At 37.7% G+C, this 144,179-nt stretch overlaps 1 protein-coding gene across 1 annotated transcript; it reads right to left on the minus strand.

Moving 5' to 3' along the window:
- Positions 1-36,749: 36,749 nt before the first annotated feature.
- On the minus strand, positions 36,750-79,553 carry LOC147913454 (uncharacterized). Its single transcript, XM_087417848.1, has 3 exons — positions 79,442-79,553; positions 44,132-44,209; positions 36,750-36,997 (listed from the first exon to the last, which is right to left on the minus strand). The coding sequence occupies exons 1-3, from the start codon at positions 79,549-79,551 to the stop codon at positions 36,883-36,885; spliced, it is 303 nt and encodes a 100-aa protein (XP_087273974.1). The 5' UTR covers positions 79,552-79,553; the 3' UTR covers positions 36,750-36,882.
- Between the last annotated feature and the right edge of the window lie 64,626 nt (positions 79,554-144,179).

Genomic DNA, 144,179 nt, shown 5'->3' on the forward strand with positions numbered 1-144,179 from the left:
TCTGAGAAACGCATCGTTAGGCAATTTCGTTGTGCAAACATAATAGAGTGTACTTACACAAACCTGGATGGTACAGCCCACTACACACCTAGACTATATGGTATAGCCTATTGCTCCTGAGCTACAAACCTGTACGGCATGTTAACTATACTGAATACTGTAGGCAACTGTAACACAATGGTAAGTATTTGTGTAGCTAAACATATCTAAACATAGAAAAGGTACAGGGGCCAGCCTAGTGGTGTAGTGGTTAAGTTCACATGCTCTGCTTCAGCGGCCCAGGATTCTCGAGTTTGGATCCCGGGTGAGGACCTACACACTGCTCATCAAGCTATGTTCTGGCAGGCATCCCACATACAGAGTAGAGGAAGATGGGTATGGATATTAGCCCAGGGCCAATCTTCCTCAACAAAAAGAGAAGGATTGGCAACAGGTGTTAGCTCAGGGCTAATCTTCCTCACAACAAAAAAAAAAGGTACAGTAAAAATAAGATTTAAAAGATAAAAAATGCTACACTTGTATAGGTCACTTAACCATGTTCAGAGCTTGCAGGGCTGGAAGTTGCTCTGGGTGAGTCAGTGAGGGAATATGCAGGCCCAGGACATTACTGCACACTAATAGACACTTTACAAACACTGTACACTTAGGCTACACAAAATTTATTTAAAAATTTTTCTTTCTTCAATAATAACCTTAGCTTACTGTAACTTTTTTCTTTATAAACTTTTTAATTGTTTTTAACTTTTTGACTCTTTTGTAATAACACTTAGCTTAAAACACAAACACATTGTACAACGGTACCAAAATATTTTGTTTCTTTATGTCCTGGGGCCGGCCTGATGGCGTAGTAGTTAAGTTCGCGTGTTCCCCTTCAGCGGCCTGGGATTCGCTGGTTCGGATCCTGGGCGCAGACCTACTCACCATTCATCAAGCCATGCTGAGGCGGCGTCCCACGTAGAAGAGCTACAGCTGTACAACTACGATACACAGCTATGTACTGGGCCTTTGGGGAGAAGCAAAAGAAAAAGAGAAAGATTGGCAACAGGTGTTAGCCCTGGGCCACTCTTCCTAAAAAAAAAAAATCCTTGAAACCTGGCATTAACTTGACCTCCTTACAGATGAAAGTACTTTCAGGCATCTGTTTCCAGAATAGGGAGCTTTCATCCATATTGAATATTTGCTCTGGCAACTAATTTTCCTCTACAATCAGCTTATCTAGAGTTTCCAAAAATTCTTCAGCTGCCGTCACATCAGCACTTGTACACTAACCACTCATACAATGTAATGAATAATGATTCTTGAATTGTTTAAACCACCCAGAGCTAGCAATAAATTCAACATCATAGTCAGGTTGAACCTTTTCTTTCAACATCACAAATGAGCTTTTTGCTTTGGCCATGATTGTCATGGTGCTGAGAGGGCTATGCTTCTGTGTCTGGTCTTCAATCCAGATCGTCAGAAGTTTCTCCATGCCCGATATAGGCCCTTCTCAAATTTTATTAATCTGGCTGACTTCAATGAAACAGATCCTTCAACAGCTTCCATCACTTTGTTCTTGTTCTTCAAGACCATAGCTATGATGGAATGGGACATGTCTGACTTGTGAGCAAAAAACCATCACTGACTTTCCACCTTCATAGTCCTTAATCATTTTTAATTTTGTTTCTGGGGTCAATCACTTTATGTGGCCTCTTACTGGCTACATTAGCAGTGGATTTCATATGCTTAGGGGCCATGATGAACAAAAGAACACGAGATTAAATCAAGCAGAAGAGAAAATGATGCAATCAAGAGATGCAATAAACATGAAATGTATGAGGCTAACCGACATAACATAGCATACTGCATTACAGTAAACTGTTTTTCATAAGTAGAAAGAGTACACTTTAAAATAGTGATGAAAAGTGTAGTACAGTAAATACAAACCACTAACATAGTTGTTTATTACCATTATCAAATATTATGTACTGTACATAATTGCAGGTGCTATACTTTTATATGACTGGTAGTGCAATAGGTTTGTTTACACCAGCATCACCACAAACACATGAGGAATGCATTGCATTATGACATCACTAAGTGATAGAAAATTTTCAGCTCTGTTATAATATTAGCGGACCACTGTCGTATATGTGGTCCATTGTTGACTGAAACATTGTTATGCAGTGTATGACCCTACTTGTAAAAAATGTGATTCCAACTGATTTCGATCTCTTATTGGGTGACTTTTGGAAATAATTAGGATTATCTCTTTATTCTTCTTTTTTGAAATTTCACAAGGACAGTCCAGAGTTAGTTCTTTTTATTTTTTCCATCATGTTTGGCATTAACAGGCCTTTAAAAGATGGAAAATTATGTCTCCTATATTGTAATATAATATATATTGTTTTAATATATTATAACCTGCCTTGGTTTTCTTTGGTTTTTGAAATTCTAAAATTGATACTCTCATCTTTCATCTTCCCTCTCATGTTTTCAATCCCCCTTTATTATTGTCCCTGTGGTAGACTTCCTCCACTTTATTTTAAAGCCTGTTATGAGTCTATTTGCACACTGTTCTTACGTTAGGGATGTAACATCCTTTCAGTTGTTTTGAAGTTATAAACTAGAATCTTTTTTTTAAGCTATCTTCTAATACCTGCAATATCTCTATTTCCTCTATGGATGAGTCTTAGTTTTGATAATTGACACACAACCAATGTCTCCTAGGGAAACAAAAGTCATATTACTTGCCCTAGTTATTACCACTTAGCTTATTCCATTTCTGTAGACAAGAAGTATCTGTTGGTTTTGGTTTTGTTTTGCCTTTGTTTTATATTTTTGTCCTTTTTTTCTTTCTTTGCCAGGGTAAAACACCAAGCTTCTAGCCATTCCGTGCTCAAGTGTAGGTGAAGTAAACTGTTCCATTTATAGACATATAGAATTTATAATTAGTCAGTATGCATACAGTGATAGGTCATCATTTAATGTTTATATTGAGCGTCCATTCTGATTGGTCAACATCTTTTTTGTATCAGTAGTTAAGTATTTCCATTATGACTCCAGAAGAGAGCCCACTGATGCCATTGACTTAGATCTCAATTTCACTCTTCCCATTCATTTATCTTGCAACCTCTTAGTCTGCAACCCTCTTCCACTACAGGACTTTTCATAAATATTTACATTAGAAACTTCCCTTACTCTGGCTCATCAAGATAAACTCATCCATCTGATTTCTATTTGCAATAAATGTGTTGGATTATCCTGATAGCCTTTCTCCTATTCTCTTCACTGTTATAAGTTTAAAAGCTTCTTATATCTTTATTATCATTTTAATGGAGTCTCAGAAGGAAAAGATATGCACCATATGAGCTTAATCTAGTCTTGAAGCAGAAATTAAAAATTATTTAGTATCCTAGAATAAATTATCACTTGATAGAGATAATGTAAGGCAAATTATAAAATAAAATATATTCATGTGTTCATTTATAAAATAAAATACATTATGAAATTCTAATGGTGCTTCCATATTTCAGATGCTGTGACAAACACACTTGGTTAGAGAGACATTTACAATATAAATTATTCCATGACTAGCATAATTTAAGGCAATACCAAATGTGATAAAAATATTCTCCACTCACTGTCAAAAATATGAACAGAAGAGAAACTGAACTTCTAACAAAGTTTTAAAGTTTATAAACAGAACAAAGATATTATGAAGCTGTTGAAACTAATGGTGTCTACATATTAAAAAGTGATAGAAGGAAATAGAAGAGAAAACTAAGATGAGAGTATGACTAGGGAGAAGAAATTGCTAACAGCCAGAATAGAATAAACAAAATAATTGAAAAGCGAACATCAAATCCTCTACCAGCTGGAGTATGGAATATAGAAGGCCATGGTGAGAGACAAGGCTGGTAAAATAAGTTAGGACCATGTTACGGAAGGCTGTGATACTCAAGCTGGATTTTGTGAGAAACCACAGAGATAGGCAGCGATTTGTCAGGTGTTTACTTACTCCCTGGAACATATTCCTGGAGCATCAAAGTAAAGAATTTAATGGTAAGAATTTAAAACATTATTGAAATATAATGAAGTTTTTAATAAATTTTAATGTAAACTATAAATATCAAAAACATTTTAGCTGTGAAGCCGGCCACTGCATTCTCCTGGGAATTTTTCTTCACTGTCTTTAGCAGTTGGGGGTATAATGGTAGACAGGTTTAAGAATCATCACTATAGTTTTCTTTTAATAAGTAGACCATATGGATCCAGGGAAGGAATGATCAAAACAGTGCTTTAGTATGTCTAATCTGGAAGTAGGATAAACGACGGAGTGAAATGGGATAGGTTTGAGGTTCTGGGACCCTTTGGGAGTCTAAAATTAGACCAAGCTAGAAATAATAAAAGTTCAAGTAGAATAGTGCTTTATGGGTGGGAACAAAGATGTAAAAAGAAGTTCATTACAGGTGATGACTCCATCAAACTTGGCATATGACTACATTTGGGGACTGAGGAAAAATTCCGGATAATCCATAAGATATTGTGGTGCCACTGATGGGATGACAGGAAGGGATTTGTAAAGCAACATTTGGTTGGGGGCTCATATTGCATAGAGATTTAATATTATAGTTTCTTATGTTTGTGAGATGTATAATATTCAGAGAATATTGAAGAAAGGAAAGTATGCTTAGGAAGATACTTTGTGTTAGGAGAAAGGAGTGGGTATTATGTATGAGTAAGACAATTCCATCTGTAATTTGTCAATTAACCTCAGAACCAGTAACTTTGAACGTTATAGAGGTTGTTGGGTACGTATAGAAATGAAATCACAGTTCATCAGCAGACACTCAGAGTAAAGTTTAAGGAAAGAAGGAGGGTGTAGTGAGGATAATTAGCCCCTCGAGGGCCCTATAGTAAAGAGCAGAGTAAATAAATCAGAGTTCTAAGGAAAACCGAGCAAATCTGTAAGGTAAAATAACATCAGAAATTAGAGTATTTACATATAAAGAGAGATCCATAACATTTCATTGCAGTAATTAAGATATTTAAATCACCTCCAAGAGTTAATTTTTTCCTATATCTTAGGTGTCACTTGTTTTAAGGGAGAAATTTATAATTATTCAATACCTGGGGTGTCATTTGAATAAAACTCTCATAGAATAAGCGCAGGAATGTAGATTTGCTTGAGAAATAATATGTCAATGGGAAGGGTGCGGATCCCGGGCACGCACCGATACATCGCTTGTCAGGCCATGCTGTGGCGGCGTCCCATATAAAGTGGAGGAAGATGGGCACAGATGTTAGCCCAGGGCCAGTCTTCCTCAGCAAAAAGAGGAGGATTGGCATGGATGTTAGCTCAGGGCTGATCTTCCTCACAAAAAAAAAAAAAAAGAAAGAAATTTCAATAAGAACCAGCAGATCTGTCTTTACTCCTAACCTTCTACTACCTCGCTGTGATTTTTGACAAAGTGGATGTCTGCATTCATTCATTCATTTAATCGTTATTAACTGAGTACCTACTTTGTTCCAAGCTCTGTTCTAAGACTTTGTGATACATCAGTGAAAGCAAATATTCCTGCTCTGTGGAGATTATATTCTTGCAGGAGGATTTCTTTTGGGGAACATAATAAAAAAATTTGACAGAGAGCATGCAGAGCCTTAAAAATGATGTTAAATTAAATTACAGAAATTAAAAGTGAACCTGTTACATCAGTAAATTTAGTGCTTTAGAACATGATATGTGCTGTGGAAAGAATTAAAAGTAGAGCAGAGTAAAGGAAGCAGTGAGTGCTGGAGTTGGGGGAAGAAGCATCAATGTTTAACAGAGTTGTTAGGATAGGTCTCCTTTCACAGAAGCCATGAGGATAATTGGGTGGTGTGAGGGTGTGGGGTGTGGGAGAGGGATGCTATTTTCGTATTACCCATAGGACCTAGCTTGGCATCACTGATATAATCAAATTCTAACACATATTTGTTTAGTATATATAAATATAGAATTATTTAATTAATCTCTCTATGCCTCAATTTCCTTGTCTACAAAATGAAAAAAGTGAAGCAGATCCAGAGTTATCTAAGCAACAATAGCAAAGGTTAAGAGCTGATGGTATTAAAGAGAACATGTATAAAGTCCCTGACATGGGAAGTACTTTGGCTCATTCATAAAACAGAGACAAGGCCAGTTTTGCTGTTACAGGGAGAGCATGAAGGACTATTGCATAAGATAAGATTGGAATAGAAATGAGGTCCTAGATCAGTGTTTTGCAACATTAGTTGGTTGTGAATTCAAATTACCAAGTCAACATCAACATTTTTTTAAAGAAATTGAATACATTGGATAAAAAGATAAAATAATACACATAGTAAAGGTAAATTTTTTGCTTTCTGAAGTATCTGTTTTATGTATGTGTGTTAGTGTTTGTATGCATAATTGGTCACCATATAAAGATTTCTTTTGGGGAACATAATAAAAAAATTTGACAGAGATCATGCAGGGCCTTAAAAATGACATTAAATTTTAGAGAGCATAACACGAAGGAGACTTCTAGGCCCATTCAGGGTAGCTAGAGAAAGCAGATCTTGAAGTAGCAGGTAGCCGTATTTATGTACACCATAAGAAACAACTTCCTAACAGCTCCGTCAATTCAACCATGTGATTGGCTTTCCATCACTGGAAGTTGGATGATCATCTGTCAGAGATGCTATAGAAAGGATTCCTGCATATCTTTGGGATGTGCACCTTAAGGAGGAAGGCACCAGGGCAAGGAGGATACGAGGATGCATGATAATGTCCTTCCCCATCAGAAAGCTTGCAATTAAATTTAGTTTTAAGTCATGTACATAAAAAGTAACAATAAACAACCAACAGAAATTGTGAAAAAGAGTGATATTGATGGTAAAAGCCCAAAGGTAGATGAGACCACTCTGAGTCAGGGTGAACCAAAGAAAGTTTCATAAGGAAAAGGGGGCTTTAGCTGAATCCTGAGGCAAAGCTGTACACAGATAGTTGGAAAAAAAAAAGTACCCATGAGGAGGAGACAAATGTGCATAAGACAGGATGAGCAGGTGCAACCTGTTTGGTGACTGTAGATAAAACATTTGGCAGACTTTACTGAAGAGAGGGACCTTGCTGAGGCCCAGCAGGTTACAAATTGGGAAGTTAAAATTGGGTCAGATTTTGTTGGACTTTATGCTGAAATATTGACCTGACGAAAGAATTGGTTCAGGAAAATTATTTGGACAGATGTGTCTATTTACATTAGAAAGACTGTAAAAGAAAATTGAATGTATACGTAAAGTGTGTCAAGCTAGGTGTAGTCAGGAAAACAAAAAACATTCCAGGTATTTCAATCAAGACGGAAACGAATACAATGGATTAGTTATTTATAAAACTCCTGAAAGGGATGCAGGAGTGAAGCTGAGAAAAGAGGCAGCAGGAGCTCTCCAGTTGACTCCTGGCTTTCAGAGTGTCAAACACTTTAAGAACTAGCCATAACCTAAACCTATGATCAGAGCCGCTTATAGCACCAGGAGAGTGATCCACAAGGGGATAAACAGAGGCCACTGAACGCTTCCTGGCTGCCAAAGCCCACACATCAGCCAACTGCAGGCAAAGGAGCAATGATATGGCTTCCACTTCATTTCTGCCTTCCAAGTCTCACACGAGTGCCCTGTAAGGGTGAAACCGACAGCTGAACCTTGCTGACAAAGGATACTGGGAAGTGTAATCCCTAGACTTCTGGGCTCCTTACCCAAAAGAGCGTAGAAGGGAGTAGAAATGAATGCTTGTTAAAAACACATATATTCATATATGTATACACATATAAATACACATTAAGTATATATATATTTAATGTATATAGTTGTAGTTATATAAGGAGGTAAGAAGAAAATAAATTTCTCACTGTCCAGTGAAAAGCAATTGGCCAGATATTAAAGTGAAAGTGATGTAGGAAGGTAAGGTGACGAATGCTGATACTTGGTAGTGGAGCTGCTCATTGGCCATGAACAGTCATTTGACCAATTGCACCTCTGCTCATGCTCAGTAGCAAATAGAAGCCATGTAAGCAGAGGGGTTATGAACATGCCCTCTGACTCAGACTGGGTGCAAATCTGGGTCTGATCCATAGTAGCTACGTGGCAAGTTATCTAACATTTCTGAGTTGCCATTTCTTGAGTTGTGGAAAATATTACCTGTCTCACAAAGTTCTTTGAGAATAAAATGAGACAACATCCATAAGGTTCCTGACACATAGAAAGGGTATAATAAATGTAGCAAAACAGTCCTGAGCAAGTAATATGTGGTGAAGAAGCATGGACAAGCATGATGATTTTTGTTATATGAATAAGATGTTCTCATCTTGAAGAAACTCATAGTCAGATAAAGAATATTAACTGATAAAAACATAAGGAGAAATAAAATAAAATCTAGCTATGAGAATAGAAAGGTTATTAATAATTCAAATGTCTTTGAAGTATTTCAATAATAACAATGATATTATCTATTGAGTACTTATTAACACACTAGAAGCTATACATGTATTAATTCACTTAATATTCACAACCATTCTATAAGGTAAATATTATTTACCTTATACAAATGAGGAAGCTTAGGCACAGAACAACTAAGCCATTTACCCACAGAGAGACAGCAGGCAAATGGCAGAGGCAGGATTAGAAACCCAACCAGTCAGACTGCAGAGGCCATGCTCCTAATTACACACTGTACTGCAATTGCTCTTAAATCTCTCCTCCTTTTTCCAGGGCCTCTTACATAACATTTGCCAAAGTGCATCACTAGTGGGGGTGGGGAGAGAAGAGGGAAGATGACCATAGATCATGGTAATGAAGGAAGACATAAGGATCTTGTACAGCTGGACACAAAATGGAAGAGGGCCTGTCAGCAAGCAGAGGATGAGAGTGACCAATGTGGGAAGGTTTGCTCAGTAGCAATCATCATCATCATCATCATCATTGTAATAATAGCTGCCATTGATTAAATACCGTGTACCATTTTCCCATTTATTCTTACATACAAATAATAATCCTCATCTTAAAAATAATGAAACTGAGGCCCAAGGAAGTTAAGTATCTTGCCCAATTTCCCACAGGTAATAAATGGTGGGGATGAGAGACCAAGCCAAGTGTGTCCAACTTTATAGTTTACATTATAGTCCTGGGAGATTGCATGGTAAACATGAGGAAAGGGATTTCTTGGAATTTGTTTTGACATTTGTGGAGCAATCCTTCTAATTTATTCTCTTCCTAGCATTACAGTACTGGAATATTTTTGGCGTAAAACCGCAGACATGAATATTGTGGGTTTTCAGACCTTAGCAAGGCATGACTCACTATAACTTGTAGCCCATCTTCTTGGAAGTGGTATCAACCCAGAAAAGGCGAGTATGGGGAGGAGAGCATTCTTCCAGTCCTGTGGCTGGGAAATGTGTGGTTACAACAAACACTGAATTTCCTGCCTTCTCTGTATAGATGGTAGATGTCTTAGTCTGTTCAAACTGCACACCACACACTGCGTGGCTTATAAACAACAGAAACATATTTCTCACAGTTCTGGAGGCTGGGAAGTCCAAGACCAAGCCACTGTCAGATTTGTGCCTTCTGAGCACCAGCTTCCTAGTTCATAGAAAGCTGTCTCTTTGTTGTGTCCTCACATGGTGAGAGGGATGAGAGCTCTTTGGGGGTCTTCATTCTAAAGGCAGGAATCCCATGCATGAGGGCTCTGCCTTCCTGACCTAATTACCTCCCAAAGGCTCCACCTCCAAATACCTTCACATTGGGGATTAGGTTTCAAAATACGAATTTGGGGAGGACACAATGTTCAGTCTATGGCAGTAGAAGTTGTCATTTTGAATTGGAAGTGACTCTGAATATCAGTTCACAAACTCAAATATGCAAGACTTCTTAATTTTTCAAATTCAATCAATTTACTGCCCACTTTTCTTTGGGGTTACATCTAAGTTCGAGGAGCTGGTTTTGGAACATTCTATTAGTAGTCATCTCTCTGTCAATCACTGTGGACCCTGTGCAGACATCCTCCCACACATCTGGTCCTCAGTTCTGCTCCCTGCAGATGCATCAACTTTCCGTTCTTTCTGTAATGCTCCTCAAGTCTCTCTTCTCCTCTTTTCCCTCCCCACAATCAACAGTAGTTTTAATCTAGCCTTTGAATAGAAATTCTTTCTCTGACTCATCATGAAGACTTTCATATTCTTGCCTTGTCCAGGAGTAGATGAATTTTTCTCTGCAGTCTTTTCTTTCCTTAAGCAATAAACATAGAAAACGCGGATAACAGAATGTGAAAGAAAAGGGGGAAGAAGGAAATTTCAGGGGAAATTTTGAATAATATTTCAAAAAGTGCATCCCACCACAAGTTAGGCATCTTCTCCTTTTCCTCCCCAAGTGCTTGAATCAATTAGTCAAGTGAAAATTTTAAAAAAATTTTAAAAGCCCAGGGGACAACACAATACATTCAATTTCCGTCTCATCTACTACAGGGTAGATACAGCAATGTCTCAATATGTACATTATTATCTCATACACATTCCTACTGTATCAAAAAAAGAAACTTACATAAAGTCTGCATAATGTTCCTCAGAACAGTAAACACCAGCAACTCATAACAGTCTAACTTAGAAATTCTTAAAGAGCGCTTTAATATTGAAATGATCACTGCTTCAATTCTGTGTTATTAAGATTTGCTCATGTGACAAGTGACTTGCATCTAAGTCAGAAGTTATTTAGAAATTATTTCTCATTGTTCTAATAGGCATGCACACAGCCAGTCAAGATTTCTTTCCAGGGATAATTCCATAAAGGCTGATTCGCAAATGAGAGCTTTCTCATCACTCAATCATTCGGCAAATAGTGGCTATGTTCTCTATAATCAATTCCATCAGCCACTATGATGATCAATAGCTCAGCAATTCATTCAGCAGTAATCAGTTAGATTCATTTGTCTTAGGCCCTGAAATAATCAAAGTATTTATTTCAACATTTCAGCTCATACATCAGTTTAATTCCATGTCTAAGTAATGCAAAATCAAAATTTTGTCATAAGAAAACTAAGTGAGCTTCTATTCCAAGCTAAATACTATGAAATTTATTTTTAACTCTTTATTCTTTGAAAATAAAAGTTATCACTTTAATAAATTACATGAAGATAAACATAATCTACATATCTGTGAATAATATAGTATATGATGTGTTGAGTGAATTGAATAATCAAACAAAAATGTTTATATTAATAAACTCATATATTTGGGGGTGTCTGAGTCTGGGAGGTAAACCAAGTAAAATATATCCTCAGGAAAAGCCATTTTGTTTTCATCTTTAGCCATTTTTTTCCTCACTAAAAAATAGACATAGAAAGGAATGAGTTGAAATCTCAGTATGAATATTATACTTTTTAATTCAGGTAAATAGTGCTGGTTAAATAATCAGAACTCATGCAGTAAAAAGATAAAGCAATGGATTTTTTTTTTTTGGTTTAAGGTGAATAAGTTAAAGGAGAAAAAAACTGCAGAATCTTACTGAAAGCTTAAATCAATTTAATATAATCATTTGAAGTAGAAAAATGCTTCTTGCCATACCATATATTACCAATGCAAAAGATGGATGGTGATTAAAGATAATCATTCCTACAGACTGCAATTGATGCATTTATTAAGGTAAAACTATGATCTGAAACAAATTCAAAATGCAACCAATTTCACCTGCTCCTGAATTTTTTATTCAGCTTATGGATGTCATTTTTTAAACTGGTTGCTTTGCATTACTTTCAGATTTTCACCTTAATTTTACTTTACAAAACCTTATGCTAGTATTAACCTTGTATTCCAAATCAAAGTCATTAATGTTTTGTCTATTGCAAAAAGTTTTCCAATGAGGTGGTATTAATAATAGATACTTCATTATCAACAGAGACTAAAGTCACAGTAAGTGAGATAAGCGTCACAAGGCTGCATTGACATGGTGTGTAATAGTTCCTGTCCCCAAAGTAACTCCTTATCTAATGTTATTGTTACTGAAGAGGTTATACACTGATAAGAAGTCTTCCAAAGGCTTTGCCTTTATATGTCAACGTATAGATTTTAATAATAAATGAAACATCAAAATACACAGAGGTATTAACATTTTTGAATGAACTCTAATATAACATAGTTTGAAACTAAAAGACCATGGAATGTAAAAAATAAAACGTTTATACGTATATTTGGTGTAAGAGGTTCTCCTCCCTTGGGGGAGGTGGCAGGCTGTGACTCTTTTGACATGCAGCAGTTGGAATTCTATTTGCAAGGTTACATTCATGTAATTGTCTGGATAGTCAGTAAAGATTTTTTTACCCTACACATGGATTTTTATTCTTTCCTGACTTTTTACCTTAAGTAAAAATTTCTTTCACTCTTAAGAAAATACCTGTAGGATAGTTACTAGGCATACACAAAATTGGAACCATACTTTCTATTTTAATTTTACTCTCATTGAAATAACTTTCAACTATCAAAATTCCACATTATTGAAATTCCTACATTCTGCATAACTTCTAACACTCTTTTAATCGTTATTGCTGGAGCCTTTCTCCTCTATCCCCACCTGAAGCCTGAAACCCTTGAGCTTGAAAATGTCAGCTCTTTTAAAATAAGAGAGGTGAGGGGTTAGAGAGGCTTCATCCGTGTAAGTGTCAGTCTTGTCTTGAAAAATGTTTCTTACCATAATTTCAAATGACAAACTATAAGTGTATCATTTAATGCTCGTCACTAAGCACATTGTTACAGAAATTACATTGAAGCCATAAGCAGAGCTTCTAACTAATTAGAGGTCTTTAAAATTCCTTTCCTGGGTCAGCCTGGTGGCATAGTGGTTAAGTTCACATGCTCCACTTCGGCGGCCCAGGGTTCGCAGGTTCAGATCCTGGGCGCAGACCTACACACTGCTTATCAAGCCATGCTGTGGTGGCATCCCACATACAAACTAGAGGAAGATTGACACAGATGTTAGGTCAGAGATAATCTTCCTCAAGCAAAAGGAGGAAGGTTAGCAACAGATGTGAGCTCAGGGCCAATCTTCCTCACCAAAAAAAAAAAAAATTCCTTTTCTATCAACATTACATCTTTCTTGGTTTTTGTGCTAATTTGCTATTAACATTTTGAGAACAGAAACTTTGTTGGCTAACAGCTGAATACTCGGCCATATAGTTCTGTAATTCAGTTAAACTATTTTAAAAATAGATTTGTATAAACAGATTACTATATCCTATGAAAGAACTAAAAGAATTTTATTTATAAAACCCATAACAAAGTTTTTACCATGTGTTGAACAGCAGAGTAGAAACATTACTTGAAACAAAAGTAAGCCTTATATTTGAAGACGGTTGAGACATACATAATACATATTGGTAAAAATAAAACTTAATTTAGATGTTAAATATTATATAAAATATAGGCATGTATGATTTATTACTAAATGAAATAGAAATGTATATTCCAAAGATAAGGTCTTTGTCCACTTTCTACTTGGCTAGGAATCCATCCACACCTCAGAGCTTAGGGGACAGAAAAAAGGTACTAAGTACCATTGAGATGGGAAATTGCTAAAGAGTTTTGAGCCAGAAATGAAACAGATACATTTTTAGACAGGTCACTCAGGCAACCATGTAGAAGGCAGAACTGAAGGAGTGATTACAGAAGCAGAGAGACCAATTAAGGAGCTGTCGTCACAGTCCAAAGTAGAATTTTGAGGGCCTGAACTAAAACAGATATGGGCGAGAGGAGTTACAATTGGAAAAAAAATAATTACTCAAGAGAAACCCACAAGGCTTTAATGACTTATTACAGAGTAGAAGAGGGAGGTTCAAATAATGGCTGCAATTTTACTAGTTTGGATTAATAAATAATGACGGCATTTATTGAACTGAGAAATGCAGGAAGAGAACGTAATTGGGGTTAAGAAAAAAGGTTCTATTTTGTACATATCATCCAACTTGCCACAATTAGAGTTTAAGGAGAGGGAAAGTTTTAAAGGTCACTGGGGTGCAAATGGTGGTTGAAGTTACGGGAGAGTTGAGATCATCCAAGAGGAGTATATAGACCTATGTGGAAGGCTGAAGATACATTTCTGGGGTTGGGAGACAGTTCTCCATGAGTCTCTCAGGTTTCTGCATATCTTGGAAGGGAAGGCGTGATGGCTTTTGTTTTGGACTAACTTTCCAAAGGTGTTTGTGTAGTTACAACCTAGGAAGACAGAGTTAGTGTCTCCCTCCAGAGCATAGAGAGGTTTGGTTACTACTTAGTGTAATAAAGGTAATGTCTTCCTGCAGGGTGAAGTTCAGGCAGGCTTATAGCCCACTACAGAATATTTGGATTCGCTAAGCTCAGGGTTCCTCTTTTATAAAACAACTCACTGAGCGTTTTGGCATCGCCTGGCCCTCTTTGTGTCACAGAGAATGGTGCAAACGCTGATTCTCTGGCCACTGTTAGTGTCGTGAGTAAAAAGATTCCTTGTCTCTGACCCAAGAATCATATGAAACTGTGGCGGGTTAACTTACAAATAAGGTAAAATCTCAGACTCTTCATGGCTCTTGACACCTGGAAAACCTCAACATTAAGGGTTAAAATGAAAGAAATTGCCTCACGATATTGAAACGGGCTAGCCAACTAGGCAGAAAGAAATGGTGCTTCATAAGCCAGAAAGAAGAAAGAAGAAGGGAATTTTCAACAATGCAGAGATGTCAAGTGAGATGAGGACTTCAAAGGTCAATTCCATTTGATAACATCAAAAAGAACACTTTCAGAGTGAGACAGGGTGCAAGAGCAGGGTCCAGTTGGACTGAGGGATGACCTTTAGGAAGGGTGGTGGTGAGAGCAGTTTATAACATCTATTTAAAGAAGTTCGGTCTGCAATAGAAGTTTGTTCTTCAAAGAAAAGTAGACATTTGTGGCTGTAGTTTGAAGGGAGGGCAAGATTAATAAAAAGAATTTTTGTTGTGTATTATTTTGTTTTAAAAAAGAGAGAAAAAATAAAAATAAATCAGAGAAAACCTAATATTTAGATGAAAAGAGAAAGATTGAAGATTAAAAAGAAAGAGAAATGAAACAGAGCAAGAATTAAAATTAAGTGAATGCTGAAATGAATCTACATTTTTAGAATTTGTCCAGCAGCTCTTTGGGTATGGGGAAACAAAAATTGGAGAATCCACCACAAATGACCTCTCTGGCTAGACTGTTGGCTGAAAATACGGCTGGTAGAACAAAAGAGAAGAGGAAAATTATTTGAAGAGCAATGCTTAGAGAAACTAATTGGAGACAATAAGTGAAGTTTTATGATTCAGACATCTACACTTCTCAAGTATGAAAGAAAAAGAAGTCAAATCAAGTGTGTGTTAGTCTCCTGGGGCTGCTGAGTGGCTTAAATAACAGAAATGTATTGTGTCACAGTTCTGGAGGCTAGAAGTCCAAGATCAAGGAGTCAGCAGTATTGGTTCTTCCTGAGGGCTGTGAGGGAGAATCTGTTTCATGTCTCTTCCCTAGCTTCTAGTCATTTGCTGGCAATCTTTGGTGTTCTTTGGCTTGTAGAAGTATCACCCTGATCTCTGTCTTCATCTTTACATGGTGTTTTCCCTATCCATGTCTGTGTCCAAATTTCCCGTTTTTATAAGAACACCCATCATATTGGATTAAGGTCCATTCCAATGAGCTCATCTTAACTTGACTACATCTGCAAAGACCGTATTTCCAAATAAAGTCACATTGTGAGGTACTAGGGGTTAGGATTTCAACATATCTTTTGGGGGCACACAATTCAACCTATAACAAAGTTTAAACTCATCTTTCAAAGAAAAGTCCTCTCCCACTCACTCAGCTATCTCTCTACACTTCTTGAAAGTGATACCAACGTGTGTTGAGGTGAGTACCTACAAGGAGCCCTTTGTACCGTCTGGCATGAAACATGGCTCTCTAAGTATCTTCCATGTCCTTGTTTTTGTTTACCAGGGCCGCCATAACAAATAACCACAGAATGGGTGACTTAAACAACAGAAGTTTATTTTCTCACAGTTCTGGAGGCCAGAAAGAAGTCCAAGACCAAGGTGTCAGCAAATTTGGTTTCTCCTGAGGCCTCTCCTTGCAGATGGCCACCTCTTGCTGCCTCTTCACATGATCACCCTTCTGTGCATGCATGCCTCTGGTATCTGTATGCCCAAATTCCCTCTTCTTTTAAGGACACCAGTCAGATTGGATTAGGGTGCACCCTAACAACCTCATTTTATTACCTCTTTAAAGACCCTATCTCTAAATAAGTTCATATTCTGAGGTACTGGAGATTGGGGCTTCAATATATGAATTTGGAAGGGACATAATTCAGCCCATAACAGCCTCCTAAGTTATTCTTCCCAGAAAATGTGGTAGCAAGAATCCAAATATACTTCTGTTTGGGTAATGGCTGGGACTTTGTCTTCTTCTCCCAACGTGATTTTCTCTATCCCCATTCCAAGGTCCATTCCACAAAGCTGTTATGAGATCTCTTATTCATGGAGAGAGTGAAGTGGGCTCTCTCACCAGTTACCATTCCCTAGAGAGCATCATAGGAGAAGGAACAATACAGAAATAAAATATTCAAATGTGAATTAAACAATAGTGAGACATTCTCTCATTGTGACCTAAAAATCAGATACAGAACTATGTAATTAAGAGAAAGAAAATTGCTAAAGTCCCTCTTAGAATTGAGCAATTTCTGGCCTGAAAATCTTAGTTTACTGGAAAAGAAATGTTGCATATTTATGAAATAAGATTGGAAACCAAGTACATAATTTCCTAGATTTTTAATAACCCAAAATAAAATACATAACCGTATTTCACAGAAAACGTAATTTAGTAGCATAAATCATGAGTTGGGGGCTTGAAAAAAGAAATTCAAAGTTTCCAAGTAAATTTAATTCTAATCCAGTTGTAGAGTCAGCAGTCAGTACCAAAATCCTCCATAACCTCTCTAACAAAATTTGCTATAGATTTATATGTTTGATGGTCATTGAAATGTAACAAATATTTGCCTTTCAAATTTTCTGATGAAGCAGCTAAATTGGATTAGGTTGCTTATGCTAAAAAGCAATGTATCATTATCAACTGTGGGCTTCCTCCTTCTCAAATGTGCCATCACAGCATTCACGTTAAAAGTTTTTTTTAAAAAATGCATTTCTTAATGCCATCCAACAATTAACCAAAACTTCAATTGAGCTTTTCTTGCCAAGGAAAACAAAAGTGACATAGTCTGTCATATTCCATAGAATTTGTCTCTAGTACTGCATTTAATGAGGGCCTCTGAAAGATAAATGATCACTTGCTTTGCTAAAACACTGATGTCCTCTTAAGAATTTTAATGTACTGACTGCCTGGTTCTTTACTTAGGCCTCATCAACAACTTAATTGCAATTTCCAAGAGTGCAAGGTTTTGGTTAAAATTCTTCACTTATTAAATAACACTCTTCTCGTCGTCTTATCAGGAAAGAAATAACACTACTGACACAAAATTTCAAGTCTCCAAATATATATGGCATTCTCAATTCTCAAAAATCCTTGAGTGAATTATGTGCATTATATATTAATCATAGAGGTCCGTCCGTGTCTTTTGCGCATTCACTTATTCACTAAATTCACTCATTTATAATACAATATTTCTTTAGTATATGTTATAAGCCAAATGTTCTATTAGGGCTTGGAGATACAAAGATGGAAGAGACAGCCTATGCCTGCAGGAGGTTTACAGCGCTTTGTAATGCTTATTCCAATGCAAGACTCCTAATTGTGAGTTGAATCAGAAACTAGGCATGCTTGACTACAAAGAGAATCTGTGTGTATGAGTACGTGTGCATATCCTCTGCCCTTGTATTCAAAGAGGAAGATATGGTGAGATAACATTGATATTATTAGTATGTACAGGCATCAATCCTTTCCAAGAGGCCTACCCATAAAAGCTATCCATCAGTTGGAAGAGGCAACCACCATTTTCCAGAGCATGAGCTGTATTTGATTCACAAATGACCTTCATTCCTACAAAACACAATGATGGGATAACTGCTAGTACCATATATATGAATCATTGAAGCCGTGATTCCATTTATGTCAATAGCAATATGCTTGATAATTCTGCTTTCACTTAATGTAGTTAACTATAAGCAACTACTGAAATATTAATGAGGCAGACATTGATTATATATGTTTACTTTAGATTCATTTTTATTAATTTTATCAAAACTATTAAATACCTAGTTTGTGTCAGGCACTGTATTAGGCACTGAGAAGAAATTACTAAGTAAAAACTGACTACATCCCAGCTTTCTTGGAGCTCTCATGGGAGAGATGAGGATTGTTTAAGTGTAACACAATTTAAAATAATTTATAATTATGATAAGTGCAAACAAAGAAAGACTCTTAGAGGAACCTCTGATCTAGGATTCTTAGAAAAAGTGAAGACTGATCTACAATCTCAAGGAAGAGTAGAAATATGGATGAAGGAGACCCTGAGTATGAGAGGGAGATCATCTAGATAGAGGGAATGACTTTTAGTGAGAAGCAGCTAATCACACTGAGGAAAAGAGTGGATAAGGACAGAAAGTAGGTGTGAGAAATGTGGGGGACAGAAACTGAGGATGCAAAGGACAATGGATACCAGGCTATGCTTGGACCCGGAGGCCATGTTCAAAACTTTGGTCTTTATCCTAAAAGCAATGAGAATCCATTAAGGTATTTCTTAAACTAGATATTTTATTGAGGTAATGATTGACATGCAAAAATTGTACATATTTAATGTATACAACTTGATGAGTTTAGAGATAAGTATACACCCATGAAACCATCACCACATTCAATGCCATAAACATATCCATCGCCTCCAAAAGTTTCCTCCTGCCCTCTTTATTTCTTTATGGTTTTTTTTACAATAAGAACAATGCAAAATCTACCTCTTAGTAAATATTTAAGCATAAGATATCGTATTGCTAACTATAGGCACTACACTGCACAAGAGATCTCTAGAATTCATTCATGTTGCATAACTGAAACTTGGTACCCTTTGACCAACACCTCCTCGTTTTCCCCTTCCCCCCAGGTCCCTGGCAACTACCATTCTACTCTCTGCTTCCATGAGTTGTACTATTTTAGATTCCTCACATAAGTGGGATTATGTACCATTTGTCCTTCTGTGGCTGGCTTATTTCACTTAGCATAATGTCCTCCAGGTTCATCTATATTGTCTCAAATGGCAGAAATTCCAGACATGACTGCTTCTTCAGAGTGTTTTTTCCTTTTTTTTTTAGGAAGATTTGTGCTAACCTGTTGCCAATCTTCCTCTTTTTATATTTTTTTCTCTCCAAAGCCCCAGTACATAGTTGTGTATCATAGTTGTACAGTGTAGCTCTCCTATGTGGGATGCTGCCTCAGCATGGCTTGATGAGTGGTGAGTAGGTCTGCGCCCAGGATCCGAACCAGCGAACCCCAGGCCGCCAAAGCCAAATGCTCGAACTTAAGCGCTACCCTACCGGGCCTGCCCCCAAAGTGTTTTTTCTAATGATATTCTTTATATAATTTTTTGATCCTATAAAAAAGAATTCTTTGAATTTTTACAAATATGAATCTTCTGAACGTACTTTAATTTGCTATTATTTAACCAACCAAAAACTAAAGTCTTCAGGGGCCAGCCTGTGGTGCAAGCGGTTAAGTGTGCGCACTCCACTGCGGCGGCCCGGGGTTCACCAGTTCAGATCCCGGGGCGCACCGACGCACCGCCTGGCAGGCCATGCTGTGGCGGCGTCCCATGTAGAGTGGAGGAAGATGGGCATGGATGTTAGCCCAGGCCCAGTCTTCCTCAGCAAAAAGAGGAGGACTGGCAGATGTTAGCTCAGGACCGATCCTCCTCACCAAAACAAAAAAAAAAAAATTAAAGCCTTCATAAAGATTTAATTTATTTGAAAATAGTTGTGGTTATTTTTCTTTTTTTTCAAAAAGTATGAGCCTGGGTGGGTTTCTTGCAAACACGCTTATTTTCACCCCAAGGGCACATGATTGATTCTCTCTTAAATCAATTATTTTTCCCAGAGAAAAGTCTGTATACAAGTAAAGACAGTCCACTTTAAATTAATTAACATCACGCTGTTCGTCTTCAATATATCATCAGTAAATAAATGAAAGGAAGGCGGTCAAGTGTGGCAGTTTGTTTACTGAATCTTAACGACAACGTTCATTCTCCCTCTGACACGTCCTTGCAGCACTTTCAGCCATTTTCCCTTCATTCTCTCCCCTGAGCTCTGAGTCCACCAGCAGTTCTTCTACAGTGGTTCTGTTCCTTTGCTCCTAGGGGATTCATGAATGATAAACACAGCTGGATTGTCAGCACAGGTCTAATCTGGAAACCATCTCTATCACCCATCTTGCAAACTTTTTTGGATCCATGCTAATTCCATCTTCAGTTCTTTGAAGTAATGATGTAGTTCAGCCATCATTTTTGGAACTTTCATCAAACCAGCTGTATCCTGCTGTTTTTGTCACTCTTTTTTGAGTTTTTCTGAAACTGTAATTGTAATTCCCTATATCATAAGGTAGTATTGTTTGTTTCAAAATCAGAATGGATGGTTTTCTGTAAGTGGTTCTTTTTTCTTTTCTTTTCTTTTTTTTTTTTTTTTTGCTTGTTCTGGATAAGGATTTTCCTTTTGGAGTATAGTTTTTCTGCATCAAAATTAATACGCCAATCCTCACCTCAGATCAGGGTCTGGGCTACTGCTTGTCATTCTCAAAAGTTTAAACTTTGCGTTATTTGGTAAGTCTTTATCACTAAACTCACACTCTTTATCATTTCTAAGGTCCGGTGATTCTTCGTTTTTTCTACTCTTCCTCCCTCCTCTTCTCCATCCTCCTATTGCTCCAATGCCAAATTCATTTGCCTTGTCTTCTATCAAGACTCAATCAGGGATTATGTCAATTACAAACACATTGTCACCGCGCATGTTGTCCCAAGAGCCTATATTCAATGACTTCTTTTGATCATTATTTTCTGCTAAACACAGTATCTTCATCATTTTCATGGTTTCAGATGTCTAGCTTGCATAAATGGTGAGAAGCAATAAAACAGAATCACCTTTATCCTGGGTTGTGTCAAGTTTAGAATTGAATGGTTCAACATCACATTCAAAATCTTACCTTTTAGGTGTTTATATCTTCACTGATGCCTACTTTTGCATTCATTTCCACCGTCATCATCATTGCTACCACCGATACTAAATTGTGGAAAGTCTTTTGTTGATTCTCCCTCTGTTTTCATCCCATTCACCTTCACAACTGCAATTGTTTGAACTAAAGATCTCGTTATAATCTCAAGATCCATATTTGATGGCTTTAACATAATTTTGCTATTTTTAGAGTTTGATTGTCTTTGAGAAACTAATTATAAAATCTAATTATAACATCTACTGATGTTGACAATGACTATCCCATTGAGAAATATTTTCGTCCATTTCTTTTCTGTTATCTATTATTCATTCAGCCTCTTCATCTAAACCCAACAATGCTGCCTTGTTACTTCCCTATGAAGCATAACACTGAGATGCAACTTTCTTACATTAAGATTTATATGTGTTTATACTGCTAGTATTTCTTATGAATCTCCACTAAAGGAATGATCATCAAATCACTCTGAATTTTTTTATTACAGTAAGTCAGCTTAATTCTCTGATAAAGTTTGTTCAGTATCTGAACCCTGGGTATTCACAAATTTTCATTTTAAGGTGGTTGCTGCTGAAAAGAAATTTTCTTTCCACTTTCTGCTATAGTCTTAGTGTTTACCTTATGAGTCCACTCCTGTATCTTCCTCTGCAAACACTGGTTGTTTTCATAGCTACAATTTCCAAAATTGAAGAAATGGCTTAGTGTGGTGACTTAGCAATAGAAATGTTCTCCTCTCCATCTTAGCTTGTATCTGAGGGATTCAGCCTCACTTCTTCTGGTTGTTATAGTTTTTACTGCAGGAAATATGATGCTGGAACACCTGACGTTTGAGATGCAGCTTCATAGATTCAGCTTCGGAGACTTTTCTTTAGTATGAAACTCACTAACGGAAGTTCTTTAGTACCTTTTCTTGTTACTTGATGCTGGAGTAAATAAACTATGATCTACCTTCACCTACTTACCCTTCAGGTGAGCCCTTGGAGCTCCAACACAGACAAACAATTTGTCTCTTGTTTCAGAGGTTTCTGCAACAACAAATAGTTTAGTCAACTAAAGTAATGAACCCATTGTTCTGCCTTCTTTTTTTTTTTTTGGTTTAAAGGGTAAAGTTTGCTATTATGTGTTCTGTGATTCAGTTGTACTCAGGTCTTCAGACTGGCACTCCTTCCTGCTTTGGCTTAATCTATGTTCATACTCATGGTGATTTGGATAGCAGTAGAATCCTTCTGCAAGGTAAATTCAGCTGCCACACCTTGGTCTGTGGACTACCATGGTAATGTGATGGCAGGGAATCTGATCTCCAGGCTCCTGGCTTCCTGGAGTGTCACTGACTCTTTATTAAAGTATTTGATTAGTTTTAAATTACAAAACTGTCACCTTGGCTACAGAAGAAAGAACTGGTTGAAAGGAGACAAGAATGGATACAGAGAGATCAGTTAGGAGACTGCCATATCAAGGGAATAATGGGGCCTTGGAAAGATCATGGTTGAAACAGGGAAGGAGAAATGCGGACAGGTTTCAGAAACAGTGAGAAGGTAAAAGATAATGGAATGATGAATGGAATACGAGGCAAGGAGTAGAGGGAGGTGTCAAGAATGACTCCTGGGGTTCTGACTCAGGTTACAGGGTGAAGAGTGTCATTCACTAAGAAAAAGAATATTGGGAAAAGACTAGGTTTTGGAAGTTGGGAGTGAACAGCAAAGTGTGAGGTCATGAATTTGAGTTTTTGAGTAATTGGAGGGACTGTTAGCGGATACAAATGAAAAAGTTGACATCTGAATAATGGTTTTGGGGATGATTTGAGGTGACCAGATATGCTTCCGTAACAAAATACCACCGATTGGGTGCTTAAATCACAAACGTTTATTTTCTCACAGTTATGGCAGCTGGAAGCCCATGATCATGGTGCCAGCAAATTTGGTTTCTGGTGAGAGCCTTCTTCCTGGCTTGTGGACAGTGACTTTCTCACTGTGTGCTCACATAGCCTTTTCTCTGCACAGAAAGAGAGAGAGAACTCTTTGGTATCTCTTCTTATAAAGACACCAATCTTATCTGGATCAGGGCCCCAGCCTTATGACCTCATTTAACTTTAATTACTCCTTTAGAAGCCTCAACTCCAAATACAGCCACACTGGGGGTTAGGACTTCAACATATGAATTTCACGAGGACACAAACATTCAATCTATAACACCAGGTCAGAGATGTAATTTTGTGAATTGTCCTCATATAGGTGGTGACTGAAGCAAGGAGAACTGATAAGACTGTCTTGGGAGAGTAGAAAACAAGGAAAAAATAAAATCGGCACTGAACCTTGAGACATTATAAACTAATGTATGGTAATGGGACGATTATCTTGCAAAGGAGGCAAGGAAGAAGCTGTAACGGCAGGTGTAATGAAAACCGTTAAGCCTGGAATCAAGGGAAGAGAACGTTAGATGCTCGTGAAAGACCAAGACTATAACCAAAAAATACCAATTTTGTATTTAGTGACACAGAAGTGGCCTTAATTAGGGATATTTTAGAAAAGAGGTAGGGCTGGAAGATGGCCCAGAGTGGGTTGAGAACAGAGTGGAAAGGAAGGGTAACTTTGCCTGTGAAAGAGAGGAGACGTACAGGGTAAGGCTTTGAGGGTCAGGTAGGATTCTTTTTTTAATGGAGGAAACTTAAATATGCTTTAAAGATGGACAGAGGCAGAGCACAGAGGATTTTTAGGACAGTAAAACTATTCTATATGACACTATAATGTTGAATACATGTCATTATACATTTGTCCAAATCCATAGACTCTATAACACCAAGAGTGAACCCTAATATAAACTATTAACTTTGGTAATAATGATGTGTCAGTGTAGGTTCATCAGCTGTAACAAATGTACTACTCTGGTACAGGACGTAGATAGTGGGGGAGGCTATGCATGTGTAGATTCAGGGCACATATGGGAACTCTCTGTACTTTCCACTCAATTTTGTGGTGAACCTAAAACTGTTCTAAAAAATAAAATTTGTGTAAAAAAGAAAAAAAAGAAAGATAGAGACTATCCACTTGAAAAAGAGAGAATGGAAGAGAGAGAGATTAAATATACATGAGAAAGAGGGTATGGTATTTTACAGAGAACGGGAGAATTAAATAACCATATGAATACTGAATGCTGAAGGCAGAAAATTCCAGCCATCTTTCCCCACTCTACTCCCAGAATGCTGGGAGCCAGATCTTATCCTCAAGGATGAAATTAGAAGATGATTTCCTGGAGATTGTAATTAACTCAAGAGGTGGTACCTAAAGATACAGACATGGAAGTTCCTCAACACATGACTCTTTCATATCATCCTACAGTAAAGCTCTACGTTGAGGGCCCAACACTTAGAACCTCCAACCTGCCTCTCCTTCTAAATCATGAGCAGAAATACTAGACATTTGGGGAAACTTCTAAAACGAAAGTTAGAAAACAAAGCCAACAAACAGGAAAGAAATGTGGACTTTAAAATGAAATAAGAAGATCTTTAGCTAGCCAAAATGAATTTTTTCAGGAATAGCAGGCGAATTGCAATTCAGGACAAGCAAACGGTGAAACCATAGCCAAGTCTGAGGAGATAAAGGGATAATCAGCTTTTATTAGGTTTTAGGAGGAAATTGAGGAGGGCTGTGGTGGTTTTTCACTGACTGCAAGTGGTGGGCAGCTTGTTGTTGCTGGGTCGGAAGGAAATCTTCTTTCTTCCTGCTGGAGTCTGTAAGTGTGGCAAGTGATACATGCATGAGAGCCCTCCCTTCATGGCTTCCCGACTCCATTTTGATTTACGTTTCCTTTGTTCGTTTTCACAAAATTATGAAAAGAAATATCGAAAATAATGACTATTAATATGTCAGAAAAAATCAGAGATGATATTGCATTCATGGAACATGATTAAAAACATGATAACAGAAAGGAAACATACAATATCGGGGATGGGAGATAAAGTTAAGGAAACCTCCCAGAAGTTGAATAAGAAGATAAGCAGATGAAAAACAGGACAAAAAGGAGAGGACAGTGCAGGCTCTCTAACATTTGGGAAAAACCCATAAAGAAATAACAGTAATTCATTAATAATACAGCTAAAGAAAAATTTCCAGATTTGAAGGACATGAGCTTTTGGATTATAAAGCCTCATGCAGTAACCTCCCCAACAGAAAAAGTGCCAAGGCACATCATTGTAAAATTTCAGAATACGAAGAACAAACAAAAGATTCTCCAAACTTCAAAGAGATAAATAAATAAATAAAGTGACCTATGTGAACAAGATTTGAAATGGCTTCATAACAGTGACGGTAGAACAACAGACACTGGAGAAATGCCTTCAATATTCTGAAGGTTAGTGATCTGCCAGCTAGATTTATATATCCCCCCAAACTATCAGTAAAGCATGAGGACTGAATAAAAATAATTTCAGATATGAGACATCTCAAAAAATTTACTTCCCATGCACCCTTCAAGAAAAAACTACAAGAAAAAAAAAATCTAAGAAACAGGAAAGCATGGAAACAAGAGCTTCAAAAAGGGAAAAACAGTAAAAGAAATTCCCTGAAAAATGGGAAAGGAGATCCTGAGATGTCAGTGATGCATCTGCAGAAAGAGCAGTCATTCCAGTTGGGACAATATGACACAAAGATAGAAAGAGGGCTGTCATTACGTCACCATCATACTTTCTTTTCACCCTACAGACAGAATTATTAGGTAATTCTAATCCAGAATCTTTTCCGTATTTGGATTGTCATGATCACGTGCTATAAAATTTCTACTCTCCCACTATATTCTGCTACTGTGGACCAGCTAAAGACTTTGGGGAAGGACCAAGTATTGTTTTAATATTAGTGGCTGGTTTTCTAAACCAGCTTACTATATTATCCAGCTTTACACATGGATAATGTCCTGAGGCCAAACTAATAATGACACAGTCACAAACCATAAAAATATGGGAAAAAAATTCTGTAGAATTTGCATTTGACCTTGAATTTGATATTCTATTAAAATAACTTCTCTAATTAAGAATACAATCCCATTTACAATTGCAACAAAAAGAATAAAATATCTAGGAATAAACTTAACCAGAGAAGTGAAAGACTTATACACTGAAAGCTATAAAACACTGTCAAAAGAAATTGAAGAAGATACAAAGAAATGGAAAGATATTTCATGCTCTTTAACTATTAAAATAGTTAAAATGTCCATTCTTCCTAAAGAAATCTACAGATTCAATGCAATCCCTACCAAAGTTCCAACATTTTGACAGAAATAGAACAAAGAATCCTAAAATTTGTATGGAATAACAAAAGACCCCGAATAGCCAAAGTCATCCTGAGAAAAAAGAACAAAGCTGGGGGTATCACACTCCCTGATTTCAAAATATACTACAAAGCCATAGTAACCAAAACAGCATGGTACTGGCACAAAAACAGACACACAGATCAATGGAATAAAATCGAGAGCCCAGAAATAAACCCATACTTCTATGGACAGCTAATTGTTGACAAGGGAGCCAAGAATATACAATGGAGAAAGGAAAGTCTCTTCAATAAATGGTGTTAGGAAAACTGGACAGCCATGTGCAAAAGAATGAAAGTACACCATTATCTTACATCATACATAAAAATTAACTCAAAATGGATTAAAGACTTGAATGTAAGACCTGAAACCATGAAACTTCTAGAAGAAAACACAGGAAGTATGCTCTTCAACATCAGTCTTAGCAACATATTTTCAAGCACCATGTCTGACCGGGCAAGAGAAACAATAGGAAAAATAAATAAATGGCACTATATCAAACTAAAACTTCTGCACAGCAAAGGAAACCATCAACAAAACAAAAAGACAACCTACCAATTGGGAGAAGATATTTGCAAACCATATATCTGATAGGGGGTTAATATCCAAAATATGTAAAGAACTCATACATCTCAACAAAATAACCTAACAACCCAATTAAAAAATGGGCAAAGGATTGAACAGACATTTTTCCAAAGAAGATATACAGATGGCCAACAGACACATGAAAAGATGTTCAACATCACTAATTATTAGGGAAATGCAAATCAAAACTACAATGAGATATCACCTCACACCAGTCAGAATGGCTATAATTAACAAGACAAGAAATAACAGGTGTTGGAGAGGATGTGGAGAAACGGGAACTCTCATACACTGCTGGTGGGAGTGCAAACTGGTGCAGCCTTTATGGAAGACAGTATGGAGATTCCTCAAAAAATTAAGAATAGAACTACCATATGATCCAGCTATTCCACTGCTGGGTATTTATCCAAAGAACATGAAAACATGATTCCATAAAGATATATGCACCCCTGTGTTCATTACAGCATTATTCACAATAGCCAAGACTTGGAAGCAACCTTGATGCCCATGAAAGGAGGAACGGATAAAGAAGATGCGGTATATATACACAATGGAATACTACTCTGCCATAAAAAAGGAAGAATTCTTGCCATTTGTGACATTGGATTGAGGGTATTATGCTAAGCGAAAGAAATCAGAGGGAGAAAGGCAAATACTGTTTGATCTCACTCATAAATAGAAGATAAAACAACAACAAACACATAGAGACAGATTGAATTGGTGGTTACCAGAGGGGAAGAGGGGAGTGAAGAGGGCGAAAGGGATGATTAACCATGTGCATGGTGATGGATTGTAATTAGTCTTTGGGTGGTGAACATGATGTAATCTACACAGAAATCGAAATATAATGATGTACTCCTGAAATTTATATAATGTTATAAACCAATGTTACCACAATAAAAAAAATATAAAAATACATTTTAAAAAGTAAATAACTTCTCTGTCGTATCACCAGTTGGTTGGGTTTTCCACCTCTTTGATCTCTCGATCGATACATAGATAGATAGATAGATAGATAGACAGACAGACAGACAGACAGATAGACAGATAGATAGATAGATCTATCTCTATACCTAAAGCTCTTTCTCTATATTTCTGTGTGTATATATACACACACACACACACACACATCTTCTCACAGGTGTGTATATATATATATATATACACACACACATATATATATCACATATGATATCAAAATATATCATATATAGGGGGCCGGCCTGGTGGCATAGTGGTTACGTTCAGACACTCCGCTTTGGCGGCCTGGGTTTCACAGGTTCGGATCCCAGGCACGGACTGGTGCACTGCTCATCACGCCATGCTGTGGAGGCATCCCATATGCAAAATGGAGGAAGATGGAGACAGATGTTACCTAAGAGCCACTCTTCCTCAGCAAAAACAGGAAGATTGGCAACAGATGTTAGCTCATGGCCAAGCTTCCTCACACACAAAAAAACACATATATATCACATGGATATGTGATAAGATACATGTATGTATCTTACATACATGTATGTATGATTTGATATGTGATATGTATTATAAATTATATATCATATATAATATACGATCATAAATGCTATGTATTTGTTATAAATATCATATATGCGATATGACATCACATGTACATATATGTGTGATGTGATGTGTCATATATAGCTATAGAGAGAGAGAGGTAGAGCTGGAGACAGAGATCGAGATAGAAATAGAGACAGAGATGATAGAGCTGTATCTGTGATGAAAATGTGTGGCTATGAGTACGGTTATCTTGGTACAGGCTGGTAGGAGGCTGCTTTCTTTGTGCTTCTCAGTCCTCAGAACTGAAATAACTCTACAAAGCAATCTATTACCTCCTGCACAATTCCTTACCTACTCTATGTATGTGTCACTGACTCCACTTCTTTCAAATGAGAAAAGAAGAAAATGTGTCCAAAATAAATATTAGGAAATAGATATATAGATAGGAAATAGATAGATAAAGATATAGACAAATTGATTTCCAATTTTTCTCTGAAAATATGCTGTGGTTGATTTGCCTTTGTAAGACTACTTGAGAGTTTGACATAGCCAATGACCAAATGGAAGTTCAGTTCTAAAATAGTAATCTCACTTGCAGTGAAGTCACTATAAAAGTTTGGTTCTTCCAGTCACCACAAATTAATCAGTGTCAGGCCAGGTCAGTATTTTATTGGAAACCAAACAAAACTATTTTGGCTACCTCTGGTGTTGGCAATTCTATAGGCAACAAAATGTCTTCTGAGGTCAACGCAGAATTGCAACATCAGCATTTCAATAATAGTACTTTAGATTAGCAGTGCCAATATCAATGATGTAAAGATCCTATGGTTCTTTGGCAAGAGAAAAAATATTTCCCCTGTCTTATTTGCCAAATTTTATTTTATATTATTACATCTTTGCTCTTCCACTATATTTAGCTGTTTATAAGTCTTCATTGCCTTTCCTAAACTTTTGGGAAGAATTGCTCTGATGCAGCTAGTACATTTAACTCCTTCAGAGTGGGTCTCCTCTTGCATTCATCACTGATAAACTGTGTAGTTTCCATATCATATACACAATTCATAAAGAGCTTGGGCTTCAAAACCGCTATATCTACCACAAACATGAATATTAAACTTATTGAGATGCATGAAATGTACCTAATGAGAAATTTAATGTACTCTGCAGTATTTTTCTATTTCCTCAATGTTTGAATATCTATTTAGATATGGATTCAAGAAAAGTTAAATACACATGTAGGGGTCTAAAACTTTTATTCTCTTAGTTTAAACTTGTTGGCCAGAGCAATCAGTTTGAAAATCATATTAACAAAATCAAAAGTGACAAATTTAATTTATGTGTTTCAGGGAGCATCTCTCAAAATAGTGGCCAGAGATAATTCCCTCATTCCGAACAGGGGTGGCAAAATGGTGTGATATGACAGTCAGCTAGATCTTGGCTAAATAGGAAAGATGAATCAATGCTGGTCATAAGATGCCAACATGTTTGAGTAGAAGCACATGGAGACACAATCTGCTTAAATCTAGTCCATCCTCCTTAGCAAATCTTTTTAAATTTATGGCAAAAATCTCTAACAAAAACTATGTGATTTCTTATCCAGTTAGTACTTCTAACAAAGTACAAACTTAGTTATTTTAAAAAAAGGAACTGTTGATGTATTTTGTCATTTATCAAAAGAAGAGACCAGGTTCTAAAATGCAATATTGTGAAGTTGGAAGGCACTAGCCTTAGAAATCAAAATCCCTGGATTCTAGCCCCAGTCCTTCCATTAACTGGCTCTGGGCTAAGCACATTTCATCAATTTGGAGCTTAGTTTTCTTATCTGTAAAATGAAGAAATTGGAAAAAAATGATACTTAAGGTTTATGTATAACACCCCATAAAATTAACCACTACTATTAGAAAAACTACTCAAATGCTTGCCCTTCTGATCATCACTCTCCTAATATGAGAAAATGAAGATTAGCCTTCAGTATGCACAACCACCGAGATTCCTGCTGATCTATTTAGTGATGAACTTCTGGTAAACCTCACTGTATTCCTGGGAGCAATTTAAACACTGAAAATAGAAGCCTTCCTGCCAAACAGACTTCTAGAGAAGCTGAAAATGACAAAATAGCTCAACTGTTTTTTCCTACCTTTAAAATCATATTCAACTCTTTATCACATCTATCTATAAAAGATGCTCTATAATGTATGTTTTGACTCTCAAATCCACAGTTTTATGCGTATTAGATTCTAATCTAATTATTTATTTTCCTGACCACTGTTTTTCATTAAAAATTCTTTTCAAAATTAAAAAACATTTAAAAAGAAGAAAAAAGGCTTTTTTAACTTATCAAAACATGAAATGCTTTTTAAGACTCCAATACCTTGGGATAAGCCAAATGATTAAAGCATTAAATATTTAAGAAACTGTTAACAGGAAGTATTTACTAAATCACTAAACTCACTAAATCACTAAAGCCAGAGGAGCCAAACATTTCTTAAAATCTCTGCCAGATTTACAGTCTGCAAATTCGTGTTAAAAGCATTTTGCTTGGCACTTTCATTTACGTTCTAAAATACTCTTCTATTACGCATCTAAAATCTAACATGACAGTCTTTGGTTTCAAATAATTTGACATTGCCCCTCCAAGACATCTTCAATAACAGCACCATCACATTAGATAGGAACACAAAGATGAAATCCTTTGAGTGATTCTGGAATCTATGTCATGTATAATGTCCAATACCTATTCTACTGGAAAGGAAAAAAAAGATAAAACCATATATAACCCTTCAGTCAAAACTTAATTTGAAAGCAAGTTAGTTAAGCTCACAGACAACATTTCAGTTATGAGCCTCTAGTGATCATTAATAAATGGATATAATTTTACTCTGCCTTCAATTACTTTTTTTTTTTTTTTTTTTTTTTGCTTTCATAGCAACATTCCTATTTGAACAGCTCTACGACTCTCCTAGGATAACCTAATAGGCACCGCAAACTCAACATGAGCAAACCTAAACTCTTGGGTCTTGACAGCTCTTCTCTACCCTGCTTGCCGTGTGAGTCTTCCCCTGCAGTCTCCTCCTTCACAGGAAATGGCATGAACATCTACCCAGCTGTTCCAACACGGGAGTCATTCTTGTTTCTACTCTCTCCTTACTCTGCACATCCAACTTATATGCAAGTCTTGTCATTTCTACCCTTAACATATATCTTGAATCTGTCTAATTCTCTCATCTGCACTGCTACAACCTTCACCCAATCCACCATCAGTGCCCCGAACTACTGCCTTTAAATGGATTCCCTGTGTCCACTCTATCCCTTCCAATCCACACCACAGCTGCCAGGGTAAGATTTTTAAAACAGAAATTCTCTTCTTGCTTCAACTTGTTCAAGGGATTCATATAAATACTGCAATTCATATAAAACCCAAACTCCTTCCCCAGGCTCACGAGGTTGTACAAATCCAAACACCCCACAGCCCTTCAACAAACCTCATTCCAAAACCCTTTATTCACTATGCTTTGGCCACCCTGCCCGCCTTTCAATTTTTCAAACACAGCCACCTCTCACACCTCAAGGAAAATGCCCCTCCGTGGAGGTGCTTTTCCTAAGAATTCCATTTAAGCAGGTTACCCACCACTTCCTCCCCCACCTCCACTCCGCTGATCTTTATCACGTGCTCTTTTTACTGACTTCATAACACTATCATCATCTATAGATATGCAGCTGTTTGTTGGCTTCACTCTTAATTGACTTTCTCCTTCATTAAACTATTAGCTCATGAAGGCAGAGACCCCATCTCTATTGTATCACCTGTGCCTAGCTTAGTGCTGATGCCTAGCGGGGAATCAACAAATATGGTAGATGTGTGAACTACATTGGCATCATGGGCTAAATTTAGTCTCCTCAAAATTTATATGTTGAAGTCCTAACTCCTAGTACCTCAGAATGTAACCATGTTACGAGATAGGGTCTTTAAGGAGGTGATTAAGTTAAAATGAGGCTCTTGGGGTGGGTCTTAATCCAATCTGACTGGTGTCCTCATAAGAAGAGGAAATTTGGACACAAAAAGAGATACCAGGGAGGCATACACACAGTGAAAAGACTATGTGAGGGCACATCAAGAAGGTGGCCATCTGCAAGCCATACAGAGAGGCCTCAGAAGAAACCAAACCTTCCAACACCTTGATATTGGATTTCTAGCCTCCAGGACTGTAGGAAATTAAATTTCTGTTGTTTAAGCTATCCAATCTGTGATATTTTATATGGCAGCTCTAGCAAACTAATACAATTGGAATTAAAAATATAAATAGAAAAACAAATCATATTATATTCCTAAGTAATATTGTTATGTATTTGAGTGATGTTTGATCTTGAATTCAGTTATAACACAGCGTAACGTGAATTCCAGATCTGTTCATTATCTAGTCAATCTGGTTAATAAAGAGAGATAAATTCTAAAATTTTCCACTTGGATTTGGCAAACTTCTAAAATTTTCCAAAATGATTTGTCAAACATTAATTTTTTTTCTGAGTAAATGACAACTTTGACTAATATCATGCTTATATAACATATTCAGGTCAGCCTCATCCTTTCAGTTTTGATAAGATCATTCAAATATATCACCATCAGCCATTACTGAAGGGGAAGCTTACAGACTGTGTTCTGTTTATACTGCATAGACTGACTACACAAGAACAATGTAAGTCATAAAAATTCTTTCCAAACAGAAAATAGTAATTTTATATAGTTCTGTAATTGTGTTCATCTCAATTTTCAAATTTAAAATGACTAAATAATAATTGAGTGTTCTTTAATCTCATCTGAGAATCATTATAAACCAAATTTTTTTTTCAAATGTTTGAAGTTCTGAACATTAAAACAAATCTGTAGTCAGTATGCTTCTATAGGTCTAAAACTGGCTGCAAAGAGTGGATTGTATTTGTGCCCCCAACCTCACCACTTTAAAGATGGATGTCAAACAGAGGTATTATATGTGGTAACTACTGTATCTACTGTAAATACAAAATGGGTCCAGAAAAGGATTTTCAGTCTACAGCATGATCAATATGTTTGGCCAGTCCTGATGCTTAGAACTACTCCTCATTTGAAAGCATTATTCCATCTTTTGGCATGCCATTCATTTTGAAGTTCAAAGATTATAAACAGATTTTGTCATGGATTTAACATGCATATATAGAAATCTTGCCAATTTTTTTGGCTATAGGGCTTAATGGGTTTCAGAATTTTTGTTTTTTTCCTTTAGTGAAACATTTTTTTCAGCTCTTATTATCTCCCACTCTCAAGTACAGGGATTTTCTAAATTCATGGATGGAAACAGTACACCAAACAAGATTCTAGATCCTCATACCTAATTGCTGCAATCATTTCTTTTCCTGTCCTTTTTTATTTTATTCTACTCAAATTGCCTCCTCAGGAATTATCTCATTTTACAAAGGAAAAAGATATTTTAAAAATTACAGAATCCCATATTATTTTCACAAAAATTTCAGAGTTGAATAGATGCCAAGAAACATTTTCAAGTTCCTTCAAAACTTCCTCTTCTTCCATCTGGGATCTCAGGGAAAAAAGTTTAAGTTTATTATTATTGAGAAAAGCAAGTCAATTCCTCCTCTTTTTCTCACGAAGACAGAGATTTTAAGTTTGGCCTCTTTCATCCGACTGGACAGTCACCAGCGTCAACCGCTTCCTCCATAAACAGCCTCCACTCAGTCAAACACAACCAACCCACAGACCCTTCACAAGCACAGAACATAGGAGGTGTTCCTCAAGTCCTAAACGGATGAGAGGAAAAGCTGTAACGTTTTCCTGAAGACTGTGGAGATACGGCACAAGCAATACAATGAAGGAGTTGGTGACCATCTTCCTAAGATCAGTGGTTAGAGTTACGGAACCCACGTTGCATCTTTTTTAAAAATGATCTCCTGTCTTCATTACTCAAATTATGTAGCCTTATGAATTTTTTTCATATTCACCTTCCATCAAAGTGCTTTAGGGCACACCGGGTGGCATGATGCCTAAATTAGTAACTTTTCTCCAAGTCTCTCTCTATAGCATGCATATTTCCCCTTCAAGAAGATCAGCTAGCCATACTCGTAGGACACATAATGGTTTAGCCTGATTCCAGCTGAAATGAGAACAGAAGGATCACTGTATGTGGCACTCTGGCCTTTCCCAGCATTATTGGGGTTTTTCGTTTTTTTGTTTTTTTTTTACTGAGTAGCCAGGTTCCTTGGACATAATTTTTATTTTGTTTTGTTTTTTTGGTGAGGAAGATCAGCCCTGAGCTAACATCCATGCCAATCCTCCTCTTTTTGCTGAGGAAGACTGGCCCTGGGCTAACATCTGTGCCCATCTTCCTCCCATTATTGGTTTTATATTTAGTTCAATGCTGAATGTGGGAAGGGCCAGTGGTGTGTTCCTCCCTGCTCTGATCAGAAAGGAGATACACTGTTATCTCCTGCCTAGCCAAAAATAATTCAAGCAATCTAGAATAAGTATATTAGTATATAAAGTTAGAAGCCGTAGAAAGGAGCTGAATACATTTTAATAGTTGAAAATATTCCATTTTTAATATAAAAATATATATTCAAACTTTGAGAGGGGAATGAGACACCATATTCAAAGCTGTAGCCTCTAGACCCTGCATCCTTCATTTTACATTAAATAATCTCTCTCACAATTATCACTGCCAGGCCTCCTATATATCACCTATCACTATGGCATCAAAGTAGTGCAGTTAATCTAATTAGACAATATTCAATTACCTCTGTTAGGGAGAAAAAGATATACTTTCTCTTCCTGCCAGAGTTATTATTGATTAAATGGAGAAGGGTTAGAAGGAGCATCTATAAGCCCAGATTTTCAGGCTTCTTGAGCCAAGATTAAAGTAGAGTTTGGGCAAAAAGTTGATTCTTGCATTTCTTCTAGTTGGTGGATTGAGCACTCAAGCAAATTACCAAGTTCAGAGAATTGCTTACTTGAGAGGAATCGCTTGCTATGTTGTGGTGCAAGTTAGCTCTAAACTTATATTTACACTCTGACCTGTGAATTTGTGTAGAAATACCAAACATGGAGACATGAAAATTAGCTCAGCTCTTGGAACCTTGCCCTTAAAGATCATTAGTTTCCTCTAATAATAAATGAAGGCAAGAACTAATTACTGCAGTGGTAGCAGTTGTGGAGTGATGTCCCCAAGAGATAAAATGGTTATCTTGGGAGAACTAAACTAAGAACGTCAACTCATCATTAAATGTTAAAGGCCATAGTCATTTTTTGAGCAATACATAGGAGCAATGAATAAGGCTTTTAGCATACATTACCTCAAACAATGCTACCTAAATAACATTTCCTTTTGGATTTTTAAACCTTAATTACGTTCTAAAGGAACTCTTGATTTCCACCCTCCACAGTGGGTACATTTTCCTCTACTAGTGATTGCCATTTCGATAAACAACTTTACTGTTACCCATTGGTTTTTCAGTAAAATCTCAGAAGTCATCTTTGATCCCTTTCATCCAATCCATTACCAATCCCTATCATTGCTATCTCAAAATATATCTCAATCTGGTCCCCTCACTCCATCTCTAGGACAACCAGACTAGTCTGGGCCATCATCCTCTCTTAGTTGGTCAAGTACTGTAGTCTTCTTGTTTTACTCTCTCTACCTGACAGCCCATTCTCCACACTGTAGTTTAAATGTAGACCAAGTGATACTCTAGCTTCACATCCATTTGTCAATGGATTCCCATGACTCTTACAATAAAATCCCAGCTCCTGCTCATGGTCTCCTCGACCCTTCAGAATATGGCTTCTGCCTATTCTCTATTCTTCTCTCAGTGCCCCCCATCTTGCTCATTTTGTGACCTCCTTTTTGTTCTTCAAAAAATGCCCAGTGTATTAGTTTCCTGAGGCTGCCATAAATTACCACAAACTGGGTGGCTTCAAACAATAGAAACTTATTCTCCCACAGTTTTGGAGGCCAGAAGCTCAAAATCAAAGTATCAATGGGGCCATGCTTCCTCCAAAGCCTCCAAGGGAGAATCTTTTCTTGCCCCTGTTACTGAGGAAGGAGCTCTCTCTGCTCACCATGACTTGAGCCAATTAATCACAATGAGTTAGGGATAGAGAAAGGAAGGTTTAATTCGATTAGCCAGCATAATCGGAAGATGGGTGACTAATGTCTCAAAAAACACATCTTCCAGAATTACAGAATCTTGAGGTAGTTATATAGGGAAAATGGGCAGCTTACTGGGCAGCTTACTGAATGTTGACCTTCAGGCATGACAGACTCCAGGGTCTTTCATTGTTCTTTTCTTCTGTCAGTGATGATAATATCTTGTAGGTGTATTTCCTGCCTGTGATCAGCCTGTTGCTAGAGAGAGATTCATAGAACAAAGTTTTAATTTATCAAGCTATAGGAGAGTACCTACATAAGCAGAAGCCATAAATCTGGAGAGCATGTGAACTATTTCAGAGTACGTGCAGAGCAGTGAGTAGTCAGACAGAGGAGGGGCTGGGGTCATTTAGCGTAACAAGGTGCCCTCACTTATGTTCACCTACACTCCTTCCTAGTTTCTGGAGGTTCCAGGTATTCCTTGGCTTATGGCAGCTTAACTCCAATCTCTGCCTCAGCCTTCTCATGGCCTTCTCCTCTGTGTCTATGTCTTCTCTTCTGTCTGTTATAAAGACATTTTTCACTAGATTTAGGGCCTAGGTGGTTAATCCAGGATGATCTCATCTTGAGATCTGTAACTTAATTACATCTGCAAAGACTCTTTTTCCAAATAAACTCACATTCACAGGTTATGGGGCTTGGGCATATCTCTTTGGAGGCCACCATTCAACCCACTACACCAAGGGTTTTTCCTCTTCAGGCCTTTGTAATTCTTTTCTCCTCTGCTTAGAGCAGGCTCCTCTCAGAATTTGACTCATCTCTCAGGTCTCACCTCAGATGTTGTACATTGTCCTTACTCAGTCCTTCTCAGCCATCCTATCCAAAATGGCCTCTCCTCATTATTTTTTTTTCCTCATTGCTCTGTTTATTCTCATCATAGCATTCACCTAAATCTGGGAAATTTGTCCTTTTTATTCACTTGTTATTGTCTGTCTCCCACACTTAAATGAAATCTCCAGGATGGAGTAAAGCCTGTCTGTCTTACTCACTGCTGAGACTCTGGCACCTCTCGCAGTGCCCAGCATGTAATAGCTGCTCAGTAAATATTTATTGAATAATAAACTTAGTGCTCACAACAACTACATGAAGTAGGAGGAAATTAGCCACCTGAGGAGTAAACTTGGAGATAGCCTGGCTCAGAAATCAAATCAAATCAAAATCTAATTAAGAGGACCAGAACACAATCTCAAAAACACATGACTGAATTATTATTGATATAATAAAAGGTTATCTAATCAATTATATTGCAATCTATTTAAAGGGGGAAAGTCTTTTTTTTTTTCCTTCCATCAATAGAAAGAAGATAATCTACTTGAAATCCAGAAAATGAGGAACCTAAAAGAAGAAAATAATAGTGTCTTTCCAGAATGAGCTCTCTATTAAGGATCAAAACAAGTCAGGATTGGGTACATAACTTGTGAGGCCCAGTGAAAAATGAAAATGCAGGGCCACTTGTTAAATGAGCAGGAAGATGTGTCACTCAAGGCACTATAAAAACAAAGCTTTCCTTTCTTCTCCAGTCTCTCTCAATTGTCATGGTGTTTTTTATTTGCTATTAATATTTTAAATTATTAGCTTGAATTTTACTATTTATCTTGATATTGTGCAATGTTAGGTTTAAACACAACCATAAGAGCATTTAACTTGTATATCAAATCATCAATATTATACAATTCATATTCCATAGCTCATACATGCATGTGTATTCCGTTCTGACCAGAAAAGTGGAAACACAGCATAAAACTAGCTCAACTGTTTTTATTTCACTTCTTAATGCATGCACACTTGACCAACACTTTCTACCTTTGGTTTACTGATAAGTAAGAAAGGACTGAAAGGAAAAGAAATTATAGGTTGATTTACCTTTTTCCTTCTATGTAATAATTTTCAGCATTACTGGTTGGCTAATATAGGGAAGTAACATGAGTAAGAAAGAATATAATAGGGTTCCTTGGTCATATGTGTTTCTCATAACACCACTGCCTTCTCTCTGCATTCTAAGCAAGTTCTGGTTAGAATGGAAAGCATGGCTTCATGGGCTGTCAGCACCCTGCGTACTCAGTACAGGTAATAAGCTTTGTGTCTCTCCAAACTCCCACACATTGTGGGTCCACTGGAATTCTGTGCTCATGGAGCATCTTGAACATAATAAGAGAATTGAGTGGCAAGAAACAGTGGATACACACATTGCACATATCTCCTCTGCTCACAGACATGCCCCATTGTCCCATCAGATTTCACTTACAAAACACAAGTTCAGAGATAACACTATTAAGAATTTCAAGATTGCAATAGCAGAGCATTAAACCAACAGTGGGTCCCTTTTGAGTGTGGGCTCCATGTGACTGGACAAATTGCATACCCTTGATGTCAGCCCTGCAATGAGTATTCTGGTATTTTAGGCCAACATACTCCTACAGTGGAGATAGATCCATCTGGAAATTATCCAAGTAATCTGAATCATTAAGAGGATACAACCAATTTCCCTTGCTCTGCACCTATGACGCAATCTTACAATTATAATTTGTCAGCCCATATACACTCTTCTCCAAGTAGCAAAGAGTAATTCATTCACTCAGAAGTTAAATTTCTCACTATCACTTAATATTGTCATTTTGGTGTATGCATAAGGCTATTGTGAATTCGCTAACAAAGAAACTGGCCAGAACTAGATCATACCTAAATACACTACCAAAATCAAGTTTTCTGGACCAGTAAAGATGAAAACTACATAATGACCGAAGTTGATATACTGAAAATTTAACAGTACTGGATATTCATATCCAAGCAACCATCTAAAATCCATGTCTCCATTATTTCACCTGTACTCAAGAGAATTTTTCTCTTAAAATATTTTACATGGGAGCTTACTAGTATCAAGTGGTATTAGTAATGTGAGATAAAGCACATTTTTAACCAAATGTTGAATTTATTGGTAGACTGTTGAATATTTGGAATAAAGGAAACATCACTCAACTATGATTTAGATCACCTGAACTGTGGTTCCCAGATCTGCTTCATACTGTCTGGGTAACATGGCAAGTTTTATAACTTTTCCATGCTTCGAATTCCTCATCTGCAAAATATGGGTTTTAAAATAAATAATCACTAATATCCCTTTCTGATTTAGAATTCTATGACTCTATAATACCTGAGAAACAAAAAAAACAACAAAAAAGCATGTGCTGTCATCCCCACAGCTCTGAGGCACGTGGATGCCTGCTACACATCTTGTGGGTCCCAAAGATGAGGCCATATCAACCAAACGGGGTGAAGAGTGTTTTTGGAGGAAGGTGAGTAGATGAGGGCCATTAGTAAATGTGTATTTAAATCTGTGCCAGGCTCTGAAAACTCTCTTTGAAAAACAGAGTAAATTATCCTCTGTTAAAAAATAAAAACTAAAATCTTTAACATAGAAAATATTCCCAGAGGCTTTTCAGCAGAGATGTTGTGGATTTTTTGAATTTTAGATGGGATTTTGAGTGTGTACTTTCCCTCAAACCTGTAGGACACTGTACATTGGCCCCTGTGATAGTCTGTCTAGTGTTTCAGGCAAGAACGAGAAGAAGCAATATTTTTCTACCTCTCCAAATTCTGCTTAAGAGTTTAAAAAAAAACAGGTGTTCAGATTTCCATGTTACATCACTCCAAATCTGGACCACAAAAGGTAGCTTTCTCTTATATAGTTATTGCTAATCTATGGTAGATAGATTTGATGTTGCCTCCCTTTGACACACAAAAACACACGTGTAAGAGTCATAAAATTTGCCACTAGTGTAGACTCAACTAAGCCCTTTCTCTGATAGTTGTGAATCATTAATCAAGTCATTTAACTTCTGTGAGCCTTAGCTTACTCATCTGAAAAAAAAAAAGGACTTGAGGCTGGCCCCATGGCACAGTGATTAAGTTTGGTGCGCTCCACTTCAGCAGCCTGGGTTCACAGGTTCGGATCCCGGACGAAGACCTACACCACCTGTCAGCCATGCTGTGGTGGCAACCCACACACAAAATAGAGGAAGACTGGCAGATGTGGGCTCAGGACTCATCTTCCTCAAGCAAAAAAAGCGGAAGACTGGCAACAGATGTTAGCTCAGGGAGAATCTTCCTCAGCGAAAAAAAAAAAAAGTATTGGACTAGGTGATTCAGCTATTTGAGTCTATCCTACTGAGTCTATTCTAAAATTCTGAGAATCTATAGTTTCTAGTTTATATTTTCTATCATTTTGGATTTTTGATTAATGATTTTATCTTAAATTATACTTAGATTTTTATGATTACAAAAATATGTTTGCATGATTCGTACTTGAATCCTAAGTAAAATATTATAAACCGTTTGTAGGTATTTCAGTAAGTGATAAAGTGATGCTTTAACAGATAGGATTTCATTTCCAAAATAACAATTGATATCATTTATTGAATGTTTTACATTAAGGTATTTATCAATTTTTAATACTCAAAATATATTTTAACATGGATATAGTTATTTTCATTGGATAGTTGAGAAAACAGGCTTAGAGAAGTTAAGTAACTTACCCAAGGCCCCAGAGCTGATTGCCAGGGGAGTCAGGATTCCAACACCATCCCTCTGTCTCCACAGGCCACCCTTGTCCTTGAGTCTACAGTAGCCCTCCTATATCTCTCTATGACAACCAACACCACCACCGCCAGATGAATAAAATGACTTTCTAATCACAGGTCAACCAAAATCAATGCAAAGATATAGATTTTCAGTGTGTAGAAGCAAGTTATATCATTTGTAAAGCCTTCAGTAACTATTTCTCTTTATTAAAAAAAAAGGAGGAAATAATCACAATTAAAGCAAGCTGAAGAGCATTAGAAATTCAAATCATATGAAAAGAGTGGATTGAAAAGCTTAGTTCTTTTTTATTTCCTGCTTTCAAATGAATCTAAAAACATGTAACTAGGTTCAGTAGCCGATTTAATACCACCATAATCAAGAGAGGAGGAAAAGCGAAGAAATAAAGAGAAATCATTCATTAAATGTTCTCTAATTAAAGTATATCATGTCCTCTTTTTACTACTTATAACTAGACAAAAGAAAGTTGTATTTGAAATAAAGGGATTTTTGGCTAACATTCAAGATACATTAAAATAAAATGTCCCCAATCTAAAAATTGGTATGAAATTTGATTGCCTATAACAGCCTTTTTATGGTAAAAATAATAACACTCTGTGGCTTAGGAGCAGTAGAGTGAAATATACCTGTAAACCATTAAGAAGCCTTTTGTTACGAAACTCTGAAATGCTGATACAGCCCTGGAATCAGCAAATATATCATTTTATTGCAAAGATTCAAGGCCCATAGCAATTCAACAGAAAATTAATTAGTATCACTTCCCTGTAAATCTCAACAGTATTAGCTAAAATGCCAATTTTGTAATCACTTTTCATTAAAGCCAAAAATACTAATTAAAATTGATTTTTGTTTGTGCTTTGATAAACGGCTGCCAGTTAATGGCTTTCAGTTGTAATGCAGACCTTTACTTAAATTAATTTTGTATGTTGTCTCCTTTCTTTTTATAAAGATAATAAAGTGTGAAAGGATAAGCGATGTGGGTACAGAAAAGGGCAGTTCACATGCAGGAAGAACAGTGAAATGTAAAGGAGTCCGGAGCCCTTGTTGATGCTAACGTGACCATGCTCCTTTATAAGCTGTTTGAATATGTCATGGGCCAGATTAATTAAGACTCCTTAAATAAGTGATAAGAATTCATTCTTATAGATGGCTTGAATGATTAAATAACACATTTCTTTTTAAAGAATTTTCTGAGTAAAGTCATGTCCTTATTTGTGTGATGTGACCCATTTGTGAAAAACAAGCCCATGAACTTGGTCCATGTTTGGGGGATCACTTGGAAGCAATTAAGAATAATTTAAGTCTCTCCATACGTTAAATGGAAGGTGATACCTATACAAATGTCAAATTCCTTTCATTAGAGCTAAACAGAAAAATAACAAACCATAAATCTCTTAAAGGTTAATCTACAAAGGCTTTAATTGTTCTTTTAACTCTTTAATTAATAAAAATGATACGATGTCAAAGTTGAGTTTTTGGGGGCCTCATGATGGGATAGACGAGGATGAGGGGGTGGGTTTTTCCAATAAGTAAGAAGGGCTAGTGAGTCACTTATAGTCAGGTTCTCTAAGTAGCCAAAAATTAGAACCAGAAGCCACATGGGCAAAATCAAGTTCAGAGTTCTAGAATTCCATGGATGCAGAGTGAAAAGTTGGCTAATATTTCTGGATTTAGACCAAGCATATGGGAGAAGGTATGAAGGAGATCCCAAACAAAACGGCCAGGTTCAAGATTCTAAGCCTATATTCCAAGAGGCAATAAGCACGGGCAGAAATCCATGTTAGTTAGTATTTTTGGCTTTAATGAAAAGTGATTATAAAATGAAGGTTAAATCTTAAAATCTCAGATTAAATTCTTAGATTCCTAAGAGGTAGAATTAGGCAGGAAGCACAATCCACACCTGGTGTCCTGATTCAGAGACCTGCATGGAACTTCCATCATTTTCTATAGGACTCCATGACCTTGAGACCTTTACTCCTTACCCCCACCCTCACCTCTAACCATTACAATTATAAATTTACACTTTCTATTCCTTTCTCACACAAAATCAAAATACGTTTCTTCCTAAGACATTAGAAGGATAACAATCTTAATAAACAAATATACTCTAAGAGTTAATAAATAATAGTTGTAAATCTCTCATGATTATTTGCATAGTGTTAACACAAAGGAATTGTTTAGTACGCGTTGGACATTAGGGCAGCATAAATTCTGACCATTAGTAATTCTCCAAATCAGAATTATCACTATACCAAATAGCTTCCATCCCAAAATGGGATAAAATATGACTGAAAATTTCAATTTGGACCATGAGTTCATACCAAGAAAGTCATTTTGGGCTCCCCATAGACTTATCTAGGTATTTCCTTGTGATCTCTTTATCCAAGCATATTTTGCTTGCATAGCTAGCATCATATTTTAGATTCTGATTTCTAAGCATCACTAACAGAATATTGAAAAGTTCTACGTGTAAGGTGACACAAAGAGAGGACTTACGATTGATGTTTGCCACCAGACTATTTGTTAGACATCCCCCAAATCTAAAATTCCCCCAAACTTACATCAAGTCATTTTACATTCATTTTAATGATATAGAAACTAGCCAGAAAATATCCAGTGGCCATTAAATTGTTCTATGCCGCTCTTCTCTGAAGTGTGTGTGTTCGGTAATTTTACAAGCAGTGTCCCAATAGTGTTAGTAATTTAGCGATTGTTGGGAGGTATTTTGCCACTTACCTGAAATGGTCATCAAACACAGAGATTCTACTAAACTGGGTTTGAGTAATGTAGCATAAGAAACACTCATCTTTGTCACTGGAAATAAAGCAGAATCAGAAAAAACAACAATTTAGTGAAATATCATAAAACAACTTTAATCTCCACGATATAGAATCCAACTAAAACTACAATACTCAACTGGCGGCCTGAAATTGGCTAAAGGAACACTCACAGTGAATTTCTGTCATGATTATCACTTTTCTTGAACTTGTGATTTTTAATCATTCAAATGCCTGAAGTTCATTTATGGTTTGATTTAGACATGGGGTATATTACCTGAGCCCTTGGATATTTGAGAATGTCTTTCTGTTGTCCCAAAACATAAAAGATAACTTGGCTAAATGCAAAATTTAGCATTTCAAATTTTCCCCCTCAAAATTCTATCACTTTAACTCCATTTTATTGTGGCATTTGGTGCTGAAGAGAAGACTGAGGCTAGCTTTTTTTTTTGTCCTTTTGGAAACAATCTAATAAGTTTTCTCCAAAGAAGGACATGCCAGATGCTTTTCTGATTTTTTTTTTCCAAAGATTTTGTAAGGCTTTATCTAGGTGTGAACTTGTGTCATTGATGTTGCATAAATTAAAATGAAATTTTCAATTTGTATACAAGGTTTTTTTTCAATTTTAGTGTATATTCCTCACCTAAGACTCTGGCTATTGCTGCTACATATTCTAATGTTTATATCAGATGCCCTACAATTATCAAGCATTCTACATGTTCTTTTCCTCCATATATCTTTATTTACTCACTTATATTTTTTATACCTCTACCTTTATTTTCTCCAATTTTGCATAGCTTCTATAAATGATATCCTCCATCGCTGATTTAATTCTTCCATAGTATCAATTCTGCTCTTCACTACACCCTTAAAACTTTTCATTGTCTCTTCCATCATCATTTTACCTTTCCACCTCAACCTCTATTCTCCTAATGGCTTTTTATTTCTCTTTATAGAGGCCAGGTCTTCTTTGGGCTTCTAAAGATGATAGTTTTCTAATATGTTTTTCTGACTCCTACAATGGATAATTTTTTTTAAATGTTCTTCCTCTAACATTTCAAGATATGCCTTCTGTCTTTATTTTAAAATACATTTGAGAGTTCCCTCATTTGTAATATCTACTCCCACGGATAAAATTAAAATTTTCTGTAACTAAAATTTTCTAAAAGTCAAATTATATATGTTTCACTTGGCCCTACTTTGTATTTAGTTGGGTGTCAGTTAAATCTCCTTCTAAGACATGGGATAGCTTGATGCACACAGTTCCTACCTATCAGTATCTGACAGGTTTTTATTCAATGTAGTTTTATTAGGGTAAAAATAGAGTCCTTTCTTATACCTACTGTCTAATATTCTGAACAAGGTTATATATGAAATCTACAGTCTCCAGAGACTAATGCTACCAGGGTTCTTTGTGCCTCTGTTGAGAGGACTAGCTTTCTAGAATATCAGTCATCCCCCAATTTTTTGTTCTTTGGTTTTCTAAAATTTGTGGTCTTTGCCTAGATAAAATAGTATTGATAATGATTATATATGGGCAAGCAATATTATTCAAGCTGCCACAAATAGTAAAATTTTTACAATAGAAAAAACCATACTCAGGATGCTGGCTAATATTACAGTTCCAATTATTTTAGGGGAATTTTTCCAAAGTCATTTCTCTCCCATTTATACAAGGAAGAGAGAGAAAAATTTATAATCTCAAGCCACAGACATCAATTAGAAAAGTTTTCCAATACTGCGTTAAATTTTTACTCAAGATAAAACATAACAGGACTTCTGTTTCCAATCAAGATGGAAAGAAGGATTATGATTCCTGATAAAGGGGAAACAAACAAGGTGAGCTCTACTATTGCCCTGACATCTTTAGCTAGACAGAGATTACAGGCCACAGTGCAGGGAGGGGGAACCCAAGCAGAGCCCAGAGGCCTCCCTGAGATGAACAGATAGAATTAAGAGTTCAAGGAGGCCAGGGTGGCCAGAGTTCATAGGGCAGAGCACCAGAGAGTAGAGACATACACAGAGAAAGTGCTTCTGAAATACGCAGAGGATCCCTCTCAAGTCTTTAGCTGAGTATGGATCATTGCACATGTGTGAAGAAACTACCTGAAGCCTGGAAAAAACATCCAAAAGGACTAGAGGTATATTATTCAGAGCTCACACAGGGTCTAGAATAGTTGTGTTCTCACTAGTCAGAGCGGAAAAATTTCATAATTCATGGGCCATCAGTTAGAGTACTCAAAAAAATGTTTCCTCAGTAATGAGGTGGAATTAATCCCAGACTACAGGTTGCTCTGATCCTATTTAAATAAGCTTAAAAGTAAGCTTCTAAAAGATCAAACAGTTCCCACACAACCTAACTACATCCTAGGGAAAAGTTCAAGAATGTTTATAGGAATAAAAAATATCCAGCACCCACCAAGATAAAATACAATATATTTGGCAAAGTCAATAATTATCAGACGTGCAAAGAAGGAGGAAAATATGATCCATAATGAGGAGAAAAAAATCAATCAATAAAAACAGATCAGAAATGTCAGATGGTAGAATTAGTAGATGACATTAACACACGCACCTAACTATATTTCACATGCTCAAGAAGATAGAGGTAAGAGTGACCATTTTAAGTAGGTATGAAAGATTAAAAAAAAGACCCAAACTGAAAAATTCAGATAAAAAATTCAATGTCTGAGATTTTTTAAAAAATAAACTGAATGAAATTAACAGCAGATTCTGTTCCTCTGGAGAACTCTGACTAATATAAAATCCTAAAAGCATCCAGAGAATAAAAGATGCATTATATAGAGAGAAAGATAAGAATTATGGTAGATTCATTACCAAAAATAATGCAAGTGGAACAACATCTTTAAACTATGGAAAGAAGAAAACTGTCAACCTAGAATTCTATACCAAGCAAAAGTATCTTTCAAAACAAAGTTCTTCAAGAAGAAAGAATGATATTAAATGGAAAAATTAGTCTTCACAAGGAAATGAAGAGCACAGAAAATAGTAAATATATGGACAAATATAAAAGATAATATAAAACAAGAGTGATTTTTTCAGCTCTCTGCTAGTAAGATCTCTCTCCCTGTAATATTACAAAGGTCCAAGCAGAACTTAAGGTTTTCTCCTCTCCATCTTAATATAAGAGGGGGGCAAAAAGAAGTTCATCTAAAGATGACTATTTCTCTCACCTGAGCTGACCTACAGGTGGTATAGCAACCAGGTCTCTGAATTGCCTGAACAATGAGCCAGCTGGTACCATGGCTCCCCTTCTCTACCCAAAGAGGCTACACCTAAACTCCAATTCATGTGTTACCAGTAGCTTTCTCCTCCTTGGAGAAGGGACTTCACTTCCTATGGACCCCCAAACCACCTAGGTATTGGGCTGCAAGTTTTCTCAGACCATTTATGTAAACAGGTGTCTTCTATATCCAGACTTCCTGGTGACCCAGTAATCTGTTTGTATGCCCACTAACAATGTTGCTCTCACAATTGCCCTAAAAGAAGGCAGAGTGACAGGAAAATGGAGACTCTCCATGCTAATTCAAATCTACTCTGTTTCCATTAGATCACCTAGGTGCTGTCATTTTCTCCAAGGGATAAAGAGAATGCAAGTACCATGTGCCTCTTCTCTTCTTACTGATCCTTGATTTGTAGGCATCCCCCAGTAAAGCCTGTATTTTAACCCAGACTGTGTGACATTGTGGACGTCTTCCCAAAGAAGCCCCAATATATCACAAGTGGTGGTGACCATGATGGGACTCAACTTGCACCGTATCGTCTATATCTTTTATACCCAACATGATTAAGTGACGACATTAATCATCACTAGTTTTAGGTCACTTGATGCACAAAAAAAGAGAACATTTTATGTTTTCTAACAAAGATATTTCAAAGTGCCAAGCAGGCAAAAGTTTTTATGACACAGTGAAAGAAATAAAGTCTAAAAAACATTTTATGCTTTCCTAACATTACCATCATCGTGAATTACAGGAATCATCTCATAAGAATAGAACATCCTCAGCCTTAGTGTACTGTGCTTTCTTAGTGACAGTTTTAAAATGTGTACATTCTCAGAAGGAAGCACAGTCATCCTGCAAATGACAGAAGGAAGACAGTGGGCAGGCTTGCTGAGTCATTGTTCGGATGGACCACTGACAGGGGTTCTTAATTCAATTTCATAGACCTTACAGTCAGTGGAAATTCCTCTCTGATTTTGGAATTAGGTTGACTCTCAAACTTATTTTAAGGTGTTATGAGTTTTCTTCTTTGTTTCCATATAGACATTTTTGTGAGAATATAGGTGAGACTATGTCGATAGACCTCAAGCCATGTGTCTTGAATCTCTTTCATCTTGAGTTCTTTCCCAGGACGTTCTCATGGTCCCTTATGTAAATATATTCTTGATGGTGAGCACCAGTTGTTTACAAATGGAGAGTTATGTGAAAGAACCTTGATAACTGCAAAACACAAATAGGTTATCATTCCCATTATTTCCCCTTCTGGGAGTGAACAACTATGTTCTAATCATACCCAAGTCATAGTGATTTGGTCCTTGTAGTCGGAGATTACAGGACTGTTACCTAGTGGCATCTTACCACAAATAAATCTATATATTGACTATTAAATTAAAGTTGCAAAATTGTTTTATCACAGGTGTTACAGGAGGAATCAATTCTTGACATCAACTGAAGAAAACAAGAAAGTGAGTGATGGCAGAGAAGTAACACATGGACTGGATGAGGTGTACCTGTGAAAAATGGTGATTTTCAAATCATGAATATTAACCAATCATTAATATTGGGCCATGAAATCAATTAGTTGGTCATGATCAGCCTTTTTAAAAATAAAATAAGATAGAATAGGAAGAATAAAAAAATCAACCTGCATTCCACATAGTAAGAGTAAGCATGACTGTGAGTAAGCATGTGTACTGGGTCAATCTAATATTTATTTCTTTTGGTAGGTGATTGGCAAAAGACAATTCCCTAAAATGTGATTCCAGGTTGGGTTCTTTTTCTGCTTCTGCCTTGAACACTGGTATGATTACAAAAATTGGATCAATTTACATATACTTCTCTAATCTCTAAAAAAATATTTATTGAATTTTCTAAAAGACAATTTACATCAACCTACTTTACTATTTTCAATGGTTGCGTATTACTTCCTAGTATGGATGTAAAATAATTTGTTTGACTGTTTATCTATTTGGGTAGTTTGCTTTTTTCCAGTTTTGTGATTAACAATCCTGTCAAAAACATCCTAAAATACATGTGCCCTTAACTACTATGATTTTATTTCTGTGGTCCAGATTCCCGTAAATGGAAGTACTCCTAACAGGGCTTATAGACCGACCACTGAAGTCATTCCATAACATTCTTACATACTGTTTTAGACTTGTTTTAGTTCTGGCTTTAAGTTTATGAACCTCCACTGATTACCTTTTCTTCAGAATCTGGCTGTACCATTCTGGGTTCTTGCTTGCAAACAAAACAAACCAACTTGGGTAACAAATCAACAATATCCAACTGGGGCGTACATCAGTCACTAACACAATTAGGAGAAAGCTAGAATATGAGAATCATAACAAGGAGAGAATACATCCAAGAATCACCATGGATACAGTTTTGTGAGAAGGTATCTGATGTCACACTAACCACCAGAATTGACTGTTCAACTCTGAAGCCTTAAAAGTCTTTAACAGTCTGACTCTGGGTTATTCCCTAAAGATTTCTAAGCTGATGTAGACAGTCCATTTGGATGAGTCTAGTGGACCAAACAGGCCACATCACTAGTTTCTAGGGATCCGTCAAAAGGACTCTATGTCCACCTTAGTTCTCCACAAAATAAGTAGACTGGTGCCTCCTATCCATTTTCTGATGTCTTCCAAAGGCATTAGAGTTCACAACGTTCACTACCGAGGATCCAATAATAAACTGCTTTTCATATTTACTGTTCCAAAACAAAAATTTTAATGACACAATCCAAGTTTTCCTGATACAGTCGCAAAGTGCTTCCCTCCTCCCAAAGCCTCATAAATTACTTCATCCAGATTATAATTATCCCCCTATCATTTTTCATTATCTTATCTGGATATTCTACAACCAGTGCACTAAATTGTAAATTTCACCACAACCAACTTCCTATATTAGAATAAGAAAAGAAAATAACAAAAAAAAGAAAAATAGTTCACCTGACTAAAAATATCAAAAACACAGTGAAGAAGGAAATATAGGCATAGGCTACAGTTCTCCATTCTGCAACTGGTGATGTGGTTGTAACTGACGTTTGTGATTTCCTTCCTCCACTACACATTCTATACACTCTTTGCCTTGAAACAGTACTTCTGTTAAGCAAGATTCTTTACTTAGTAAGATATCTCAAACTTTTATTCCTAAGAGATGAGAACTTTTATTGGTCATCTTCGCTGCGGTAACAACTCCTAAATCTCAGAAGTTTACAGGAACAAACATTTCTTTCCCTGTCAAGTCACATGAAATTTGCAAGTCAACTGTGGGTTGGCTCCAGGCTGCACATCTGCTCCGTGTCTGTTCTTATTCTTGGACCTAAGCCAAAGGAGCAATCATCCATCCCTTTCCTGATTCATTCACTCTTCTCTCCCCTCAATTCACCAATATTTCCCTCCCCAGTCCACAATTAGGATTTCACCCTCATCTCTTAAATGAAACAGTTCTTATTAAGCAGGGACAGGGCCAGGGTAAAGTAAGGGAGGCCCTTGTGTTAGATACAAAATTAAGAGGCACCAAAAATTCATCAATCGAGATAAATAATTTTCTTGCAACATATCAAAAATCAAAATTAATGCAAAAAGTCACAATGAACTTATCAAATGTTTAAATAAAGACAGCCTCAATATTATTGATGTTTCTTTTGTCTGTCTCCATATGGCTCAACACAGTACTGTTACCAATTCTGTCTTTATTTAAATTTTTGATATTGTGTTCACTATGGATTTTTTGCATTAATTTTTATTTTTTAAAATATTGCACCAAGATATCATTTAATTGCATTAAATACTGAGATTTTTGGCACCCAAGGCAAGTATCTCACTTGCCTTACCTTAGTCTTGGCCCTATTATTAAGATTACCAGCAACATTATTGCTAAAACCAATGACTCAATTCTCAGGCCTAATCTTATCTGACTTGTGAGCAGCATTTGACATGGATGATCACTGTCTTCTTTAAACAAATCCTGCATATAGCGTACAGGACACGACTCTCTGAGATCTGCTTCTAGAGCACTGAGCATTCCTTCTCAGTGTCCTCTGCTGGTTCCTCCGATAGAAGCATTCTCTTAACATTGGAGGGTCCAAGCTTCTGTTCTCAGACTTCTTCTCTTCATTTTTTTCCACTCACTCCCTAAGTTATCTGAGTTCCATAGCTTTAAAAAATGCTTTTAATTTAAAAATTCAAATTTATATATTGTCTTAGTCCATTCAGGCTGCTATAACAAAATGCCATAGACTGAGCGGCTTATAAACAACAGAAATTTGTTTCTCACAATTCTAGGGGCTGGGAAGTCGGAGATCTGGGTGCCAGCATGGTGGGGTTCTGGTGAAAGCCCTCTACTGAATTGCAGATTGCTGCTTCTTGCTGTGTCCTCACATGGTGGAAGGGGCTAAGGACCTCTCTGGGGTCTCTTTTATAAGAGTTCTAATCCTATTCACGAGGGTTTCACCCTCATGACCTAAGCACCTCCCAAAGGCTCTACCTCCAAATACTGGCACATTGAGGTTAGGATTTCTACATATGAATTTTGGGGATGCAAACATTCAGACCATAGGACCTTGAAATCCGAATTCACACATCCAACTGCCTACTGGTCATCATCTTGTGCTCCTGCCTCTTTGCTCTCAGATTCATTCCCTGCCTTCCCCTGTTTCCTTCCATTCTGGCTTCCAGATCATTTCAGTCAATGCATGGCACTGGCAGAACATTAGACGGCAGGAGTAAAATAAAAGCCCGCTCACTCTGTTTCCTGTGGGGTCTTAGGCAGTGAGTATTTCTCCCCCATTGCCTCCTCTCCAGCTGGACTGCCCCTGCATCCACTGGGAAACTCCCATCTTCACTCTGTATCCATGATGGCTCCAATTTTTTGACTCTGGAAACGCTACCTCCTTTAGTGGTTCCTCCAGCTCAGAGTGGTAGCCATTTCCTGCTGTAGCTAATCTCAGGTCAAAAATTTTGAGTCTTCTCTTTCTCTTACACCACAAACTCAAGCCATCAACAAAATTATCTGGCTCTGCTTTAACAATATATCCAGAGTGTTATTGCTTCTCCCTATCTCCCACTACTACCAACCTGCCCCAAGACGCCATCATCTCTCATCTTAATCTTTGTAATTTTAGTCTTCTAATTGCATCCACTTTTCCATCTAGTGTATTTATTATACATCAACCAGAATAGTGCTTTTAAAATATAATTCAGATCATGTCACACCTCTGCACAAAGTCATCCATCTGTTTCCCAACTCACTCAAAGATGGCCTACAATGCCCTTTCTGATTTGCTGCCTCTTACCCTATCCCCACTTCATTCACTGTGTATCAGCTATTCTGACCACCTTGAAATGCAGGTTATGGCTTTTATAGTCTTTGCATTTCCTCTTCCTAATACTTGGAACTTTCTTCTCCCAGATATATTAATGGTGTGCTCCCTCTCTTCCATCAGGCCTCTATTGGTATATCATCCCATGAGTTCAACCTAACACCCAATATTAAGTTATAATGCCCTACCCTCTGACCTCCATTATTTCCCTTGACTCTGTATTATTTTTCTGCATAACATTCATCAGAAATTGATATGTTATGTATTTACATGCATATTTGTTTATTATCAGTCTCTCCCCTCTAGGATGTTGACTCAGGAGGACAGAAAGTTGTTTTCTTTTGCTCCCTGCTACATTTTCAGCACCTAGAGAAGTGACTGACACAAAATAGGCACTCAATAGCCACTTTTAAATGAATGAATGACATGCACATGTTACACCATCACATTAAGATAATTACTTTCCAGGTCCTATAAGCATAATGTAGTCAATATAGTAAACTACATGTTGATGGAATCCTGGGTTAAATTTTGGAGATACAATGCTATCTTTTAAAAGTCCTAGTATTGGGGGCTGGCCCAATGGTGTAGCGGTTAAGTTCCCGTGGTCCACTTCGGCGGCCCGGGGTTCGCCGGTTCAGATCCTGGGCGCAGACCTACTCACCGCTCATCAAGCCATGCTGAGGTGGCGTCCCACATAGAAGAACTAGAAGGACCTACAACTAGGATATACAAGTATGTACTGGGGCTTTGGGAAGAAAAGAGAAAAAGAAGAAGATTGGCAACAGATGTTAGTTCAGGGCCAATCTTCCTCAAAAAAAAAAAAAAATAGTCCCGGTATCTTCTGCTCAGTGCAATAAGAGGAATAAGAAAAAAATCATTTTTCAGATAAATAATTGCACACCAGGTGTCAGGGTACGTTGATTTGCTCCAGTAAGGAGATCACATTTGAAATAGCAGCTGCAATTGAAGTAACCACCTGTCATTTTCTAGAACTTATCTATCTTCAGCACTAGCCATATTGGAATGATAAATGAGGATGGGGTAGGAATCAACTGCCTTCATCTTTTAAGTATCTGGTTGTGGCACTAATCTCTGCTCTTCCCCAGTGATGCACTATGGCTTGGGTCACAAATCTATCAGCTAACTCTCCATAAGCCCCTACTCTGACTGGTAGTCTGCAGTAGCACTATGAATCCCTAAAAATTAGTGTCCACTCACAAGCATTGTCAACTAATCATAAAAATATCACAGTTGTGATGGCAAGTAGAAACAAGATAATTTGGAGAATCCTAGAATGAAGATTCACATTGTGTGTTTGCTTTTCCTTAAAGGTACTTTAAACTCTTCATTTGTAGATACTGAGTCGTTGGATTAAGGACCTTTAGAAAAAGACAATTAGGATGATTAGGAAAAGAGCTGAAGAGTCTCTAATAATGTAGTTCATCAGGCCTCAGTTCAAATCAAGCAGGATCTTAGTGGACTGGTCTCCCTATCTGATATGGGATGCAGGTAAGCCATTCTGACGCTACGCTAACTTTGTTGCCTGCTTTGTCACTGATGGTAAAGGGCCTCTGCTTCCCCAGGATTCAACCATTCCTACTGCAATCAAGGTAAGTTTCACCTCCAACATCTCACCGTGTGTCCAATCCACAGAGAACAACCTCTAAAGCTCCTTTCCAAGATAACGATATTTTTCACACAAATTTATTTTTCAAGGTCTTGGCAAGTAAAGCATATCCTGAGCCCCATCGGGTCATGTTAGATAAATTCACCCCATCACTTCAGTCTCCTGAAGTCTTTGAACTTCTCCATTATTACCAAGGAATTTCTGGCATCTGTCTTTCATTAAATACGGGCCATTATTAAGTACAGGTTTCAATCAGCTGACCAAGCAAACAATTAAAACCATTCTCAGTGTGGAAATGAGGAAAGTTGTCTTAGTAAGGAATCTCCCACAGATTAAGGATGTGTGGCATCTTCAGGCAAAAAGAGAACAACTTTTTCAGAAAAGAGAGGAGAAGCGTGCATTGGTTGGCATAAAAGCTTACGTGGAATTGGCAGTTTAAGCTTTTCCAAGTGCTTCACAACATCCTAGATATTGCCATCTCAATTCACAGTTTCCAGACTTTCATATAAGAGATATCATGAAATTAAAATTCAATTGATATACTAATCTAGTAACTGATTGGATCAAACTATATATGTGACTCTTGACTAACCCAGCCCCATGCCTGCAAAAGTTTAGTGAATCTTTGACAAGGTCGTAGAACGTCCATGCTTTGAGTTGAGAATCTAGGCATTTAAACCTGTCATTCTCCTTCTCTGATCTGCCCCGTACTGTTAGAAGAAGGCACCCCACCTCACAGCCCTTTGACTTCCTCATTCCTCTCCTATTCTCCTCAGGCAGCAGACATTACATTTCCCAAAAGTTGACCTTCAAAGGGTATTTTGTCATAATTGACCACAGGTAAAAATTTAAATAACTGTTTCACTACTGCTACAATGAATTTCCAGATTCCTTTTCCAGAATCTTAAGAAGATTTTCATTTCCCTCAGTCCCTTACTATATCAGATTCCACCGATTTCCAATCCTGGTAACAAGATCTATATTTTTGTTTGCAAACAATGGAAACCCATTCTGGTTTACTAAAGCAGAAAACAGATTTTCTGGAAGGACACTGTATTAGTTTTGTATTGCTGTATAACAGATTATCCAAAATTTAGCAATTGAAAACAACAATAGCATTATGTCACAGTTTCTGTGGGTCAGGACACCAGGCATGGCTTAGCTGAGTGGTGCTAGCTGAGGGTCTTTCAAGAGGCTACTGTCAAGGCCTAGACTGGGGCTGCAGTCATTTTAAAGCTCAACTGGAAGAGGATCTGCTTCCAAGTTCGTTCACATAAGTGTTGTCAAACCTCAGGTCCTTGCTGGCTCTTGGCTGAGGACATTAGTTCCGTGCCATGTGGATCTCTCCATAAGGTTGTTCACAGCATGTCAGCTGCCTTCCCTCAGATCAAGCAAGCAAAAGAGCAAGAAAGAGTATACCACACAGAAGCCAGTCTCTTTGTAACCTAATCTCAGAAGTGACATCCCATTATTTTTGCCATATTGTATTTGTTAGAAGTGAGTTGTTAGGTCCAGCCCACACTCCAGGAGAGAGGATTACTCAAGGGGACTGGAATCACTGGGGCAGGGATCATTGGGCCATAGTGGAGGGCTGCCTACCACAGATGCCCAGTATCTCACATAATTTACAAGAAGCCTAGAGAACCCACTCAGAAAGCCCCAGGATCCAAGAGAGGCCAACAGCCAAGAACACAGCTAGGTCATGTCTAAGGAACAGTGTGACCATAATGCCACACCACTGGATACTTGTTATTGGCCTCACTGGCACTGCTGTTCTCCTGGACTTTGACTCCTGTGATGATTAATTTTCCACTTGACTGGGGTAAGGGATGCCCAGATAGCTGGTAAAACATTATTTCTGGGTGTGTCTCTGAGGGTGTTTCTGTAAGAGGTTAGTATTTGAATCAGTAGACTGAGTAAAGATCCGCCCTCACCAATGCAGTTGGGCATCATCCAATCTGTTGAGGGCCTCAATAGAACAAAAAGGCCAAGGAAGGGCAACTTTGCTCTCTGTTTATCTGGGACATCTATCTTCTCTGGCTCTCAGACATGGGCACTCCTGGTTCTCAGGCCTTCAGACTCACACTGAATTACACCACTGGCTTTCCTGGTTCTCCAGTTTCCAGATGGCAGATCATGAGATTTCTCAGCCTCCATAATCGCTTGAGCCAATTCCTATAATAAATCTTCTCTTACATATCTATATCTATATCACCTATATCTATATCTATCCTATTAGTTCTGTTTCTCTGGAGAATCCTAACACAATCCAACTATTGCCACTGTCTTTAAAAGCTTATAACTAATTATGAGATTCAATGACTTAGGCTTGAACATCCATTTGCCTGAGACTAAGTCACTTACCTGAGGCCTAGCAGACAGGGAGTTGAGGGAGGAATATCTGCCCTCTTTGTCTCCTTGTGGGAGGCGGAACCTTGTTTGAGATTCTCTGTATGTAGGAAGGCTTTTAAATTCAAGATAGCCATAAAGAAACAGTCAGCCAGATAAAGACCTAGCTAGAGTTACAGAGAGATAAAATGTCCCTTATACTTGCCTCATGTATACAAAGTTTCCTGAATTGTTGCCTTTCTGCATATGAAAGCCAACAATGGTTATTATTATGATGATTAAAATTTCAAAATATTTATGTATGCATTCACATCTCTCTACCTTCCGTGGAACTCATTTTATTCTTTAGTCATTAAAATGTTTAAAATATACACAGAATGGCTTAATCTGCCTTCACAGCAGATTCGAACATGGTCAGACATGTGCCAAAGTATTTGGCTTCCAATATACACAACCACACAACATAGTGTGATTATAAGACTACAATTTAAGATAGGAATTTCTATACCCCATCCCCAATAACTCTGTTGAACACATGCCTACAGTCAGACCAATTTATGAATTATTACCACTCATTTTACTTAAAGCTGAGATACCTAGAAATACACCCATATCTTTAGGATACATGTTATTGATTCATTTATATCCAAGTGAAAGTGACTTTTCACCTCATTTCCTTTGATGAGAAAGAAATTAAAGAGGCCATAAGAATGCTAAGAAATTAAGGAAAGGGACAAAGGGAAGAGGGCATAGTGGAGGATATGACACGCTTGGCCCACTTCATAATTTTTCATGCCCAGTTCTAAACCAGACCAGACCCGGGGACTAAAAAGAGACAATGACTTCATAAAATCTCCTTTCATTTTTATCATCAAAAAGAGATATGTCAGCTATTTATATGAGATGATAAAACATATATCTGTCTGTAACCTGGGCTGAGCTAAATAAGTGATTTTAAAATCATTTATTCAACAATATTCAACAAATATTTATGGGACATACATTATGCAGTGGTAACTGTCTAGGCATTGAGAGCAAAATAGTTAATAAGACAAACGTAGTTCTTCATCATCTAAAGCTTATATGTAAAAAGAAATAATAAGTTGTATAGATAATTAGATAGATAATGATAGATAGACATGATAGATAGATAGATAGATAGATAGATAGATAGATAGATAGAATAACACGAGAGGTAGCTAATTTACTTGAAGATCCGAAAATTCCCTATCGACAGATAACATGTAAGTTGAGACCTGAAATATGAGATTTCTCCATTTTTTGTATTTTCATTGATGTGGATTAGAGGAGCTGAAATGACTTTGGGATCACAGAAAGGTATAGAATTGAGAATCAAGCTAAGAAAGAACAAGGCAGTGGTTAATTTTAAAAAGCATCACACATTACCTAGGTGTTTGCTTCCTAGCACTCATTTCAAGATGAAATTCTCATTCCCTACGTTAAATTTCACATCTATGAATCATACCAAACCTTAGGTAATTCATATGCAATTCTTGTATGTAACTATAGAGCAATATTATCATCATTAATAACAATAATTTGTACTTTGTCGTTTTCAATGATTCCAAAATCTATAATTAGACGAGAATTATTTAGGTCTGTGCCAATTTAGTTTAATAATTGCATTAAGAAAACTAATGAAAAGGTCTTTTATTTCTGGAAAGGAATTTTTTAAGATATTATTTGCTTTGTTCTTGAGTCTCTTTTGTTGAAACAGAAAAAAAGAGGCAAATTTCATGAGACTCGATTTTAAACCTCATGCACTTCAAAAACTGTAATTTTTAAATTTGTCCAAAGAAGTAACGATTGTGTTTAACCTTTTAACCATAAAATTTCTTGTAGGCTCCTTGAAGTTAGCAAACTTTCTGCCGCAGTACCTTGCACGTAGTTGGCACTCAATACCTACTTAAGACTGATTTAAAGGAATCAGATGGATTCCGTTTCTACAAAACATCCTTTGATTTTTTTTCATCAGTCTCACACAAAAGAAGAAACAATTTTGGTGTGTGAAGAAAGCAAAGGAGTGCATTTTCTGAATGTTAATGCATATAATGGGGGAAAGGCACATTTGTTATAACCCTGCCATAAAGCGGAGGTGTAATCTCACCATGCATCTGTCCCATCTGCCATCAATTAGTTTGATGAGAACAGGCTAACAGTGAGGGAGTGATTAGCAGGAAAGATTAAATTCACTTCAGTTTTAATTACAAATCTTTGCCCTTAAAGTTTTATTGGCTCGAAAGAACCCCTACTGTTCCCCGTTTCTCCTCTACAGTTGATGTGCATTTTATGATTTCACTTTGAAATTATTAATGCATTTTATTTGGTACTTATTTCTAATTGCAGACTTTATCCACAAATGTTACTGCTATGCCCATATGCCAGAATAAGCATAACTAAGACTATTCAAACTTACTATTTCAAGTACAAATGATCTTTAGTAGCAAATGTGGCATCTGTTACATGTAGAGAACTCTGAGGTTTACAGATTGATCACTTGACTTACTTATTTCATTCGTTGACTGATTCATTCATTTATTTATTCTGTGAATATTAATTTAGTGCCTATTATGTCTCAGGCACTGCTATAGGTGCTTAGGATACGTAAGTGGACAAAAGAAACAAAAATCCCTAACCGCACAGAACCTATATTATAATGGCTGGAAATAAACCAATTGTTATGGGCTGAATTGTGTCCCTCAAAATTCATATGTTGAATTTCTAATCTCCAGGACCTCAGAATGTAACTGTATTTGGAGACAAGGTCTTTAAAGAGGTAATTAAGTTAAAATGAGGTCTTTAGGGTGGGCCCTAATCCAATAAGATTGGTGTCCTTATAAGAACAGGAAATTTGGACACAAACGTGCATGCACACAAAGGAAAGACCATGTGAAGACTGAGGGAGAAGACAGACATCTACAAATAGGGAAAGAGGCCTCAGAGTGAAATCAACCCCATCAACACCTTGATCTCAGACTTCTAGCCTCCAGAACTGCGAGAAAATAAATTTCTGTTGTTTAAGACATACAGTCTGTGGTATTTTGTTAGGACAGCCCTAGCCAGAGGGGTCTTGATGAGGGGAAAGCAATGTTTTCATGACGATCTACCAATTATTTTTCCTCTATCATTCTTTTCTTGTTAATAGCCATATAGCAAAATATCACATTCATGAATATATTTTGCAGCATTAAAATTTTCTAATGTGTTTAATATGTCAAGGTTAAGCTAGCCAAGTGACCAATATTGAACCAGACTGTTTGATATTTTAACATATTATTTGATAAAAACTTTTTAAAAGACACACAAATCTCTACTTTTAAATCTTATATTTTTCATTGTGCTTTAAGTCTAAAACTCAGTACTTCTGAACTCAATATAACAGATATTATGGACAACACAGCTACTTTAAAAACTGTGAAGTCTTTTCCCTTTAACTTGAAGAGTAGAAGTAGAAATTTTCTTGTGGGTAGAGTCTTTTTGGCTCTGGGAAATATTACTTTGATGTGCAGACTTAGTCAAGCAAGTGTAAGTGACAAGATATTTTCACCGCTCTAGAGGTTAGTCCAGGAATTAGTCAAGTAATGCAAATGCATGTAGTTCAGCCTTGTGAAGTATTCTATTTAATAATGTAAAATTATCTGGGTGAGTGAGCGATAGGCAGTGCAGAAGGTCTGTCTCTGAAGAAAGTATACAACTCCACCATCCTCTGCGGGTTAGCCAAATAAAGTCTGATGACATTACAGCTTTGCATGGAGCTTCCAAAGATTACAGACTTCCAAAGATTGGCAAAATGCTTCATGATATCATCAAAGGATGAGGTAAGGAGTGATTCAGCGGATTCGGCCACTATTCACTCCCCTCCTCCCCTACCATACAGAGACACACCCTGCCAGTTTCTTAAAAGAGCCATCCATAGACTTGGTATCTTCAGAATCGCCTCTTTTCAGTTAAGCATGGAAGCAAAGGAGCAAAATGTCCCCCTTGAAGACATCCTCAGATTTGTTCACAAATCAAGCAGAAATTTCATTATACTCAATTTTTATGTTTTCTTGCTTGTATAGTCCTAAATAAACCACTTTAGAAATTTTATTCCATCTGAACTTCTAAGTCTTATAGAATTCATCAAAACTCATGAGTTGTGACTGGCCCTGCTTTTTCTCTATCATTATTATGCCCACAGTTCTATCTACCAGAGAATAAAATTCAGGATCAAACGAAGAAAAGGATACCCCTTGTTCCCAAGCAAACAAATGAAGCCAGGTCTTTGCTATCACAGTGAGAAGGATTTCCAAAATACATTCTAAGCATTTAAGTTTTGAATTTCTTCTTTGAATTAACTAAGTTAATTGAAAAAAGGAGCGGGGACAGTTTTAGGGGGAAATGCAGCAAAAACAGTCATCTCAAAATCTCTGGCCAACAACTTCAGCAGAGTGACCCAATACACATTAAAGATTGTAGGGCAGCCAAAATTATTCTCATAGTAGGGAAAAACTATCTCCAGCCTTCTCATTTACCATAGCTAATCACTAGTTTTTCATGCTTTGAAAAGCAGATATTCTGTGCCTTTTCAACTCCTTTCCAAGGCATGTTTATATCACACAGCAATTCTTTTCAGGAAAGTCATTTGTATACTGTTTTATTGATCCTCACAGCCTCTGTATGAGAAAGAGAGATGGAATGTAAAAATATTTACATTTTGCAGATCAAAAATATCAAGGTCATATAAGGGGTAAAGGTAATTCCTGGTTTAAACCCTAGATCCTCTGACTCCCCTACCACTGTAACTAGTGAAGGAAAGACAACAAGCTAGAGCGTACCTGCTAAAGATGATCTCGGGGACAAGATCTGAATAGTGTCAGATGTTGTATATGCCCCCACCAGCTGCCTCTTTATAGACAAGAGTTAAATCAGATGCACAGCCAAGAACTCCACACATTTTGACAACTGGCTGCTCTTCATTCCTGATTGGGTTCATGGCTCCACACACTGGCAGGCTTTTTGTTACCCAAGCTCAGCGCTGTCCCTGATCACACTTTCCCACCCCTGCTCCTGCCGTCTCTGCAGGGTGGCCTCCATCCTGTATGACTACCAGCTGGAACTGGCTCCCGTAAGTAACGTCCCTCTGCGTCTGGCACATACCACAACCAACTGGCCACCCAGTTGTTCACAGCAGCTTGGCCTCCACACCACCTCCCCCTGAGAGCATCTCCAGCTGTGGAACCTCTTTATAGTGAGCCAGCCCCCACCCGCTTATCCTTAGCTGGTCCCAGCCAGTTGCTGCAGCTAAATAATCAGGCCCACCTGTATCCTGACATAGGCCAAACCCAAGAATACTAGTGAAGCGGGTAGGTTCTCTCTTCTTTAAGTGCTCCTAGCCACTCCAGGGCTAGGCATGGTCCATTCTCGCTCTAAATAGCTGTCAGATAATTCTTGTTAAATCTTCAGTTAGGAATTTAGGCTATAGTCATTAACACCTTAATATGCGCCTTCCTGTCTCCGTCCCCAATCTTGCCTTCCCAGGCTTATCTCTCTACGAAAGAGTAAGGAGAACATCGGACTTGGAATAAAGCGATCGGCTTCAATAGAAAGTTGAGAAATTAACCTCTAAGAGCCTCTGTTGTGGGGAATACTGAACAAGATCATGCTTATTAGAGAGCTTAGAACAATACACGACACCTGGCAATCTCTCAGCACAAGTTAACTAAACTTTGAATTGAATTTGAATTGAATCTTGAGATTAAATCACCCTGGGTAATCCAGGTGTGCCCTAAATCCAATGACAAATGTTCTTACAAGAGAAAGGCAGAAGGAATTTTGAAACAAAAGAGAGGAGGCGATGTGATCACAGAGGCAGAGATTGGAGTGTCGCAGCCACAAGACAAGGAAGGCCTGCAGCTACCAGAAGCTGGAAGAGGCAAGGAATAAAATCTCCCCTAGAGCCTTTGAAGGAAATGCAGCCCTGCCAACACCATGATTGCAGAGTCCTGGCCTCCAGAACTATGGGAAAATAAATTTCTGTTGTTCTTTATCATCAAGTGTGTGGTAATTTGTTACAGCAGCCTTAGGAAAACAATACAAAGTGACCTTGACAGAAATTCTTTTGTCAAGTCAGTTCAGGCTGCTATAACAAAATACCACGGACTGGGTGGCTTAAACAACAGATATGGCAAGTTCAAGATGAAGGTGCTAGTAGACTTGGTTCCTGGTGACGGCCCTCTCCTGGCGTGCAGATGGCTGCCTTCTCACTGTGTCCTCACATGACAGAGAGAAAGAGAGAGGAAGCTAGCTTTCTGGTGTCTCTTCTTATAAGGGCACTAACCTCATCACAAGGGCCCTACCCTTATGACCTCATCTAAACTTAATATTCTTCCAAAAGCCCCATCTCCAAATACCGTCACAGTGATGGTTAGGGCTTCAACATACGAATTTAGGGGACACAAACATTCAGTCCCTAACACTCGGTGATGTTTCAGGGAACACAGAATCCTCTCAGGGAGATAACTTAGTTCTCCGCCCTCCAATATCACACACTCTCCCATCACTTACCACTCCTGAAGGAGTGGCTTTGTATTCTCTACTCTGAAGTAGTAGGGAAAGCATAGAGACAGCATACAATCTCTAAACATTTCTATTACTCTCGTTACTAATTCTGTCACTCTGAAATTCATTCACTCACTCGACTAAGCTATATATATTAAACAACTCTTAGTTGACGTCACTGAGGATCAATGCGGAGGAGTATATAGATGTTTTATTAACATACAATCCAGAATCTGGGGCCTTCTGTCTAGAGTGACCTGGTCACTTTACTCCAGGCGGGCGAGGAGCATAAGCCTCATGTTACCCTTTCTCACTGTGAAAGGAAACTGGTCATTGGACAAGGCGGACTAGAGTTGGAATCAGAAAACACATAGTCAGAAATGTGAGCGCAGGAAAGTTCAATTTTTGCTGCATATGCCTGGGGTACTGAAACCAAAATGAGACACCTCTTGATTGTCACTGAGCTTCAAGGATTACACAATTTTCTGATTTTTCCCTTACCTCTCGGCTGCTTCTTTTCAGTGTCATTTGTTGGAACTTCCTCCTCTGACTGACCTCGAAATATGAGGGTATCCCTGGGTTCAGTACTCTCGTCTCCTCTAATTACATTCAGACCCAACCAATGTCATCCAAGGCCATGGTATCAAATGCCTCTTGTATGCTGATGAACTCCAATATACATTTGCAGCCCACATTTTGACACTCCACTCCTATAGTGGAGATGTCTATATTTCAAAACTAACATCCAAAACAGTCCTCTACATGCCCCACCCAACAACCCACTTCTTCGGTCTTCCCCATTTCATTAAAATGCACTTCCATTCACCAAAATGCTCAGCCAAAAAATCTAGGAGTCATCCTCGACTCCACCCTCTCTTCTATGCCTCACAGCCAGTCCATCAATAAGTTTTATTGGTTCTATCTTTAAAATATTTTCCAAGTCTGACCACATTCCATTACTTCTGGTGCTGCCGTCTTAACCCATGTCATCATCATTTTTTACCCGTATTATTTCAACAACATGGCAACTCAGCTGCTCTCTGTTTTTGCTCTTGGCCTCTTGCAGTCTATCTTTTACACAGCAGTCAGGGTGAGATTTTAAAACAAATATTATAGGAAATTTGTGTTCAACATCTTATAATCTCTTCCCTTTACACTTACAATAAAATTCAACATCCTTACAGTATCCTACAATGCCATGTAAATTCTAAGCCCTGACCACATCTCCAACCTCTCTGCCTGAAACACTCTTATCTCAGATTTGGTATTATTCTCTTCATGTAAGTGTATTATCAAATGTCATCTTGTTAGAGAGGCCTTTCTCTATCACTGTGTTTAAGCTAGCTTTTCTTCACCATTCAGTAACCCTTTATTCTTGCTTCTTTGTTTTGCGTGTTGAATCATGAATTATATGTTTATTCACCAGTTATTTATGATCTGTCTACCCCACTAGAATATAAACTCCATGAAGTCAACAATTTTGTCTGTCTTATTCACTGCTATATTTCCAACATTCAAAATAGTGACAGGCACTGAACAAATATTTGTTGATTGAATGATGTATTATTCTGCGCCAGCTGCCATAACAAATATGTAGACAGGGTGCCTTAAACAGAAATTTATTTTCTCATAGTTCTGGAGGCTGGAAGTTCAAGAACAAGATTCCACCTGATTTGGTTTCTGGTGAGAGCTCTCTTCCTGGCTTGTAGACAGCCACCTTCTTGCTACGGCCTTTCTTTGGTATGTACACAGGGGGAGAGAGAGAGAGAGAGAGAGAGAGAGAGATTGAGTGCTAGCCTTCTGGTGTCTCTTCTTATCAGGACACAAAAACTATCCGATAAGGGCCCCCACTTATGACCTCATTTAACCTTAATACCTCCTCAAACACCTTATTTCCAAATATGGCCACACTAGGGGGGTTAGGGCTTCAACATATTAATTTTGGGGGGATATAAATATTCAGTCCATAACAAATGAATTAAAAAAAAAAAACAGGCAACTAACACTGAGGAATAAACCAATGTTCTATGCTAAGAGGAACTGAAGGGATTAAAGAATAAAATTTAAATTCATTTTAACTATTTTAATCTCTCAAAATGAGAATGGCAAAAAAGGGAGGGGGGCTTGTCTTCATGTCTTATCTCACATTATTTATGTAAATGATGGATGATGATTAAAGATAATCATTCAAGAGACAATGCTTGATATACCTATTAGGATACAACTGCAATTTGAAAGCACTTCAAAATACAAAAAATTTGACTGGTGCTTGTAGCTCTCAGTCATATTGTAGGTATCTTTTTACCTCCTCTTTATTCCTTTAACTAGTTCCTTGACCTAGACTACAATTTGCCATCATTAATTTTATTAAACTGCTGCAGATTCATGCCCTACACAACCAGCAACCCACAGTTATCTCTTAAAGTGTCCATGGAACTTCAAGTCAATCCTTGATTGAGGCATCTAAACAATTTCAAAACTGCTTCTTGAAGGAAAGAAAAAGAAAAATTGGGCCCAAACAGAAAGTAACCTTGAAGTCCACTTGCTAAAGGTTGTACAGTTGCTTGCAATTATTCACTATCACCCCTCCCAGTAAGAGGATTATCCAACCCCATCCATTTCCATATGACTATCATGCTTACCATGGAAAGGGAAAGGTTCCCAGCCTCATTGACTTTGGGTTTGGCCATGTAACATTTTGACCAACGGAATGTGGATAGATATGACATACACCACGCCCAAGGAGAACTCATAGAGCATCATGAGTTCCCTCAGCTCTATTGTTTTTTCCCTCTGCTTCAAGAACACGCAAGTCCCCCACAGGGGCTGCTTCCTCAATCTGTGGCCCTGAATGAGAAGACATATGGAGCAGAGCCACCGCTACCCCTTATATGTAACATGCATGAGAAATAAACTCTTGTTTATAAGCCAGTAAGATTCAGGCACTGTTAGCTACTACGGCAAAGCTGATTAACACGTCAGTGAAATTATAATAAACAAACATAAAAATAAAATTCAGAGTTTTTTATTTTTGTAATATTAATTTTATATTCACGACATATCTGTTTCTATAGCATACAATACTGCTTTCAATTAACTTCCGTGAATACCCGCATTTCTGTTTGCTTTGATCATAGGCTAGGAACATATATTTTATAATAACAATGAAAATAATTAGTATTTTTGACTGCTTACTATGTGACAAGCATTGTTCTAGGAACTTGTGCACAGATCATATCATTTCTTCTTTGCAACAGCTCTACAAAGAATCATTTTTATCTCCATTGTTTACATAAGAGAACTGATGCTTAAAACAGTTAAGTAACTTTTCCTAAATCACACAACTAACAAGTGATGGAACTAGCATTGGACAGGCAGGGAATTGGAAGGGTACAACAGATCAGCCAAGCAAGGTATCTGACCCATACACTGACCATTCAAAGAAATCTCAGAGCATTTGCTATAAAACAATCCTCTTTTCAACCAACTACAAGTGTTCCTACACATGGGTCTCCTTGTTCTATTCCACTTGACACTACCACCCTGACTGTTGATGACTGGACAAAACATGAGTTCCTGACCCAACACAGCCACCTTCACCACACTTTTCTCAGCCAGGATCTGTGCCTGATTTGAGGGTAGCTATCCAAACATTGGCTAACAGCCTACAAGGCGACCTGGGTTGAGAGGTCTGTTCAATAGATTAACCTGAACTGGATGTTGACTAACTGAGCTCATCACATCTTCTCTCTTGGAGAGTTGGAATGTGAGATGGTCAAAGGGAAACAAAGGCAGAATGACGAAGAGAAACATCATGAGAGATGGAAAACTGTTTGGGGAGGCTGTTGGTTAAATTCCCATTTGTGAAACAAAAGACCTCCCAACATGCACCAAAATTCCACCACTTGCATTTTTTTCTTTTCTCCTTGCATGGAGCAAATATTATCCAAGCAAGCTTCTCAGAAATTATACACATTTCAACACATAAAACTCACATTCACACAATGCTTTCAAACTTCACAAATATGCCTCTTTACCAGCTTAATGTTGCGGTCAGGAAAGATAAAAAGGCTGCTCATTTAATCATCTCTCAATAATATGAAATCTTTATGACTGAACATTACCAGTTACCATGGCAAATGCTCAGCGTTGTTGCCATAGGAGAGGTAATACAAGGGATACGAGTATCTCCCCTCTTTGAGGTAGTAACCAACCAGCTTGTGCCCACAGAGCCTGGATGTATGTTTTGGGCAAATGCTTTGTATCCATCTCCAAAAGCTAATGAAATGGAGACTGAGTTATAGTAAGTTGTCTTATCAGTTTCACCATTAAGAAGCAAAAGATCAGTATCCATAATACTTGTGTACCACTTAGCATTGTTTAGGTGGTACAGGATAGAGAAAATGGAAGAATACACCTTCACCTCTCTCCATAACTTAGTGTCTTAAAAATTCCATCAAAGTAGACAGAAATCATCCCTAATTTTGGGAAGGACCTAAACTGGAAGTGTGAAGAAGTCCTGAGGCAGTAGGAAGGGCAGCTGAAGCAGTAACAGTGGATAGCTGATCAATTTGGCAGCACTGGAAGTAAAGAAATTCTTAAGAGAGGACCACATCTAGACAACTAGACGTAAAAGTTTGCTCTAGATAAGTGTCTTTAGTTTGGGTTCCCCCAAAACTAAAATAACGATTTGACTGAAAGCAGTTTATTTGAGAGGTGATCCCAAGACACGGTGGTAAAAAGAGTGAGAATGTGAGATAAGAAACGAAAGACGCCAATACACGGTACATTATTGATCAGGTTACTATATAGGCAAGTCATTGGAAAAATCAAACACACGACACAAGGAATTTCAAAATTAATTATATTCCCACAGTAGTGGTTCCTGGTGTATAGTCCCTGACTCCCTGAGACACTTACTAGAACTCCCAATAAGCTTTTCCACTGAAATTATATCCTGAATGTCATACTCAACATACTAATATTTCATTCATTCACTCATTCATTCATCCATTTGTTAACAACAATCCCACAAGACTACAGTTTTAGATGTAATTAAGATCGAACAGTAACTTGAGTGGACAAATCTCATTTGCAAATTCTGCAGCATGGTGATCCAGTTCACTAGTATTCTTTTCTCTCTCTTCTGGGTGTTTTTTATTTTTTTTTAATTTTTTTATTTTCTTTTAATTTTTTGTTTATTGCAGTAACATTGGTTTATAACATTGTAAAAATTTCAGGTGTACATCATTATACTTCTATTTCTGCATAGATTACATCATGTCCTGTGTTCATTGCAGCGTTATTCACAATAGCCAAGACTTGGAAGCAACCTAAGTGCCCATCAAGGGACGAATGGATAAAGAAGCTGTGGTATATATACACAATGGAATACTACTCAGCCATAAGAAACGATGAAATCCAGCCATTTGTGACAACATGGATGGACATTGAGGGTATAATGCAAAGTGAAATAAGTCTGGGTGTTTTTTCATAGCAACTGACCTTTAGTAGGAGAAGAAAATAAACTTAATGAAAGACTTTATGTCACAAGAAGGAGTCTATAGACCTGAAATTTAAGAGATCTCAGTTTTATTTCCAACACTTCTTCCTAATAACGAGTAAACTTGAACCAGTTATTTAAGCTTCTTAGGTCTAAATTTCTCAAATGTACAATTACCTGCTCAATTAGAGGATGCCAATTAAGTTATCCTATAATCTTGTGTGCATTAATAAAGGTGATGCAGAGTGCTTTAACATCATTTGAAGTATTCTTTAAAATTTTTCAGCAAACAAGGAATAGACTCATAGGAACGCATTAGAAACATTGATCTAGAGTATCACACGGTGAGAGAGCTAGGGCAACTACAGACATGAAGATTGTCAGTAGACATTAAAAGATAGAGGGGAATGATGTATTTATTAAAAGAAAAATGTTTGTGATGACAAATGAAAGCAAAGGGGCCAAAGTCACAGTGTCATTTAGTTTTGGTGTCTGGGAAGATGATAATGACACTGGCTGAATGCCCATTCACACCAAATGTCCAGCCACCAATCCTTCTTGGTCCTGTCAGTTATCCTCTGAGTCTTCACCACGTCAAAATAGAGGAGATGCAACATGGATAAACTTCAGAGGGAGAGTTAAATGCACTTGTCAGATTAAAAGACATCACTTTCAAAAAATAAATACATAAAACACATCACTTTCCTTCAACTTAAAAATAGAATATTAAAGATGCATCTAGAACAATGTCCGACACATAGTAGGCCCTCAATATTCTCAATATTGGTTGAGTGAACCAAGCCCATTTGCAGTTTTCTCTGAAAAAGAAACAGGAATGCCTTGAGAAAGTCTGTGGAATGATCTCGCAAAATAGAATACTCTGCAGTACACCACATCTATGAAACCTGAAAAATCTCTTTTGGCAAATCTGCTTTACCAAAATGTCATTGTCTTTCACTACCATCAATGGTTGAAGAGAAAGAAGAAAAATAACTTCTTCCTGTTACCTGAACTTTAAAACTTTCTGACACATACTAAGGGAGTAATGATTTATTCATAGCAAAACTGTAGAGCTAAGAACTAAATTTCAGCTTGTGAGAATGAGAACAGCAGGATCCTTTACAAAGAAAAATACTGCCTTTCAGCAAGAACCGTAGCAGACTTTTAACTATTTGGGACAAACTTTCCTCCCTCTTTATTAGAGGGAGATGGAAATTTTCAGTAAGAGAAACTAATAGCCATGCCAACTTATATTTTTATACTCTTTGCCCTAAAAGCCGATGGAAGAAAATATCCCTTTCCGTCACCGGAATCTTCAAACACCAAGCTCCAGATTTTGCCCTAAAATACCCATTTATCCTTTCTTTTCTTGCCTTACTCTCTACTCAGATCACAGCGCTGATTACAACCAACTATTTACCTTCACTTATTCCTAAAGAAACGATGGAGGAAAGTAGAAGCATTATTTTACATTTTTTTCCTCAGCGAAGTTATCTGCCAAAAAGTCTGATATTTGCCACCTTATTAATATCTAATAAGACAATTAAATATTTGGACAAAAATACACAATGTCATGTTTCTCCCCATCTACTTATTCTTACCACCACACACTTGCCCCAATACAGAGTAAATATGGAAATTGGTAGCATTACATATGGCATGCATAATAAATCTGGGAAATTCCCTTTAAATATTTTGCCATACTAAAAACTTCAAGAAGCCCTTTGACTGAAACATTTGGAGAAATGTTCAGATGTCAATATGTCTTCTAAGAGCCTTAGAAAGTGGTCATTGTTAATACTTTTACTTATACTGTCAAAAGAGAAACTTGCTTCCTGACAGCTAGCCTAAATCGTTACATTTTTCATTTTACCTTGCTTAAATAAACAGAGCTGTCAAAATTTGATGGGATCTTTCATAATGCCAGTACAAAAAAGCTTAGAGGAAGCATTTAAAAATCTCAAAAATTTCAGGCCTCCCTTAAAAAGCAAGTTTGTTTTTTGTTTTTACCTTCCTCATTCGCTGGGATTTGAATGCTGCATTTTTTTCCAGTTACAACCCACAAATGATTTACATTATTAAAAAACTACCTACGGGAGAAAGAGACAGCACAAGCAAACTATATTTGTGGAAAAGTGGACTCCTGATTAAATAAAAACAGATCTTAAAAAGAGGATGTAGAAGGCTGGGATTTTGAGAAGGGATCAGAGGGACTATCACTAAGAATTCAAATATGGGACACAGATGAAGAAGCAAATAAGTCGCAGTGATAATTTGTCACGAGTTCCAGCTGTAGATCTTCACCAGGTGAAACTTCTCCAGTTACTAGCGAGAATATTTGACCCACCAGGCAACTTCCCTGAGTTAAACCACTTTTCTCTTTAATGATTCTAACTGTGGACAGTCCAAGTTGGCCATATAAGAATTTGAACATGGCAGTGATTTCAGAACAGTGTAGATCATATCCCTGTGTCTGGCTGGACTTATTTGCCGACTCAAATGGTGTTCTTTTGAAAGGTAAGCCAGCCAACAATTTCAATCCATTGTGAATTTCAATTAGGTTGTTTGGCATTAAGAGTAAATTTGGAGTCTTTAAGTTATAGATTATTTTTCACATTCTCCTTATTTCATGCTTTATTACATAACTGAATTATATATAGCATTTTCTAAGTAATATGATTCATTTAATTTACATTTTATAATCCAATTAATTGTGCTCACCAGGCATATAGTAATCATTCTTCAACTCCTAGTTTTGTATTTTCAGGAGGAAAAAAAGTGTATTTCTTTGTTTCATTTTAATTTTACTTTTTTTAAAAATGAAATAATAACTGTTGAGCACAAGTTCAAGATGAAGAAAACTAGAGGAAAAATCATCACATGTATAATACAACCCCTAGATTTTTAGCTATACTGTTTAAAATACATGAACAAATAAATGACCATTGGACCTAAACTATTCAACAGAATGGAATTGTATTCATGAAAAGATTCATGAACAGGGTTTGGACTCAATTGTTGTCTATGATGGAAAAAAATATGAGAAGGCAATGCTTCAGTATAGCAAAAATTAGAAAATCAATGTACCAAATAGTTTGCTATTTTTCTCTTTTACTCATCACAGAATTCTATGCAGTGAATACATCTGAAACCCAATATTATATTAGTGTGAATATGTCTGAAACCCAATACTGTTTTAACATAGGTTTGTTTATTTCAAAAACATCAGTAATCAGAGTGTATTTCTGAGACATTTCATCTATTTTAATGAACCTTCTCAAGGAGTAACCAGACTAGGCTAATTTTGAATCATTTATCTGGAACCAATATGCCAACAGAGTAATATAAAATAAAGTGATTTAACCATTCCTATCATCATAAAAATTGGAACAATTTACACAAGGGAAATTATAAGACTTAAACAGTAAATATTTCCCAACTTAACATGTTATAATACCTCTAGCAAAGTACCTTTCACAAGAACAATAGCTCTCTATGACTCTTTTCTTCAGTGAAGAAATGCACTTACTTAAAACTATACAGTGTAATAAAAGATTTGTGCATGAATTTGACCTTTAAAATTCAAGAAAATATCCCACTATTCTCTCACTGATCAGTTTTCACCTTTTCCAAAATCCACATTAGGATTTTGCCTGAACGACTATTGATCCAAAGTATGTTTAATGACACAATTCCTATGAAGAAAATACAGAAACTCCACAGATTTAAAAACTCTAAGTCCTATGTTTGATGCCACCATATCTCTCCTATAAACTGAAAAACCTTCCGGGAATTTTCTTTGCCAATATAACCTCTACTACAATGTTCATTTATTTGCTGTATCTTAGTCTGAAGAGAACAAATAGCAGTTCAATTTAGAGTTCCCTGGGTTCTCTTTGGAACTGTAGAATGCCTTAGGTAATTTAGTGCATGCAATCAATAAATGCCTATATTTATTTATTTTTTTTTTTTGTGAGCCCTGAGCTAAGATCCATGCTAATCCTCCTCTTTTTGCTGAGGAAGACACTGGCCTTGAGCTAACATCTATTGCCAATCCTCCTCCTTTTTTTTCTCCAAAGCCCCAGTAGATAGTTGTATGTCATAGTTGCACATCCTTCTAGTTGCTGTATGTGGGACGCGGCCTCAGCATGGCAGGAGAAGCGGTGTGCCGGTGCGCGCCCGGGATCCGAACCCAGGCCACCAGTAGCGGAGCGCGCTCACTTAACCACTAAGCCACGGAGCCGACCCACCTATATTTCTTGATATTAATATTTCTGCACATTAATTACAATGCATGCACCTAATCAAAACCTGAAGGTGTAATAACTGCAGATTTGAACCCAAAGAATTTATGAAAATCAGTGCAAATGCCAGTCTATCAGCTTGGTGAGGGTCTTATATTCCATGTACCTTGTTCTGTCTGGCTCATAATTAAGTGTAAAGTAAATACATATCGGATAAATGCATAAAACATTTCACTGGAAAATATGCATATTTTCCATAACAGAGTGTATGTGAGCTCTTGGAAAATGGTTATTCAAAAAGGCTAAAAGGACCCCTCAGCTCACCTCTAGATTAGCACACTTTTGGCTTTCATGATGTCTGACCATGTTTGCTTGACTTGACCCTTTAGAAAACTACATTATATTTTTTCATTTTTTTCTTGAATTTGTATTTTTTCCACTTCAATTCAGCAAGTATTCTTCAAAAATCTACTAAATATACAACATTTACTATAGAGATCTCTTGAATATTTTAATTTTTCAATCCCAGTACATCAACACAAAATATTTGTGTTTATTGATGCAACTGAACCCCAAATTATAAAAAAAAAATAAAACTTTGTCATTTGTCGAGACATTCACTGTTGCGTCTATAATACCAAGCCAAGAATTGTTAGATGATGGCCACTTTTGAAGTGTCAGACTGAAGGCACTAAGCTGCTTGAGTGGTTCGTGAGGCTGCCAAATTGCAAAAAAAATGGCCAAGTGGACCAGGGGCAACATTTTACTTCTGCCACCAGTTTCCTGGTAGTGTAGTTTTAAGAACTAGAAAGAGTTACCAGGGATGTGTATGAAACCGTTTTAGGAAATATTTCTCAATAGAAAGATAACCCTTGGTGAAATGGTCTGGGGATAATCTTACCACTTTAGCCTGAAATACCAGTAGCTCTGATTCTAAGATCAGAAAGGAAAGACTATTTTGCACAAGAGTATTAATTTTATCATTTATTCAGCTCTCAGTGACTGTACTGAATCTAAATATCAGCATAGACATAACTCTGTCCCTCCTTTGGGTTTATTTGCTCCTGAGTGAGAGGAGACATACACCAACCCACAGAGGCGACAATAACATATGTAAGTGAGAAGGCCTTTGCTGGCTCCTATCTGAGGCAGAAGCAGGGTGGAGAGGGGATCTTCACGTTTCCTGCAGTAGCCGTGCAGCCTGTCAGCTCTGAAAAGAGCCCAGCCCCTCAAACTGGGGCCAGGGATAGTGGAGCTTTTCAAGGTGCCTGAGAAAGATGAGACATAACGTAAACAAAGATGCTTATGGTCTAGAGGAACGTCTGGTCCTTTGCTCTCTCTTGAATCTAGTACTGCTTTCAAATAACTTGAACGCGAACTTTTAGATCTGTGGGTTATAACAAACTCACAGAAATTCCCAAACAAGGCTATTTAAAATTGCCCTTTAAATCTTCCTACCAGTACAGAGTGTAATTTGGAGGATCTTTCTTTTATTAAGCAAACATTTTATAGCACTTACTATGTGCTAGGCACACTTCTAAAGTACTTCATAAACATTACCTCCTTTAATAACCATAACAACCCTATGACTTGGGTAATATTATTATTATTCCTCTTTTACAGATAAAGAAACTGAGGCAAAGAGAGTGAGTATGCAACTGGCCCAAGTCATGCTGCGAGGAAGTGGCAGGGCCCAAAGTTAAAATCCAAACAATCTGGCCCGTGTCAGGCTCATCACTGCTCCAGTACACGCCTATCATAGGTGATTCCTTTTTCAATAAATGGCATTTGAACCTGTATTTGAATTCATGCTCTGCCATTTGTCAACTGTTTGACAAATTATTTGCCTTCTCTGTCTGTAAATGGGGATCACATGGCCAACTCAAATTAAGTGGGCAAAAGTAAAGCTAAATTCAGCATAGGAAGCATACCACAAGTGGCTGTCACTAGTTTTACCACATCATTGTCAATAGCACTGGCAAGATATCATCACACAAATAAAAATAACAATAGCTACTATGTGTAGGACCTCTAATAGATTTTCGACAATTCATTATTTAATCTTTGCAACAATGCTGCAAGGAAAAGATGATTCCTGTTTCACATATTAAAAATATAGAAGACATCAAAATTGAGTAATAAACCTCAGATCTCATATCTACAAAGTAGTGCGAGAATTTGTGTGATTTTTTTGAAAGGGGGAAAAAACAAAGCAGGGGGCAGGGAAATCACTGCCTCTATGTGTGTGAGTGACTGCGTTCTGAAATAAGCAAATGAATAAATAAGCTGCAAAAATTTAATTGTCCTCATTTGACCTCTTTTCCATTGAATTCAGTTGATTGTATGCTTTATTTCCTAAAAGCCATGGGTATATATTTCGGGTCCACCCACAAACATAGTTATCGACATCATTCTATTTTTATCTTCCCAGGAGTATTTCTGCTGTACACTGATGTGTTGTTTTTCAAAATCCTTGAGGAAGATTTAATGTAGTAGAAGTACAGTATGCTAATACATATTGATTTAGACCTTTGACACCACTTATAGAATAGAAGCTAAAACCCTCTTTCTTTTAAAAAGCAATTTACATATTATTCATGATTGCAAAAGCATGTTGTCTATTACAATATCCATTAAACACAATAAGAAGTTAAAATATATGATCTAACATATCTCCTCAAGCTGGCAAAAATATATGAAAATAGGAGAATTTTTACTAACTTGTCTTTTCTCAGGTCAATAATGCTTTGCTTAGGTTCAGCTATTAAAAATTGTATTTACTTTATTAATTATTTTTTTCTAAGAAAAGACAAACAAATGAAACATTTGTCTTAGCTGGTAAATTGTGTACTCCCCCATGAGGCAGAATTAAAGAAATTTTGCATCTGCATTTTGAGTTATACATAGAGTAGTTGACATCCATCCCTTCAATATACTATTAAATGGATCTGTATTATTAAATAAAAATGTATTATTAAATGAAATAACACATGTAAAGTGTCTACCAGTCTGCCTATCACTTAGAAAGCAATCGATCAATATTGTCTTTCATTTTTAATATTATGCTGTAGTGTCCTAATATATTATTTTTCTGAAGTCTTTATGAGCTGCCAGTGTAGAGTATCAACAGTGCTTAATTTAAGCAAAAAGGATCTTTACTAAGAGGTTTCTCATTGCATGTTATCTGCCACTTGAAGAAAGTTCAGTATGTATTGAACAGCAATTCTCCTGCCAATGTTTAGGTAGAAAAGAGAAATGCATGCGAAGGGAGATGAAGCCAGAGAAGGTGAATGCCCAGAGGTCTTGATTTTTACAGCACTCTGTCCCCAACCAGAGTGTGCAATGTACTAAACGTGCCCCCCTCAAATTCATATGTTGAAACCCTAACCCCCAATGTGATGGTATTAGGAGGTAATTAGGCTATGAGGGCATTGCCCTTGTAAATGGGATTAGTGCCGTTATAAAAGAGACTCCAGAAAGCTCTCTCACTCTCTTTCCACCATGTGAGGATACATGCAGAGATAGCTGTCTGCAACTTTGAAGAGGGCCTTACCAGAACCTAACTATGCTAGAACCATGATCTTGGACTTCTAGCCTCCAGAACTGTGAGAAGTAAATTTCCATTGTTTATAAGCCAACCAGTCTATGGTACTTTGTTATAGCAGCCGGAACTAAGACAGAGTGTATTGATCCTAAAGACATTGATGTCTTTGGTCTCCAGAAGGCCTTTCTGTCCATGAACACATATTTCCGTGATCCCTGTAAACAGCTTAGAATAGAAAGGAAGATGTGTTTTCCACCCCATGAGGTTATGAGGCTCATTGGGGCCTGACATTTGAAGCCAGGGCCAAAGTGAAGATCCCTTCTCTCGGGAGCTAAAGTACCCACAATGAGTTAATGGAGAACTAGTTCTAGGTCACCTGTAGTTACCCTGCTTCAGAATCAGAAGTTAACATACTTCATATATCTCAGAGCAGCTACATTACTGCAATCTATTCAAAGCCAGCACGTCAGTAAAAGACTTAAAAATTGAAAGTAAATATTTAAAAATTAAGAAGTAAGTATAAAATACAAAAATTATAACAAAGTTAAAACAAAGAGAAAACTGAGGGAAATTAGAACCAAGATCTTCTTGACGTCTTTAAGACTGGAATTTTATCTCTTAGGAGTCGTTTCTACACTGGCTTTAGTAGTAGCCTGGAAAAATAATCTTTAAAGAAGAATAAATAGCTAGGGTCAGTATTGAGTTTTAGTCATTTAATTCGTCTAACTTGAAGTGTCTAGAAAACAAGTGGGTAGAATCATAGATGGATGTGTTATTACACTCATGGAAAATAGACCATATCCAGATATTTTTTATGAAAGGGATCTATTTTGTAACTATTAAATTTGCTTTTGCTTTTCTTTTGCAAAAAAAAAATGGACTATGATGATAGGATTATGGGAAATAATCAATGGGAGGATGAAGCCAATTGCATGGCATAAATTTTCTCCCTTCCCTACCTAGGCCTGTTTAACAACTCATGAAGAACCAACATATCACAATGTAATACACTATAGCAGGAGGACTAAATGTATTTGCTGGCAGAAGAAACATATGTCTATTGAACAGTCCCTGAGTAACCCTTGGCATGACTGATCTGAATAAGCCATTATGGCTCTAACTGGTAAATGAGGCATGTCATTACACCACATTTATAACAAAAAGAAAGACATCCTTATGGACCATTTGCCTAGAGTCTCATGGCCTCTTTAAACGTACCTCCAGGAAAGCTCCCTATGTAGGGAGCAAGGCCAATAAAACTGAAGCCTGGCATGTTATCAAATTGTTATCAAAATTCCCTGAAGTGGGTGGCAGTTGTTCTCCTACACTCTGCCTCCATTAACCGAAAATGCTCTCTGGTTTTCAATTCAGCTGTAGTCTAAGAGTCATTTGGCATTTTTTTTACTCTGCCCTAACTTACCCTGCATTTGTTCTGTGGTCTCTGGCCACAAGCCCTATACATCCACTCCTATCTTCTGTGTTGGATGGTGGCCCATGCCCAGTGCTTGCAAATAGCCTCTTCTTCCCTACCTGGCCTAATCCTGGGCTCTGACACTATCACACACTGTATTATTACTATTATTATTATCACTATCATTATTATTAGTTAATTTGGGTTTTTTCTGTTTAAAACCCAAAGCAGAAAGTAGAGTATGCTAAACTAATCTTTAGGATCAAGTTACAGTCTATTTCTCAGGAAGTTCGATGTTGAAAGCTGAAATCTATCTTAGAAAAAAAAAAGCAGTTCTGAGAGCCAGGTTTGGATTTTGAACTTTCACCCTTGTTATTTTTATAATTAATAGGAGTGTTTGCCACAGTGCTGTCAGCAGAACCGCATTTCCCTCTCCTGCCCATGAGACCTCTTTAACAATTTATTATTGGTGTGAGGAAGCTAAGGAAGCCCTTTCTCCATAGAATGAGGAGAAATACTTTATAGAAAATCTGGTGAACCTTTTTCTTATTCCCCAGGAAGCTTTTAAAGTGCACAAGAGAGGAGCTATTGTGTTTCCCTTATTTGAATGACATCATGGAAAAATACAGATTAAAGAAAGTGAAACGAGACACAAATGGGAGCAGCAGTAAGTAGCTCATTAGATATCTGGCAGTTAAGTAACATATAGTTACCAAAGTTCATATAAGACTTTGGGAAACCAGGAAAGAGAAGCAGCAGAGCAGCCCCACCCCAAAATACCTTAAGACTATAACTCTATTAGAGCTTTATCATAGTCAAATATTCCCTGCAGGCCAAGGGACAAGCCTATGATATTCTTTTATACATTTAGTAAATATCTAGTGAATTTCACCTTTGTGGTTTCTTTAGGAAGATCCTAAGACAGAAGGATATTAAAATAGGACTAGTGAGAGGGAGTCAAGATGGCGGCGTAGGCAGACTCTGAACTCACCTCCTCCCGTGGACACAGCCAATCTACAACTACTCGTGGAAAAATTACCCCTGAGACAGAACTGAAAACTGGATAAGAGGAACTCCTGCAACAACGGACAATCCTGACTGGGGTAGAAGAGGCAGAGACTCCCTTCCGGAGAGGAAAAACGCCGCCTTCACAAGCCGCCAGCTTCACGGCCGCCGGGAGCAGCTCACAGGTACGCAGCCTCCCTGGAGGCGCGGGGTCCTGAGCCAGGAGCGCCCCCGCTGTGGGCATTTTGTGGACCCAGCACAATCGACACCAGCGGCATAATATCTGACTTTGCTGCTACTAAAACACTGGGGAGCACCCCCAGAAAACCCGGTTCACAAAGAAACTAAAACTGGCTCTTAAAGGGCCCGCGCACAAACTCACCCGTTCCAGAAAGCATCCTAAAATCACCAGAAAGAAAGGTGCACAGTGCTTCAGTGACAAGAGACTCACCCAATAGGCCCTGAGTGCATCTCGGTGAGGGGTGAGACCTCTCCAGGGACTGGGACATTGGCGGTGGCCATTGTTGTGGCCTGGTGTGAGAGTGCTGACACAGATGCCATTGGAGTTTTCCCTGAGACCTGCTAGCCCAGGGTCTGCTCCACCCGCTAGAGCACCGATTTAATCCAGCTCAGCCAGGGCAGGCAGCCCACCCTAGAGACTGGCCCCACCCAACAACAAGCCCTCAGGCAACGTGTGGGCCTGCATAGATTGGTGACTGGATGCTCTGCAGCCTGGCAACTGAGCTGACTTGAGCGGGGCAGGGTGTGCACAAGGAGCGGGTGGAGAGTGTGGGGTGGTGGCGGAGTGTGTGGGGCTCCCGCCGTGGAGAGACTGGGTCCGCTTGGGGAGGTCGGGGCACTCACACCGGGCAGGACTGTGTTGACTGTGTGTGTGGACCTGTGGGCAACAGGGCTTGTCAGCTGCAGAAGACTTGTGCTTCTCAAAGACCCACATAGGAGGTTTGCCCCACCTTCCAAAGCCTGAAACAATTGGGTGCTCCTGTGCCTGAGGCCAGCCCCACCCAGCTGCAATCCTCAGAGAGCTGACAAGAGACCTAATAGGCTAGAGGTTTACAGCAATTCTAAGGCCCTGAGCCTAACAACCTGCCACACTGGGGGCCTACTCACTTAAAAGAAATACTGCAACACAAATGTGGTATTAGAACTTACAGCCAACTGTGCTGGGGCTCCCCACACCTGATAAAGAGACTGAAGGGCCCACAACAACTACAAGCAGCTGAGCATTACAACAGCTGGCCAGGAGCATAACTCAGCCTCCCTGGGCACCTATAGGGAGAGCTAACAGGCCACAGTAGAAGGACACACGTAGCCCACATAGGGGCCACCCCTGGAACATTGAGAACTGAGGGAAGCACACTGGAAGCCTCCTAAGGCATCACTTACATAAGGTCACCTATCCAAGAGCAGGAGACGTAGCTGACCTACCTAATACGTAGACACAAGCACAGGGAAAGAGGCAAAATGAGGAGGCAAAAGAATACATTCCAAGTAAGGGAACAGGACAAAACCCCAGAAAAGGAACTAAGTGAAACAGAAATGAGCAACCTACCTGACAGAGAGTTCAAACTAAGAGTGTTAAGGATGCTCACTGATCTGGGGAGAAGAATAGATGAACTCAGTGAGAATGTCAACAAAGAAATGGAAGATATAAAAAAGAACCAATCAGAAATGAAGAATACAATACTGGAAATGAAAAACTCATTAGAGGGACTCAAAAGCAGAGTAGAGGATACAGAAGAACGGATCAGTGAGCTGGAAAAAAGACTAGAAGAAATTACCCAAGGTGAACAGGTAAAAGAGAAAAGAATTAAAAAGAGTGAGGACAGTCTAAGGGACCTCTGGGACAACATCAAGCACACTAACATCCGTGTTATAGGTGTCCCGGAAGGAGAAGAGCGAGACAAGGGGGCAGAGAATCTATTTCAAGAAATAATAGATGAAAACTTCCCTAACCTAAGGAAGGAAACAGACATCCAGGTACAGGATGCACAGAGAGCCCCAAACAAGATAAACCCAAAGAGGCCCACACCAAGACACATCATAATCAAAATGTCCAGAATTAAAGATAAAGAGAGAATCCTAAAAGCTGCAAGAGAATGTCAAGTTACATACAAAGGAAACCCCATAAGGCTATCAGCTGACTTCTCAGCAGAAACCTTACAGGCTAGAAGAGAATGGCACGATATATTTAAAGTGCTAAAAGGAAAAAACTTACAGCCAAGAATACTCTACCCAGCAAGGTTATCGTTCAAAATGGAAGGAGAGATCAAAATTTTCCCAGATAAGCAAAAATTAAAGGAGTTTGTCACCAAGAAACCAGTGTTACAAGAAATGTTAAAGGGACTGATTTAAGGGGAAAAGAGAAGACCACAAATAGGAAAAATTATCTATTTCCACGATTAGAACGTAATGGATACAAATGCACAAAAAAGAGGTTAGATATGATATCAAAAACATAAAAGGAGGGAGGAGGGTAGTTAAAGAGTACAGCTTTCAGACAGAGGTCAAACTAAAGTGACCATCAATTCTGTATAGAAGAAGTAAGGAACAGAGAAGGACTACTAAAACACTGAGGAAAAAAAAAACAAAAGTTAAAAAATGGCAGTAAGTACATACTTATCAATAGCTACTTTAAATGTCAATGGACTAAATGCCCCAATTAAAAGGCATAGGGTGGCTGACTGGATAAAAAAACAAGACCCATATGTATGCTGTATACAAGAGACACACTTCAGACCTAAAGACACTCACAAACTGAAAGTGAAGGGATGGAAAAAGATACTCCACGCAAATGGCAATGAAAAGAAAGCTGGGGTAGCAGTACTCATATCAGACAAAATAGACTTTAAAACAAAAACTGTAAAAAGAGACAAAGAAGGGCATTACATAATGATCAAGGGAACAATCCAACAAGAGGATATAACACTTGTAAATATCTACGCACCCAATGTAGGTGCACCTAAATATATAAAGCAATTATTAACATACATAAAAACAGAAATAGACAGTAACACAATAATAGTAGGGGACTTTAACACTCCACTTACACCAACGGATAGATCATCCAAACAGAAGATCAATAAGGAAACATTGGCCTTAAACGACACCTCAGAACAGATGGACCTAGTAGATATATACCGAGCATTCCATCCAAAAACCGAAGAATACACGTTCTTTTCAAATGCACATGGAACATTCTCCAGGATTGATCACATATTAGGCCACAAAACAAGTCTCCATAAATTTAAGAAGATTGAAATAATACCAAGCATCTTTTCTGACCACAACGGTATGAAACTAGAAATCAACTATAGGAAGAAAATCAGAAAAGCCACAAATACATGGAGATTAAACAAAATGCTACTGAACAACGACTGGGTTAAGGAAGAAATCAAAGAAGAAATCAAAAAATACCTGGAGACAAATGAAAATGAAAATACGACATGCCAGAATTTATGGGATACAGCAAAAGCGGTTCTAAGAGGGAAGTTTATAGCAATACAGGCCTATCTCAACAAACAAGAAAAATCTCAAATAAACAATCTAAAAATGCACCTAAAGGAACTGGAAAAAGAAGAACAAACAAAGCCCAAAATCAGTAGAAGAAGGGAAATAATAAAAATCAGAGCAGAAATAAATGAAATAGAGACTAAAAAAACAATAGAAAAATTAATAAAACCAAGAGCTGGTTCTTTGAAAAGATCAACAAAATAGACAAACCTTTAGCTAGACTCACCAAGAAAAAAGAGAGAAGGCACAAATAAGTAAAATCAGAAATGAAAGAGGAGAGGTTACAACAGAAACCTCAGAAATACAAAAGATTATAAGAGAATACTATGAAAAACTATATGCCAACCAATTCGACAATCTGGAAGAAATGGATAAATTCTTAGAATCATACAACCTTCCAAAACTGGATCAAGAAGAAGTAGAGAATTTGAATAGACCAATCACCAGTAAGGAGATCGAAACAGTAATCAAAAACCTCCCCAAAAATAAAAGTCCAGGACCAGACGGCTTCCCTGGTGAATTCTACCAAACATTCAAAGAAGACTTAATACCTATCCTTCTCAAACTCTTCCAAAAAATTGAGGAGGGGGGGAAGCTCCCTAACTCATTCTATGAAGCTGACATTACCCTGATACCAAAACCAGACAAGGACAACACAAAAAAAAGAAAATTACAGGCCAATATCACTGATGAACATCGATGTGAAAATCCTCAACAAAATACTAGCAAATCGCATACAACAATACGTTAAAAAGATTATACACCATGATCAAGTGGGATTTATTCCAGGGATGCAGGGATGGTTTAACATTCGAAAATCAATCAACATAATACACCACATTAATAAAATGAAGAACAAAAATCACATGATCATCTCAATAGATGCAGAGAAAGCATTTGACAAGATCCAGCATCCATTTATGATAAAAACTCTGAATAAAATGGGTATAGAAGGAAAGTACCTCAACATAATAAAGACCATATATGAGAAACCCACAGCTAATATCATCCTCAATGGTGAAAAACTGAAAGCTATCCCTCTAAGAACAGGAACCAGACAAGGATGCCCACTGTCACCACTCCTATTTAACATAGAATTGGAAGTCCTAGCCAGAGCAATCAGGCAAGAGAAAGAAATAAAAGGGATCCAAATTGGAAAGGAAGAAGTGAAACTGTCACTATTTGCAGATGACATGATTTTATATATAGAAAACCCTAAAGAATCCACCAGAAAACTTTTAGAAGTAATAAACGAATATGGTAAAGTTGCAGGATACAAAATCAACATACAAAAATCAGTTGCATTTCTGTACACTAACAACGAAGTAGCAGAAAGAGAAATTAAGAATACCATCCCATTTACAATTGCAACAAAAAGAATAAAATACCTAGGAATAAACTTACCAAAGAGGTGAAAGATCTGTACACCAAAAACTATAAAACATTGCTGAAAGAAATTGAAGAAGACACAAAGAAATGGAAAGATATTCCGTGCTCTTGGATTGGAAGAATTAACATAGTTAATTGTCCATACTTCCTAAAGCCATCTATAGATTCAATGCAATCCCTATCAAAGTTCCAACAACATTTTTCACAGAAATAGAACAAAGAATCCTAAAATTCATATGGAACAACAAAAGACCCCGAATAGCTAAAGGAATCCTGAGAAAAAAGAACAAAGCTGGAGGTATCACACTCCCTGATTTCAAAATATACTACAAAGCTATAGTAACCAAAACAGCATGGTACTGGCACAAAAACAGACACACAGATCAATGGAATAGAATCGAAAGCCCAGAAATAAACCCACACATCTATGGACAGCTAATCTTTGACAAAGGAGCCAAGAACATACAAAGGGGTAAAGAAAGTCTCTTCAACAAATGGTGTTGGGAAAACTGGACAGCCATATGCAAAAAAATGAAAGTAGATCCTTACCTTACACCATATACAAAAATTAACTCCAAATGGATTAAAGACTTAAATGTAAGTCCTGAAACTGTGAAAGTTCTAGAAGAAAACATAGGCAGTACGCTCTTCGACATCGGTCTTAGCAACATCTTTTCAAACACCACATCTGACCAGGCAAGAGAAACAATAGAAAAAATAAACAAATGGGACTACATCAAACTAAAAAGCTTCTGCACAGCAAAGGAAACCATCAACAAAACGAAAAGACAACCTAACAATTGGGAGAAGATATTTGCAAACCATACATCTGATAAGGGCTTAATCTCCAAAATATATAAAGAACTCATGCATCTCAACAACAAAAAAACTACCAACCCGATTAAAAAATGGGCAAAAGACCTGAACAGACATTTCTCCAAAGAAGATATACAGATGGCCAACAGACACATGAAAAGATGTTCAAAATCACTAACTATCAGGGAAATGCAAATCAAAACTACAATGAGATATCACCTCACGCCCGTCAGAATGGCTTTAATTAACAAGACAGGAAACAACATGTGTTGGAGAGGATGTGGAGAGAAGGGAACTCTCATACACTGCTGGTGGGAGTGCAAACTGGTGCAGCCACTATGGAAAACAGTATGGAGATTCCTCAAAAAAGCAAGGATAGAACTACCATATGATCCAGCTATTCCACTGTTGGGTATTTATCCAAAGAACTTGAAAACACCAATTTGCAAAGGTACATGCACCCCTGTGTTCATTGCAGCCTTATTCACAATAGCCAAGACTTGGAAGCAACCTAAGTGCCCATCAAGGGACGAATGGATAAAGAAGATGTGGTATATATACACAATGGAATACTACTCAGCCATAAGAAATGACAAAATCCAGCCATTTGTGACAAAATGGATGGACATTGAGGGTATAATGCAAAGTGAAATAAGTCAGAGGGAGAAGGCCAAATACCATATGATTTCCTTCATTAAGTAGTAGATAATAACAACAATAAACAAACACATAGAGACAGAGATTGGATTGGTGGTTACCAGAGGGGAAGGGGGGAGGGAGGAGGGTGAAAGGGATAATTCGGTACATGTGTGTGGTGATGGGTTGTAATTAGTATTTTGGTGGTGAACATGATGTAGTCCATGCAGAAATAGAAGTACAATGATGTACACCTGAAATTTTTGCAATGTTATAAACCAATGTTACTGCAATAAACAAAAAATTAAAAAAAAAAAAATAGGACTAGTATCAGCTGTGACCGAGGCCCTAAGTCAAAAATATCAATTATTATCGTGTTGCAAACTGAGTTGCTAGACCACCAAAAAAGAACAATATTTGAAAAGAAGACTGTCAAAACCCAATTTTGCAACTTATTTTAGCACCCACTTTTAAGTGTTTAAGAGATTGAAACTGGATATTTGAAAGAGAATTTCTTTTGAAAAAAATGTTGGAGTGCTGTGGCTGTTTCTCTCTCCCCTACTTTGGAGGAGAAGAGGAACTATTTCTCTCCTCAACCTAAGTGTGATGGAAAAAGATTCAGAAGATTTATTTGGAGTGCTTGACATATGTGTCCTGATATGAGCAGCTGGAGATTGACCATCCATGTCAAGAAACTGCTGGGGAGAGATCCCTGGCTGAGGGCAGATCTACAAGGAACCTACAACCCTCCATTGTCCATCTGCCAAGCCCAGAGAATGCTTATGGCAGACTAACCAAGTAAAACCTTTCCTGCTCCCTTCCTCTGCATGATCCTGGTGGAGCTAGAAATAGAGCAAAAAAAGGGAGGAGAGGTAGGAAGTAATGTGGGAGCAGGAGAAGCTGGCCCTGCCCCATTTCCTTCACATAGGTTCTGGACTACAGCAGACCTCCCCTAGGGAAGGGGAGAAGCTTTGACTTTAAAACAAAATTATTTGATCATTACACATATCTAGACATACCAATGATGGGAATGAAATTATCTGGAAGATGAAAGTGACCTCAGATTTTCTCCAGAGAAAGCAGAATAACTAGTCCCATAGCATGGATTTGAAGGAAAAGTGGGGAAAAAAACTAAATTTTCTTTATAATCAAGGCTGGTAGTCTCATTTGTCAAGGTTTTTATCTGGAAATAGGAGATGGATTTTGGTAGGATGTTCTCTAGTCATGTTGAGTCTAGTAATAGCTCTGGTTATAAAGATAATTCTTTATGTTTTTCTCTCAGAATGAGATGTATGTTTTCCTACAAGCCAAAGAAATAGTTTTATTTTGTCTCTTTTTTCAAAAGTAATACATATTTAGCTAATGAAAATTCTCTACTCCAATCATTCTTTAATCTTTAAATTCCTGTAGGATTTTATGGTAAGAATCATATAAATTCAGATTTTTCAGGTCCTAAGAGGTCTCATCCAAAGAGTACATGAATTTCCTCCATAAATTCCACAAAAGGAGTCAAGCAGCCTCTGATTAAACACCTCCAGGTCCATGACTTTGTGAGGCATTTCAATCTTTGTTGGAGATTATTTATTATTAAAAAGTCCTTCCTCATATTAAAGATAAAATCTAAATGTTGATCCCTCTGCCGCTTGTCTGCTTGGCAAAAATACACTCCTCCTTCACTTCCCAGTTCAATTCCCTCTGAGATGCTTTTCTTGGTCCCTGAGAGTCCATTTGATTCCCCAGTGTCTCCACTTGCGTTACTACTATGTCTGCACTCGTGTCCCCACTGCACCTCTTATTTCCACGCACCATGCTCCTTAGCACAGTGTGTGTTGTGTCTTGGTTTATGTCACTGCTTCTTTCTCTGGACCGAGCAGCTGCTTCATGCTAATCCACTGTGCCAGGTCCTGCGGAGGATTCCAAGTTAATCAAACATAGTTCCTGCCCTCAAGTTGCATTAAGTCCACAAACAGGGGTAAGGCATAGACACAGATAACCTTAACATGAGCGAGAAGGAAATCAGTGCCTCAGGAAGGTGCTAGTTCCTGAAGGAGAAACATTATCATCTAGTTTCCTTTCTTGCTAGCGTACCCTTACGGTGGCCTCATTTTTCCCTAAGCTTGCGACTATATTTTACATTCTACACTTCAATTTACCAACAACTGGTGTTTGATCTTATCAAAAAAGATTTTTTTTCTGGCTTGGAGAACAAGACAATAAAATCTTAATAGAGCTGATGGCATTTGAATTAGACATTCAAGGACAGGTGGCATGTGACCGTAGGTGAAAAGGTCCTCTGCAGAGAAAATAAAATGATGATGAGGAAGAAGAGTAACCAAATCAGATGCCACATAACATACACAAGGGATAGCAAGTCGTTCAGGTTAGCAGAAGCCTTGGACACATGGCTGAAATAATCAGGTAATCCTGTTGAAGAAGTAGGCTAAGCCAGAATACAAAAGACCTTGAACATCAAATGTACTGGATATTTCCACTTCATTTGGAGGTCTGCAAAAGTAAATGAGATTCAGGGCCCCACTTCTCACTTAGAATTTGAAAGAATTGATTCCTTCTCCCAATATTTCAGCAACTAGGCCAAAGGCATGAAACCCAATTTTGGCTGGTCGGGTGCTTTCCAGTCAGACCCTGAATATTGAGGCAGTGACCCAAAGATGTAGGGACAGTTAGTAATAATTAAGGTGGTGGTAACAGTGGAGCCAAGAGCCCAGATGCACAAGAGTTGATATTGTTATTTAGTATTATTTAAGTACGTGATTTCCTCGATTCCCTCAAGAACACTAACTACAAAATTCCTTATGAATAATTCTCAACTTTGTATCCAATTGATATTTCTGGAATCTAACATGCTTAAATTTAGCACTGAAAATCACCTAAACTATTTTAAACAATAGTGGAAATGTTAGTGTAAGGCAACCCTCTCAGTTTCTAGGCAGGAGAAAAAGGATATAAAAAATCTATATAGCAGAATAGGTATAAAAATATCTTTAGCTTTCAAGAAATGCAACTTACAGTGATTCTCACTGTACTTTTCCCAAGCATTGCAGCTAAGTGTGGAAATACAGAGACAGAGGCAGAGAGATAGAGAGAGACAGAGAGGAGAGGAGGGAAGAGGAGAGGAGAGAAGAAGAATGGAATATATATTTTTAATTTTATGTATTTTATTTTTATATTAAATAAAATGTTCTTTTATAATATTTTGTATATTATATTTATATAAAAATATATATATAAAATACTTTGATTTGGCTATAATTAAAATTAAAATCAACTATAGGTGACAATGGTATTTCATGAAGTTTTAGCAGGCCTGAATCCTGATGACACAGGACTTCTCCAAGTCCTATAAACTGATTGTTATTCTCCTCAGCAAGGACCACAGGGGAGCTGCAAAAAGTTCTGTACGAGACAAAGGTCTTATTAAATTTGAATCTGAACTCTGTCTCTTGTTATGTTTAGAAAAGAGGCTCTGTCTCTTGTTATATTTACCAAGAAGAATCAAGAAGCTTCCAGAAATGTTTAACTGTTTACCCCCAAATTCTGGCTTGATTCCTCAGGAATAGAACCTTCAACTAATGAGTTTGTAAAATATTCACCATTTAGTTCATATGACCTATTTGTTTTTGAAAAATGGAATGTATTTACTTGGGTTGTAAATAACCTTGCAAGCCTTGCATTAATTGGCACATCATGGACTCATCTGTTTGCTGAAAAGATCCCAGACTGTCTGGGGTTTGGCTCTTACACTGCAGGTTGATATGAAGTAAAACGAACTCAAGCAGATTCAAATCCAAACACACGGCATTGCTTGTTTTTTGTTTTGTTATATTTTAATTTTTTTGACATAAAAAATGATTGAACAGGGGGCCAGCCCCTTGGCCTAGTTGTTAAGTTTTGTGTGCTCTGCTTCGGTGGGTTCAGTCCCCAGGCATGGGCCTACACCACTTGTTGGCGGCTATACTGTGGTGGCAACCTGCATACAAAGTAGAGGAAGATTGGTACAGATGTTAGCTCAGGGTGAATCTTCCTCAGCAAAAAAAATATATATATATTATATAGACACCCAGTCAAATATTATTTTGAACCTCTAATATAAATCTTAAGTATTAAATACCTGATTATATGTTCCTCAGAGTTTTAGGGCATTTTAAATAAACATAGTCTATATGCACATATGTAGGTGTAAGAAGAAACTCCTAAAGTGCTTGTAGTCTGTTAGATAAAACCATAGTATTTGGGAGTTGGGAGAAACTCAATGTCCTCTTCATCAACATTTTTCATTTTACAGATGAGGCCCAAAGAGAAATGAATGATGTCTTCAAGTTTCCACTGAAAGGCCCTAAAAGAATCAGAATAGATTTTTAGGTAAGTGGTCGTCCTGTCAGAGCATGCTGTGTCCTATCTTTGCCTCCATCTTGTTCTTGGATATAGAACCAAGACGTTGAATAGTTTCTAAATCCCTCAAAATATTCAAGCAAAAACAATATTTATTGGGCCAGCCCAGTGGCACAGTGGTTAAGTTTGTGCACTCTGCTTCAGTGGCCTGGGGTTCACAGGTTCAGATCCTGGATGCAGACCTACACACCACTCATCAAGCCATGCTGTGGTGGCATCCCATATATAAAATAGAGGAAGATTGGCACAGATGTTAGCTCAGGGACAATCTTCCTCAAGCAAAAAAAAAAAAAACAAAACAAAACAATATTTATTACATAGAAAGTCAAGGACTGATAGTCCCATTCATACTATTTTATTATTTTCAGATTCTTGCTTTTCTCAATTCCAATAGGTATTCAACAAACATTACTCTTCTCCAATGTATATTTAGCGCTGAACCTTTACAAGGCATGGGTTAAAATTTCCCATAGGAAATAACAGCCAATAAGCCAACTAGCTGTGTCCAGGTAGATGGTGTAGGCCCAGCTGAACTTGAAGCCTGTGCAGTCAATGGAGTTTGAATGTCGCCCTGATCAACAAACTGAGCAAGATCGATGACTTCCTGCATGTGAGTTATTCCTAAAAACACCAAATGTTCCATTTTTCTCATGACTTCACACACCAAGAGGATTCAGGCAACACAAAACTTAATGCTTTTTGCAACTGCTGGAAATTTTCATCCTCTACCTTGTGCCAATAATACTGTTTTATAATTATATTTTACATAATGCTTTTTTTAAGGGATCTGGAGGCAGATAAATGACTTCCTTTGAGGCCAGATGCCTTGTATTCACATCAAAAGGTCTGCCCCAATGCACTCCCCTCAAGTCATGTCTTTCCAGAGTCCTGAAGCAGGGGACGAGTTATAAGTATAACGTCAGATGGCTTAAGATTTGTTTTAATAACCAGCAGTGGGATGCTTGTTATTCACATTAAATACATAATAGACATAGCAGGTGGTGCAGTTTTTATCCCTGATAGATCATAAGAGACTGAAATACAATGATGTTGTATTCTGTAGTCCATTCCTCCTCAAGCTCTCTCTCCAGAATCACAGAAAATCTGTGTTACCGTGATTTAAAATACTGCATGGGTAGCTCTTTGCTTTTCTATTAAGTCAGCATTAGAAGAAAACCGATTATGAATACCTATTACTTTTTAAATGTTCTCCCTTGGCAAGGGTCTGGATGGATGCTCTGGTTACCTAGGAGATGAAGACAAAATGAAAACTGATTGACTTATCAAATTGATTGTGAGCTGAGCTTCAAGTGGCAGCTGTGTGTGCTGCACATGAACATTGCTGCTTAGAAGTGACTTTTTTTTTTGTCACATCAGTGATGATGCCATATAAATTACTAGGTAGAATAAAGTGGCTATATATTTTATTAGAAAATGCAGTATTGAATGATTAACCTAATGATTACAGTTGGGGAAAAAATATATTTTAAAGAAGTAATTCTGGCCTGGATGTTTGTTTCAATGTGTCACTAAAAATGATTGCACTGATGACAGTAGAATTCTATCCATGGTAGCAGCCCTGCCACTGGCTTGCTTTTTAGTAGTAATAACCCTGCCTTCTGTTGGCTGAGATTGGGCTAATGGGAAGGAAACTTAATGGATCTTACTGTAAAACCAGCTATAACCTCCACCCACTCTTTTCCTCTATTCCTCAAGCAATTTTTCTATACAATTCGGCAGGACAAGCTATAGACAAAAAAAGAAGTTTCATTTTCTGAGCTCTCCTAACTTTTCATTAACACCCTCTCTCTCTCTTCAAAAAACCACATCTCTTCCTCCAACTTTGTCATTTTGTGATGTCCCCTTTCCATCCACAGCCCTCTACCATGGTCCACTCTTCCAAACACCTATTTTTGGCACCACCCCACTATTAAAACTTACATGTCCAGTGTCTCATAATGGTCAGGGTATTGCTCTTATATAGCAATCCAGATGGAAATAATCTGTGAATTAAAATGTTACTAGGTTATAATAATCTAAGGAATTATTCCTCCAAGAGTTATTTTCGTTGTGTTGGCGACAGAGCCTTAAACCAAAAGAATGGCCCGATTATGGTGGAATGCAGCCTCTCCCGGGAGACAAGTGGTCATAGGAACCTTCTTTTTACTCCACAATTCACACCCTGTAGTCACCATAAAATCACAACATGTGAGCCAGAACAATTTATCTCGGGAACTAATTGAAAACTAGACCAAGAAAAGAAAAAGGAAAAACAACTGGAATTTTCCCTCTCTCACTGTAGAAATGCCATTCTCCCATGACCTTGTGACTCTATGAGAACTTCCAGTTAACGCAGACGTTGCCAGATTTGCTACTAACTGGTGAAATTAAACAGGTAAATAGCAAATCCCAAGAGTGATGTTAAGTGGTAGAGGTAAAGAGCAGATAACTAATGTTGGGAATAGCAATTGTCCATAAAGTAATACTCTTGACATAATGAAGAAATGCTGTTAAAGGGACAATAAAGTAAAATGCTGGATTTAAGGGAAGAAAAACATTTTACTGATGAACATAAAACAAGAGTTCAAAAATGTGCTGGTAGCCATGTTTCTGGATAGGAAGTGTCTATATTATAAATATATCAGTTTTCTCCAAATTAATCTATAAATTTAACACAATTCAAATCAAAATCTGAATGAAAGTTTTTCTGGGGAACTAGATTATAGGACTCAATTTGATCTCAAAATCTGTGAAAACAAAGACTAATAAGGAAGAACTTTCCATATAATATAAAGGTGTATTATAAAGTTATAATGAATAGTGCAATATTTCTACCAAACTTGGTAACTTATTAATAGAATGGACAGACTCAATATATATAAGGATCTGAGGATCTAGTAAGTGATAATGAAAGTATTTCCAATTAATGAAAAATTGGTATGAAAGTAACTAGATTAGATTTCCTGAAAAGAAATAGTTATATTCATACCTCCAACTTTATACCAAAATAAATTACAGATCAATTAAAGTATAAATGGAAAAAACTACAAACTAGAAGAAAATCAAAGGATCTACTGATATAAATTTAGGATAGTAAAAGCATTTCTATACATAATACAAAAGGCAAAACTCATTAAGAAAAAGACTGGTGTGACTACACAAAACGTAAACTAAAACTTCACACGACAGAAGCAAAAATAAACAAATGATACCACATCAAACTAAAAAGTTTCTGCACAGCAAAGGAAACTATTAACAAAACAGAAAGGCAAGCTATAGAATGGGAGAAAATATATCTGAAAAGGGGTTAATATCCAAAATATGTAAGGAACTTCTATAAGTCAACAGGAAAAAACAACCAGATTGAAAAACAGGCTAAGGATCTCGTTTTTCCAAAGAAGACATACAAATGGCCAACAGGTATATGAAAAGATGTTGAATATCACTAATCATCAGAGAAATGCAAATCAAAACCACAGTGAGATATCACCTCACACCTGAAAGGATATGTATTATCAAAAAGACAAGAAATAGCAAATATTGGCAAGGATGTGGAGAAAGGGGAACCCTTGTACACTGTTAGTGGGAACATAAACTGGTAGAGCCACTATGCAGAACAGTATGGCGGGTCCTCAAAAAATTAAAAATAGAACTACCGTATGATCCAATAATCCCACTATTGGGTATATATCCGAAGGAAATGAAATCACTATCTCAAAGAGATATCTGTACTCCCATGTTCATTGCAGCATTATTCATAATAGCTAAGCTATGGAAACAACCTAAGTGTCTGTAGACACGTGAATGGATAAAGAAAATGTAATACACACACACACAACAGAATATTATTCAGTTGTAAAAAAAAAAGGAAATCTAGCCATTTGTGACAATGTGGAGGACATAGTGCTAAAGCCAGACAGAGAAAGGAAAATACTGTACGGTATCACTGATATGTGGAATCTGAAAAAAAAATAAAGGTTGAACTCACAGAAACTGAGAGTAGAATGGTGGTAGCCAGTGACTGGGGGGTTGGGGGGAATAGGAAGAGGTTGGTCAAAGGGTGCAAACTTTCAGTTATAAGATGAGTAATTCTGAAGATCTACTGTACAGCATTGTGACTACGGTTAATAATACCGTATTATATATTTGAAATTTGCTAAGAGAGTAAATCTTAAGCATTCTCACCTGAAAAAAAGGTAACTATGTGAAGTGATGAATGTGTTAATAACTTGATTGTGGGAACCATTTCACAATGTATACATATATCAAATCATCACATTGTACATGTGAAATATATTACAATTTTATTTGTCAATTATACTTCGATAAAGTTAGAAAAGAAAAAAATAAAACACAAAAAATGAATCAAGAACATAACGCAAAAAAAAAAAATTCATACACAAAACACAAACATTAGTCCGGAAAATATCTGAATTACAGTTTTTATAAGAGGTTAATATCATTCTTATGTAAAGAGTTCTTATAAAGTATAGTAAAAAAGTTCCAGTAAAAATGTGGGTAAATAAAACAAGCCAGTAGTTCATAAGATATGAAACACAAGTTGGCATTTAACATGTGAAATAAGTTCAATCAGTAGTAAAGGAAATACAAATTAAGCAACAATTGAGATATTATGTCTTGTCTATCCAATTAACAAAGAGGAAAAATTAATGACAAGACGCAGTCCGGGTGAAGACGGGGGGAAATGAGCTATCTCAAGCACTGCAGAGGTGGTATAAACCGCTACAGGAATTCTGGAGGAAAATTTACAATTTTTACCTAAAACTTTAAATATATATAGACCCCCCTAACTAGAAAGTATCATTTTTAGAAATGTGTCCCAAATAAATAACCAGATAAACTCACAAGATATATGTATGAGAATACTTAAGACATTTATAAACGAGGTAAAAGAAAAATGATATAAATGCTCTAAAAATAGAGACTTTGTTAAATGATATGTACTACATCCACACAATGGAATATTATGAGACCACTACAAAAGTTGATACTGATTTTATGGTTATACCCATGTAAAGATATTTATCACATATTTGAGGTTAAATATAAAGCAGGTTAAATGGCATTTTTTTACAGACATAAAAAAACAATTCTAAAATTCATGTGGAACCACAAAGGACCCCGAATTGCCAAATCAATCTTGAGAAAGAAGAAGAAAGCTGGAAGCATCACATTTCCTGATTTAAAAATATATTACAAAGCTACAGTAATTAAAATATTATGGTACTGGCATAAAGACACATATATTCAACCGGGCAGAATCCAAAGCCCAGACATAAGCTTATACATATATGATCAACTGCATCTTCAGTAAGGGTGCCAAGTAAACACAATGGGGAAAGGATAGTCTCCAACAAATGGTGTCGGAAAAAGTGGATATCCAAATGCAAAAGAATGAAATTGGACCCTTACTTTACACTATACATAAAAATCAACTCAAAATGGATTAAACACTTACACATAAGACCTGAAACTATAAAACTCCTAGAATAATACATAGCGGAAAATCATCTTGACATTGGTCTTGGCAATGACTTCTTGGATACAACATCGAAAAGTACAGGCAACAAAATCAAAAATAGACAAGTGGGACTACATCAAACTAAAAGCAAAGCAGACAATCAACAAAAAGAAAAGAGAATGTATGTAATGTGAGAAAATATTTGCAAACCCTGTATCCGATAAGAGGTTAATATCCAAAATATGTAAAGAACTCCTACAACTCAACAGCAAAGAAACAAATAACCCAATTTAAAAATAGGCAAGGGAACTGAATAGACATTTCCCCAAAGATGATATACATAGGGCCAACAGGTATATGAAAAGATGCTCAACATCACTGATCATCAGAGAAATGCAAATCAAAACCACAATGAGAAATTACCTCACAATTATTAGGATAGTCATTATCGAAAAAACAGACGTGGAGAAATTGGAATGCTGTTGGTGGGAATGCAAAATGGTGCAGCCACTATGGAAAACAGTATAGAGTTTCCTCAAAAAGTTAAAAATAGAACTACCATATGATCCAGCAATCCCACTTCTGGGTATTTATCTAAAAGAATTGAAATCAGGATCTCAAAGAGATATTAGCACTCCCATGTTCATTGCAGCGCTATTTACAATAGCCAACATATGGAAATGTTCACTGATGGATGAATGGATAAAGAAAATGTGGTACATACATGCAATGGAATATTATTCACCCTTATAAAAGAAGAAAATCCTGCAACATACAACAACATGGATGAACCTTGTGAACATTACGCTAAGTGAAATAAGCCAGTCACAGAAGGACAAATACTGCATGATTCCACTTAAATGACGTATCTAAAGTAGTCAAACTCAAAGAATCAGGGAGTGGAATAGTGGTTTCCAGGGGTGGGGAGGAGGAGAAAATGGAGGTGCTAATCAATGGGCATAAAGTTTCAGTTATACAAGATGAATAAGCTCTAGAGGTCTGCTGTACAACGTTGTGCCTATAGTTAACAATACTGTAGTGTGCACTTAAAAATTTAAGAGGATAGATCTCATGTTAACTGTTCTTATAACAATTTTAAAAAATAATAAAATTAAATTTAAAAAATGTTTAAATAAAAAGAAAACACCCATTAAAAATAAAGTAGGTTAGAAAGAATATGTATATTACGTTACAAATTCATGTAAGTATATACATGAGAGTATACAAGTGAAAAAATGTTATGACTACATTTAAGTCAAAATTTATATAAGAATATGTATATGATGGTATTTTATATACATATGCTTTACATGTGAACACTAACTGAATGGTAAGATTGTGGATGACTTTTCTTTTTAATTCTTTTGTTTAGTTTTGTTTTGATAGTTTTGTTTTAAAAGATTTAAAAAGGGTCTGCAGTATTTTTATAATCAGAAGAGTAATTAATGAAATTTTCCTATGATAAAATAATGCCTTAGTGGGATAAAAATGAGGTTACCTTTTCATCTGCCTATCACATTTCACTTGTTGTGTATCTGTTTATGCTTAAATGTTGAGAAACTGTACAGTATTCATGCCACAAAGTGAACTCAGTCCTTATTAACTAAATATTTTGCTTTCTTTATAGAATCTTCTTTTATGGAAACCCCTTTAAATATTTATAAATACCTATAGGACTCAAATTTGATTAGTAGTAAAAGATCTGGGGTTCAGAGTGGCCCAAACTGGATAATCCCCTCCACTTACAAAGCACTTCCAAGATACAGCTCTTGTAGGGAGGTAGCATGCCAGTAAACACTCACATATTTTCAGTATACTTGAGTTGAAAAAAAAAAGTGGTCTGTTTTAGAATATTTGTTAGGAACTCAAGAAGTAAAATCCTGGTTTGTTGCTCCATCTGATGTGATGTGGAATTACTGAAAAAATTTTCAAAACTACCTTCATATCAATCAGCCTGGGAGGTATATAATGTCATTGTTAAATATTAAGAATTAGAAAAATCTCTACAAAGGCTGATAATAAAAGCCCCCAAAGAAACTCTTGGGCCTGTGTCAGATGAACACATCTGTCTTTAGAATTTGGCTCTTATGAATTTTTATTTAATTTTTCTTCTTTCACAGTTAGTTCTCCTGCTAGTAAATAATCAGACCATTATGTGATATTTTATTAATCTTTCACTCTTTTAGCCTTCTCCAATATTTCTGTACTCAGTGTAATAAAAATTCATTGCAAATAGGTAAGTTGCTTAGCCACTCAGAAAAAGAAGGTGTTTGTATGTAGTAAAGTCACATAACCTCTACCCTGAATTACTTCCATGAGTCTCTCTCAACCTATCCATCACACATGCTTTTCTCAAACTCACAGCATTGTGTATATATAATTTTTAAATGTTTGATTTATTGTTCCTTTCTTTTCCCCAGAGCTCAGCTGACTCTGTTATTTCTGTTGGCACCTCTAGGTACCTTAAGACAACTGACATTTGCAAGACTTAACCTGAGCCCCACAAGTTACAAGAGCTTGGAGGCCTCAACTGTCATTTCTGTTTCCACGGAAACTCAAATCAGATTGCCAAAAATGAGGTTAGTCACTTAAAAAGTATATTTTTTTAAAAGAAAGAAATACTGCCCACCACCATCATATTATCTGAAACAGTGCTTTGTTGAAAGCCATTTTCTTGTTTTTAAGGATGAAATACCTGTTTCCATGGTAGCAGATTAATAAACTACGAAGGTAGAGCTGAGCTCTGCAAGTTCCTTCTGGCAGCACCTACACGCTCAGTCTATTGTGCTCATGAAGCCATCCGCAGTGTGGGGCTCTAAATATTTTTTTACACAATAATAAAGAATAACTACTTTGTTTCTATTCATATATGTTTCCCATAGATGGAATACATTAGTTAAATATAGTAACAGGAGGGTTTTCGTAATAATAACAATAATAACACCTACTATTTATTAACTGTCTACAATGGGACTGAAAACGTGCAGGGGGCTTTACATAAACGATCTCCAGTCCTCAACAACATTGTTTCCATTTACATTCAGACTCATTGAAGGTCACACTGGTATTGGACAAGGGACGGAGCCGTGATTCAAACTCAGATCTGGCCTCCTTTGGGGCCAGGGCTCTTCTCTCATCCTTTTCAAGGTGAAGAATGGAACAGAACAGTTTGTTCCTGCGCTTGCTCCCAACAGAAGCATGTGCGCACATAGTCACTAACACACACAGTGTATTTTGGGGCTTCAATCGACATAGTGTGAATGAGGTGAGAGGGAATCAGACTCTTCAGAAGTGTTGAAGGATTGTTAGCTCTTTCTCCGACCAGGTCATGAAAAGGATGTCCAGGTGCCCATGAAGCCTGAAAATGGAACCTAACCTCACAGGGCTGCGATCTTACGACGGAATTCAACACAATGCCCTTCCCCTCACCCTCTCACCACCACCACAACCTAGTATATAAAGTACAACAGGGTTGTAGAGTATGGGCTTTATAAATAACATAGGTGTGCTGAGTTAAATGAATAACTTCTTTTAAATTCTTAATCAAATAACAAAAATATTAGTCCATTAAAATGACTCCAGCAGGAATTGAATCGATACATTATTTTACCCTGCAATAATGTTTTTCTGGTTTACTTGAGACTGCAGATTTCTGCTGCTTAATCAAAGCCATAGGTGACCACACATTCTTCAGAAAATCAGATAGGAACAGTAATGGTCGTTTATGTCTTATTCTAAATTAATTCTGTCAGAGTTAAAAATAAACCCCCAAAGCTCTGAGGACATACTCAGTAGAACTTGGATCCTTTTCAACATTAAAACAGCTGTCTTCCACATTTTTTCTCAGGCAAAATGTAGATGGAAAACTGATATAACAGATTTTGCCTCCAGGCAAATTGAAATGGCTGATTTTAATGTCAGTACAGGCAAAAAGAAGAGGGCAGTTCCCAAAAGAGCAACTCAGTGCTCACTTTTAATTTATGTCATTATTTTTCTACTGAAGTAGGAAAAGAAACCATGGAATAGAACATTTTTTTTGGAGGAATAAAATTGAGGCATCCCCAACTTCACAATGACACACTGTTTATCCTTGAACTACTTGGATTCTTTGGAATATGGGTAAAGTTATTTTTAATTTAAAGAGCTTAGAAAACATGGCATAAAAGGCCTAAGTGACATTTAATTTGAAGATACAATTATGTTTCCTAAAATCAGAGGTACCTCCAAAGACCAAACCTGCTGAAAACCAATACAGACATAATTCCTCAAGGAAAGAAGTGATTCCAAACAAAATACAAGTTGCCATTTGTAACTTATTACTGCCAATGGTCTGCTCCTTCAATCTTCAGATCTTTAGAAGTGATACTAGAATTTCCAGCACTCTGTGATCAGCCATAATGTTAATCATCACAGTAATCCAAATGAAGCTATAATAAACCAAAAATTTGTAGTAATCAAGAAAAATGTATTCCAAATGGACAAGCAAAAACTTTTTCAAAACTTATACTCAATTATATTCGTGAAATTATAATTAGAACCAAGAAATCAGAGTAAAATGAGCTTACACCAGAAATAAAAGATAAAAAGACTCTAAACTATAGTTCTGTATATTTGTTTCCCCACAAATTTCAACTAAGCAGGAAAACACTCATTAAACAGGAAATCTTGTACTTAGAGTAAATTTTATCTAACAAAAAAGTATCAAGAATTCCCTCATCTATACTTCTAAATAGAGAAAAGTTTCTCCCTCTTCTGCTCATTTTCTGTCTGTAGTAGACAGAATGGTCCCCCAAAAATGTTCATGACCTGATATTTGGAACCTATGAGTATGTTACATTACATGACAAAAAACACTTTGTAAATGTAATTAAGGTTACTGACTTTAAGAAAGATTATCCTGGATTATCCAGGCAGGCTCAATCTAATCTCACAAGCTCTTCAGAGCAAAGAATATTCTCCAGCTGGAAGAAGACAAGGAAGGCAAAGGAAACTCCAAGCATGAGAAGGATTCAACACACTGTTGCTGGCTCTGAGATGCAGAAGCCCATGTGTAACGACCAGAGAGAGACCTGTTGCAGCTAACAGCAGCCCTCAGATGACAGCTAGCAAGAAAACAGGAATCTCAGTCCTACAACCACAAGGAATTAAATTGTGCCAACAACATGAATGAGCCTGGAAGTGGATTCTTCCCAGAGCCTCCTTGTAGGAGTCCAGAGGTTGACATCTTGATTTCGGCCTTATGAGACTCAAAGCAAAGAACTCAACCAAACCAACTAAAACTTCTGACCTACAGAACTGTGAGATAATAAAAGCAGTTGTTTTAAGCTACTAAATTTGTGGTAATTTGTTACACCAACAATAGAAAACAAATACACCCCCAACCCAAAAACCTGTTTTCCCTTTACCTCTTACCTTCCATTTACCTTCTTTTCTCTTTTTTTTTTTTGGTGAGGAAGATTGGCAGTGAACTAACATCTGTGCCAATCTTCCTCTATTTTGTATGTGGGACACCTCCACAGCAGGGCTTGATGGGTGGTGTGTAGGTCCACACCTGGGATCTGAACCCGCGAACCCGGGCCATGGAAGCAGAGTGCGTGAACTCAACCACAATGCCACCAGGCCAGCCCTATCCATTTTCCTTCTTAAGAAATTAGAATCAGCCAACCATGTCTTAGGATAAAATCTCAAAGCATTTTATTTCTGCAGTGAACAATAACAATACTCAATGTCTATTCTAGGGAGTTAAAAATGGTGATGCTTCCTCATCATTAAGTTGGGGAGAATGCTAGATTCCTCACAAGGTTGAGAAATGAATGAATGGTTTACTAGTGTGGTGGAGTCAACCTTCCAGTGCTGTATCAGATAATACTTTGCTGCCATTCTTAGGGTTTTCATGGCCCATTTTTTAGAAGTGGGTTGGCAGGTTCTTCTTCCTAGTCTGTCTTAGTCTGGAAGCTCCACTAAAGCCTGTCTACCACAGGTGACCCTGCTGGTATTTGAAATACTGGTGGCATAGCTTTCAGCATCACAGCAACACACAGTCGCCACAGTACGACAACTGACAGATAGGTAATGTGGTTCCCTGACCAGGAAATGAACTGGGGCCCTGGCTATGAGAGCGCCGAATTTTAACCACTAGACCACCAGGGCTGGCCATAAAAGCACGTGGCAAATGCTTAATCCATCCCAGTCTTCTCTTCCAGGCCTCCTTTAAAGCTTTCTGGAGGTTGCAATCCCAAATTCAAGAAACCATTTCCACCACTCCATAGGTGGCTGCACAAAGCACTGAAGGTTTATATGACAAAGCTGATAACAGTCATTTAAATCTTCCTGGAAAGCGTTTCCGAGAACCATCCCATAGAAGTCAGGCCTGCTGTTACACAACCACTAACTGTGCTTATCAATGACTCAGAAGAAAGAAAGAAGAGGGTGTTATTATTTCAAGTTTATTGGTTTACTGGCTTTCTTACAGCCTGAATGACAAAAATACAATTTGAAATAATCTTAATAAATTAGAAAAAAGGAATACATCCCAAAAAAACAAGGTATAAAGAGCAAACGGAGTAATTAAGGACAAGGGCATTGGATTAAAAGCTGAACAAATGAAGATAATCTGCCCAATTCTAATGTAAAAAATTGTAGTGTAGAGTGCACACTGACAATTTCATAGCTAAAGAGGTGTTAGGCAACAATTACCGATAATTTTGAACCTGATGAATTGGTTGAACTTGGTGAACTGATTATTAGATAAACTGATTAATGGGAGAATTGATTTTCAGAGATCTGGCCAGATTCTTACTGGCACATGAAAGGTGCTCAACAAATATTTGTTGAAGGGTGGACATTGGTATTGTGTTTGGCCTGAAATTTAGCTCTGAAATTGCTGGAATAATACATTATTATGATTAAAATAAAAAGGATTGCTTATCTACCTGCCCCTTTTCCAGACATCTAACTAAAAGTATAGAAACTTGAAAAACAATAAGCAAAATTTTATCTTTTAATCCAAGAGTTTTATAATTTTGACAAGTTAACAAAAGTCCATCTCTCACAGAAACTTTAGCTGATAAAATATAACATAGTCTCTCTGAAAATATAACTCATTACATTAAGTTTGAGAATCATTCATAATTCAAAATTATTTTAAAATCTGTACTGGACTTTCATAAATAGTCAAAATATTAGTTGATTGTTTATGGTTCTAATAAGGAGTGTAAACTTTGAGGGCCCTTTATGTCCCTTGTATTTATCAATGACTGATCCTAAATCAACATAAGAATCACAGATTATTGGATGTTGGAGCAAGGGAGCCATGTGAGTGTGGGTAGAAAAGGCCTCGTTGAGGAAATGACATTTAACATGACACTAGCCCTAGAAGGATATGGAGTTTCCCAGTAAATAGTGAAGGAGGAACTCTCCTGGCAGAATACTGCATAAGGAACATTGGATTCAAAGCCTTGAGGTCAGGAAAAATGGAGTGGGTTTGAAAAACCGAAAAGTGGCCAATCTGCCAAGAATGTAGTGTACAAAGGAAAAAACACCATGATATGATGTAGGAAATTAGGTAGAAGTCAGCCATTGCAAGGCTCTGTAGGATATTTTATAGCAGTTAGATTTTTTCCTAAGTACAGTGGGAAACCTAGGTTTAGGTTATATGTATTTCTTCTAAGTTTTTCTTTTAGTTTATATTTCTATTTTAATGACATTACTGTTTCTCCTTTTTTAAAGAGTTGGTTATAAATTTTTAAGAATAAAAACATATCTACAATCTATTAACATATATTACATATTAACTAAGATGAAGAAAATGTCACTGGTCTTTCTAAACGTAACTTCAAATGTCTGTCTTGAACAATTAATAGAATAGATCCTCTATATATATTAAAAGAATATTTTGACTGCCTCAGCAGTAATGTATCTTCTCTATAAAATCGTTTGATATTTGGCAATCCCTAGTCCCCTGATGTAATTTTTCTTCTACATTTATTGACTCATTAATGAGCCTTTCACTAGTGATTAAAGATGCTCTGTTTTGCAAGGAATTATCTCTTTTGATGTATCTTTTACCAAAATAATCTTCAAATGTTACCATATAATGTAAAATAACCCAAATTTCAAGATTTTAAAACTGATTTTCATAAAGACAATTTTATCAGAAAGTACTTTTTAATATTTATTTATTTTCTTTTTCAGTGGATGACCCAAGTTAGAAGATATTGATATTCTTATTTCAAAAAATTGTATTTGTACTAAAAATTCCCTTGACCAGAGAGGCATTCAACATTCAACCCACTTGATTCCCTACTAATCAGGTTATTTATTATAAATGTTACTTTGCTTCATCATATTTGTTCGTTTTTATCATTGTTTTTGTTTTGCAAAACCTTACTTATTTTTCAAAAACTTTAGGAGGATTCAAAATGGTATGAGATTGGTAGGAAGGTGTAAGGCCAGCAGAGTGAGAAAACAAAATAAGAACAAGAAGCACCCTTTCCAGAGGAATCTCACTGTCGGGCAGAGGAGCAGAGAGGCCCTGTAATTTCTCATTACACTCGTTACATCTGGATTTTATCCGAATCTACCCTGCATACATTTCCTCAATCCATCCCTTAACTTGATCTTCCATGGCTAGAAGTTGACAAGAAGGAAAGAGGAGGAAGGAGGAGAAGAGGGTAGGAATAGAGAGAAAAAATTTGCTAATTCCTAAGTATTGCTCTATCCAGGATGTATTTTCTGATAGATATTAACCTAACAAGGCAACTTAGTAAGAAGTCTGTGGGACAGAATTTCTTGGGACTGAATCCTTAGTAGATGCCTAGTAATGAGATCTTAAGATTCTAGATAAGTATCAATAATGCCATGGAACAGGAACGTCTTGGTCTGGGTGGATCAACATTCAAAAAAAAGCCTTATTCTCTTTAAGTGAGGTATTTTATTCACTACATCATTTATGAAATGGATGATAGCATCCCACACACCTACTTTATTACAGTAAATGTTGAATTTTGGCAGAACTCCTTTCTTGTCCTGTGGAGTTTGGAACAAATTGGGGAATAAGACAGAAGACAGATAGATGGAAATAAAAATATTGGCTTTATTTTTATAAGCTGATTAGAAAATGTGAATTTAGTTCTGTGGTCAAAAGGCTTACTCCCTCCCCTGCTCCCACATCACCACCGCCTATACACACACACACACACACCTTATACTTCAGGAAGTCTACCAACGAAAATTTTGAATCTGCGGATTAGATGCACTTATCCAAGGTTGGTCACTCACACTGGCCCAGGGCAATGTGAGAAGGAAAAGAGAGTTAATCCCCAGGTCCAACAGAGAAAACAGACCCAGATGTCACTTATCAATTAGGAAACTTACTTTGTCTCATGGATTAGAATGAGTAATGGGTGGGGTGAGAGGACAGGAGTGTTCCTCTCACAGATGTCCCTTCACACGGAAACGTGGCAAATGGCAAAGAGGTTCCTCCCATCTGAGGCTCAAACAGTAGACCCCAAGAAACCTCCAGACATTAAAATTTAAGAAACCATAAGGTTGCATCCACCTTTAGGACATCAAAATTCATAATCTAGATTTAATATGATTAATGCCTCAAAGAACTCTCCTAGGTATTGTATCCCATTATTTAAAATATCATACTATATCTCCATGATTTAGAAAGAAAAGAGAAGCCACTTCTGCATTTTTTCTAAACTGCTCACAAAATAATGATGTATTTAAACAGTTAAGTTTAATCTTCTCATTGTAAAATTTTTATAGACTATCACTAACAGAAAAACAAAGATAGGATTTCCTCAAAAAGTAAAATGTAATATAAGCCAATATTTCTTTCCTAATAAAAGCTTAATTCAAGGGCTGGCCTGGTGGTTTAGTGGTTAAGTTTGCATGCTCTGCTTCGGCAGCCCAGGATGCCTGGGTTCAGATCCCAGGCATGAACCTACACACCGCTAATCAAGCCATGCTGTGGCGGTGTCCCACATACAAAAGAGAGGAAGATGGGCACAGATGTTAGCTCAGGGACACTCTTCCTCAAGCAAAAAGAGGAAGATTGGCAGTGGATGTTAGTTTAGGGCCAAACTTCCTCACCAAAAAAAAAAAGAACCTTAATTCGGTGCTTGAGCTAAAGAGTCACTAATTCTGTTAGCTGCTTGCAAATTTGTTTCATATGACATTTTTATATAGATATGGTATTCATAATGTAATCTTAGCATATTTCTTCTCCTCTTTACCTCGCATTTTCCTGATTTTTTCTTTCCATATATTCACTCTATTCTCTCCTTCTGATGAAATACATGAATTCATAGAATTCAAGACATCAAATATTTACTACTTAATTTCTATATTACCATGAAGTGCTCTGTAATTATAATTTGTGCAATGGAGTGACCTATTTTTTTCCTTTGATAATTTAACTTAAGAAATCACAAGTGAATGTTTAAAATAAAACAAATATGGGAAGAAAATTATCCAAGACTTTGACATTTAAAGCAACTTATTTATGCTTTCAACCCATGAATTAGAAGATTTCACAGGAGCTACATCTTTATTTAATCATGTTGAGCAAAATAATAAACTGACACTATTAAAAGGAGCAACTTAAACACATACCCTAGGTGTCCACATTCCTGGAATATACCATTTTCTGGACAGTTACAAGAACACCATTGATGGCTCTTGGCAAGCCACTCACTCTGGAGCATAAAGAAACTCTTATTCCTAAAGGTCTTTTGATTTCTAAAGCTGAAAGGCATTCAGTAACAATCACTAGTTCTGAAATGACACGAGTACAAAGTGCACGGGAATCAACAGTTAGAATAAGAAAATGATTTCCTCCTCCATCTAAGAGAAATGTGGTGAGAAATTCCAAATGCACTCTAAATTAGTCCCATTGGTTCCCATTTGATAAATGCTTATCAGTGTCCACCATGTGTTTGTCACTGTGCTAGACACTGGGGAGAGGGGAAAGGGAATTCAAAGGCTGACAAAGTATAGGTCTTCATTCATTAAGTTTACCCAAATTTTGTTGGGGGTAAATATGATAAATAATAATATCATATAAGTAGTACACAACAACAGGTACCAATAACGTGTTCTGTATTGTATCTTTCATTTTTAAACAATCCTTGGAAGGATACTTATAAGAAAACGAGACTATGAGGAGGAAGGACTGGCTCCCATATGTGAGCCATCCTCTAGAACAAGAGAGCTTTGGGGGTTGGTTAGGGTTAGGTATAAGCTGGCTGACAAGAGATTTCAACAGGTAAGACACTTGATTCAAATATAATCATTGAGGCAAAGAGCCAACATGAATGATCTAAGAAGCAGCAAGGTATCCTGGAAAACGTATCAGGAAATCCAGAGAATAGCAAGGAATAGAGGAGAGGTGACTCTAAACAGTGCAAGGAGACAAGCAGGCAGAATGTGAGCACTGGGCAGTCCACAGCTACCAAGATCCCAAGCCATGTGTGGGGTTCAGAAGCAACTGATCTTCCTTAAAAGACAGGCAACAGAAGACAGGTCCTGGGCCAGGAACACCTACCCTGCCTACGCCTATGAGGGCAGATTCCTGGAAACAGCCCTAGAAAAGCTAGGGCTGGATCTGCCAATGAGAATTCTCAGCAGGCTGAAGTATACTATGCCTACTGGCAGGAGAGTTCTAAGCCTAAAGGAAGAAAGAATTAGGGGGAATCTAATAAAAAAGGGGAAACTGCAGGTAAAATAATTTTCTGGTCCTCCCCGTTTGGAGCCAGGACCAACCAAACAAAAGCACATTAATTCCAGCCACCTTTCACACAAAGGAGGAAGAAATCATGTGCCAAGAAAGTACTATGTATATCATTCATGTGCCAAGAAAGTACTATGTGTATCATCTTTGAGTCTTATACAAAGCCACACTAGGTACAGAGAAGAGATGGTGGGTCATGGAAAAAGACATACTATTAACGTCAGAAGAAGCATGAGTGACCGGGAGCAGAGCTAAATCCCTGGCTTTTAGTAGCACGGGAGGCTGACAGGACAAAACTATGGACAGGTCCCTGATAGCCGGCAGCTATATGGAGGAGGCTCTATGGCTCTCCCCCACCAACACATGCACAATTGCCAGTTGATTGAGAGAAAACGCACATTCCCAAAAGACCTGAGCAGAAGTCAGAATGCGGGCTGGCACCATGACATAGTGGTTAAGTGCGCGCACTCCACTGCTGGCAGCCCTGGTTCGGAACCCCGGGTGCGCACCAACGCACCGCTTGTCAGGCCATGCTGTGGCAGCGTCCCACATAAAGTGGAGGAAGAAAGGGATGGATGTTAGCTCAGGGCCAGTCTTCTTCAGCAAAAAGAGGAGGATTGGCATGGATGTTAGTTCAGGGCTGATCTTCCTCACAAAAAAAAAATCAGCATGGCCTCTAAAGTGTTCTGGGGCCAATTCCAACATGGCGTTGGGGGCAGTTCCCACACCAAGCAATTCTCCGACACCAGCTGGATGTCCTACGATTCAACTCAGTTCTGACACTATCTACCAAAGATAGCATCAGATTCCACAGATTAAGGGGTCAACGCCAGTCGCAAGTCCAGGTTATCACCTGTGCTTCTAATCTACTATAGATCAGAGGTTCCCACGACCCTCTCCTTGGGTTTGATTAATTTGCTAGAGTGGCTCACAGAACTCAGGAAACTAGTTCACTCACTAGATGAGTGGTTTATTACAAAGGATATTAAAGGATAGGAATCAACAGCCAGATGAAGAGATACCTAAAGCAAGGTATGTAGGAAGGGGCACAGAGCTTCCATGCCCTCTCTGAGCATGCCAGTCTCCTCAAATCTCCATGGTGCACCAACCCAGAAGCTCTCTGAACCTTGTCCTTTTGAGTTTTTACGGAAGCTTCATTACATAGATGTGTTGATCAAATTGTTGGCCATTGGCAATTGATTCAGCCTCCAGCCCCTCCTCCCTCCCCAGAAATCAGGGAGTAGGACTGAAAGTTCCAACCCTCTAGTCATGGTTGGTTCCCCCTCTACCAGCCCCCATCCTTAGGCAACCTAGGTGCTTTCCAAAAGTCACCTTATTAACATAACAAAAGACACCTTTATCACTGCCTCACTTAGGAAATTCCAAGGGTTTTAAGAGCTCTGTTCCAGAAATGGGGACAAGAGCCAAATATACATTTCTTATTATAAATCACAATATCACAGCTTCACGATGGAGGAATTTCGCAATGAACACTGTTTGACATTGCCACTGAAGTATATGGAGATTTTCAGGGAAATTCCTGCAACCATGCAGGGCAAAAATTGTTTTAATATAGACCATTGGTCCACTCATGGGTTCTGAAGGGGCCTGGATTGACCTATGACTGGGACTGGATGGTCACTACACTAGTTAAGTGACCATCTAATATGTGTCAAGCAACAAGGTAGGCATTGACTCTGCCCTTCAAAGAAAGGGCAATTTTGGGGCCCATAGTAGGTACATAACAAATATTCCTCAAATATTTGAATGTTGATTGATTGATTGATTGATTGATTGATTGACTCTGGAACACTAGAAATATGTCAGAGACTGCTTGGAGCCAGAATCTAGTTTCAGAAAGAAAGAACACTATCTTTGCACTTTTTTTTCCTTATCCCTTCTCCAAATCCCAGCTATACATCTCCTGTTGAAAGGTGAGGTAACGTCCACAAGTAGCAATAATGTCGTTAGTGGGTGGGACGCATTTCGAAGAACACAGCGGAACCCACTGGGCTCATTCAGGTCAGCAAAAAAAAAAGATACCCTGGAACTAAAATTAATATGCCTCACAAAGGAAAGGATATTAAGAGTGTGCCAGGAAGACAAAGAATTTTTTCTGTACGGAAAAGTAGAAGGACATGAGTCCCCTTTGGAACATAAGTTTGTAGTCACCAAAAAAAGACTCACTTGTGTCAATAACAACTATGCCACACTAATAGTTTCCTAGTTCAATTCTTTGGTATAAATATCTCAATAGTTGGAGAAATAAAACTTCCATGATCAAAATAACCCACAGTTATTTGCTAGCCACATGAAGAAGCTCAGAGGAAAATAAATCTTATCACTATTGAAGGCAAAGGGGCTTCTTAGGGACTTTCTGTCTCATCAGACACTGGAGCAAATGGGAATGAGCAGCAATAGAGGCCCAGGCAGGGATCATCTCAGGCAGTTACTAAAAAGGAGCCAACTGCCTAAAAGAATCACCCTACTTTTGTAGGTGGCTCTTTTCTCCTCTCAACGAAGTGAATTACCCTGACTCTACAAAAGATGATGGGAAATGCCTGTGAGATGTTTCTGGAGTTGTGGATACAGGAAGAAAACAACGAACAAGAAAGCAACCAGTTCAGAGGCTTAATGCCCAATCCTGTACTTCTGGATTATAATCCATGCTTTTAGTACTTTTCCTGCGGTTGAGGTAACCTGAGAAATAAGAGCTAGACAAGTAAGGACTCAACCAGTTTCCATCTGAGTGGGTCAATCAAAAAGCCTATGGAAACTCTAAGAAATATTGGGAAGTAGACGATTTTTCCCTCTTCCTGCCCCTGATAACTCGGTTCTTGGGTATTCCTTCAAATTCTTCTTCTCAGTAATACTCACATGACCCCAATTTGGAACTGTGTTTCTACAATCACTGCCAGGACTACACGACACTTTCTTCAGGACCTCCTAAATTTAACTCAAGGCTACAGTCATGAGCCCAAGTCCTAAGTATGTTGCCTGAGACCATGAGTGGCATCGCTCCGTCATTTCTTATATAATAGATAACCCCAGATATGCAGCTGTGGATTCCATAAAACACACAGAATATTAAAATGTTTAAGAAATTGTATTTTAATAATGGTGCATACAAAAACTAGGAACTCCCATTTGTGTCAGAACCACAATCCATCCAGCCCAGTTTTCTGTTGCCAAAACGACTCCTAATTTTTTTTTAAATCTGAGCCTCCCTTGATAGCCATTTATAGCTCTGTCATTTAGTAGAATAATTAAGTAACTTTAAATTTGAGATATCTTGGTCACATAACTCAATTTTTCTTTCCATAACAAGGCAACCCTGGGTCATTCATGCATTCATTCTTATTTCCCTTTACTAACTTTTATTGTGTTCCTTTTTAATGTTGTGTTCCTCTCACACCACCACTAAGCTAGAAATTGTGAGATACCATGGTAAATAAGATGTGGGCCCTGTGCTCAAGAAACTCACAATCTAGCAGAAGGAAGTGATGTGCAACCATCTGTAAGTTAAGAATTTTAAAAATTGCATTATAAGGATATGAACAATGTGTGACAGAAGCCCAAAGGAAATAGCAATTTGTTGTCAAGGAGGAGAGAGTGACAGAGATGGCATTTGAAGATTGAATAATCCATCAATAAAAGTTAATAATAATGGTAGAAAAAGAAGGAGGAAGAGGAAGAAGAAGAAGAGGAAAGAGGAGGAGAAAGAGAAGAAGAAGAAAGGAAGAAAAGGAAAAACACATATAGTGAAATCAAAAGATGTGGCTGACCTATGTAATGTGTGAAGAGATGAGATAGAGATGAGACCAGATGGATTGCAGCATATGGTGAATGCTGAATTTGAAACTAGTGAGCCTGAATTTTTTCCAGCACACCATTGGAAGACTTTGGAGGTTTATGAAGTGGAGAGTGACAGGATTCTCATTCCATGTTTTAGGAAGAAAATTCTTATCACTGGAGACTGGATGTGTATGTTTTGAAGAGGAAGCAGGGTGTAAATACAATTATTGCTAAAATAGGACAATGACAATGGAAATGGAAAATTAATGGTTTTAGAGATGTCATGTGGATGAAATTTCCAGATGAAATCGAAATGTAAATTTATCTTGTGAATAGTCTTTTCTGAAGTATGAGTCTAAATGAAGCAGAAATTTTCAAACTGCTGTTTACTGATTGTTTCCAGATGTTCTTGGCTTCTATTGTATTTGTCTACATGTAGCAAAGGAAAGTGCTAAACAGGACAAGGGGGAAACCAGCAGTTGCTGACCTAACACATCTGTGACACCATAGCACATATTAAAAATGGTGATTGGCAGCTATCTGGTTAACTTGATCAAAATAGATCAAGCAAACCAGAAATAGATCAAGCAAACCAAAAGTTACCTAAGACATCCAGACCGACAGCCAACATTGATTATGTTAGACAGACCACACAGTGAAGTGAGATTTTGGCAATGTTTGTAGACATTCACTGATAGTTAAACCAGGACTTCTTTGTCTGAAAAATAATCCTCAGCCTGTTGGAAACAAAGAATTCAAAAACAAACCTTTTTAAAAACGAACACTGAAACAATCTGGAATCGATTTTTACATAAAAGACAACACTTCCACAAATAAGTGTACCCACTTTTGAAGCAGCACATAAAACATTCACCAACTTAAACTAGTTGTGCTTCTTCAAAATCGGTTGTTTCAATCAAATCTTGCTCAATAACAAAGATGGCACTGAGCATGTGCCAGCTGGAAACCCATAGTCCTGGGTTGACCCCGGAACCAAGAATCATCAGCAATGGTGCCACCTTAGCCCTTTATGAAGAAAGAAGCTCTTCCATAAGGAAAATCTGGCTTCCAGCAGCACAAGTAGCTTGATTACCATATCTGGACTGATTCGGGACTAGCCAATCAGTTTACACGGGCCCAGCTGCAGCTTAGTAGCCCCCAACTCCTTAAATTTTGCCCTGAACCTTGGATCAAGGAGACAGATTTGAGAGCCTTGCCTCCTGTCTCCTTGCTGGTCAACCTCGCAATAAAGCTCTTTCTTTTCTCGAAAGCTGGTGCCATGGTACTGCCTTCTAGGCACCTCGAGCAGTGAGACCTTGCTTGGTAACACTTACTCTGAAAAAAAGAAATTACTCCCCTTTGTAGGATAGCTACCAGGTCACCTCCACTGAACTCTTTGCTAAACTAAATTGTTGGCTTTGTTATTTTTTCAGCTGAAATAAATTAATTCTCTTTGGTTTGGGCATTTTTATGTATGATGCTAAGTATGTGTGTGTGAGTGCTTGAGTCTGTATATGTATGTATTCATTCTACAGATATTCTTTCTGTACTTTTAATTTTCTTTTATTCTGCTTATATAAATTTTATGGATTTTTTTCAGCTCATTCACATGTAAAATATGAAACACATGCATCTATCATTCTCTAAATGAGATGGATTTGATACATAAAAGACAATTTTTTAATTTTATTTCCGCTTCAAAGGTAGGTTTCCTCTCTTGAAGGAATTTCAAAACATGAATGTTATGTTAATTGGTATAATCTCTGATTTAACAAGTCTCTTGATTAAATACGATCTCAGTCAAAGACTAATAACAGGGTGTGATTATGCACTCTGAATACATTTTCCCATAACTGTGTGTGTTTGTGATTTTTTGGCAAGTTGTTTCTATTGATGGGAGAATAAAGGCCATTAACAGATTAAATGTAAAGTGATTTCATTTTAACCAAAAGCTCTTTATTTTTCTCATGCTTTTCTCTGAGCATTAATGCAAAAGGTCATAAGCAGGTGAAATGATAGTAGGCACATAAGAGGCAGAGCAGCATGGTGGCACATACAATAGGGAGAAGCTTTAAAAACATGCAGACACCAAAGGCAGAGAAGAAAGAGGAGATAAAGGTCTTTTTCTGGTCAGAAAGATGATGATTAAGATGGTGCTATCTTCTGGAATTTTCCCAAACTGACATTTTCCTATGTAAAAACCAGTACGTAAATTCTATTTGACAAATAGATTAGCAAATTAGAAGAGTTTTAACTAACTCAATTCTGGGATATAATCTCTGAAGCAAATATGGATGCCTAGAATGCTGTCCTTGGCACATTCATCTTGAACAAAAGAATGAAGGAAGGAAACCCTTTTGTTAACACTTTTGCAGAGAAGAATTAGTCAACTACATTTCCATGAAGGAAGTGTTACTTCTTAGCAACAATTCTCACTAGATTTATTAATTATTCACTACATTTGTGAGAATGTAATTTATTTTCTAAAAGCTTTTTGTTTTTCAGGGAAAAAAATACTACTTTATCAGCTGGGCTTCCTTCCAGTTTTTCTGAAAGTTTCTTTTTGATGGTCACATCCGGCAATAAAATAGCTCCCATGCCCAGGTATTGATATTATGCATAATTACTCACAGATGGCCAGTGAGCCACCCCGCCCCAGACAGCACAGCACATCCTCAGGGTCAGCTTGCCCATCTGCATCAAAACTCTGCAAGAGAACTCTAGAGAATCCATGTTTCAGAATCACTGCCCACATCTACCTTCAGCTCATGAGAAAACTGCTTTCAGACCAAAGATGTGAATAAATTAAAACTCTGACCTTCATCCAGCACAATGAAACAATTGATTACATCTTCAATTCTTCACGTGGGAGAACAGAAGCTCAATTTATCAGGAAAAATAAGCTATATAGCTAGTTATGTGCTCCAAAGTGCAAAAAAAAACAGAGCTTTTAGGATAAGTTTAGGTTACAGAGGATAAATATTCTTGACTCCACATTTTTAAGAACAGTATAGAGAAAATGCAAGTTATGTCTGCTTTCCCATTCCCTTGAAAATAGGTCCCTGGACACCTACCCATTGACCTTAGGGGTAATCCAGCCCCACATACGGAAGACCTTGAATTTATTGGTGTGGTTTGATCTACCCAAGACCAAGAAAATTCCTAGAAACTTCTGTTCATGGAATTGAATTTGTCTTGCTTCCAATTCTTTTTAACATCTCCAGCTCTTTTGATGTGGTCACTTTAAAGACTGAAGAAGAAACAATGAAAACCTTAGGGAAAGCAAACACTAGTCTCTTTTTTATTCTCCAAATAAGTCCATTCACTGTTGTCCATTCTTTTTATGAGTTCTCATGTACTAAGAATTTATCATCCAAAGCTTGTTTATATTTGAGAAGCAGTGTCATTATTCGTCCTTTAACAAAAACCATATTAGCAATATAATCCCATTTCTAAGAAATATTTTAAAGGTTTTGTTAAGAGATGTGTTTGTAGCCTGCTCACTGGAGATGGCTCTTAAGGATTAAAGAATCACAGCTTAGGAGCTGTGACGAGTCAGTAAATCAGACTTCTCATTGCCCAGAAGCAAGCATAAGGATCAGCTTGGGATAGGTAAGTTTAATGATATCCTTTCCCTAGTCACTACTTCATTTACTGATCTTGTTTAAACACTTGCCCACAACATTTTCCCTGGACACCTCTGAAAGGATTTTAAATAAGGATGCTTTTCTGTGAGCCATCTGGCGGCTTCCTGGAAAGCAACAGCGAAAGATGTCCCCGATCACAGAGATTGATTAGATTCCCAGAGGAACTTTTCAAAGCTGGTCATTTACAACAAGATGCTCACTGCAGGCCAAGCTTGCTTTTAGGTGGCTCTAGCTGAACTGATACGAGTTCGGGCAATCAGCACTTCAGAGATAATGAGCTCAATTCTCAGACACAAAAAAAACTGGTCAGAGAACAGGCTACAATAACACTGAAGTCTTATGCAAAAACAAAGAGGCAAAAGAATCTCCCCCAAAGAAGGTGAACATTCAGATACAGTGTACTGTTCACGCAGCAAGCATTTACGGGGCACCTATTATGTAGTAGACGTTATTAGGCACTAGGAATACGGGGATGACAGAGGCACAATCCTTGCACCCCAGAAGCTCATGGTCTTATAAAGCAGAGAGCCAAATAAGTAAATATATTACAGTTTAGTTTGAAGATTATTGAAACAATACAGGAAGTAAAACATAAAAGAAAGATGAAGGTCTGAACTAATCCCAGTGAGAAATAAACCCAACAAAAAAAAAAAAGAATACAAACTTAAGAGATATAAACAAATATCATTTCTTAAAGACTAACCGGATGTGGGAGGTGTGGAGAGAAAAGCATTCAGGTTTGGGAGACTGAATGGGGAATGCAGGCGATACAGAGAAGCAGAGAAGACTGGAGGAGAGACACAGACTGGGGAGTCGTCAGTGTGTCAGTATGGGTTAAAGTCATGCAAAGGATAATAGTCTATTATCCTGCAGGAAAAGGAAAAGACCATCAACAGATTCTGAACAACACTAAGTTTTGGGAGATAACAATAAGAAAATCTGGCAATGGAGAATGAGAAGTAACAGTTGGAGAGGAAGGAGACCAAAACACAGTGGCTTCTGGGATGCCAAAAAAAGTTTAAAAACAGGGAGAAGTCAATTGTATCAAATGTCTCAGAAAAGTTAAGATGGGCACTGAAAAATATTCCTGGGATTTGAAAATTAAGAAAATGTTACTGAAGTTGGCCAGAGCAGTCAACAGAGCCTTGAAAGCAGTGTTGCATGCTGGGATATTGGTGTCTGAGGAGCCATTTAATCTATCATCCAACATAACCTTAACTGAAGAACTTAACAAATTACATTGGCTGAGAAACTAGAATATTTATTCAGCGATTAGTCTCAGATTTCACACAGAAAAATTCATGCCAGCTATAAGAGACAGAGTATTTTTCAACTTGCCCTAAATATTCTGAATCCAATAAGCTTAGCTACCAGTAGTATTGACGTCCAGGGTCTTGGAAAGACCCTGTTGCCAGGCATTTACCCTTTGTTTGCGGCATCATGGAGAAGTCTATGTTATCCCTGAGGGGAAGGGCTGGAGCCCTGGATTGGAGGGGATGTAGTGGCTTTTTACCAAGACTGCAGAAATATATCAATAATTTACCAATCTGTAAGGCCATATCAATATGTACAGAGCGATTATCAGCCCTCAGATAACTAATAAGCAAAGTTGATCATATAAATAATTTCAACTGGAAGTCATTAGCTTTTTAATCTTAGAGTGGTGAGGAAGTAACATATTTTTAAAATTTATTTGTGTATCCTTTATTAAATATATACATACTGAATATATTTTGCATTGTTTCAGAAACCAACATTTTTTTTTTTTTGGGGGGGGTTTGGCAATGACTTTTTATTTTTTTTTATTTTTTTATTTTTTTTATTTTTATTGTTTTTAATTTTTTGTTTATTGCAGTAACATTGGTTTACAACATTGTAAAAATTTCAGGTGTACATCACTACACCTCCACTTCTGCACAGATTACATCATGTTCACCACCAAAACACCAACTACAACCCATCACCACACACATGTACCGAACCATCCCCTTCACCCCCCTCCCTCCCCCCCTCCCCCCCGGCAACCACCAATCCAATCTCTGTCCCTATGTGTTTGTTTATTGTTGTTATTATCTACTACTTAATGAAGGAAATCATACGGTATTTGACCTTCTCCCTCTGACTTATTTCACTTTGCATAATACCCTCAATGTCCATCCATGTTGTCACAAATGGCTGGATTTCATCGTTTCTTATGTCTGAGTAGTATTCCATTGTGTATATATACCACAGCTTCTTTATCCATTCGTCTCTTGATGGGCACTTAGGTTGCTTCCAAGTCTTGGCTATTGTGAATAACGCTGCAATGAACACAGGGGTGCATGTACCTTTACAAATTGGTGTTTTCAAGTTCTTTGGATAAATACCCAACAGTGGAACAGCTGGATCATATGGTAGTTCTAACCTTGATTTTTTGAGGAATCTCCATACAGTTTTCTATAGTGGCTGCACCAGTTTGCACTCCCCCCAGCAGTGTATGAGAGTTCCCTTCTCTCCACATCCTCTCCAAAGAAACCAACATTGTTTAGATCTAAAACAGGTGGAAGGCCACACCTTTGTGACCCTAAATTTCATTCAGGGAAATAAATCGTGTATATCTAAAACAACTGGCAATAATTAGTAACATCTAAGCAATAGCGTGGGAATGAGAAAAAAAATTAAATTTTATATAAATCTTGGTGGAGCTAAGCTCAAGGGGGTGATCAGGATGGGGTAATGTTATTTAAGGAAGGCTTTCAGAGGTGAGACAGGTGCTGAAAAATAGGATATTCATGGAAATACTTTCTTTGTAAATAAAACTGAAACTCTCTATTAGTCCTCTATGCTTACATTTTGTCGCTAAGTAAACAAGAGTGAAACTTTAGAGTCAGTTGGTAGAGTAAAACAAGCCCTTGACTCAACAGACCAGAATCCCATGGCTTTGTGATACTTTATGGTGGGACCCTGGAAAAGCAATCTGTCTTCTTTTTTTCCAGTCTCAACTGGGGACCTTATGTGTATAAGGATTCTTTGGATTACTGCTTTCTAATATACCCTCCAGTTCTAGGAGTCTGATCTTCCAATTCTAAGACTCTAAGGCCTCTCTGGTTGAAGAACAAGGCCAGCATTAGCACAGGGCAATTGGTGTGTTTGAGCCACCAAAGAGTCGATTAAGATGAAGAATTACCTGCTGGGCTCTGACAACGCATCTTGAAGAGCAGACAGTCAACGCTGCTACATCACCCAACACAGGATGGCCTTCTCGGTCAACTCTTCACCCTATTACCATCTGCTCCCCTATCATCTCCTCACTGTTCACTAATCATGATGTCAGTGCAGATACCACTGTAGTTTTTGATAATACTTTATAACATAGCCACTAATATCTTTTAAAGGGTAGTAATTCCATTTTAATTTCCTGAAAATTCTAAATATGAATACACTGAATATATTTGTTATAAAATTGAGTCACCTTTTTTTAATTTAAACTACCATATTAAAATAACATCCACGCCGTCCTAAACAGGGAAATGTAGGAAAATAATTTTCTGTCTCTCTTTCCTGATAAGACCTACTTTCTCTAAATTACAAATATAAATGCCAATTGACTCAGACCATGGTCTGTTAACTTTTGGAAAGTAAAAGAAGAAAATGAGGTAATTTTCTATAAGTGAGTTAAACTTGTATTCTTTAAAATAAAAGATTTTTTTCTTACTTGTAATAAATGTTGTAGCATATGACTCTTTGCACATTTTCCTTTTTTATTTATCTCATCTTTATTTGAGAAATGAGAATTTTCTCAAGTTAATACTCATGATCAAAATCCATGATTTTCATCAACAGTCAGGGTACAGAATTTCCTGAAGATCTTTTCTGAATTCCAAATGGCCCACAGATTTAGAAAAGAGATTTCCTTAAACTATGTCCCCACTGTTATCAAGTATCTGTACAGATATTGAGAAATGCTGAGGAAACAATAAGACCAAAACTTAGTGACTGAGTAAAGTTGATTGGGAAGCATCAAAGACACACATATTTTCCACTTAATCCAAGGATTCACCGTTGTTTTATTTTTATTCCATAACCTGGCCTTGATTACTTCCAAGGGTACAATCTGAAAGATGCAGATCTGAAAGATCCCAAAGACGTTTTGGGATGCCTGATACCCAGGACTAAAAGCTGAGAGCCGAAATATTTTGTACAGTTCTCATCTCAAAGACCAGTTTTAATAAACACCATGTCGCTTCTCCCTGCTTTTTTTTTTAACCTTCCTATTTCTTCATTTCCTTTTAATGAGTGTGATTGTATCCTTAACATAGAAGGAGAGAGTATTTTCATCTTTATTGGCAAGAAAGAAAAAGCAAGTTGAAGATACTCGAGGAGAGGAAAAATATCCATGGAACAGAACAATGTCAGCCAGAAAAGATGAGGAAATCAGGCTTAATGCCCCAGTCCTGCAACAAAACAGAAAGAAGGCATTGGACTACTCTGGGCCAAGAAAGGGCCTTCAGGTTTAGCACTGAAAGACCCATGTGCAGTTCCCTTACTTTCAGAGAGTGGACTGAATTTTCCAGCTTATAGTCAAAGGCTTGGTGCTAAGTGCCTTTGTTGTACTGCTCTCTCCTTGTACTTATTTCCAACAAGTTTAGACAAAAATAGCATCTTTGACTTACTTTCTCACTAACTTCCACTGAGAAAATCTTAATTTTGGTTTTATAATCTTCTCTATTTGTATCCCTTTGGCTCTCAACACTGGAAGCTTATTCCCACCAAGAGTCTGACGGGAACAGATGACCATCTGAGTTTCTTTTGATACTTTTGCAAGCTGGCTCTGCACATAGACCCTGAACAAATGCTTTTGAAGATAATGTTATTGGAAAAAGAAAAATAAAAAAAGTAGTAGGATACCAGGATGTATTAACAGTAGTGCAACTTGCCAGGAGTCAGGAAGCAACTTTCCACTTCTTCTTGGCAATGGTCTGACCCTAATAGAATACTGTACCCAGTGTTTGTGTGTGCAATTTAAAATGAATGTGAAGAAATTTGAGAGGGGCTAGAGGAGAGCAAAAAAGTAAAATATAATGAGGAAAAAAGTGGAAAGCTGTTATTTGGAGAAAAAGTTAAAGACACTAAGATTATTTAATCTGGAAAAGAAAAGCCTACGGTAGATTTAATAAGTGTCATAGTGAGTAAAAAATCAACCAAATTATTCTGCACCTTGATCAAGGAAATAATGAGAGGAAATGTGCTAAAATTAGAATGAGGGCGAAAGACTTGGTTAGACATAAGGAAGAAACACTTGGCCTTGACATTGAAACTTTTGGCGTATACTGCCAAAAAAAGTTGTGAAATTTCTTGGAAACATCATTAACAATCTGTACTAATTGATGAAGGCATTTCTCTGCTGCAAGAAAAAAATTTAAATCAGATGACTCCTTGAGGTCCCAGTTCTGGGGCATATTTATAAGAATTTAGCTACCTAAAAAGTAATATCAGATAAAAATTCTCAAGCCTAAAATATTTTTTTCATAAACAGTACTTAAGTCTCTGACACCTCCAAGTTTTATTTGATTAGATTTAATAAGTCTGAGGTTTACACTAAAATATTTTTTTTCTTATTTTCATAATGTGTCTTTGTCTCTGTTTCTTGCAGGGTCTCTCTTTAGTAGCTAGGACCCTGTAGGGCCTTGAAGTTACTGAAAAGAAGATAAGGACATTCTGGTTTATAGAATATGAGGCATTCAAATTGACTTTCCAAACAAGGCTTATATAAAAAGGTAAAAATTAAAACCTTCTCCCTTTTCTATAAATCATGGTCCCTTCACAGATGAATTCCTTCACCACATTAATAACAGCCCACCCCATGTGGATTCCTAAGGCCTGAGTGAACAAAACATGGCGGAGAATAGAGAGAGATGAAGAGAAGAAGGAAGCAAGAGCAAGATCAGCAAGTATGAAAGAAGAAGAGTAAGAAGCTTGAACTTTAACTTGATGGGGTTGAGGGGGAAACAGTGAAAGATTTTAAGTAGAAAAGTTATATAATCCAATGTTTCTTTTATTGAAATCACTCTGAAAGTGTGGAGAATGGAAGAAGTGAAGTGAGACTAGATATCAGATATGATGATGGCTTAAATATGGTGGTGGCAGTCAAGATGGAGTATGTCAAGGGATTCCAGAGATATTTAAGAGGCGTAGTGATTGATTAGATGAAAGATAGAGTTGGTGATGAGAGAAAAATCAAGGACAATTCTCAGCTATCTGATATAAAGAATGACTGGGAAGATAGAGGTGCGTCCTTTCCAACTCAGTCAATCCAAGCCCACAAGCTCCATGGGGACATATGAGAAGATTCCCTGGCAGTTATAGGGACTCCTCAAAATCTTTTTCTTCCTGGATCAAAGGCATTCAGTTGAACAGATAGTTGGACTGTCTTTAACATATTTCTGAAGCTTTTCTGAGATATCCTTGTTTAATCCTCAAAACAGTCCCATAAATTATTTGACAAATGAGGCACTGGATACACAAAACCATAGCATTAGTAAGTCAGCATGCAAGTCTGGAACCCAAAAGCCCTCACTTGCTTCACAGCGCTTCAGAGTTTTATAAATCATAGTCCCGAAACGCAAGTGATATTTTTTCCCCTAAAGTACATCATTTCCAAGGGCAAATCAAAATCCAACTACTCTGAATCTTATGTGCAACAGCAAATCCACTCATTATACGATTTTCAGGTTTATTTGGCAACTCAAAGATAAGCTGCTCCGTAGTTTCTGCATTAGCTCTCCCCTGGCGACTGTCTAGAGTCGTCATGCAGAGTTTTAATTGAATCTGCCTAACACTCTCCTGGAGATTAAAGGTAAGTGTTTCCAAGAGGAAAGAAAAGTAATAGAACAGAAGAGCTTAAAGTCACATTGTAAGATTTCAAGAGAAAGGAGTAGAACAATCATAGAGCATTTATGTCTATGACGATAATAGCACAAACCCTACCAAAGGCATACTTAATTCAGGGCTTGTTCTCAGGGAAACTTTATCAGAGATGGATAACGGGAGATCAAGAGTAGCCATTTATCGTTCACTGAATGCCATTTACAATCATAAAATGAATTTCCAGGGATAGTAGTATTTAATCCTATGACTTCAGGCAGGTAAGGTTGTTTAAGGGAAAGAAAAAAAATCATAATTATTTTTAAACTGGCTGAATTTTGATTCAATTGGTCAACACAGTAGGCTAAAAATTTCTTAGAAAAGAACTGCTCTTTTGTTTAGAACACCTTAATGATATGTATATTTATGAAAGATGATGTCAGATGAGCATAGAAAAGATGGAAAGATTTAAATAAACATTAAATCTTCAGCATAATTAATTATTAAAAAGTGTTTCATTTTCCCTTGGCAGACAAGGAGGACTGAGATTTTTTTACATCTTTGAATATTTTTTCTATTCCGTTTACTCTCTTCCCTTTTTTGGGTTCACCAATTTTATATATACATATATGTCTTTTGTTTGTATTCCTTAGTAGACTATATCCTCAATCATTTTTATATCTTTGTTCTATCTCATCTCTGAGATTATGTGCTCACCGTGAAAATTTCAGTCATGTATATTTCCATTTTCAGTTGCTTCCACATTGGCTTTCATCTCTACAATATGCTTCCACGTTTGCGCAGATATTATTTATACATAATAAAACGCACCAATGTTCCATGTACAGTTTGATGAATTTCATTGATTATGTTCTGCCATGTAACTATCATCCCACTGAAGATACAGAATAATTCTATCTGCTCCCGTAATTCCCTTGTGCCACGTGTTAGGATGGCGTGGGATGATACCCTCATCATACCTAGAATCCTTTTTGTCTAGAGGAGAAGGTTTACTGTGTCTTAAATACATCTGAGGTTTTAACAAAACGTCCAACAGTCACATCTTTGATCTTTACCCTGAGGTGATTTCTTACTCTGAGAAGCTTTTCCATCTGGAGAGACTGGGGATTAATTTTATTTTCCAATCAAGCAAGTTCTGGGCCTTATTGCCTCTAAATTCTGCTTGCAAACTGGACAAGCCCCTCTTTATTATTTTTCTCTCTCCTCATACTTTATTGTGTACAGCTAAGGGAAGCCAAATGATAAATTCAAAATTGCCTGGCAATTTCCTTAGCCAGAATCATAAATTTATTAGGCATATCCCCTATTTTCCAACTTACCTCAGGAAACACTTTTGTCAATATTTTAAATAATACATAAGACAAGTCACCATTTTTCAAACCTCCAACAATAAATTCACTACTTTCACATCTTTGACACTTTTTCAGCCACTGATTGCTAACCGGTACCAAAACCAATGCCACGTATTTTAGGTTTTGTTACAGCAGTACCCCACTTCTAGCACCAATTTCTATACCAGTTACCCAGTGCTACATATTAAACAATTCTACTATTTAGTGCCTGAAAACTATAACCGTTCTATTTGTATGTATACTGTAAACCAACAATTTGGGCTGAGCTCAGCGCAGTGGTCCTTCTGCTGGTCTTCCCCGGGACCATTCATGGGACTGGACTGGCTGGAGCTGGGTGTCTAAGATGACCTTACTCATATGGTTCACATGTTTGGTGGTTGGTGCTGGCCATCTGCTGTATCTCTGTCTCCAATTCATCACTCATCCTCAAGGAGGCCAGTGCAGGCAAGGTTCTTGACCCAGGACCAGAAGTCTCACAGCATCACTTCTGCCACACTCCATTAATTAAGGAAAGCAAGTCACAAGACCAACTCAGATTCAAGAGGTAGGAAATAACTCCACCTTTGATGGGAGGAAGAATAATTTCATACCGCAAAAAGAGCATTCACAAAGAGACATAAGGAATTATTGCAGTCAACCTTTGCAAACAATCCACTAATTCCCACAAATGTTCAGATGTTGTGTTTTCATTATTATTCAGTTCAAAGTGTTTTCCAAATTCCCTTTTGATCTCCTTTTTGACTGTTATGTTTAGCATAAATGTTTCTTAATTAACAAATATTTGAGAATTTTCTGGTCATCTCATTTTATGGATTTCCAATTAAATTTCTCTGTGACCAAAGAACATATGTGGTGTAATTCCAATTCTTCGAAATTTATAGAGACTTGTTTTATGACCTTGTGTATGGTATATTTTGGTAAACACTCAAGGTGCACATGAAAAGAATGTATATTCCGTACTTATTGGATTTAATGTTCTATAAACATCAATTAGGTCAAATTAGTTGATAGTGATTTTCAGATCTTCTCTTTACTTAATGATATTTTGTCTACTAGTTCTATCAACTATTCAGAGAAGGAAGTATTAGTCAAGATTCTCCAGAGAAACAGAACCAAGAGGCTATATACATAAAGAGATTTATTATGAAGAATTGGCTCACACAATTACGGAGGCTGAGAAGTTCCATGATCTGTATCTGCAAGCTACAGACCCCAGAGCCTGTGGTGTAGCTCCAATCTGAGTCTGAAGGCCCGAGAACCAGGAGTGCTGACGGTGTAAGACACAGTCCAGTGTTAGAGGATCCATGTCCCAGTTCAAGGAGTCAGGCAGAGGAAATGAGTTCTCCCTTATTCCACCTTTTCGTTCTGTTCAGGCACTCAGTGGATTGAATGATACGCACCCACATTGATGGAGGCAATCTGCTTTATCCAGTCCACCATTCAAATGCTAATCTCTTCTAGAAACATCCTCAAAGACACACCCAGGAATAGTTTTTAGTCAGAGATCTGGGCACTTCAGAATTTTGATTAGGGTATTGTCTTAATTACTCTTTCACCAAATCTACTTTTCCTTAATCTGGGACGTTCAGAATTTTGATTAGGGTATTGTCTTAATTACTCTTTCACCAAATCTACTTTTCCTTAATCTGGGGACGTGTCTCTGCAGTGTGCTGTGTTTAAGAAGTCAATACATCGCAATCCACATCTCTCTGGGTTATCTGGAAATATCCCTTCTTCACTTTGCTCTTTCCTCCAACATTTTCCCTTAACTAGGAGATAGAGCTCAGATATAAGAAATGATTTGTCATCATGTTTCTCCCTTTCTTTTGGATCTTTATTCTCTGGTTGCTCATCCATCTCTCTGGATCACATGACTTTGACCAAACAATGGTTGAGTACCCCTTTCAAGACTGTAACATTTACTTTTACTGTTTCCTGCTAAAGATCAGAGAAGATAGGTTAGCACTACACGTGATCTTTCTCTTTTCAATACACATTTCATATTATTGGGCGGGTTTGTGACAAAGTTCGGGGTATAGGAATTCAGCTACTTCATTTTTCATTGAAAATGAAGAGGCATTTCAACCCCTTCCCCACCCTCACCCACATATCGGTTTTGTTTCTTCGGGAGTTTCTGAGTGAATGAAATGGAGAAAAAATGTCTTTTATCCACAATTTTTAACTAGAAGTTCTTTCTTCAGACAGACATATAATATTTAACTTGCAACTGAAGAGCCAAAGATGTGACTCAAGTAGGTTGCTTTTCCAGAATATATAAGTTTTTATACTTCTCACCCAGACAATTTATTCTGGAAAACTTCTTGAGGCCAATGTATTATCCAGCACTACTCTGCAGCTTTCTAGAAATCAGGTCTCTAAGTCAGCTAAATTACAACTGAGAACTGGGAATCCATTTCCTTCCAGAAATGATTCATAAGAAGAAACAAAGAATAGGTTGTTTTAAGCAACTTCATGTCTCCAGCATGTCCCTATTACAACCACCATTTGTACTGAACTCAGGGTCCACAAAACCTGTGAAATCAGTTCCCAATTAGAAGAGTTCAGTTGAAAGTAATAATCAAACACTCTAAGTCTATCTTAGACACTCTAAGTCTACCTAAATTTAGCATTTCATAGAGTTATATGTACCCCCTGAGGCATTTCTTAAAATCACACAATTATAATCTAATTAATCTATGTGTGATTTTTCCACATGCACACCCAGTAATACATCCTCAAACAGAAATGCTTTCCACAGCATTTACTAAATACACACAAAGCACCTCCCATGTGAGGGGAGGGGGCACCAGGGTGAAAGAAATAGAGCTCAAGTCCATATTTTCAATTTACCATTAGGTAGATTCCTAAGTTATGACCCTAATTTAGCAGGCAATGGAGAACTCTAAAAGTTTCCAGTCTGCAATGAAGCAGCTATAACTAAATATTTTTAGGTATGGAGGGTGATTCTCATTGGACAAAAAATAGAAGTTTCTAAAACAGTCTAAGAATCCTTTTTCATATTCAGCTTTGGCCAGTAGAGGCCAACTAATTAACTCTCAATGAGTTCACTTTGTATAAAATAAGGTTGATAATAAAGAAATCATTAAATCTCTATTTCCAAGAAGTTTGTCTGTGTGCCCACCACCTTCACCCCACTAGTCACTGCCAGATGGATGTCAGCAAAGGAAACATGTTCCTCAGCAAAAATGGGTTGGGGGCAGGGAGGGGAGGAACCAACAGTCTATATAATGGTTATATAAACATTGATCTCTAAACTTCTGCTCCTTCTAACTTTGGAAAGGTCAAGTATCCTTGCAACTCAAAAGGAAACTATAGAGGCCAGCCCAGTGGCATAGCGGTTAAGTGCTGGAGCTCCACTTCAGTGGCCCAAGGGTGCGCCGGTTCAGATCCCAGGCGCGCACCGACACACTGCTTGTCAAGCCATGCTGTGGCAGCATCCCATATAAAGTGGAGGAAGATGGGCACGGACGTTAGCCCAGGGCCAGTCTTCCTCAGCAAAAAGAGGAGGATTGGCATCGGACATTAGCTCAGGGCTGATCTTCCTCAAAAAAAAAAAAAAAAAAGGAAACTATAGGAACAACATAACCCTTAAGAGCATGCTAGTCTGCATTAACCACTTACATCCATTCAAGACTAATTTCCACACCAGGACAAATAAACATACATGGTAAGGAGAAAATTCCACAGTTCTCACATCAGGAATTTACGGTCCCAACTGGATGATTCAACTATTGGCCTAAGGAAGGGTCCTTTTAAAATAGTCACTTTGAAAAGGCCCCCAAAATTGATTTTAATTAATTACTTCTTAATTTCTCCATCTCATATTAAATAGTGTCAGGTCCTTACACACAAATATGGCTACAGCCTAAAAGAGAAAAAGATAATTTTTCATAAGTTCATTTTCATCTCATTCTACAACCTGCTCATAGTAAACAGGGAGAAATTAAAATTTGTCCTCCACTTATCTGGTCACTGCCCAGTTTCTCAGATACACATAAGCATCACCTGTGCTAGAGAAACATGCTGCTTCTGCCTACTCTAAGAGTTCATCATTGTTGCTGTATATGTGCTCATGTCAAGCTAAGACATTTCACAGCACAATCCTCAGGACTCAAGACTTTAAAGACACCTGTAAAGTCAATTTTTCCCTTCCAATTCTTCCCTACTAGTAGGGGTCTTTGTTTTTTCCTCAATTTGAATTCCGCTGAGAGCTCTAAACAGTGGTCAATCCTAGCTGCAGCTGTTCCCTTTCTTCCATGCCATTTGAGTCATCTGTCCCTCATCCTCTTCATCCCTAGAAACAACTTTCCTACCCCAGAGAATCATATGGTATACCAAATCAGGTTCACGGTGAAAGATCTTCAAATGGTTGCTGGCAGTGGAGGAAGGAAAAGCTCTTCTTCTTTATTGTACATCAAATCTATCACGGTACACCTCCTATCAGCATTTCTGTTCCTGGTTTTGTTTTCAGCAAAGCCTATACTAATATAATTTGTGTCCATTTCTAGCCTTGATACAAAGCAATTGAGTACACATCATAATATTAGACCAACTCTTCTTCCAACTAGAAGTACTTCCCTTTGTTTATATATTGCCAACTGCAAAGAAAAGCATTGCCCCTTTTCATTTGAAATATAAAGAGTCTCAGAACACTTACTGTACCAGAAACATAATGCCCCTCAACAGAAATGGGTCCCAACTTGTACTGGCCTCAGACAGCCTACCATTTCTTACAAGTTGTGGCATAGTTATCAATAAGTTTGACATTCATATCTCAGAATGTAGTGAAGAAAAAGGAAGTTCAGAAGCTAATGCTCTGATGGTGAGGTATGTCAGCATAGACTTCTATTGTCAGTGATCCTCAAAAACCACACAGTGTCTTTGCTTAAGCCTAATGTGTCATTCTGGCAGAACTGGGATCCTAATAACAAACCACCCTTGAGTACTTCCTCATTTATCATACTAAGCATCTCATGCATTATTATTCTAGTTGGAAGCTTGGGCAGAGAATAGAGAAGACTATTATTGGTATAATGCTGTAGATATATATATGCATAAATATAAATACTTATATGCATATACTTGTCTTAGTCTGTTCAGGCTGCTGTAACAGAATACCATAGACTGGATGGCTTATAAACACAGAAATTTATTTCTCACAGTTCTAGAGGCTGGGAAGTCCAAGATCAAGGTGCCGGCAAATTCAGTGTCTGGTGAGAGCCCAATTCCTGGTTTATAAACATCTGTCTTTTTGCCGTGTCCTCACAAGGCAGAAGGGTTGAGGGAGCTCTCTGTGGTCTCTTTTATAAGGGCACTAATCCCATTCATGAGGACTCCATCCTCATGACCTAATCACCTCCCAAAGGCCCCACCTCCAAATACCATCACATTGGGGATTAGGTTTCAACATATGAATTCTGGGGGGACACAAACATTCAGTCCAAAGCAACAGTTATATAGACATATAATTTTTAATTACACAGGTAAATTATGATTGCATATTAAAGTATTTAAATATTTCAAAATACCCCTTTGAGTAACACTTTCCCCTGGTCCCCTCCTGTCACTCCCCAGGGATAACCCCTATTCTTGCTGCTTCCACTCGCACCCTCTTGTAACCCTGCACCTCAATGTTATGGAGAAGCCCAGCCCAACTTTCCATAGGATGAGAGATCACGTGGAGGAGAACTGAGGAATCTCAGCCGCCATCCAGCACCCACTGCCACACACCTGAATGAGGACAACTTGGACTCTCCAGCCACAGTGGAGCCCTCAGATAACTGCAGCTTGAATGATCCCAGGTGAAACCAGGATAAGACCCTCCCAGACTGCCAACCTACAGATAATGAGAAATAATAAACCACCGCTTTAAGCCATCAGGTTTCAAACTGGTCTGTTACACAGCAACAGATAACTGAAATATCCTTTGCCCATTTTTCTGTTAGGCTAGGGATTTCTCCTTTCTAGAATGTTGTTTTAATTGTTTATTCTGAAATCTACTCCTTTTTAATAGTAGTTTTTACAAATATTTTCTTCTATATCAGTTATTGTGTCAGTCAGTGTTCGTCAAGAAAAGCAGAACCACTAGGAGATATATATTGGCAGAGTTGTTGTTAGGAATTGGCTTATGCAATTGTAGGGGCTGGTTAAGTAAGTCCAAAATCCATCAGGCAGGGCTCTCCAAATGAACTGAAGCCACAGTTTATGGGGCAGAATTTCTTCTCCTTCAAGGAAACCTCAATTCTGCTCTTAAATCTTCCAAAGGTTTGATTCAGGCCCACCCACATTAGCTGGGATAATCTCCTTTACTTAAAGTCAGCTATTCACATACTTTAATAACATCTTCAAAATAACCTTCACAGTAACATCAGATTAGTGTTTGACTGAATAATAGGGAATTGTAGCCTAGCCAAGTGGACATATAAAATCGACCATCACACTTGTCTTTAAATGTATATGGTGTCATTAATCAAAATTAAGTTTTTAATTCTGATGTAATCAAATTTATCAATCTTTTCCTTTATTTACTTATTTATTTTTTGGCATCACGTTTAAAAATCACTTCTTTTGCCCATGTTTCCAAACAAATTCTCTTATATTTTAGGGTCTTTGTGAGTTTGTTTGCTTGTTTTTGCTCTTTGTATTACTGTGATGTATTTTATCTACCTGCATTTTTTTAATGACTGGTATATGGTAGGAAAACTAACTTTTCCCCAAAAATGGATAGCCAAATGTCCCAACTCAATTTTTGGAAAATTAACCTCTTATCCATTCATCTGAAATGCCATGTTACTTAGAAGTGGAGGTTTCATGGGAACTTGATCCCTCTGTTTTATATCTTTCACTAAGCCACTTGGCTAATATTTCCTTCACACTGTGAACCAAGGCCAATTCATTGATCAGAAAGGCAGGGTAGCTGTGCCATCCTGAGTATTTAGAGGAGCTGATGCCCTGCATCTTAAATTCTGTGTGCATGTGTATGTTAAGTGTTAAAAACCGGCTTTTTGGATTCTATAGAATGGACTATTGCAAAAGTATTATTGCTGTGTGACCCTCTTCTAGCCATTAGAAACTGGTCCAGAGATGGAAACCTGAAGCAAGCTGAACCCCCAGACTCTCTCTTTTTAAAATATGCAATTAGGTCTAAGAATACATCAGAGTCTGCCCTGTCTTTTGAACAGAAGGGACATAAAATCTTGAAAGTTACGGTATGGCCATAGTTTACCAAATAGACTGAGTATAAGAAAAATAAGACCAAAGAGTGAGAAGAAGGGGGCCGACCCAGTGGCGTAGTGGTTCAGTTCGAGCACTCCACTTCTTCGGTGGCCTGGGGTTCTCAGGTTCGGATCCTGGCCGTGGACCTATGCACCGCTTATCAAGCCAAGCTGTGGCGGCATCCCATATAAAGTAGAGGAAGATGGGCACAGGTGTTAGCCCAGGGTCAACCTCCCTCAGCAAAAAGAGGAGGACTGGCAACAGATGTTAGCTCAGGGCTAATCTTCCTCACAAAAAAATAAAAGAAAGAAAAGACTGAGAAGAATGAAGCAGGGTAGATAAAGATTCAGAGATAAGAGATGGCAAGCAATTGTTGGCTTTCTATTTCCTTATTCCAGACCATACTGAGGCCTACCTTCATTCTGGACTTGGAATCCCATGAAAAATCCCTCGAATTCTTATTAATAGTTTCCTTTTTTGTAAGTAGCATGAATACATTCCATTGCCATAGATGCTCTTATATTATCCAAATGGAAGTTTTCTGGATTATTAAAAAGGCACCTGAGAGAGAAGCTCACCAGATACAAACATTCAGAGAGTCTTGGGAATTTGACAGTGTGCTTTACAGCGAGAATGAAGAGCACCTATTAATACAATGAGTTATTTAATCAGAGATTATTTAAAAGAGCTTCTGCTCTGCTGACAACCAACAAACTCCAATTTCCCTGGTAACGACAACCACCATGCTATGTATTATTTCTCAATTTTTTGTGTATATAAGACATATCAAAAAAAGTGTATAAAACCTAAATGTACAGCTTTACAAAGTGACACACATATAACCTCCACCCAGGTCAAAAAACAGAATATTGGTAGAACCCAAGAAGTCTCCATAACATTCCCTCCCAAGTACTATAACCCTCTGTTCCCCAAAATCAACCATTATACTCTCTTGCAGCATTATAATATAATTTTTCCTATTGCCAAACTTTGTGTAAATGGCATCTTAAACTATTATTTTGTCTTACTTCTCTTCCTTAATATTATGTTTGTGAGATTAATCCACTGTAATTTGTCACAGAAGGTCATTTTTTTCTCTTCAGTAGAGTATTTCTTTGTATGACTATAACTCAATTTACATGTCCATTCATTGTTGATGGAAATGGGGTTGTTTCTAGCTTTTTGGCTATTATGAATAATGCTGAGATAAATATTTCTGTAATATCTTTTGGTGAACATGGGTATGAGTTTCAGTTGGATTTTTACCTTGGAGTGAAACCTCTGGGTCATTGGGTTTGCTCAGCTTTGGCAGATAATGCCAAACTGCAGAACTACCTACATAGCTTTCTGGACCCAGTGATATGTGAAAATTTAGAGCCCCTTGTTCAAAATTTACTAAGGATTTCAAGACAGAAACAGCAGAGCGTTAAAACAAGTGTAGGGCCCTTCTAAGCACAGGGCTCTCTGTGACTGCATTGGTCCCTGCCCCATGAAGTTGGTCCTGCCAAACCATTTCCCAAGGTGGTTGCACCAATTTATACACTCTAGAGTTTTTCCATGTCATTTGGATTCAAGGAATTGTAAGTCTTGTAATGAACATTTATGTTTATTACATTTTATGATGTAATAGCTAAACATTTTATCATCGTAAGAGCTAGCCCCAGAATTCCATCTCAGGAAAAAATCATTTGGGAAAATTCCTTGTTTGATAAAACTCATAGGCTAAAGTGAGAGATTCTAAAGGAAAAACCAAGGCAACCAAAGTGCATACTGGATGCTATTCATGGGACAATTTGAGGGACATATTTCCTTCTGAGTGGAGTAGGAGAGGTGAGAGGTAAGAGGCGGAGAAGGGAAAGAAGAGAGAATGGTAAGAGTTTGGGTGGTGAAAAATGCCCGTTGTCAGACTTTTACTAATAAGAATTTCTAATGTTCGATTTTAATTTTTTGCATTTCCAAATTGTAAGCATTTTTTCCCGTTTTACACCAATAAATTTTCAGGATTGTGTGAGGATAGTTTCTTTGTAGATATTAACAAAGAACAATGTGCCATACTTAAAAAATGCCTCTGTGGAAACCAAATTAGATAGCATAGATGCAAAAATCCAGCAGAGGCAGTAAATTGGAATGAGAGGTGCCCACACATCCATATGCCCCTGGAATTTTTGGAAGAGTTTAGACCTTCACAAAGCATAAAATGTGGGTTTCAGCTAATTTTATTTAAAAGCACTATACGTAAGTAGTAGTTATTTTCATATCAATTGACAGCCATTATGCACACTACGTTAGTTCTCCTCTAAATCAATGTAACCTGAAATAGGAAAACAAAACTTTGCCTTCTTTCGAAATAGAACAGCAATCATCTTTAACACTCAAAGGTTCCCAGTAGACACTGTGACAGCCCATAGAAGTGGCAGCATTTCTGCAAAAACATGGCAAAACCCAATGGAGAGAATATAGTGACCAGTGGGATGAGATGGTGTCAACAATAAGTGTGAGTTTCATCAGTGGGGACCGTAGCAGGATGGGGGGAAATTACATTGCTTGTAGCGATTAACCAAAGTCGATGAAAAGCAATCCAGTCGATGAAAAGCAATCCAGTTACCTGGGTGTGGATTGGGGGGGGGGGAGGGAGAGAGGAGGGATTTTTTTCAGAGAGCTAGGTTCCTCAAGAGCAAGTGAGAGCAAAAGCTACTAGAACCCAAGTTGTACACATTTCAGGAGCTTCAGAAGCTTCAAGGTGTACTTGTCTGTCATTGTAGTTGATTCTGTTTATACTTCCCAGCTAGAGTCTTGACCTCTATAAACACATCAAGGACATGTGCCTTGTTTCACTGATCTTTATATCCTTGGCCTGTAGCACAGCGCCTAGCACATATTAGTCATTTAGTAATGATTGTTGATTATCTGATGTATGAATTAAATGAGGTGACTACCTTTTATTAAAAAACACAGAAAATTCTTCCACCAATGAAAGTTGTTTGAAAAGCCTATCAAAATGAAAAAGCGAGAAGGTAGAAAAGTTATCCAAAACCTAAAATCATAGTTTATCAAGAGCCAGGTATAAAAAACAAATCTCGGCTCCAGTGGTTAGAGAGATGAATTTCAAGCCAATGTGAAGATTATCAGAACCACAGGAATTGAAAATACATCCATGGGAAGACATTGTGTTTTTACGAAAAAACAATGAGAACAGATTAGGAAGAACTATAAGTATAACCTTGGGCAAATAATTTAATCTATAAAAATCACAAAACCTGGATCACCCTCACTGCGAGTTTTTCTGCCTTTTCTGGGACACTGAACACTTGAACTGCAAGAAGACAGAGAGCTATTCAGACCTGGCACATTACAAATTCTTGCAGTCTAACTTCAAAGGGGCCCTCCGTATTCAGCAATCCTGTAACTACAACCAGGTTTGCTCCTCTCAGTGGCTAGTTCAAAACCTCTCCTCTTTTCTCAGCTCTCACCTGCCCTCTCCCTCCCTCTCCCTTGGCAAATGACTTTTCCTATGTTAATGGAAAATTGAGGCTCTGGGGCCATCAAGTTCTTGTCTTTTATCAATCCCTGTTCTCATCTTAGTGCATATCTATCTCTATCTCTACGTCTACCTTTCCTTTCCAAAATTTTAATGGAACATGATTTCTTCCCCTCTCCAAAGATTACTCCTCATGTATGTTTCTGTGGACCTTGAATTGCATACTTATCAGCCATGTCCCAGCACCTTTTCCACACTATTCCATTACTATTTATGATTTCAAATATGCAAATGTATAGCCTCACTTTAAAACAAAACATAATAAAACAAAAACCTTCTATTGACTCTGTTCCCCCTCTAAGAACCATGAAATCTCTCTGAACTACCAAATTTTTCCAAGTCATCTTTGCCTGATAACTTTTTCCTTTACCCCACCTTATATCTTTAACTCCTTCAAAAGGATGTAAGGGTTTCTCTCCCATCTGTCTTTCAAATCCACCTTCCACACTTACTTCATCATTTTTGATAAATGATTTATTCTCCTAAACCAAAATCATTAAGGTTATCTTGCCAGTTTCTTCTAAATCTTTGCACCTCATAAGCCATCAGTCACCGAGTCCTGTCAATTCTTTCTTAACATTGACTTTTAGATTTGTCTCTTATTCTTCATTGCCTGAATGCCTAAATATTTATGCTTGGGATACTGAAATTGCCTACTAGCCAGTTACATAAGCTAGGAGATGCTACATCAATAAATGATCCCAAAATAGCAACGGCTAACAGTAAGAAAGTTCTATTTCTAGTGTAAGACATGGGTTGTTGGGGACTCTGCTTCATGCTTCTTCACCCTGAGATTTATGTTGATGGAGCACTTTTGTCTAAAAAATTGCCAGTCTCACAGCAAAGAGAAAAGAGAGCATGGCAAACCACAATTCAGCTCTTAAAGCTTCTGTTTGGAAGTGGCACTCATCGCTTTTTATTGCTTCCAAATAGCACATTGCCTTCCGTCTTAATGCTCTTCTCTCGACTTCCCACACCACCCCAACCAGCACTCCCACTTCAAGTCTATATACTCTTCAACATTCTCAGAAGACATTTCCTTGGATACATCAAAACATTCCAGATCCTTCTCCAATAATCCCTTCCCTAATATTTGTCTGTACTACACTCCTTAGAGATTTAATACACCGATGTACAATGTTAGTATAAATATGGCTAACATTTGCACATTAATTGCATCTATATATCTAATTTCTCCAATTATATTGTCTGTATTTTGTGATCAAAAATAATTCTTAATAATTGCCATTTAAGTTCTTGATTTTTGCCTATTTCCAAACAATCCAGAATGTCTCTGACATAAAGAAATTTGTAATTTCTCTAAAGCACACCATGAGATAGTCATGGTGGGAAAGATAGAGGAAATACAGAGTAATGAAAGGTCAATGTGGTTAAGGGTGTTGGTTCTAGGGATAGACTACCTGGCTTCAAATCCATGCCTCCACCACTTACAAATTAGCAAGTTACTTAAACTTTTTTTTTGCTATATTATTTCTTATTTGATGATTATGTTAATATGATTATATCGTATGGTTGTCTTCATGAGTAAATGAGTAAATACATGAAAAGTGCTTATAAAATTGACTGGCACATATTAAGCCCTCAATAAAGATTAAGTGGTGTTGCTGCTACTGGTAGTGGGCAGTCAAAAATCTCAGTAGAGCTTTGTTATTTTCTACTCTCATGGCCATCAAGAATAAAGTACATGAGGAAACTCATACTCTCTAGGAGTACTTGCAAATCCGGTGTCAGGAAATATTCCTAGAATATTCCAAATAGTTATTATATTCCTTTTGTTCCCCTTAGCAGTGAGGGCTGCCCAAGTCCCATGCAAGATATTCAACAAATATTTGTTGATTGGTATAACCTCTCATCTCTCAGCTTCCAAATCTTAAAAATAGGAATACTGCCTGAAGTACTTAGATTACAAAGTTATTTTACACATACACTTTTGAAATTGTCTTAGAAAACAAAGTAAAAGAAAACATATGCATATAAATTTCTTTTGATGATAATGAAAGAGGGAAATGGGATATCTGGGGTCATAGGAGAAAGCAAAAAGCAAAGATTACGTAAATTTTACTATTCAACATTATAGAAGGTAGATGTAATAAGAGGATATTTATGAAGAAAATGTTATCACAATAAACATTTTAAAAGACTAAATAATATGATATTCTTGCTTCCCAGTTAGAAAAGCAAAAAGTGACACCATAAGAAAAAAAATCAAGTTCTTGGAATGGCTTGAATATAAAGGAAGAAAGGATCATGGTTGAGAATAAGCCTAAGTTTAAAACATTTATGAAAACAATCTCTACTTAAAATCTGGAAAATTTAGAGAACAAAGGCTGGGAGGTAGGAGCAAGGAAGAGAAAAGAGGGAAAGAGAGAGGGGGGAAAATGAATGAACTGGGTATTAATGAAATAGTTCCCCATTCTCATTTACCAAATTAGGTGCTGAAATATCTCAACTTGAGAGCTTTAAGTTACTTTTCCTATTCTCAGCATTTTGTGGCATATTTTCATTCATGTATTCTATTTTATTTTACTTATTTGTACTTTTCTATGAGAAAACTTTTCAAATATGTCATTAAAATGGCAAATTTGCAACTTCAAGGACAATCTAGTTTAGAATTGATGCATTATTAGTGATAATATTTATATCATAAAAATATATAATTGCTACCTGGCAAAAACATTAGTTTGATGTATAAAAATATCCTATGTCTGTTTCTGCAATATATGTTCATTCCAAAAAAAAAAAAATGTTGCTTCTGTAGTGGATTTCCATTTGGAAGAAGTAAAATGTTCTTGACTGAATATGTTGGCTTTCTATTAAAGGATATATTTCCTTTCAACAAACCATTAGTTTACCAGCATTTGATGTTAGAAATAGCCCCTTAGTGAAAAATAAAATTGTACCATCATCAGATCTCATCTTTTATTTTAAGTGGATTTCTAGTGACTATGATGGAAACATGGGGTCCAGGTTGGAATCTATCACTAATACTAGGTTAGTATGGAAATGGAGATATAGATTTATTATTTCTAAGCCTACTTTCTTAAAATAGATCATACTTTAGGTTTGAAAATATAACTCAGCACGGTAGCTGTAATATTCACAGTTCAGAGGTAAACAGGTTGCACCGTCCTTTACCCACCCCAAACATTCCTCCTCTCCCTGTTATTCCACAGGCTCTTGGTGGTTTCCACAGAATGGAAATGGAAAGAGGTAATTTTCTGGAAACATGACTATCCTTTCATTCTTCTCCTACTCAACAGTGTTATATAGTTTACCTTTTTCTATAGCTTCAATTCCAAAAACCTTTATATTATGGGCCCAAGATTATTTTTCCAACTTTAACCGTTACTACTACTCAGTTTAGAATTCTGCTCTAGTCTGTTTTCTGAATGTACTAGGTTCATTACTTCTAGATTTTTACAAGCTATTCATCCTAGCACACCCTCCCTTTCTCTCTGTATCTGAACCCTACCTGCACTCTCGGAGTCAGCTCAAGGTCCCCTTTCTGTGTGTAGCCTTCCCCAGGGTCCCGAACTCATATTGACCTCCCCTTCTTCAGAAGCTTTTTAATCCTGGGGCATGCCACTCCCTCATTTGCATTAGTGATCTATACCTTTTATGGTTACCGATGTTCTCACATGTGCTAGTCCTGGGACTCCAGGGAGATTATAAATTCATCAAAGACAGAGGCATAGTTTATTCTTTTTTTTATACTGTGTAGTAAATTTCAATACAGGACTAGCACGAGGATTTGCAAAGAATAAGTGCTTGATAAATATGAATGTTAATTCTCACAAGACCTTTATTTATTTTATTTTATTTTATTTTATTTTATTTTATTTTATTTTTGTGAGGAAGATCAGCCCTGAGCTAACATCTGTGCTAATCCTCCTCTTTTTGCTGAGGAAGACCGGCTCTGAGCTAACATCTATTGCCAATCCTCCTCCTTTTTTTTCCCCCAAAGCCCCAGTAGATAGTTGTATGTCATAGTTGCACATCCTTCTAGTTGCTGTATGTGGGACGCGGCCTCAGCATGGCCGGAGAAGCGGTGCGTCGGTGCTGCGTGCCCGGGATCCGAACCCGGGCCGCCAGCAGCGGAGCACGCGCACTTAACCGCTAAGCCACGGGGCCGGCCCATCACAAGACCTTTAAAGAATTGAAAGATGAGAACAACCTCTCAAATTCAAACTTTAAGTTCCTGGTGGCCACCATGCCACTGCCTCTCTTTTGACCCCTATTCAATCTGTTCCATGTAATGTAATGAAGAATCAACAGAGACTTCTACCTGAATCTACCTGCACTCTTGCCAATAACAAGCTAAATCTTCCCTCGTCAAAGTTAGCCTCACAAAAAGGAGGCTCTGTACTATTCTTACACTTTGGAGAAGTGGAAGAGCAGCCACATCTTTTATTCACCCTTTTAGGTCTTTATTCACTCATTTAACAGCTATTTATTGAAAGCCTACTATACGCAAAGCATAAACCTGCTAAGCACCAGAATGCTACCATTCTATGATCCATTCCTTTATGCCTTGAAAATCTTCCACTCTTCACAAATCCTCTCTGAAATGCAAATACAACAAAGAGAAGAAGCATTCTGAACCACCATCAGGTAACACCTTTACGGGGATCACTTGACCACCTTCTCAGTGCCAGAACGCTGCCTGCAGAGCCAGAAACAGAGAAGGTGCAAAAAGAAGATGTGATAGGTGCTAACAACAAACCTCACCTGTAATCTGGTCTAGGAAATGACCAAGTCCCCTTTTGTAGAGGTGGGCAGGTGTGTGTTCAGTTCTCTCCCATTTCCCTATTTTCCTGGCGCCAATCTTCAAATTTTCTTCACTCTGGGATATACGTCTTATGAGGATCTTTCTTCCTGGGGTAGATCATAGAAAGAAAGGCAATTTCCAAAATGGCCCCAGTAAAGTCAAGCACAACCATTATCTGGTCACAAATCAAGTAATTAGGGGAGAAAAAATGAGTTCTTACTTCTTTGTTATTCACAGTAGCTTACTTAAACATTTGGCCTCATTTAAACAATGCATTTTGAGCCCCCGATTAACGGTAGTTCTTTGTCGAACCTAAAATGAAAAAGAAGATATTTTTTTCGTTTCACAAAGGAAAGGCTAAACTTCCATAAAAAGCCAATACAAATATCAGCACATGTTATGTTTAATTAGTTGGACTAATATGAATGCTCAGGTCAGGGCATGTCTCTGAACTGGCTTTTTAAGATTTCCATCCTTATTTCAAGAACTGAGCTGTGCAGTTTTGCTGCCCTCTTGAGGAGAGTCAAGAATTATTACTGCTACTAATTGGACAGCAGGCGATATTCTCGTCACATTATGTTTATTGAAACTGATTAAATTCCTGACTCTATTAATCAAACCAGAAATTAAAATAATTATTGCAATACAAAATGTCTTCTAACATCTCAAAGAACTTATAATCACTACAATATTAAACTTCTAAATTAACCAATACAAGTTTGGGTCTACTGTTTGTTATTTATAGGCAATTAACATGGAATAATCATTTACTCAAAGGCATTCAGAAAGTGTTACCCACTTACAGTCCTGAATTCTCTGTATAAAATTCACTAAATAAAATAACCCCCCAAAAAGGGAATAAAATAACCCAAAAAAGTGGAATCATTCAATTCCATTATAAATAAATTTATTCCTTTATTTGCAAGTGAATTTAAAATTTGTGGATATTTTGCTGGAATTATTGCCATTTCTACAATTTAAATCTTTCTCCCAATTCACGATAGCAGAGAAGCAAATCATATAACCAGTAGTTCCCAGTTTATTTATTCAACAAGATTTATTCAGAACTTTCTATGCGCTCTTTCTGAATTATGCCAAAGGTCGGTCGAGAAAGTGATGAATTGAACTCTCCTCTGACTGCCCTATGATTCGCCCTCTGATATTTCAGGTGTGCGACCAAATCCACACACAGCCTGCAAGTCAGCTATCAGAAGACTGGCCTAGGTGCGTTCACCCTCACTCCTTCTCCAGGGCGCATTCACCCTCACTCCTTCTCCAGGGCGCGTTTACCCTCACTCCTTCTCCACATGAGCAATCAAACCATTAATACGTATTCGGAAGTCTCTGGCTGCACAGTTTGAAAGTTCTAAAATTTTTAACTAGAGGAATCGGGAGACAACTTCCAGACTTTCTTCCACAGTCACTACTCGGGACACCTGTGTTCAATTATGTGCTGAATAACCACTAGAGGGCGCATCAGGCGGACTTTCCTGAGGCTGCCCCTCTGCAGAACGGAGAAAACATTGGCTGCCCGTGGGTTGTCCTCGGGGCTTTTCTTTCCTTTCTTTCGCCCCACCAAGCGCTACCTCCGTTCAGTTTGGTTGCCCGAATCTCCCATTAACACACTCTTTACTCCAGACTTCCCAGGGTCTTAAGCTCCAGACTGCTCTTTTTATATCCTATCCCTAGAATGTCTTACTCCTGAGTCCCAGTTATGGATGGGGACCTGCTTGATAAGATGGTATCAAATTGTATTAACTACTTCAGACCATGGGCTTCATGAGTGATAACTGATCCATGTCTTTGTCTTCTTAGGTAGCATTTTTTTTAACAGAGCCAAATAGGGAAGATCTTCATGGCAATATAGTAGAGTGGTTAAGAGTACACCTGGTTGGGGTCAGCCAGGTGGCATAGTGGTTAAGTTCGTGCACTCTGCTTCAGCAGCCCGGGGTTTGCAGGTTCGGATCCCAGGCGCTGACAGAGGCACTGCTTGTCAAGCCAAGCCGTGGCAGAGTCCCATATAAAGTAGAGGAAGATGGGCGTGGATGTTAGCCCCGGGCCAATCCTCCTCAGCAAAAAGAGGAGGATTGTCAACAGATGTTAGCTCAGGGCTGATCTTCCTCACACACACTAAAAAGGGTACACCTAGTTGATTTTATAAGATCTGATGGTACTTCTAATTTGCTCTCTGGACTCATTAATTTACACCCTGGATGAAATATCAAAGAAGTATTATTGTTTTTCTTTTCCTTTTTTTTTTTTTTTTTGGTCTTGCTCAGCTACAAAGTCCTCCAGTCTCTTAGATGAGATAAAAGTCCAGTCCAGTCTAATCACATAACTCAACCTCCATTTCAAGTTATAACTTCTTCCCTCTCCAGCTCCAACATGCTTCAGGCGTGGATGCCTGCAGAAGGTGAGTAGGATGAAGTTGGTTCCCTCTCTCTTCCTTGCTCACCCCTGCTCTTGCTAGGTCAGGCCCAGGGTACAGTTGTGACCTTGTACCATTGCCCTCTGGTCTCCAAGGCTGACTCTTCTCTAGAGGGTTTTTGTTGGGGCAGGCCCTCAGAGACCCTCTCATTGGGGTACATTGACCGCCTCTCCTACAGCAGACTGCTTACTATTCTGCCCTCCTCGGCCCCCGGGCTTCTGACTGCCCATTCCTCTCCTCATGCTTCCCTTCACCACTCAGAGCGACACTCGAGGGTAGGATGCAGGACGCTGTGGTAAATTCCCTGTGGGATGACCTTTAACCCACGAGAGACAGCAGACGTGATGGAGCTGGCAGATCAATTTCCTCTCCAATCTTCCTTCTGGTGGATTATTCTGAGGCACAGTTTTTCTTTAGAGCCGTGGAGCATTGGCCAACTTGGTTTATCACCTTGAATTTGCTTCTTATCCTCCTCTGTCTCACTTCTTTCCTTTACTCTTGCTGCACAGGGATGTGCCTCCTAATTAAGCCTTATCACCTCAACATTGCCTGAGACTTGTTCTTTTTCAGTTGGACCTGAACTAGGAAACCAGAAATAGCATCGTATTTCATAAGTTTTCCTTTATTGTGGAACAAATCCAAACAATCAATCAATTTCTATTTTATATGGGAAAAAAACAGAAATTTGGAGTTTGCATTGAGATAATTTGGTAAGGCAATAAAAGTTTGAAAAAAAAATTAATCACAGCATGATTAATTTAGACATTTTCTGCATACCAACTGCACCAACCAAGTCCAGATCAACGTCTTCTCTTGCCTAGACTTGTACTGCAAATTCCTAACTGGTCTCCCTGACTCTAGCCTTTACCTGCTTCAACTAATTCTCCTTTCTGCTGCCAGATGATAGCATCAGGATACACTAACGATCTTTGGGGCTTCTGTTAACCAGGCATCTCTCTCACCTCTAGACTCCTTGGGCATAAACCAAAACATGACTTCCTATATCCCTCAAACTCTGCAAGACCCAAACGGTCCTTGACACTCTTCTCCTCTTCCAAAGAAAGGGAGAGGAGCAATAGCGCATCAACAATACTCTCCAAAGAACTCCTGACTCTCGGCTTAATAAACAACCCTCAAAATCCCAAAGCTTAACGCAACATATGCTGATCTCTCATACGTGTCACACTTCAGTGAGAGAGAGAGGTGGGATGAAGGTTCTGTTCCATCTAGTCATTCAGGGACCCAGCTTCCCTCCATCTAGTGGTTCCTTCATCCCTTAGAGTTTACAATCCTATTCTAGATCCTCTGCCTCCTACCTGCCAATAAACAAAGAAAGAAAGCATGGAGGACTGTGCACAAGAGGTTTAGAGGCCCAGCCTATGAGGGGCACACATCACCTCTGCCTAACACTCCTTGTGATGGCTAATTTTATGTGTCAACTTTCAGGATGTTTTTGGATGAGATTGACATTTAAATCAGTGAATTTTGAGAAAAGCAAATTGCCCTCCAAAATGTGGGTGGACCTCATCCAATCAGTTGAAGGCATAACTAGAAGAAAAAGACCAGCCTCTCTGAGCAAGAGGGAATTGTCCAGCAGACTGCCTTCAGACTTCATCTGTACCATCAGCTCTCCCGTGTCTCCTGCCTGCCAGCCCTCAGTGCAGATTTTGGACTCACCAGCCTCCATTACTGTATGAGCTAATTCCTCACACACACACACACACACGCACATCCTGGTAGTTCTGTTTCTCTGGAGAACCCTAAATAATACATCCCCTTCGCCAGAATTCAGGTCCCTAACTGCAAGGGAGCTTGGAAATGTAGCCTGGTAGTATGCCCAGGAAGAAGAGGAGAGACATGAATAGTAAGACCAGCACTTTCTAAAGCAGACATCTGATCATATAACTTCCCTGTGTTACGGGAGACTTCCCATCGCACTTGGAACAGTGTCCACACTCATTATCAAGTTCCGGGTTCTTCAAATTCTTATCTCTGTCTACATCTCCAGTTGAGCCTCTGACCCTCTCTCACTAGCAGTATACACTCTGATGAATTTCTTCTGATGGGTCTCACCCTCTGTTGGCTCCAGGTCTTCCTTACACATTGTTAATAATAATCGCTACCATTTATTGAGCCCTTACTATCTGCCAAGCACTGTCCCAAAACACTTAAATGTACTTCTCATTTAACTCTTACAATAACTCTTACAATAACTTTACCCTGGGAGGTAAGTATTATTGTGAGTACTTTACAGATAGAAAAATTGTGGCACAGAAAACTTAGGTAATTCACCCAAGGTCAGACAGCAAGTAAATAGTGAAAAAGGATTCAAATTCCTCCTCTAACTTGAAAACCTCCTTCACTTCCAGGTTCTCTTTACCATACTCTACCATCAGCCCTTTCACCTGCCTGACACCTCATCATCCTTATGATATCGGTTGAAACCTGTCTTCTTTCAGGGACATTTATGACTCCATAGACTTCATCATGTCCACCTGCTAAAGCTTTCGGAGGACCCTTTACCTCCCCTGTGATAGTAACTACTTGTCTAATTGTCCATCATCTTCCGTAGCGTTTAAGTTCAGGGATGGCAGAACCCCACACACACACCAGAGAGAGAGGGCAAAGTATTTCATTTACAATATTAACAAAAAGACAAAATATGTAGTGCACTAAATATCTCTCATTTGCCCCTCCAGATGCACTCTTTACCCTGTCTTAGTCAGTTTAGGCTGTTATACGAAAGTACCATAGATTGGGTGGCTTATAAACAACAGAACTCTATTTCTCACAGTTCCAGAGGCTGAAAGTCTGAGATCAGAGTGGCAGCACGGCTGGGTTCTAGTGAGAGCCCTCTTCTGAGTTGCAGACTGACAATTTCTCATTATCCTCACATGGCAGAAACAAGGCAAGAGGGCTTTCTGGGTCTCTTTTATAAGACCATTAATCCTTTATAAAATCCATCCTCATGACCTATTCACCTCCAAAGGCCCCACTTCCTAAAGCCATCAAATTGGGGGTTAGGATTTCAACATATGAATTTAGAGGGAACACAAACATTCAGTTTGTTGGATTCTGGCCCTGGACCTGAAAATTCACACCCTTCTCACATTCAAAATATCTTCATTCCATCCCAATAACCCAAAATACTTAACTCATTCCAGCATCAACACAAAAGTCTAAAGTCCAAAGTCATCTAAATCAGATATGAGTGAGACTCACAGTGAGGCAAAATTCCTCTCCAGCTGTGAACCAATGAAATCAAACAAGTCATGTGCTTCTAAAATACAATGGTGGGACAGGCATAGGACAGACATTCCCATTTCAAAAGGGAGAAATAGGGAAGAAGGAAGGAGTGATGGATCCCAAGCAAGTCCAGAACACAGCAAGGCAAACCACATGAAATCTTAAGACTCCAGAGTAGTCCTCTTTGGCTTGATACTCTGCCCTTCAGCTCCACTAGGGCAGTTGTCCCACTTTCTGGACCCACTGGGGTGTCAATGTCACCCTACAGCTTGGCAGAGCCCTGCCCATGC

Source organism: Ceratotherium simum, chromosome 27 (genome assembly GCF_057802395.1).
Source record: "Ceratotherium simum simum isolate JZ-2026a chromosome 27, ASM5780239v1, whole genome shotgun sequence".
NCBI classification, from domain to species: domain Eukaryota; kingdom Metazoa; phylum Chordata; class Mammalia; order Perissodactyla; family Rhinocerotidae; genus Ceratotherium; species Ceratotherium simum.

Coding starts and splice junctions, on each gene's coding strand:
- LOC147913454 (XM_087417848.1), bottom strand. CDS start 79,551: ATGGCATCTGTGTCAGCACTCTCACACCAGGCCACAACAATGGCCACC. Junction 44,210..79,441: donor ATGCACTCAGGGCCTATTGG/GTGAGTCTCTTG, acceptor CTTTATTTCCAG/TGACAAAGATGAGTGTTTCT. Junction 36,998..44,131: donor GTGTTTGATGACCATTTCAG/GTAAGTGGCAAA, acceptor ATCTCTCTCTAG/CAACAGGCTGATCACAGGCA.